The sequence below is a fragment of the Sus scrofa genome, chromosome 8 (assembly GCF_000003025.6).
Source record: "Sus scrofa isolate TJ Tabasco breed Duroc chromosome 8, Sscrofa11.1, whole genome shotgun sequence".
Taxonomy (NCBI): domain Eukaryota; kingdom Metazoa; phylum Chordata; class Mammalia; order Artiodactyla; family Suidae; genus Sus; species Sus scrofa.
In genome coordinates, this window is record NC_010450.4 from 84,118,891 (window position 1) to 84,240,786 (window position 121,896).

Sequence of the window (121,896 nt, forward strand, 5' to 3'; positions counted from 1 at the left end):
TTTCCTTTGGAATCTCTAATAGAAAATGTCTAATAAACCTCGTTCAAGCTTAGTGAATGTACTGGAAGTATCCTTAAAAGTCAAAAATAAATAAATAAATTCATCACCTTAGAATATTCTGAATATCATAATTAAAACATCCTTGCAGTTATTCTGAATATTTCAAAACCAACAGGTCAATCAGAGAAGCAACATTCACGTGAAGCCCTCTCCATTGTCATCCATGGGTCGGTTGAAATGGGAACGTCTCACTAGTTTTTAGTCCAGCCTGAGGAAAATACACATTGCTATAACCTGAGGATTTTCCATATGTCAGTTTGGTGTTGCTTAAAAATTTGGCTCTGTGGAAAAAGAAATTACGATGAGAATGAGCCTGGCTACATTCTGTATTATTAACCATTTTTACCATTATTATTTCAGGGGAAAAAAAACTAATAATAAGGTGATGATTTGCTCTCATATATAAGGATTTCCAGAACTGATTTCCTATCTCACCATCCACATCTGAATTTACCCTGAGCATGGCCTTAATTCAAAAAGATGAACAAGTTGTCTCCTATGAATCAGGGAAAATTCAGATTACGTTGTTTTCCCTCCTTCAACATGCCTGGAAAGCCTTTTTCTACCATGTTAGCATTCTTTAGAGGTCACAACTATTCCAGAATATTGCTATTGCTCTTGCTCTGGGCCATAATCACTAGGTATCAGGAGTGAGCACCACACACTCCCTGTTCTCATGGAACTTTAAGTCTGGTGGAGAAAGCAGACCTTAATCAAGTGGCCCATGAACATATAATTGTGGAGATTTAATACAGCTGAGGAAGCACAGGAAGAAGGCTTTCTGATGAAGTAGGACTTGAATTGAAAAGAAAGAGGAAAACCAGAAAAGTTTGGAAAATGGACAATACCAAACATAGAGGAGTTTTCCACTTAGACATTACTCACGGCCTTAGCAAGAGTTTTGTTGGAGGGTCTAAAATGGAAGCCAGGCAGGAGTGTTGGAAGAGGGAGTTGGTGGGAGGTTAAGAAATAGAGACAGAAAGCAAAAACAAAGTACAAGAACACAAAATAGCACTTTCAAAAAGCTTCATAGTGAAGAAGAAGAAAGGGAATGTTAGCTGGCGGGAGGGGGAAGAGAACAAACATGTAAACATAATTTAGCTTTCTGTTATCTCAGCTGCCCACCCCATCTCTGCCTACAATGAAAATAGCACATCTCCAAGATAGTTGCCCAGAGTGAATGATGCTTGGACGGAAACCAAAATTACACTCAACATGAGACTAACCACTTTGTAAAATTTAATATATGCAGACCAATAAAAGTTTTATTATTAAATATCCTTTGGACAAGACAGGGGTATTATGGAATAGAATGCCTCTTTCATTCAGATAAAATGGAATTTTACCGGTTTCAATTAAAAATAATTTTTCATAGTACTTCTCAGACACACCAGAGTAGCACTGTCTAACTAGGCTAAACATATATTGTTTCAAATTTACTATCTCAATATTCTGTTATATGAACAAATCTGTGTGACAAGGAAGTGTACTCGTATTCTACTTTAGTGGATAACATACACCCCTAGCATTTCACTGGCAGGTTAAATTAAATATTTAGGGAGAAAATTAATTATTTCAAGCCACTAGCAGACAGTTCCTGCTCCGGGAGTCAGTTGCTGCTGCTGAAGTGAATAAAACAGGCATCTGCAACACTATAAAAAATTAAAAGATAGGGAGTTCCCGTCGTGGCACAGTGGTTAACGAATCCGACTAGGAACCATGAGGTTGCGGGTTCGGTCCCTGCCCTTGCTCAGTGGGTTAACGATCCGGCGTTGCCGTGAGCTGTGGTGTAGGTTGCAGACGCAGCTCGGATCCCGCGTTGCTGTGGCTCTGGCGTAGGCCGGTGGCTACAGCTCCGATTCAACCCCTAGCCTGGGAACCTCCATATGCCGCGGGAGCGGCCCAAGAAATAGCAACAACAACAACAAAAAAGACAAAAGACAAAAAAAAAAAAAAAAGATAATTTAAGGATGACATTTTATAGCTTAATATTGCCCTTGGAGATATTTTTGGATGCACTATTTTTACTGTCATCAATAAGTCCCTCATTCACATTAATTGCGTAAGAAAGAACATTAGCATTTTATTTATGTAAAAAGATTGCTTTGCACTGTGGCTAAATGGACACCTCTAGTGCTTAAAAATGAGTAGGAGGCTAAGAACCTAACACCACACGGCGGAGGGTAGTCATGCTCATCCCAAAGCCAATTCCATTCCTAGTGTTAAGTACATTAATTCACGGAAATTAATCCAAGTATCTGTGGTATATATTTTCTCTGCTACTGTTTCTCCTGACAGCCTCCCCTCTGGTTAAGACATATTTTTCTACAAAACAATTAGGAAATAGCATATGTAATAAACTCCCAGGCAGTTCCCCCATTGCACAGATATGGAAACCACATTCTAAGAAAATAAAAAGGAAACCAATCTGCCTGTCCGGTTGTGTGGTATGTGAGATCCACTGACTAGAACCAAATTCAAAGCCATTTAAGTTTGCCAGTTAGTGTTTTCCCCAAAAACTGAGCAGAAGAGAAATGTCAGGGTAGTTTTGGCAGCACCAAATTACAGGACTCGAACAAGCTGCTTAATCAGGCAGACAGCTAGAAAATCCTGTTTGCAAAATAGCTCCCACTAGCTTCTTTTATGTCCGAAGTAAGACCAAATATTGGCTGGAAAATGCACTCTTGTCGGCGGTAAGGAAGAGGAATGGTGTTTCTAGCCCTTTCAGAAGCACCATCGCCTGGATGAATGGACCGCCGGGAGCACAGTGTCTCACGCGCAGAACTCACCCCGGGTACAGTCACAGTCTCCCAGCCCTAAGGGACAATCCTGTTGAGCTGCCCGGGTAGGGGGGTATCCATACCAACTGATTCCCAGGTAGGCAGCCCAGGGCTGCGCAGTGGCCGGCCCACCCCTCCAGGCGCAAAGGTCAGTAAGAGAGCCAGGCTAGAGGCACCAAGGAGGCAAGGGGAGAGCTCCTGCACCCTCCCAGTCTCCGAGTACTGGGACATATCTGAGCGGTCTCTGCCTCCTGCAGAAGAGAGACTTGGGAGGGGGAAGGGCAGAAGGTGGCTGGGCCCCTTCCTCACCACCCCCATTCTCCCCCGCGCGGCTCCCCACAACTCTCCTGCTTTTACCTGTCGCAACCGAAGCGCAGCTACCGGGTCTTGTTGAGTCCTCTTTTCTGCTCCAGAGTGGACAGCAGCCACCTCCTCCAGCGGCTGCACAGGTCTGAAGACAGGGTACCTAGGCATCCCAGCGCCGAGGTCCCATGGCTGGAATATCTGTGCGCCCTGCTGGGATGCCCCCGCAGCTCGTCACGACGGTCGCCTACCTGCTGCTGAGCTGCCATGCCCTACAGGGACAGGTACCCTCGCCTGGAGCTGAGCCCCACCCTGCGCTCTACCTGCCCACCTGGGGCGCCCTCGGCAGCAGCAACTCCGACAGCCCCAGCGTCCTGATCGCCAACCCCGGGCTCCAGGTGCCCGAGGGCCGCTCGCGTTGGCTCGACCCGCTCCGGGACCTGGTGATTCGAGTGCAGCCGGGGGACCGGTGCGAGGTGACGGTGCTAGACGCCCTGCCGCCGCGCCACGGCGCGCTCTCCCCGCGCCGCTTCCCCTGCGCCTTCCGGCCCCACCAGGTCCGGTACACTCACTTCGGCGCCCGCAGCCCCGGACGCGCCCGAGTGCGGCTGCAGCTACGCTACGACGCCCCGACTTCCACGCTGGTTCTGCCTTTCACCCTGGCGGTGGACGTGGTCTTCCCCCAGCTGCAGCTGGTGACGCGCAACAGGCCTCTGACGGTGGAGAAGCTGCGCGGCTGGAGCCACACCATCGACAGGAGAGTGCTGGACTTCACCTTCCCCAAGTCTCCGGCCGCGGCCCCTCGCAGATGCTGGCTCACCCCTCTTCCGCCCGAGGGCGGCCCACTGCCCAGGTATGGTGGACTCCGTGGGGGCCCCTCTCCCCAGGGCCAAGGGCTTAGACTGTGAGGCTTTTGTCCGGGCTGGGGTGCGTTACCAGCACACCGCCACCACCTCGTCGCCCAGCCGGGACTATGTGCCCATGGTGGCGGAGCTGCTAGAGCCAGGGGCCCGAGGCGCCGCTGGGTCAGGGGAGGTGCTGCTCCGAGAGCACTTCCAGCTGCTGGTGAGGATCCGCGAGACAGCCGAGAACATGGCGCCCAGGCCCAGCTTCCGGGCCCTGATGATGATGGAGGTCCGTCAGTTCGCACTGACGGCCCTGACGCTGGACGCACTGGCTGCCGAGGACATGGAGTCTGTTGCTGATGACCTAGTCTTCAACATTCTCAATGCCCCCACCTCCACACCAGGCCACCAGGGCTATGTGGTCAGCACTGACGACCCCCTGGGCCTTCCAGTCTCCTACTTCACTCAGCGGGAGCTTCGGGAACTGAAAATTGCCTATCAGCCCCCGACAGAGAAATTGGATGGGGAGCGTGTCTTCCAGTTGGAGCTGGAGGTGGTCGACGGAGATGGCGCCTCCTCAGACCCCTTTGCCTTCCTGGTAGTAGTGAAGCCCATGAACACTTTGGCCCCAATGGCGAGCTGTAACCGGGGACTGCTGCTTTTTGAAGGTCAGTCAAGGCCCCTGTCCAGTGCCCACAGCCTTCAGATCAGTGACAAGGATGACCTGGGAGAGGTGAAAATAGCTGCAGTCAGGGGCTTGAAACACGGGCAGCTGGTGGTGCTTGGGGGACCTGCTGGGTGCAAGCATTTCACACCAGTGGACCTGGCAGCAGGACGAGTGGTGTACCAGCATGATGGCAGCAACACCTACAGTGACAACATCATCTTCCGGATGGAGGATGGGCACCATCAGGTGGAATTTCTCTTCCCTGTCATCATCATACCTGTTGATGATGAACCACCACTGATCACTGCCAACAGTGGGCTCTCAGTGACTGAAGGGCAGGTGGTCCAGATCTCCCCCTTTGTCCTGAGTGCTACAGATATTGACTCTGAGGACTCAACCATCCAGTTCGTACTGGAAGACCAACCTCTGGAAGGAAAAGAGGAAGAAGAAGGGTGGGACCTGGTCCCTGGTGCCTCCCATTCAAGTCAGCATCTAGGGGAGATGCTGCTGCAGCAGGCTGAAGCACCTCTGTCCCCTGAAGATGAAGACTGGTATTATGGGGAAAAGGAAGGACTTTATGAGAAGGTGGTGACTGAGTGACTTCAGCGAGACGTAATGGAAGGGAGACTCTTCTTCCGCCATCTTGGACCCCTTGGCCCTCAATCTGTAATAATCCAGATGACTTTCCATGTGCACGATGATCATGACCCACCCAATCTATCCAACCAGCACTTCTTGACCATTAAGATCCAACCAGTGGATCTGCAGAGTCCAATGCTATTTCCAGGAACTACCCTAGAAATGACTGTGCAACAGTACCAACTCACTCACTTCTAGAAGAAATTCCTCCGATACATTGACCAAGACTCAGATGACCAGCACCTGTGGTACACCTTACTGATGCCCCCAACTGACACAGATGGCAACCACCAAATCCGAGCTGGAGAAATTGTACTCACTGATTCACCAGACACACCCATTGTACACTTCACCCAGGCTCAAGTAAATCACCACAGAGTTGCCTACCAGCCCCCACAGAAGCTGGGTATTGTACCTCGGGTTGTGCAGTTCACCTACCAGGTGGTGGATTCCGCAGGCAATAGTGTACCTGGTATCTTCACATTATTCCTAAAGCCTATAGATAACCAGCCTCCCCAAGTCACCAACAGAGGCTTTACTGTCTTAGAGGGAGAGAGCTTCATCCTCAGCAGTAATGAACTGTATATTACTGACCCTGACACAGACATTGACCAGATTGTCTTCATTTTAGTTTGGGGTCCCCAACATGGACGTTTGCAGTACTTAAAAAAAATATATGGTCCCAGGGGAATTTTTTAGGCAAGCTGATATTGTTAATGGGAGTATCTCTTACCAGCACAGCAAAGACCAGACCACCAGTGACACCTTTCATCTGGAGGTAAGTGACAGGATTCATCACATACCCATCACTGTCCAGATTTCTGTGCATCCCACTACAGCCGACAAAACTCCCAGGATCTCTGTTATAGGTAGTTCATTATTAAAAGTTTCCATAGATGTGCTAGAGAATAAAGCCACTGAGATCACTATGGGTATCATCCATGGCCAAAAGGATTCAGGTGACTTGATGCTGTCTTTCATTGTGGAGGACAGCCCCAAACTGGGCACTATTCTGTTGAATGGTTTACCCTCAGAATGATTCACCCAAGAGGACCTTATCAGCAGGGCAGTAGTCTATGTCCACACAGGAGGTGAAATTGGATTCCAGAAACAGCATGATGCCTTCAGCCTTGCCGTCTCCAAGGATTCTTATCAGTGGCCAGTGGGGGGCAGCATAGTGGAGAGAGTGCAGGTGCACGTGGTTGTTCTGCCTGTGGACAATGCTGCCCCCAAAGTGTTGGTGGGGAAGTCCTACATTGTCCATGAAGGTGGGAAGAGCCCCTTGGTCTTACAACATCTCAGTATTGAAGATGTGGACACTCCGCAAGACAAAATTCTATGCACAGTGACAGGTCAGCCAGCTTCCAGCTACCTGGAAAACATTGCAGCAGCTCCTGGCTCAGAAAAGTCACAGGCCAGTAGCCCCATCAGTGCTTTCTCCACCAGAGATGTCCAGGCAAGACATATCAATTATGTACAGAGTATCTACAAGGGGATAGAGCCACAAAAAGATCAATTCACCTTTTATTGCTCTGATGGCATCAACTTTTCCCCACAAGTCTTCTTCCCTGTAGTGATCTTACCCACCAATGATGAGCAGCCTGAACTTTTCTCCCGTGAGTTGGTGGTGTTAGAAGGGATGAGCCTGGTCATAGATACCCCACTGCTCAATGGAGCTGATGCTGATCTGCCACCAAATGAGCTTCACTTTCAGCTCACAGCCCTCCCTCGGCATGGGCGAATTATACGGCAGCTGGCCACGGGCAGCCATCCCATCCACAGCTTCACCTTACAGGAGATCCAGGAGGCCTCCACCATTGTGTATGAGCATGATGACTCTGAGACCACAGAGGATAGTTTTGAGGTCTGGCTGAGTGATGGCAAGCACACCACCCACAGGAAGGTATCCATTGTGGTGATTCTGGTGCATGATGAAATCCCTCTGCTGACCATCAACAGTGGGCTGGAATTAGAGAGTGGACATACCAAGGTCATCACAAATCAGGTCCTCAAGGCCACAGATGTTGACTCAGATGACAAGAGCCTTGGTTATGTCCTCTGTTCTGAGCCTCAACAAGGGCTTCTACAGCGACTGAGAAACCCCAGAGGGGAGGTGAGAAACAACCTTACCCTGGGAATGAACTTCACCCAGGATGAGATTGACAGAGGTCTCATCTGTTACACCCACACAGGCCAAGGACTTCCTGACTTTATCAAGTTTGATGTGACTGATGGTATTAACCCTTTGCTAGACCAATACTTCTATGTCACCATTGGCAGGGTAATCCCCAAGGTGGTTAGCAGAAGGATCACTTTGACAAAAGCTGGCAGAGTGACCCTCACCACAGATCTGCTTAGCACCAGTAACAACAGTAGCCCTGATGAAGAGCTTCACTTCAACATCACACGGGCTCCTAGACTGGGGCACTTGGAAATCTCTGACCATCCCGGGGAGCCCATTGCCTCTTTCACTCAGCGTCAGTTGGCTGGCAGCAAGATATTCTATGTCCGCACTTCAAATGCTGAGATAAAGATGAACAGCTTTGAGCTTCGTGGGACTGATGGACACCATCCCATGTTCAGAAACTTCTGGATCTTCATCACGGACATGGACAATAAGAAACCCATCATGATCCTCCATCAACTGATATTGCAGGAAGGGGAAAGCAAATGGATCACTCCCTTTGAGTTGACAGTGGAAGACGAGGATACCCCAGATGTTGGTCTCCTCTTTACCGTCACCCAGGGCCCCCTTCATGGCAGGATTTTGTATAATGGCAGCCAGCTTGTGTCTACCTTCACTCAGCAGGACCTGAAGGAGAACCTGATTAGCTACCAGCATGATGGCAGCAAGACGACCGAAGACAGTTTCTCCTTGACTGTGGCAGATGGCACACACGCTGATTTCTACGTCTTCCCAGACACTGCCCTGGAGACACACAGACCTCAGGTAATGAGGATCCACATAAGCTCCCTAGACAACAGGCTCCCCCAGATTGCCTTTAACAGAGGCGCCCTGGCCTTGAAGCACCTTCCCTCTGGACACTTGGGCTTCCTGATTACCAGTGGGGCTCTGAAGATGGAGGATTGGGGCAGTTCCCAACAGCTCCTGAAGTATACAGTGACCAGAAGATCCATGCATGGCTTCCTCATCAACACGGGCCTTGGAAACGAGAGCATTCGAGTGTTTACACAAGGTTAGTATACAATGTCCCCTGGTGTCTTTGTCCCTCTTCTTGAGTAGATCAGGTCTCTCAGTTCAGTATGAGATTGTCCTGACCTCAGCCCATTAGCAGAAAAATCCTAATTCTAATGATTTACAATGGAATGCAAAATTAACAAACCAAAAAAGGCAACAAGTCCATTTTCAGCTATTTCATCAGCACTTCCTTTTAACAGGAACCCTTAGACATTTAATAAGGCTTGTGGTTATCCCTTAAGACTGAAAAACAGGGAGTTTCTACCATGATGCAGCAGAAACGAATCTGACTAGGAACCATGAGGTTGCAGGTTCGATCCCTGGGCTCCCTCAGTGGGTTAAGGATCCAGCATTGCTGTGAGCTGTGGTGTAGGTCTCAGGCGCGGCTCAGATCTAGTGTTGCTGTGGCTGTGGCATAGGCCAGCGGCTACAGCTCCGATTCCACCCCTAGCCTGGGAACCTCCATATGCCACAGGTGCGGTGCTAAGAAGACAGGAAGACAAAACAAAACAAAACAGAAAAACACAAGCAGAATCTGAAATATTATAAGATTACATTGATTTTGAAAATAGTTTAGGTTTGAATGTTAAGTGACGAATGATATATGTAGGAATCACTTGCATAGCTAGTTTAGTAAGTCTAGATTTCTGAAAATACAGTTTGATATCTAGATTTTAGGTATAAACATTACACTGGACATTTTATTGTACTATTCAAATGCAATTTCAACGTCTGAAAAACTGAATAAAACTAAGTTTGCCTAAGTGTCTGGGGGGATTTTTTTTTTTTTTTGGTCTTTTTAGGGCCACACCCATGGCATCTAGAGTTTCCTAGGCTAGAGGTCGAGTTGGAGCTGTAGCTGCCAGCCTATAACACAGCCACTGCAATGTGGGATCTGAGCCACATATGCAACCTACACCACAGCTCACGGCAATGCTGGATACTTAACCCCCTGAACAAGGCCAGGAATCGAAACTGTGTCCTCATGGATCCTAGTGGGGGTTTGTTGACCACTGATCCATGATGGGAAAATCTGAGGGATATGTTTAATGATCATTTTTCTTTTATATATGTTGTCACTACTAATAGTGAACTAGAGACAGGTCCCTCTGCTTTTCCTGGTGTTGTGACACTTGGTGTCTTTGGCTGCTTTTCACGTAGTCATAGATGAAACTTGTTCATGTAGCTCTATGTATGAGATGTGAAGAGAGAAATGAAATTTTACACATCCAATACATATAAAGCTAGATGCAATCTTAGAGTAAAACTTCTGAAGGTTGTTTTTAAAAAGTGGTTTATTTACATTTTCAGAGTTGTTTCTAAGGCAAATGAAACCCTATGAGTTTCTATTCTATAAGATTATTCTTATGAATTAATTCCCCCAAATGCCAATTGTCTTTAAAATACAAGACAATTCAAGTGACAAATTATCAAGTATCCAAAAGGAGAATGAGCAGTCGAAAAAGTCATAATTTTATTCTCATTTCATTTGTCTTAGGATGCAGTTTAAATTAATTTCAACGACTGGTTAGTGAGTATCCACCCTTATCCAAACTCCACACTTGTACAGAAGACCCAACACCAGGTGGACTCAGCTGTCTGTAGAGGGCCAGGATATTGTGAAGCAGCCATAGCTGGAATGTACTCTTTCTTAGATGTCATCCCAAAGTTCATACACATATTAGCACAGCAACAGAATGTTAATACTATAAAGTTCTATTTCTTTTTTTTACTATTGTATCTTTAAGAAAAAGTTAGATTCTTATTCATATCATTATTTTTTAAAAGTTAGATTCATGTTCATTTCATCGCTTGTAAATTTATTTTAGTATTTTCATGCCCTATGAAAAACATTGAGGTTCTTTAACACACTCATTTTCTGTTTTGCCAATGTGATGTGTGATGCTTGCTCTTTTGGTTGCTGGTCTCTTAATTTCAAATGCATTTTCAATGTTCTGCATTTGTCCTTCTCTTCTCATGCTTGCTAGTTTTGATATCATATTTGTCAATGGAGGATTTTCTATCTTTATTTTGTCCTTGCCTTTACCAGTGAGTTTTCTCATTTGTGACTTTCTTGTTTCTAGTTGTGACTTTTTCTTATCTGCCCAGAGAAAGAAGTTCCTTTAGTAGTGGTAGAGCTGGTTTGGTGGTGCTTAGCTTTTGCTTATCTGAAAAGCTTTTGATCTTCTGTCAAATGTGAATGAGAGCTTTGCTGGGTAGAGTATTTTTGGTTCTAGTTTCCTTCCCTTCCTCACCTTAAATATGTCTTGCCACTACCTTCTAGCTTGCAGAATTTCTGCTGAAAAATTAGCTGTTATCCTTATTGTGGGGGGGATTCCCTTGTATGTTATCTGTTGTTTTTCCCTTGTAGCTTTTAATATTTTTTCTTTGTATTTAATTTTTCTCAGTTCGATTAGTATGCGTCTCACTGTATTCTCCTTGGGTTTATCCTGTATGGGATTCTCTGCTTCTTCAACTTGAGGGGGTGTTTCCTTTCCCATATTATGGAAGTTTTCAGCTATAATCTCTTAATTATTTTTTTTGGCCCTTTCTCTCTCCGTTCTCCTTCTGGACCCTCTATGATGTGAATGTTGATACATTTACTGTTGTCCCAGAGGCCTCTTAGACTCTCCTCAGTTCTTTCCACTCTGTTTTCTTAATGCTTGCTCTCTTACCAGCTGATGTGGTTGAGATGAGGATCTACTACATCTTGAAGGAAGGCAGCAAGGCAACAAAGGATATCGTCTATTTCTCTGTTGAGGACAATGGTAAGTCAATATTGAAACCATAAAAAGGAGTCTTGGTTAATGAAAATCAATATGAAATTGAAAGGAATTAAATAATTGACATAGTAATCATAATTAGTAATGTCTTTTTGTTTTCTTTGTGCTCATATGCCAAATAAGCCCTGACAGATCACTTTTTAGGAAGGGAAAGCAATGCAGAATTTCAGTAGTGAGGTAGGAAGTATTTTATCTGATTGGATTGCATGTGCCATCCTATAGGCAAGTAAATCTCCTCTTTGGGAGGATCTGAGAATCTAGCTGGTAATCTCTCTCTCTTTTCTTTTTACAGCCACACCTGTGACATATAGAAGTTCCTCGGCTAGGGGTCAGATCAGAAGTGCAGCTGCTGGCCTACATACAGCACAGCTACAGCAGCACCAGATCCGAGCCGCATCTGAGACCTATGCCACAGCTCATGGCAATGTCAGATCCTTAACCCACTGAACAAGGCCAGGGATCAAACCCACATCTTCAGAGAGACAGCATCATGTTCTTAACCTACTGAGCCATGACAGGAACTCCTAGCTGAAAATTTCTGTCACTCTGAAACAAATCTAAAAATCTAGTGTTATATTTTGTTAGGATTTTTAGCTCCAGAACCAAATCTTAGTTGCTCCTTGATCTTAGAATTGTAGTCGTCCTAGATGGGGTGAAAAATATATTGACTGGCACAGAAGAAAGCTTGCTAAAAAAAAGAATGCCTATTTATGCTACACTTCTGTGTGTTCATGGTGTTTTCAAAGTGGTATACCGGGCGGCAACTAGTTAACAGAAGGCATTTTCTTTACACAGCTAGGGACATGCTGATCATGGGATCAAAGAAAAATCATTTTGCAGGATGACAGAATAATAGCAAAAATTATGTCCATGTACTTACTGTCTGCCACTCCATAACCTCTTTCGGTACAAATCATTATTCATTATCAGTAAGTACCATGCGTTTTCCATCTAAATATGCAATCAACCAGGACTGTATTACTGAAAAACAGTCCTATATGAGAGGCAATGTGGTATACTGAGTTTGAATCCCAACTTGTCCATGTGACCTTGAGCAAGGTACTTTGTCTTCTCTGTGATTCATTTCCCCCACCTATAAAATGATGATCTTCATATTTAATTCAGAGGGTCACTAAGAATTAAATGGGATAATATATGTAAAGCACTTGGCTCATGGCAGGTGTTCAGTAGGAGTTACCTTCTTTCTGCTGTGACTAAATACAGTGTAACCATTGATCCCTCCTCCCCATCTTCTCACTTTAACAGATCTTTTCTTCTTTCCCCATTTTCTAAAGAATAAAAGTTACTAGAAAGATGCAGATGAATTTAAGCCTTCTGAACTGATTCACTAATGGAAAGCAAATGTAAGACTCAAGTGGTTTAGAGTGGCTCTTTGTCTTTCTGTTTTTGAGGATGATACCCTAAAAGATGTACATCTGACTTGGACACTGTGTTTTCTAGTCAACATCAGAAATAAGTCAGTCTGTGCTGATAAATAATGTGGATTTTATATAGCTACCATTTTTAAAATAATATTGATCATAATTATGGATGATTTGGAAGGAGACTTTTTGTAAATAAAGAAATGTATTGTGGACTTTAAAATCCACAATCAAGGGATTCAAAGGAAACGAGTTTTGCTCTCTTTACCTGTGAAAATTGCATGAAAGTATTTTTGTTCAAAGTTTTTCCCAGTAAAATAAGACACAAGTTTATTTTTTCACTATTACTTATTTTTTTAAGCTGTGCAATTCCATGTATAAAAATAGAAAGACAATTTGAGCATGCAGTAACCTAAGAGGGTTCTGGTACAAGAAAATAATCACACTTCACAAAGATGATTAATAAAAGGAAAAAATATTTTTGAAAGAAAAGAAATTCTATGAAAGGTGTTCTTTTAATATTCTCTATGGTAAATCAGTATGTACTATACTCAGGGAGTGTGTCATTCAGATCACATTGTGTATCCCTGGCTTTTTGTTTTCCAGTTGCCGAATATCCTGATTACCACACATCAATTTAAGCAACATATTATTGCTTGAAGAGAAAAGGTATTGCTTGAAAGAGTCAAGGCTGTTCTTGTCTTGCATTATGTAAGCAAGCTCTTAAACAGTCTCTTTAGGAATAAACATAAACCAAAACTTTATGGGAGTTCTCATCGGGTTAAGGATCCAGCGTTGTCACTGCATTGGCTTGGGTAGCTGCTGTGGCGCAGGTTCAATCCCTGGCCTTGAGACTTCCACCTGCCACAAGCACAGCCAAAAAAATAAAAATAAAAATGAAAAAACTTTACAACCTCAGATTAAATCTTAACCTTCCATGTGTGCCTAATAAATAGATAATTATAAATAAACACTTATGTGTGTCAACACACACTAGCATGTAAGGTATGTACATACCTGTAGAGCACTATAAAAAGAGAAATATATTTTTATTAATTTGGAAATGGCTAGTTACCATGTATCTATCTTCTTAATGCTGAGATAAAATACTTCAGTTTCAAATTCAGGTTCTGCACTTATTGAAATCTCTTGTCCTGGATATCAGGCTAGACATTTAAATACCGTACTTGTCATTTCACCTCCTCAATAACATCATGATTAGTTACTATTCCCCATTTTATGGATAAAGAAGGTAGACTTTGATATTGATTGAAATGGTTATTATTACTGAAGGTATTAGCACCTAAACATTCTAGGGAATCACATGGAAAGATAAGAAAACCATAAAATCCTAATCCTTCTTAAAATCAAGTCTCTGTTAAAGTTATCCTTAAATGTATCGATCTATTGTTTGCTCCAAAATTACAGGTTTCTCTGGAAGACATTTAATTTATAAGAAAAATTACAGGCTAATGTCTGGAGGCTGATGTTTATATACAATACATGCATAAAACAGATCCTTTAGTGAGAGAGCAGCAGGGAGCATGAATGCCTGAATGTTGTCATTGCCACTTTTGGGAACCAGAAATCAGAATGTCACCTTGGGTTGAATGACCCATCTATAGTCTTGAATAACTGGAGCCACTGAGGACAGTATTTTTAATAGAAACATTATCTAAAGATTACCTTCTGTCTGAGCTTCACATTAATCAAGCTGGAGTTCCCATCATGGCTCAGTTGTTAGCGAACCCAACTGGCATCCATGAGGACGAGGGTTCGACCCCTGGCCTTGCTCAGTGGGTTAAGGATCCAGTGTTGCTGTGAGCTGTGGTGTAGGTCACAGACACGGCTCGGATCCCGCATTGCTGTGGCTCTGGCGTAGGCAGGTGGCTCCAGCTCTGATTCGACCCCTAGCGTGGGAACCTCTATATGCCACTGGTGCGACCCTAAAAAGACAAAAGACAAAAGAAAAAAAAATTAATCAAGCTACTGGGTCTTTTGTTTGTCACTCTTCATCAGGACCCAGACATACTGTATTGTCTCCATGTACGACGATGACTCAGGCTTTTCTAAAGTGAATTCTAAGAAGTAGGAATGAATATGTGTATATCCATCTGCACAGTTTCTCAGCCTAAATTGATGAGAAACTGGCAGAGGAATAAAACATATGTAAGAAGCACAGAATGGATATCAAACCCTGGCTTCCTTGACAGGAGGCCATATTGCAAAATATGTGAAATAGACCTGGGGCTTAACCTGGTTAGGTTTCCAGAGGCCAGCACCCTAGCAATAACACAAACTAGAAAGTCAAGGGCCACATGACTACGGCTCGAGCCAGCATTAAGGGCGAGAGATAACTGAATAAGTGATGGAGCATCACAGTGTTTTGACATTCAGTGTGTTACTAGAAGTAGGACCTTCGAGTAGAAAGTTCTGCTTTTGCTTTTATTTCTTGACAATCGTGTGAGAAAGTGAATACAGGAAGTCATCCTTACGCAGTGTGGCATAAGCAGAGGGAGCCTTGGGGCTCCAGATCACTGACGCCATCAGCATCCCGGTTCTTGGCTTTTACTTTCTTCTGTTTTCTACCTCTCCTTCTGTTCTCTGTTCTCATTTCCTCCCTCATCTGCTTTTACGTTCTTCAGCCCAGCCCGTGGAATGAGCTCTGGATGTGCATCACATTCATTCTGTGTCCTGGTTCTGGGTCCTCTTTCCAGGCCCACCTGTGCTCTACCTGTGACTTTGTTTACCTTACTCCATCCTACCTATGCCTGGTTTTTCCATTGGGCAAAATAGTTTTTAGGAAATATAACATTCTTTGGTGTATTTATTTAGAAGTGTTGGGGAGTTCCCAGGTGGCCTAGCAGTTAAGGATCCAGCATTGTCACTGCTGTGGGGTGAGTTCAGTCCCTGGCCCAAGAACCTCTGCATGCTGCGGGCACAGCCTAAATAAATAAATATGTTGGTATAAAGCTAACCATTCTATTATTAAAGGAATCTGTACATCTTATAATAAGCAACTATCTGACCTTAGCCATAGCTAATGAATGTGCTGAGGAAAGGGTGCCATTTGTTCTTTTTAGAAGTAAAAAATTCTCTGAAACAGGAGTTCCTGTCATGGCTCAGCAGTTAACAAACCCAACTAGCATCCGTGAGGATGTGAGTTCGATCCCTGGCCTCACTCAGTAGGTTAAGGATCCAGCATTGTCATGAGCTGTGGTGTGGGTCAAACATGTGGCTTGGATCCTGCGTTGCTGTGGCTGTGGTGTAGGCCAGTGGCTATAGCTCCGATTCAACCCCTATCCTGGGAACCTCCATATGCCACAGTGCAGCCCTAAAAGAGACCAAAAAAAAAAAAAAAAAAAAAAAAGAGAGAGAGAAAGAAAAAAAAGAAAAATATGCTCTGAAACAGAAACACATTGTCATGAGGTTTACCGCCCAAAAGCCAAAAACGGTAGAAAACAGTGCTGGAACATATAGTCCTAGGAAAGAGAGAGAAATTGAATTCCCTTGGAGACTGATGTGTAAACGGTTTCCTTCACTGGTGCAGTGCTCCTCCAGGAGCTGGACACCCTCCAGTTAGGGACCAGGGAAGACACTGGGCTGCACTTGGGGCAGGGCCTCGGGGGAGCTGGCTGTATTGCAGCTGGAAGGCTCTCGGCTGGGGACAGCCCTCTGAGGTACTCCATTGAAAAAGACTAAAAATGGCCTTTGGTCTCTGCTTCCTGTGATGAGAGAAAAATGGAATATGCACTAGTTGGCAAGGAAAGAGGGGAAAAGAAAATGGGTTTCTCGAGACAATGACTTTCTAGGTTGTTTTTTTTTTTAACGACTGGAGGAAGACTTGTAACAGACAATCCATTGCTATCCATTGTGTGTATATACAACATAGTCTATCCAACCCAGTGATGGATACTTGGGTTGTTGCCTCCTTGTAGTTGTTGTGAATCATGCTGAATGCAAGGAACACTGATATACAAATGTCTATTCAAATCCTTGCTTTCGATTCTTTGGGGGATGTACTTAAAAGTGAAATTGCTGCGTCTCATATGCTTATTTTATGTTTCTCTTCTTTTTATTAACCGCCAAACTTAGCAGCTGCAGAAATTTCTCTTTTAATAGTCCGATAAATGTATGTATTTGCTTGTATAGACATTTCTCTAAAAAGAGGGCTAGAGGTTTTCCTAGACTGCCAAAGGGCTTCTAAGGCCAAAAAATGTCCAGAACCTAGGCACACCGTCTTCTCTTTCACCTAAGGCAAAATAATTTAAATCTATGCTATCCTGGCAGATGTTTGATGTCAGGGACCAAAATGAGTAATCATTACAAAAAAAGTGATTTTGCAATATCTTAGAAGTTTAGAACAGATGAGCTTGACTAATAACATTTAAAAATGCTTTCAGAACCAAATTTTCCTGGTTGTAACAAAATAAGCATCTTTACCAGCAGACGTATGCTGAGAAAACATAATATGCAGTTTAGTGGGGAAATATAAGTTCAGGTCTTTAATATACCAGAACATAAGAGCTAATTAGAAGAGAACACTTTGAAAAGCTAGAATGTTCCTGAAATGGGGTTGATTTGATCAGTCAGTTCTATTGGAGTTCCGAAAAGAGAGCGAAAATCAACAATTTGCATCACTTGTGTAGAACTGTAGTCGATGTAAAATACTATGAAACACATTCATTCACAATGTGCAACCGCACCCAGTAACCATTAAACAGTATCTTATTGTTAGCAATGCTGTATCATCTCTATAGGTTTCATCTGAAGTCTGTGCTTTGAATGAGAAAAATTCTTTAACCACTAGCTCAACTTCAGTGTTCACAATTCAGAATGTGATCGTTATCAAGTCTGGGAAGAAACACATAGCTAGAAGATGGACTCAAATTTCAGAAAAGACATCGTTCTGTTCTTACTTGACTGTGGTAGCATCCATTCAATTAATAAATATTTATTCGTTCCCACTGTGGTTCAACAAATGAAGAACCCAACTAGTATCCATGAAGATATGGGTTTAATCCCTGGGCTCGCTCAGTGGGTTAAGGATCCCTGTGTTGCCACAGGCTACAGTGTAGGTCACAGATGTGGCTCAGATCTGGCATTGATATGGTTGTGGTGCAGGCCTGCACGCATGGCTCCGATTCAACCCCTAGCCCAGGAACTTCATATGCCGGAAGAGCAGCCCTTAAAAAAAAGAAAAAAGAAAAAGTACTTTAAGTATAACCTTTAAAAATTGTGAATCACTTTAGTGTACACCTGTAACATAATATTGTAGAGCAATTATACTTCAATTTAGAATTTTTTTTTGAAAATTTTTCAAAAGGAGTGATGCCCACGTTTGTGGCATAGTTATCTGGGTGACAAGGTGGCAAGAAATACTGAGTTCTTTTTGGAAAATGTTGAGTATGAAGTTCACATTCCAGACCCGGTTCTTGCCAGCCCTACGGCTTTGGGAAAATCCTATACCTTTTTTTTTTTTTTTTTTTTTGTCTTTTTTTGCGTTTTCTTGAGCAGCTCCCACGGCATATGGAAATTCCCAGGCTAGGAGTCTAATCAGAGCTGTAGCCACTGGCCTATGCCAGAGCCACAGCATCGCGGGATCTGAGTCGCATCTGCGACCCACACCACAGCTCACGGCAACACCGGATCCTTAACCCACTGAGCAAGGCCAGGGATTGAACCCACAACCTCATGGTTCCTAGTCGGATTTGTTAACCACTGCGCCACGATAGGAACTCCAGCACTTTTTGAATCTCATTCTAAATAGAGATGTTGGTTCCTGCCTAGTTCACAGGGTGGTGAGTCTCTAATAAAATTGTGTGGAAACACTTTACAAACTGTCAACCAGTGTACACTGAAAAGTGTTACCATATTGGTGTTCTAGTAACCAATTAAAACTCGATATATTCTCATCATTACCAGGGTGAATTGCCTTTTGGAGTCAGGCTTAGTGGGAAAGTACAAGCCTAGAAATCAGGAGACCTGAGTTTGAATCCTGCTGTGCTGCCTGCTAGCTCTGTGTGGTATAGGGCTGGTCCTCCCCTAATGTAAGACGAGCTTGAATATTTCATCTGCAAAGGCCCAAGAATGCTGTTGACTATTCTATTGAATTTTTGTAAATATTTAGCATGAGCCCACTAAGTCTAAATGAATTTTTTTTTTTGGCTGCACCTGCAGCATGCAAAAGTTCCTGGACCGGGAATCGAACCCATGCCACAGCAGTGACCCAAGCCACTTTAGTCACAACACTGGATACTTAATCTACTGAGCCACACAGGAAGTCCCTAAGTGGAATATTTTTATAAAAACATTTCCAGAAGAATTTTCAATCACCATAAACCTACTTTATGGAGAAAAGGCTTAGACTGTTGAAGAAACCATTATTATACAAACAAGTACAAATGAGATTAATGTGTCATTTGGTACATGCAAGTGTATTGCTGAAACAGTATAATCAAGTATGACTAAGGGATGGTAAAATGTGATTCATTTGCTGCAATGAACAGTCAAGAAAGGTATGAAATATTCTAGCATCTGTTGTTGAATTACATTTGGTGGGTGTGAATACATAAGGCTTGATTTTTCCTTGCACTTTCAATTGCAAATAGCAGAAAGTTTGTAAAGCCTTACACAGTTCTCTTCTAGATTATTTTATTTTCTCTATTGTGGAATATAAATAATCAGCCACTCCTGGGGTTTTGCTTTCCCCTTACTTTTTTTGTTGTTGTTGTTTGTCTTTTACAAAATCTATTTATTTACAATTACAAACACAATTGCATGTAATATGCAAAATAGAATGTATGAAAATACACACTATTTTAAATACTATTATATTGAATTATTAATAGCTTATATATTAAACATATAATTGTATATAATTTATAAGTATTTTATAGACTATTATATATAAAACAATAATAGAATAGAATAAGGTATAATAAACTAATTTATTAGTAGTATTATAGTGAATAGTTATAATAAATATGATTTATATAATTAAAATATACACTTCAGTGGTTTTTAGTATATTCACAGTATGTACAACCATCACCACAATCTGTTTTTAGAACATTTTCATCTCCCCAAAAGAAACTCATACCTGTTAGCAGTCACTCTCGTTTCCCCTTACCTCACATCCCTCACTCTAGGCCCGGGAAACCACTAATCTACTTTCTTTTTAAAAAATTTTTTTAAATTATAGTTGATTTCAGTGTTCTATCAATTTCTGCTATACGGCAAATGACCCGGACATATATATATGTATATATATGTATATATTATCCTCCATCATGTTCCTTCACAAGTGATTTGCTATAGATCCCTGTGCTATACAGCAGGATTTCATTACTGATTAAGATCCCTTCATATAAAAGGAATCACGTTAATAGGTGGTCTTTTGTCTGGTTTCTGTCACTTAGCACAGTGTTTTCAAGGTTCATCCACATTGTAGCATGTGTCAGTATTTCATTCCCTTTAGGGATGAATAATATTCTATTGCATGGATATGCCTCATTTTATTTACCTACTTCTTAGTTGATGGACATTTGGATTGCCTCCACTTTGGGGCTATTATGAATAAAAAGTGTTAGAAACATTCATGAAATGTGGATGTATGCTTTCATTTCTCCTGGGTCTACACCTAGGAGTGGAAGCCTTTCCCTGGGCTTTGAGGACTCAGGGCTTCTTGCTGTCTGCTCTCACTGATCTCTTGGGGAGCTCTTTTTATTCAGTAAGAAGAATAATAATGATAGTCAACTGATAGGAAAGAAGTTGCATTCATTTGAAAACACCTTCAGCCTGGGCATTTTCTGAGTGTGCACAGATCAGTTATTTTCAAGAAGTGCGAAATTTGTCATGTGATGAAATGTGTAGATGCATTAAGGAGGTTCAGTCACCTAAGAGTATGATCTTTTCCCTAAGATAACGTCATAGCTTCCATAACACTTGTTGCAAGTGATATTGGTCATTAATACAAGGGTTGTGCCTGTGGGGGCGGGGGGGGGGGGGGGAGACTCAGTAAATTTGACACAGATCTGCTGAGCAGAGTTTTTTTTTTAATACAGATGCCTATAGTGTGAAGCAAAATACCAAATTCATAGGGAATTGTTAAAGATATCTCTGAGACTTCAAAGCTTATAGCCTGTAGCTATGCCCCAGGTCCTGTACTTGCTCCTCCTCAGGATGGGTTCACTCTCATATGCCCTGAGGGTTATCTTGGTTTTGATAGAATGAATGTATTTTCTCCAGGTAGTTTTGACATGTCCAAATAATTTAAATGTTATTTCCTAAATGGAGTCCTGTAGAACTAGTTGTTAAAAGGGGGTGCATTAAAAAACAAAAAAATTCCAGCATTTAAATATGCTTAAGAAATAATGGGTTTATCAAATAAATTGTTTAGTTAATTTAAAAGTTTTCTGGAGTTCCCTTCGTGGCTCACTGGAAACGAATCTGACTAGTATCCATGAGGATGCAGATTCGATCCCTGGCCCGGCTCAGTTGGTTAAGGATCTGGTGTTGCCGTGAGCTGTGGTGTAGGTCAAGATGTGACTCAGATCCCTCATGGCTGTGGCTGTGGCTGTGGTGTAGGCTGGCAGCTGCAGCTCCAATTCAACCCCTAGTCTGGGAACTTCCATATGCCTCAGATGTGGCTCTTAAAAAAAAAAAAAAAAAAAAAAAAAAAAAAAATGTTTTCTAATCTCTTAGTTCTTGCTGGAAACAAAAGATCTCGAACTACCTGGTATAACCTGGGAACTGTTGGTGGCCCACAAGCCTGTAGAGCATTTTACCAAAGTGACACCTTTGCCTTTTTTTTTTTTTTTTTTTTTTTTTGGTTTTTCACATTATACATAACATGATATAAGTTTTAAGAAGTAATTCATGGAAAATCACTCTTTAGATGTAAAACACTCCAGTGTTTTGGACCTCTGAACACAGCTTTGTTTGTCTGCAATGTTTTTCTTCTCTCCTTTGTCATGTGTGATAGAATTGGACTTGGCAATGCCCTTTCCTTTAACTGTTTCACCTGGACTCTTTTCTGATAAAATGGCTTGTTGCTGGAGGCACATTTTCTTTGACTCATTGGGCATGAAAGGGTGCTATTTTTCTACGTAATTTCACCTTTCATACTTTAAATCGATTTTTCTTTGAAGCTCCAATTTTTCTCTTCCATGAATTCATTTGTGAGAAAAAAATGAGTGCTAAGTGGGGGAAGACTGCTGGTGCATAATGTAAGGCGGGTGTCTGGAAGGGCTCTCTGACAGATTTCTACAGAGACTGTAGGTCCCACCACAGCCCTAAGGCCCCAGGACTCACTCACCTTCCTGAACCACCAGATGTGGAAATGGAGAGAACAGCTCCTCTACAACTCTTTTCTGGGCTGGCTCCGATTCCCTCCACATGTTACTACCCTTTAATTCTAACCTGTTCCCTTACTCAGCCCAACATACTTGCTTGCTGCACAGTTCACTGCCAAGCAGCACAGCATCCTAGCAAGAACACAGGTTTCGAAATAATGTTTCCAGAGTTACTGTTTGGCAAGTTCAAGAAGGTTGGGTCTTCCTTTTCTTTGGGCAGGAGTGGCACCTTCCAGGGAAAATAGTCCGGTCCAGATGAGTGGATGGCATTGCTTTATCCACAGTTGCTTAGGAAGAACCCGGTCTGGACATCATATGGCAAAATCTGTAAACCACTCTCAATGGGAGGGTAGCTAGAAGATCGAAAGGAATTGGATTCACTTAAACTTACCGCTTTCTTTTATATTTACCAACAATCATTTTATTAGTTTTTCCATTACACTTGAAGTTCCTATTGTTAATTTATAGACAAAATTTGTTGTACTAAGTCTCTTTAAACCAGTAGCCCTCCTAAAGGAATAAGCCCAGCTGCTAGACATGGTTTAGCTTGTTTAAAAATTCCTCCTTTATGTACCTCCTACTGAAAAGAGCTTAATTCAAAAAAAAAAAAAAAAAAAAAAAAAAAAAACTTGATGTTTCAGTCATTCTGGTAAGCAAAAGAACAAGGTCTGTCCCTTACTTCCAGGATTATTTAAAAGGCACGCATAATCCTTGTGACAATATTTGTTGTATAAATAAATTTCCTGGGAAGTTTTATTCAAGCTCAAGTCTGTTCCCAGCCCTCAAAACGCTCTGATTTAATTTGCCTGGGACAAATCCTGCACATCAATGTTTTTTAGTAACTCCCCAGGCAATTCTAATGTGCAGTCAAGTTGGGAACTGTGGTAGGCCAAATTCTGAAATAGCCTTTGTGTATACATCCTGTACAACATTTTTCCCTTGATTGTAGGTGGGACCTGTGACTTGATTGTAATCAGTAGAATATATCAAAGTTGATGGGATGTTATCTCTATGTTTAGGTTTACACACACACATACACACACACAATCTTCATCTTCCTAGCAGCTGCTAGAGAGATTCTCCATTGGCCTTGAAAAAGAAAACTGCCATGTTACAAGCAACCTACATACTGCAAGGTCCACATGGCAGCAAACTTTCAGAAGCCTCTAGGAACTGAAGGCAGCCTCCAGCCAATTGCCAAGAAGAAGCTGGGACCCTCAGTCTCAGCCACAAGAAAAGGCATTCTGCCAATAATATCTAGAGCTTGGTAGCAGATTCGTCCTAGTCAACCTCTTGGATGAGAATGCAGTCAGCTACCATTTTGATTGCTCTTTTGTGGGACCCTGAGTAGGGGACCCAGCTAAGCTGTGTCTGGACCCCTGACCCACTGAAGCTATGAGATAAGAAATATGTGTTTGATTGAACTTCTAGGTTTGCGGCAAATTTTACATGGTGGGGGAGAGCCAACCATGTGATGAGAGGGTTCGGACTTTCAGTGCTACCCTCCTGACTTCCAGGAAGGGAGAGGGGCTGAATCAATCATCAGTGGCCCGTGATGTCATTAATCCTGCCTGTGTAATGAAGCTTCCATAAAACCCTGAAAGGACTGGGTTTGGATAGCTTCTAGGTTGGTGAACACGTCGAGATGGGAGGAGAGTGGTGCCCAGAGAGCATGGAGCTCCTGCCCCTTCCTATATACGTTGCTCTAAACATCTCTTCCATTTGGCTGGCCTGAGTTATATCCTCCTGTAATAAACTGGTAATCTAGTAAAATGTTTCTCTGAGTTCCGTGGGCTGCTCTAAGTTAATCGAAACTGAGGAAGAGAGTCCTTTGAAACCTTCCATCTATCGTCGGTTGATCAGAAATACAGGTGACAACCTGGACTTGTGTTTGGCTTTTGAAGGTGGTGGCAGAGGTGGAGGTGAGGGGGGAAGAAGCAGTGTTGTAGAACTTGAGCCCTCAACCTGAGGGATCTGATGCCATTTCCAGGTAGACAGTGTCAGAACTGAGTTGAATGGTTAGACACCCACCCAGGGTTGAAGAATTGTTTGGTGGCGTTGGGCTCACATTGGAATTGGTGTCCAAGTCATTACAAGCATGCATGGTCTTTATGTCAATCTCTCCAACTCCCAAGCTCCAAAGGGACGAAATGGGCTTTATTTCTATATTCTATTTCACCTGCCGGCTTCATTTTATATTGTTCATTATGGCCTTTGGAACCCTTAAGTTTCATTCTTTTCTTCTGGCAGGAAAAAACATTTTTGAGTGAATAGCTTAGCTATTTTTAAAATTATGTCTTAGGGTACACCAGAAAAACCAAATAAACAGGGAGGAAATTGGCAACATTTAAAAGTAAGCACAAAATGGTGAGATGCTATACACAGATGGGGACTTACACAGAAATGTAAACCACAGAAAAAATTTAAATTGTTTTTCCTCAGAGACTTAAAAAAAAAACAACAGTAGCTCCAAGAGCTGGTCTATTGAAATGCACATATTAATACCATGAAATTACACAACTTCATTCAGCACACAACTGATTCTTCTGTATAAAAGCAACCAATGTTATCATTACCTCTCTCCCCTTTCATCCTTTAACAGATATAGAGAGCAATACTTTCTCACAGGTCAAAATATTTCCTTTTTTTTTTTTTGTCTTTTTTTTTGTCTTTTTTTTCTTTAGGGCCGCAGTAGCGGCATATAGAGGTTCCCAGGCTAGGGGTCTAATCAGAGCTGTAGCTGCCAGCCTACACCACAGCCACAGCAGCTCGGGATCTGAGCCATCCATATCTGCGACCTACACCACAGCTCACAGCAATGCTGGATCCTTAACCCACTGAGCGAGGCCAGGGATGGAACCTGCATCCTCATGGATCCTAATCAGAGTCGTTTCCACTGAGACACGATAGGAAGTCCCCAAAATATTTTCTGATGTTCTCCTTAGGTGCACATAGTTCTCATTAATGTAGATGCTAGGGCCTTTCTAGGGTCTGATCAACTCATTAGTAAAAGAAACAGATTTATAGCAACTTTATTTGGTTGCTTTACTAATCAGTGCCCAGTGAAATAAAAGCCAAATTACCCTCTGTTAGCAAGTGAATTCCCCCCTCCTCACCTCCTTGCTCCCCTCTGCCCCCCAAGCTGCAGCATCCTGTTCTGTGCTTCTGAGTTTCCACAACCCCCATCAAGGGCATTGGGGTTGCTTACCAGTGAAACTCTGGACCATTTTATCTGGAGTCACTGAGTATTTGAAAATTTGGTTGTGGGTCTTTTGTAGTGTATTGCCACCCATCTTCTGAGCTCTTACCGAATTCATAGGAAATCAAAAGTCTTTATCTTGTTTGATTCGTGTGCAGCAAGCCAAATGCTTGAAAAGATTTAGTGAACAATAATTATAAACACTGTCTAATAGAAGAACATTAACTATTTGCTTGTAGAGTCTGGGACAAAGTAAAACTAGCAACAGTTTAAAAAAGGGAAATTAGATGTGTTTCAAAAACTACTCAAGGAATCCGTTGTTTCTTTCTTTTTTTTTTTGTCTTTGCTATTTCTTTGGGCCACTCCCTCAGCATATGGAGGTTCCCAGGCTAGGGGTTGAATCGGAGCTGTAGCCACCGGCCTACACCAGAGCCACGGCAACGCAGGATCCGAGCCGAGTCTGCAAGCTACACCACAGCTTATGGCAACACCGGATCCTTAACCCACTGAGCAAGGGCAGGGACCGAACCCGAAACTTCATGGTTCCTAGTTGGATTCGTTAACCACTGTGCCACGACGGGAACTCCAGGAATCCGTTGTTTCTTAAGTCCTGGTTTAACACCTTGCATCTAGCAAAAACCAGAGAGGATTATCTCCTATGTAAATAGTAATATAGAAGCATATTATTAAAGAAATGCTCAGACCACTGCAGCGATAGGAAAAAAAAAGAAAAAGCAATGAGTTTATTGACTTGCCAGGAAAGAAAATACACACCAGTGAAGAAATTTAGAGACTCATAGACATAGAAAACAAATATAGAGTCAGCAAACGGGAAAGGAGGGAGGAGGGATAAATTAGGAATTTGAGGTTACCAGATACACACTGCTATATACAAGGTAGATTAACCACAAGGACACACTGTACAGCACAGGGAAGTATACCCAGTATCTTATAATAACCTATAATGGAACAGAACCTGAAGAAGAATACATACATAACTGAGTCACTTTTCTGTACACCTGAAACATTGTAAATCAACTATATTTAATAAACACATAAAATTGAAAAACAAAAGTCACCTGATATAGGTGTTAATCACATTTATAAAATCACAGCAACATCTAGACTAGTGTTTGATCAAACAACTGGGTACCCCATGTTAGCCAAGTTGAAACAAAATTAACCATCACAGTGATGGTTCTGTCCAAAAGTTTCAACCATCTCTGAAGCAAATAGAGGTACCCTCACTTGGTGAAAAGACAATTAGGGCAAGTCAGTGTCTCTTGCTCAGGTTTAACTCTTAATGGGAGTTGAGAAGAGCTGGAATGCGGCTGCAGACACCACAGAGCTCTTCTTCACTCGGGGTGTCCTAGCAAGAGCCTTGTGCCTCTGCCCGTGATCTCTCCACCCTCCCAAAGCACTGAGTTTCCTTCCTCTTGAGGCAAACTACATATCCACTGTCAGCCCTTCTGAAATCTCAAGGCTTCTTGAGAAAATCAGCTTTATTAGGTCTCAAGAAGTATTTCTCCAATGATACTTATTCCCCGTTTGTTGTGTCACTCATTATTGATATGTAGAGAAAGGGCTAGTATCTGGGAAATTGTGAGAATAATAATTATAGGAAGGGTAGTCTTGACAGAAATGGAATATGGAAACACCATTCTGAGCAAAAGACCTTGGCTTAAGAGGCAGTCATATTTTTGTTCTGTAACTCAGACCATACAGTTAATACAATCCTAGTGGGGAAATGTTTTTCCTTACAAACTCCAAGAAGAACTTTTAAAAAAGAAGTTTCTGTGCTTTCAAGAATGAACCTTGATTTTGTTATTTTTAAGAAAAGCAAAATTATGGAAATTGTTATTGTTGTTGACATTATTATACTCACTTAGAATCACAGACCTAAAGACTAGAAACAACTTTGAAGGTCATGCCCATTTTTTTTTCTTTGTTCAGTGAAAGATGTGGGAGATTTACCTTGAGATTTTATCACAATCAACAAGGAAACTCCTAGGTTTGAATCCAGTGAGAGGATAAAGGCCAATAATAAATTAAGAAACCTTTTGTAGATGCTGCTTATTAAATAATCATTCTTATGTTTAAATTTTTTTAAAAAGAGTGTATGCAGATACTGACTAGTCTTCTAGAAGCTGGAAAGAGCTCACATATGCACGAAGATGAAGAAAACAGAAATACAGACGGAGAAAGAGATGCATGGGAGGGGGCAAGATGAAAGAAACAGAGGAGGAGGGGCTTTGGCAAAGGAAATGAGTTACAGAACAAAAATGTGACTGCCTCTTAAGCCACACACACACAGCAGGAAGCGAATAAAAGAAAAAGGAAAAGACAGGAAGCTTGGACTATTCTGTGTGTTTGGCCACTGTTAACGTTTCTTATCACTTTTTTCCTCCCTCCCTCCTTTCTTTCTTTCTTTCTTCCTCTTTCCTCTCTTTCTTTTCTTTCTCTTTCCACTTTAAACAGCCCCTGATCATATACGAGTATCCTGTGTAAAATACAACATAATTCATAAAATAATACACACAACCCAAAATCTTCAAAACAATTTTTGTTTTATTAAAATATATCATTAGTGATTTTTAAACTGAATGTTCCTTTACCGTTAATACAGGCATTGTCTGGCATTCAGTCCAAATTGAATGGCCTATTCCACCATTTTTTCTTCTTGCCAATCTATAGCATCATTCAATTTCCATTTTCCTTAATGGTCCGTAAGATTTATGGATTTGACATTTGATCGCTTTAGTCGAACCCACTGGGACCGTTTGTAGTTTGGGCTATGAAAAAGGCATTTTCCTTTCTAGGAAACGAGTATTCTACCCAAGAGTTTGTAAGTGGAGTGGAAGCTTTTCATTTATCTAGCACTTGCTGAGTTGTGGTCTGGCAGAAAAGAATTGCTGACAAATGGAATGCTTCCCCTGGAAAGAAAAGCTCAGCTCATATTCTTTGCCGGATAAGTGCTTGCCAAGAACTGGACTAATGACATCTGCTGGCTCTCTGGCTTGACCATTTTTGTAAAGCACTAACAATGGAAATGATTACTACAGAGTTGGGTTGTGGTTTATTTAACTCCCAATCTCTCCTTCCTAACTATTGTTTTGTCAAACCTCAAGAAGAATTGTCAATCAGAAGTCACCTTCCATTCATTTAGAGGTTTGTTGGATGGCTCCAAGTTTTGGCCCAATCCACTTAACGATATTTGTGTCAATATTTGACTCTAAAATCTGGCCTGTGATCAGTAGGACTTTACTTTTATGCCTCCACAAGTCTTCCTTTCAATCTCCTTTTTTTTCCTGTGGACCTTCCTGTGGCTCCTCCTTTCTTAATATTTAAGATCAAATTGCTCTTGGAATCATCTTTATGTCTCTGGAGCATACTACGTATATAAGCAGGGATGACACATGGCATTTCTCTTTCTTCTTAAGAGACTAGGTGATTCTGGATGTTATGCCCACTATTTCAGAGCCACTTATCACTGACATTAGCATAGTCACACTGGGGGCTGTGCCTGTTGTTGGACATCTCTAAGGAACTTCAGGAGATTGGTTTGGAAAGGGATCACATCTTCCTAAGGCATACAGTGCATTAGAGGTTTTCCGGAATATTTCTTTTTTCCTTCCTTCCTTCTCTCCTTCCTTTTTTTTCTGTTAGGTTTACCACGGGAGGAAGGTGCAAGGCCAAGTCTATAAAGAAAGACTTACTAAGTCATCCTAATTAGAAGGGCTGAGCTCAAGATGGTGCCAGTGCTGACTGCTAGAAGATATTAGGGCTTATAAAGGATCTATGGTGGGAGTTTATGGCAGGAACTTGTGGTGGGAACAATGAAGGAGGAGGTGAAGGTCAGGGGAGGCATAGGGGGTTGAATCCCAAGACAGAGGGCCTTTAATCTTTGTAGATGTTAATCTATGCAAGCAGTTGTTTTCTATAGGCCATTGTTTTTTATGGCCCAACTTGAGCCTCCACATTCTGGGAGAGGCTGTAAATCTTGCACAGGGTGCTACCCATGTCCCCAGCAGGTGTCCAAGGTGAACAGCCACATTGGGGGAGGGGTGCCCTGTCTCCATCCTCCTGGGAACCTATCACTTTCCCTTTCTTTTTTGTCTTCCTTTTGTTCTTTCTTATGCAAAGGAGTAAATCAGAGAGCAGAGGAAAAAATCAAGGGGAGGAGGCAGGGAGAGAGGAAGCAAACAAAGGAGGCAGCAAGGAATGGATGGAGGTGTTGAATGAGTTGAACTTAAACCACCAAGCTTTGGCTCTTTGGATTTCTAGCGCTTTAGGCCTCTCAGAAGAAGGTCCACAGTAATAATCCCACATTAAGGGAGTTCTCATTCTGGCTTAATGGAAATGAATCCGACTTGTATCCATGAGGATGCTGGTTCGATCCTGGCCTTGCTCAGTGGGTCAGGGATCCAGTGTTGCCATGCGCTGTGATGTAGGTTGCAGATGTGGCTTGGATCCAGAATTGCTGTGGCTGTAGCATAGGCAGTAGCTGTAGCTCCAATTTGAACCCTAGCCTGGGAAATTCCATATGCCGAGAGTGCAGCCCTACAAAGCAAATAATAATAATAATCCCACATTAAGCAGGGGGAACAGGGCTTTACATGGTGCTCATAGCATTCTAGAAAAGCGATAAAGCAATTTTCCTTTCTCTATAAAAAAAGGAGCACTTATTTTAAAAACTCATGGCTTCAGAAACAAAATGCAAACCTTGATCACTCTTTTTTTTTTTTTTTCCATCCAGTAGTCTGTCTAATGTCTGTTTACCCTTGTCAATTACAGGAGGAAAGAAGCTAACAAATCAACCTCTCCATCTCTTCTGGGCTTGGGTCGCTTTGGAGAAAGAGTATTACATAGTGGATGAAGAGTCTCCATTCTTGGAAGTGACCCTCACGCGCAGAGGATATCTTGGTGAAACATCTTTCATCAGTAACTTTGGATTGGTCATTGGGGAAAGGTAACAGGAACATGAAATGTAGGCTTAAAAATAATTAGGGGAGAATGGATTGGGAAAGAATCATTAACAGATTTGGGGGAACTTCTAAAATATATGTGTGAAATTATGCCATGGTTTTCACTCCATGTGAGTCACAGGCTTATATCCAGCAATTTTTTTTCTCCTTTTTCTATTTTCCCCTTTTTTTTTTCAACTTAAAGGACTCTGGGAGAATTGAGACATTTCATAGCTGTATACCACCATCCCCAAGTCACTCAGTTTCACTTAAAATTGTTTTTAAGCATGAAATGCATTATTATGCTTAGCTCTAGTTATTTCTTTTGAAAAATTATTTATGAGTGCATGTTGCATTATTGTGTTTGGTTATAGTTATTTCTTTTGAGTATGTATAATTGTTTTCACCTTGATAATAGTTTGTAAATTCCTCCGAGATATGTACAGTGTGAAATTCCTCTATGTTCTACAAAGAACATAGTCTTTAGGGTAAATAGCTATGTAGTACCTACCTAATGCATCTCATTATCCTCATTAGTAATCAATAATAATTGCTCTAATAATACATTACATTTTTAGAAGATCTTTATCTGCCAGAATTTTCAGAGATCATTTTGCCTTTCTTTTCGTAAGCTATTGTGAAGAAGATAGAGATGTTTTGTCTTCATTCTACCAATGGGCATTTTAAGTATCTCAAACATCTGGGGCCCAATCAGAGTCCTGCCAACATATCAAAACTGTTGGAGCGAAGCCAGGAAGGAGATGGCTGGGAACAGGCAATCAAGGAAAAGCAAGCTAGTCCCCCCAGTCTCCTTTCTAGGCTCCTCGGGGCTTCTAAGTTAGGACTGTTCTCCTAGGGTAAAAGGTCAGCCAAAGAGCACCCTGATTTCTGCGTGGCGCTCAGCCTCCATCAACCCCCAGGTCCTTTGTCACCGCATAGTGGAACTTGCTGCCAAGAACTTCAGCTGAAACGTGCCTCCTTTCTCTTGGGGGATTCTGTCCCTGCAATTCTTTATCTTGGGAATTTCTCGTGGGCAAAGATTTGGGTTATTGTGTCAAGAAGTATTTTCATATCCTGCCTGGCTCAGGGAAGGAACCATTTGGATGTTTGTAGAGTTCACTCAGCTCCTCGGGGAGGTGGCTGTAGCCTCCCCATCTGCACCAGCACCTCAGGGGCCCTATCCCCATGCCCTACTTTATTGTCATAACACTAATCATCCCTGACATGTGTCTCTGTCCATCTGTCTGCCGTGTGTATTCCTTGGCTGATTTCTAGCTCCATAAGGGTGGCAACTACATCTTAGCCTATGGCCAACCCCACAAAACAGTGTGGGGCATATATCACCCCAGATCTGTTGTTCAGTGAACTACAGTCAGCTCTGTCCTGTAAAATACCACTTAAAACCACCTCAGGAATTTCCAACTAGTATTGATGAGGATGCAGGTTCGATCCCTGGCCCTGCTCAATGGGCTAAGGATCACAGGTTACCTCAAGCTGTGCTGTAGGTCTGGTGATGCTATGGCTGTGGCGTAGGCCAGCAGCTGCAGTTCCAGTTTGACCCCAGCCTGGAAATTTCCATATGCTGCAAGAGCAGATCTAATAATAATAATAATGATAATTTTTAAAAACACCATAAACACATCAACATCACAGAAGAGAATCTACAAAATACCTTACTCAGGGCTCCTATCCCCTCACCTTACTCCATGCTGGAGTTAATAGTCTAAGCACAGAATCTAGAAGAAAATAAGACAAAAACAACAACAACAAAAAAAAACTTGTGAGGTTTGAATTCCTGCTGAGATATGTGCTCTTTTTTGTGACATGCTAACGACCTTCAATTTCCTTATCCATAAAGTCCCCATCTCAAGATTTGTTTGTGAATTAAATGTGATAATGAGTATAAATCAACCTAGCATGGTCCCCAGCACACATGAAGTACTCAATAAATGTTAACTACCATTATTCTTTCATGGCTCGCATGCAACAGAATTGAAATCACCTGTTTACCTCTCCCACAGACTTGTAGACTCCTCAAGGGCAGTGGTGGCTGGATCTAATTCAGCATCACATCCTTAGTAACTCGTCCAGAGCCAATATTCACCAAAAATTAATAGCCACATGAGTGCACAATTTACATAGCAGTGCCACCCAGCTGTTTAAATGTTGCCTGAGCACTATGGGAAACAGTATGGAGGTTTCTCAAAGAACTAAAAATGGAAATACTCTAGGACCCTGCAATCCCAGTCCTGGGTATGTTTATGGGGTAAAAACCACTAATTTAAGAAGATACATGCATCCCAGTGTTCACAGCATTACTATTTACAGTTGCCAAGAAATAGACGCAACCTAAGTGTCCATTAACAAAGGAATGGATAAAGATGTGATACACACACACACACACACACACACACACACACACCAGAATACTACTCAGCCATAAAAAAGAATGAACTTCTGCCATTCACAGCAACTGGATGGATTTAGAGAGTGTGGTGCTAAGTGAAATAAGTCAGACAGAGGAAGAAAAATACTGATATCACTTATATGTGGAATCCAAAAAATACAACAAACTAGTGAATAGAACAGAAAAGAAGCAGACTCACAGGTATAGAGAAGGAACTAGTGGTTATCCATGGGGATAGGGAAGGAAGAAGGGGCCATAGAGGCGCAAGGGGGTAAGAGGTATAAACCATGAGGTATGAGATAAACTACAAGAATATATTGCACAACACAGGGAATGTAGCCAATATTTTACAATAACTGGAACTGGATCATAACCTTTAAAAACTGTGAATCACAACCCAAGCACATCATAAATTCAAGTAATTTTAGAAAATGTAAAAAATAAATAAATAGATAAAACAGTAAAATAAATAAATAAAACTAAAAACTGAATCACTATATTGTACACTTGTAACTTACATAATATTATATAGGAACTATACTTCAATTAAAAAAATAAATAAATAAAAGAAACTGTGGCTGAGGACACACACCCCTCTGCTTTATTTTCTCCACTTCAGCAGGTGAGCAAGGGAGGCTCTTCAAAATTGGACATCCATTCTCAGTCACCAACTAGTGTTGACGCGGGCTTTCTTCAACAGTTTTGAAAAGTTAACACTGGATCTTCTTTCCCGGAAATTATTTTCACACACCTTAGAGGGTGTCTTCTACAGGACATCAGATTCTCTGAGAATGAGACAGAGCAAATGGCACAAGAGGCTACAAATCTCATTTTGGATAAAGCTTTTTACAAGAGCTGGGGTCAGGTCATGATTGGATTTCACACATTCAAACAGCTGCCGAATCTAAACCTCACAATGAAAACTACAGTGATGAGACACGGGTATCTGTGCTCCATTAGGTATTCACTGGGATGTTAAATCAAAACCAACAGATACAAACTACTATATATAAAATAGAGAAGCAACAAGGATTTACTGTAGGACACAGGGAACTACATTCAATATTTTGTAATAACCTCTAATGGAAATAATCTGTGTGTGTATATATATCTGAATCACTTTGCTATACATGTGAAACTAACACAGTACTGTAAATTAACTATACTTCAATTTTAAAAAACACAAAAGTATAGTTGGCAAGTGTCTTGTGGGAACATTAAAAGAACCAATTTCTGTGCTACGGCTTTTCAACCCACTGTGAAAGAACATCCTTTCAGTCACCTGGGTTTCTATTTATGAGTTCCTGATTTTTATTTAGGCGTCGTAACTAAAGAGGAAACTGCAGGAAAAGATAAAGATTTTAAAGGAAAGTCCTCAATACAGGTCCAGTTCAATCCTGGACAGACCACAGCTATGTGGAGAGTGAGAATTCTACCTGACAATGAATATGAGGCTTCTGAGACCTTCCAGATCATTCTGACAAACCCTGTCATGGCTGCCCTGGAGTTTCCAGAAAGGGCAACTGTTGAAATTGTGGATCCTGAAGATGGTATGTGCTTCCTATTAGCATGGCCTATTCACCAGCATGGCTCCCTGCGTCTTTTCAGGCATGTATAGCTCTCCCAGGCTCCATAAGCCACTGGACATGTCCATACCATTTAGGATTTAAAATTAAGTAAATCATCTCAAGGCAGTGATTTTTCCTTTGTTCTCAGGATTTTTGAAAAATGATATAGGTGATCAAAATAAGACTTTACCAAACTTCCTTTAACCAGTGTCCAAGCCCTCATTCTTAGTTCTCTGCACCCTCAATGTGACAAAGCTTTGCCTCCAAATGACTAATCTTCAGGGCTCATTCCAGCCTACCATCTTCTCACAATTTCCTGGAGCTCCCCACCAGATTAGATGGGGACATCACAGAGCCCTTGCCCTAGATATGGCAACTGGGAGCCAGACAACTCAATCATTTTTGCATGTGTTTCACAAAGTTCTCTCTTATAACTGTATCACAGTCTTGAATTCATCAGTTCCTTCCCATTTATTGGTTTGTTCATTCAACAAGTATCTCCCCAGAGAAATTAAAAAGAAAAAACAACTAGGAGTTCCCACTGTGGCACAGTGGGTTAAGGATCTACAGTCACTGTAGAGGTGCATGTTCAATTTCCGGCCTGGGAAATTCTATATGCTGTGGGTGCAACCATAAAAAATAAAAAAGGAAAAAAAGAAAAGAAAAAAATTAGCTAGTGATTGTTCTGTTTGCTACCACTTTTTGTGAAAGTAGAAGAATAGTTTCTAAAATATTTTAGTTTTCATATTTAAATGCTAATTAGGCACACTGATTATCATGAGAGTTGAAATAATTCCAGTATTGCCAAAAAGTGCATGACTGAACTCTTGAGGAAAAAGTCCTAGTTAAATGTCACAAGAATCAGAGTTCCCTGGTGGCTGAGCAGGTTAAGAATCCAGCACTGTCACTGCTATGACTCAGGTTGCTGCTGTGGCACAGGTTCGATTCCTGACCCAGGAACTTCCACATGCCCAGGGTGTGGACAAAAAAATTAAATGAAATAAATGCCATTTTTCCTTCTTGGGTCCATCGCCAAGAGGAGGAATCTTTGTGAATATATGCCAAAGAGGAGAAATCTGATCTAAATGTGATTTGATCCAGTTACTTCAGTTTTCCATGACTCTGTGAGTAGGAACAGCCCACTTCAAATTTTAATTTTTTAAAAAAAACACATTTATTTTAAATATGCAACTCACACTTAATGAAAAGGCTTGGAAAACATTGGAAAGCCCAAAGGAAAATAGTACACGTGATTCCATCGTATTTTAGTGACTGTTCTGATGATGCATATATGCGTATTTATATGTCTCAAACTGCATAACAGAGACCAGAAATATAACAGAAGTGCATGCAGAAACAGCCAGCTCAGTAACTTTCAGTGGGAATATTTTAAGACTTAAGGGTAGGACGTGTAGCTAGTTGTTTTTTTTTTTTTTTTTTTTTTACATGTTAAATGGCCAGCCCTGTGTCTTACTCATGGTATCTACTCAATAAAGGTTGAAGCAAATGATTGTTGAATAGAGCAAGAAAAGATTTTTTGCATTAAGGAACTAGATTTCCAATTATTAAAAGCATTTAAAAAATAAGTAAACACGAGTAAAGCAAGGGGGAAAATCTGTGATCTTTATTTAGAAGACCTAAAATGTGACTTCAAAGAAAAGACCCCAAATTGCTGCAATTTTCCTTTCCATTTTGCTGTAGATCACATTTTTAACCTTTGGAAGGGGTCTCCTCAACTCAATGATAAATGTAGGAAATGTTCTTACTGTATTTCATACGCTTAATCATGTTGGAAAATGCAGGGGTCAAAGATTAGGTACATCTCCACTCAGGTTAAAATACCATCCGTATCACCAATCAAATTTAAGTCTTGGTGAAAACACTTCTATCTTTTCTAGAATCAACAGTTTCTATTCCAGAGGCAGAGTACAGAATAGAGGAAGACATTGGGGAACTTTTGATTCCTGTAAGACGGTCTGGAGATGCAAGCCAGGAACTCATTGTTATTTGCTCTACACATCAAGGTATGAGGCTTTGCCGGGACTGATAACCAGGAACAAGGTCCTTAGTACAGGACTGTGGTGATGCTAGGGGTGGCTGGGTGGTGCTTGGGGAGGACAGGGAAGCCTGGACCCTTCATGGTGGCACCTGTGCAGCCTTCTGCAGGCACCCTAACTCCTCTGAGCTGGTCTCCTCATCTGGAGAAAATGTTGTAGTCCAAACTGGGATAAAAGCCTCTGTTGTGACTACCCACAAAGTTTGAGGGTACAGACCTAGAAAACTAACTTACACTTGCCAGAGGGGAGAGGGAGGAGGGATGCATTTGGACTCTGGGATTAACAGATGCATACTACTAAATGTAAAATAGATAAACAACAGGGACCTACTGTATAGCACAGGGAAGTGTTTTCAATATCTTGTAATAACCTATAAGGGGGAAGAATCTGCAAAGGATTAGAGACACATATGTCTGTATAACTGAATCACTTTGCTGTACACTTGAAACTAACACAACATTGTAAATCTGCTATACTTCAATTTTAAAAATATTTTTAATTCCTGAGGGTCAAATGAGACATCTTATATGAAATACTTTAATATGCTGGTAGACAATATAAAAACTGTTCTCAATTTTAATAGTCATATGGCCTATAGTAAACAATGTGAAATGGTTTATATATACCACTCAATCTCTCTTCTCCTCCCGCCACCCCCCCAATAGCTAAAAATGCCCCCCAATCATGGGCCCAGGTTTCCTCACACCACAAAACAATGTCCCATTCTTTCTGACCTCACCACTTCTGTAGAGTCAATATTTAGCTATCCTGTGTCCTTTCCCTCAAGGCTGTATTTTCTAACTCATTAGAACTATGTAATAGACAAAAGATGATGGACCTACATGAAACCCATCCAAATGAAAATTTTTCTACACCCACAGCGACATTTCACTTCTTTTTTTATTTTTTTTGTTTTTGTTTTTTAACTGAATGAATTTTGCTGCATCTATAGTTGTATAATGATCATCATAACCCAATTTTACAGCATTTCTGTCCTAAACCCCCAGCACATTACGCTTCTGACAACAGATGTGTGCAGGCTTTTCTCCCACCAAGCAATTCTCCAATTTCTGCAGTCACCAACTGGGCCTCCTAAAATTCTCTTCAATCCTGACACTCTCTACCTGGAAATAATAGAGACTCCACAGGTTATGGGCTCTGGCCCCAAAGACTACACCCACTTCAGATGCCAATAGCAAATCCAGGTGGTCACCTGTGCTTCTGACCGACAGGGTAAGAATCAGAGGTTCTCCCCACCTCCTCTTTGGGTTTGATCATTTTCTACAACAGCTGACTCAGCTCTGGAAAATAGTTTACTTATTACATTAAGATTTCTTACAAAGCATACAACTCAGGAATGGCCAGATGGAAGCCATGCATAAGCTAAGGTAGATGGGAAGGACACAGAATGTCCATTCTCCCTCTGGGCACATCAACCTCTCAGCTTTTCGGCATGTGCAGAAAGCTGGAAGCTCTCCACACTCCTTTGGCTAGGGGTTTTTATGGAGGCCATTGTGTAGGCCATTAGTAATTCACTTAACCTCTAGCCCCTTGCTCCTCCCTGGAGGTTAGGGGGTAGGACTGGAAGTTTCAACTGTCTAATCACCCAGTTGGTTGCTTTGGCAACCAGTCCCCATCAGAGGCTCTGAGACTTTCTGGAGCCCCAGCCACCAGCCATGTCATCAGCATACAAAAAGATACCCCTTCAAGACTCCAAGAGGTTTAGGAGCTGTGTGCCAGGGGACAGGAACAAAGACCAAATGCCCGTTACTTATTATGTCACAGGCTCATTTATTCTGAGCTCACTGTAGGATAAAGGTCCGCCACCTGTATTTGGCAGAGACTCAAAGGCAGGCAAAGAAGTGGCAGGCTTTCTGGTGGAAAAAAGAGAGAAGGCTTCAAAATATGCCCTGATTGGAGGCTCTTGGCTTGGGGAAGCTGGAGGCAGCCTATGCGATTGATATATTTGTCTTTCTCAGGTCGAACCTAAACTGGAAGCTGGGACAAAAATTAGAGAAGCTGGAAGTTATTAAGTCCTGATCATTTGGTGCCAATTGTTACCAGAGGTTTTGGCTTGACTTCTTACACTTGTGCAGATTGTGAGTTGGAGTTCTGTTTTTAGATATGCTCTGACCATCCTCTTTCCCTATATCTTGTCTGTCAAAATCTATGCTCACACTTGGTGAACTTCTGACAATGCACATTGTAGCCCCTGCCGTATAGAATTATCTATCCAAGACATCAGTCGTACCAAGGTTGAGACAAGGAATAAGAATAAATTCCCTTTGGCCCTAGAGGACAGAGGGGTTGGCACTAAACAAGCAATTTATTTAGAGATATTCAGAACCAGCTACAGGCTTCAAGATCTTCATGTATGTGTTTGGCTGTGTGTTTAGAGTTGTCTATAGTCCATCCTTTGACTAAGGCTCCCCTTTTGAAGGCACCAGTTGCCAGCTATGTGTAACACTGGCAGTGCTTCCGTTTTACCTGAGTGCCCATATGGGAAAAGCAGCAAGAGGAAATAACAAGATGAGGTAGTCCTTGAGGTCGTCTTTGCCAGTTGTTCCCTGGGAGGATGTGCCAGCTCTCTCTCTTCCAAGTCTATGCGGGGCTCCAGTTGGAGTCTTATAAGGAACGGGGGTCTAGGCATACAGGGGAGTGGCTGCAGGTGGGCAGAGCAGCTGATGGAGAAAATGCCCTCATCCTCTGCCCTAGGCTTCCAGCTGGGCTACTTCTGGTACTAGCGCCACACTCCCTGTCCACAAGCAGAGGGTCTGGAAGATGATGATTCTGTGAATGGTAGAAATGAAGTGATAAACGGCCCAGTGTGGAAGATGATGTGTAATTGCTAAAATGGAAGGAACCATCCCTCTGCCTCTGGAAAGAGCTACACTGTGGAAGGACAAACCAGAAGGAACCAGAAAACTCTGGCAGTGAACCAGCCAGAATACAAGGATGCCTCCTCCTCAGGTGGGAAAAGCTACCCCCCAATGGACCTGCCCTAAGGTCTTCAGGTTCAAGAGCTGGTGCACAGCTCAGAGTGCTTGGCACCTGAGCTTTTACCTTTGATTCCTCACAAAGGATTCTTCTCAAGCTTGTTTATCAGAACACGCAGTCCTGAAACTCTAAAGTGATAGTTATTTCCCAGCATTTTGAAGTTATTATTCCATTGTCCTCCAGCTTGAAGCCCAATTGCTAAAGCACCTTTATGACAACAACCTGCAAATCCCACCTCAATACACCTTGGAGACCCTTCACTATTAAACAAGGGATTTGCACAGATCATCACCTAAGATCTCAGCTTGTATTTCAAGTTATATTTGATGTTTTCGGAACAGAATTTTCTAACTTGTAGGGATCCTTGCTTTCATTAAAATCAAGCTTTTTTCATATACCATGTTCTTTTTTTTTTTTTTTTTTTTTTTTTTGTCTTTTGTATTTTGAGGGCCGCCCCTGCAGCATATGGAGGTTCCCAGGCTAGGGGTCTCATCGGAGCTGTAGCCACTGACCTATGCCACAGCCATAGCAACGCCAGATCCAAGCTGCATCTGCAGCCTACACCACAGCTCACGGCAATGCCGGATCCTTAACCTGCTGAGTGAGGCCAGGGATCAAACCCACAACCTCATGGTTCCTAGTCAGATTCATTTCCACTGCGCCACGACAGGAGTTCCACATATACCTTGTCCTTGATTGTTGCATGTAACTTACCAAATGATTTCCCAAAGTAAAATTTCCAAAATCCTAGGAGTTCCTTTGGTTAATAGGTTAAGAATCTGACTGCAGCAGCTCAGGTCACTGCAGATATGTGGGTTTGATCCCCTGCCTGGTGCAGTGGGTTGAAGTATCCATCATTGCCACATCTGCAGTGCTGAGACTCAGATTCAGTTCCTAGCCTGTGAACTTCCATATGCCATAAGTGCATCCATTTAAAAAAAATTTTTTTTGAATCCTAGGAGAAATGAGCCATTTAAGTAAACTGAATTTTTTGATTAAGTGAGATGTAATTAAACTTTTTCCCCCATCTATTCTCATTGTTAATAAAAGCCTGCTAAAAATACATTGTTTTACTTTCTGTTTTAGTGGAGTTCCACAGCCAAATGATTTTCAGAAAGAGTTACAGTTCAGTCTTTTATTTAACCCAGAAATCTCCCTATTTAAATGCGTGTCTATTTCAAATAGTGGATCAGTCAGCTGAAAAAAAAATTAAACAGAAAAAGGGAAAATACCAATCACTTTTGTTTCATGAACTGTGATAAATCAGTTTGACTATTTACTAGGTGACATATATTGAGAAAGATAGTTAATAACTACTTAATAAAGATAGTATTAGATATTTACTATGCACATCTAGTGTGTATTTGCTTTTGTATTTATTCTGAGGGGTTAAATATGCAGTTTATGATAAGGATTTTTTTTTTTTTACACTGCCTGTGCTACCAGTATTCTGCATTCTAGATGTAGGGGAATATTAAAAAGTGTATTCTCCAATGTATACTTCTTTTTTAACTTCAGGTTCTTTTTTTTTTAAGTCATTCATTCCAATGCTTATTAATTAGTCAAAATTTTTGCAAGAATTTATGACTTTTTTTCCTTTGTGTCTGGATATCCTGGAGCATAAAAGTTCTTGCTGACAGTTTCTTTTCTCTTCTGTGGGCTTTCTAGATGGCTAGTCATTTAACCTCATTTAGTTGGGCACTGCCTGTCTCTAGCCCTTGGTGGCTCTTGACTCGGACATCCTAAGAACCAGCCTCTCCTTCCTGACTTTCAAGCTTTCCGGGGTGGGGGTGGGGACGTCATGGACGCACAGGCTGGCACTGGAACGTGGCTGGCTTCCCCAGCAAGTGATAGTCCCTCTTATAGCCTGTCCATTTCTAGCGGTTTCTGCTCTCTTCCCTAGTCAACAGCTTTTATACTCATCAATTTCTCCAGCTCTAACCTTTTCCAGGTTCCCCGAATAACGAAACAGTCCATTTGCTGTTCCCTAATAATTCTAACACTGTTCTATCGAAAAATCATCCTGAAACATTTGGTGAGTCGGGGCCTTTCTGAACAAATCCTCTGAAGTCAATTTGGAAACAACGCTCATTTTTCAGCAAGTTATATGAATAGATGCTGCACACACGCATAGACGTCAATTTGTGTTTATGACGCGATTAGGAAGAAGGTGGACGTTGGTGTCTCCGTGCGTGTATGTACGTGCCTTAGCTATAAGCAGGAGGGACCTTTGCTGGACCTAGAGTGTGTCCTGTCCAGAAGCTCATTGTCATATCCCCAGTGCTCCTTACTAAGGAAAAGTGTGCTGGGAAATACCCTTTACAAAAATTACATATTTGGTGTATAGAGTTATATATTTTTTATGTCGTCTTTGTCTCCTAAAACTGGTCTTGGTCATTTCATACTGTGAATACCTTTTACTCTTTTAGCTCTAAACCTGCACGCTGCTATATTTTTTAAACTGCCCCTCCCCCAAATCACCTGCGTTGTTGGTGGGATTGTGAGATGGTACAACCACTATGGAAGACGGTATGGAGGCTCCTAAAAGATTTAAAATAGAACTACCGCATGGTCCAGCCATCTCACCTCTGGGTATATCTCTGAAAGAACTGAAAGCAAGGTCTTTTTTTTTCTCTCTTTAAATGATTTTTATTTTTTCCATTATAGTTGGTTGACAGTGTTCTGTCGGTTTTCTACCGTACAGCAAAGTGACCTGGTCACACACACACATATACCTTCCCTCTCTCATACCGTCCTATGTCATGCTCCATCATCGGTGACTAGATACAGTTCTCAGTGCCATACAGCAGGATAAAGAGATATTTGCACACCCATATGCATAGTAACACTATTCGCATTAGCGATGAAACAACCAGAGTATCTGTGGCTGGATGAATGGAGAAACAAAATGTTGTATATCCATACAATGAAATATTATTCAGCCTTAAGAAAGAAGGAAATTCTGACACAGGCTACAACGTGGATGGAACTTAGGGACATTATGCTTAGTGAAGTAAGCCCATCACAAAAAGACAAATACTGTACTGTTCCACTTACACAAAGTACCTGGAGCAGTCAGATTCACAGAGACAGAAAGTAAAATGGTGGTTGTCGGGGGCTGGCATGGGGGGGGTGGCAGGGAGGAAATAGGAAGTTGTTTAATGGATGCAGAGTTTGTTTTGCAATATGGAGAATTTCTGGAGATTTCTTTTATAATATGAATAGACAATTCTAGTTAACTACATACACTTAACTGTATAGTTAAGATGATAAATTTTAGGTTATGTTTATATTACCACAATAAAAACAGTGTACTAGATTTCAGAAACCCCAATCCTAAGTATTTATTCACGACAAAAAATTATATGCCAACTCAAAGATCTGTACTTGAGTGTTCATAGCAGCATTATTCAAAATAGCTAAAAACTGGAAATAACCCACATTATTAATTGGTACGTGGAAAAACAAACTGGTGCCGCCAACACAATGGGGAACACTATTCAGAAATGACAAGGAGTAAAATCCTGGAGTTCCTGTTGTGTCTCAGTGGGTAAAATCCAACTAGTATCCTTGAGGATGTGGGTTAGATCCCAGGCCTCGCTCAGTGGGTTAAGAATCCTGAGGTGCCGTGAGCTGTGGCCTAGGCTGGCAGTTGCAGCTCCAATTTGACCCCTAGCCTGGGAGCTTCCACATGCCACAGGCGCAGCCCTAGAAAGAAAAGAAAGGAATAAGATCCTGATACACTGATGAATCTCCAACATACTGTCCTAAATGAAAGAAATCAGACACAGTGGATCATGTCAGAACACCAGGTTGGTTTTATTTTTTTGTTTGTTTCTTTGTTTTGTCCCAGGCTAGGGGTCAAATCGGAGCTACAGCTGCCAGCCACAGCCACACCAGATCCGAGCCTCGTCTATAACCTACACCACAGCTCACAGCAACGCTGGATCCTTAACCCACTGAGTGAGGCCAGGGATTGAATCTGCATCCTCATGGATGCTAGTCAGATTCTTTTCCACTGAGCAACAACGGGAACCTCCCCAGGATCGGTTTTAAAAGCCTTCTAATGACAGTATTAACATTTGTAATGGTAAGAGATAACCATGCTTCATAATTCAAATAGCATCATCTAAAAAGTGTTTGAAAGAAGACCCAGTGAGGAACAGATTTCCTGTTCAGAAGCCTATTCCTTCTCACCGTCTGCTTCCCTCTCCTGTTGCCGTAGGCTCTGCCGCAGGCACCGTTTCTTCCACAGTGTTATCTTTCTCTGACTACATCTCACGTCCTAAAGACCACACCAGCCTCCTCCACTTTGACAAGCATGAGGCTGAGAACACCTGCCGGGTCCTCATCATCAACGACTCCCTTTATGAAGAGGAGGAATCTTTCAGTTGCCCTGCCCACGGGAGGGCAACTGGGGGCTGAAGTCCCCACCACCAGGGTGATTATCCTGCTGGATCGTCATGACAGTGAGTCCCATTGCCTGCTTTCCACTCTTGGAAATCAGTCTTCTCTTATTTTCTCTTGCCAGTTGAAAGACAAATCGAGCTTAAATGAGCTACTAAAGGAATTTTTGATGTTGCTCCTTTTCCAAAGGCTCTGTGTGGCTTTCACATACAAAGTTACCACCAACACCAAAGACAGTGCAGCAGTATACAAAAATTAAATATTTGTATATGAGTTTATTAAAACTTTTAAAAAGCACATCCCAAGGGAGTTCTCTGTGTCATGGGTTAAGGATCTTGAGTTGCTGCAGCTGCAGCCTAGGTCACAGCTGGAGCTCGGATTCAATCCTTGGCCCAGGAACTTCCATATGCCTCAGGGGCAGTAGACAAAGAAAAGAAGGAAAAAAAGCACATCCTAGGGAAGTGACCTAAGATTTATAAGGAAGCAAGAAGAGGACGTAGATTAAGTATCTGATCACCCAACCAAGACTGCCCATAAGGACACTCAGCAGCCCTAACAACAAGTACGTAAGTCTTCAAGTGGTCCAAGTACCACGGAGCCATGGGCAGACCACTCTTCCTAGCCCCACCTGGCCGGGAGTTTGGCTTCAGTCCCTACTGAAACTCACAGCCAGAGAAGAAGAGGGGGCCCCTCACCCCTCAAAGCAAACCCTCCCACCCCCCAGACCCCTCCCTAAGTACCAAGCCCGGTGTTACTTTTTTAGGTCTCAATTTCCCTTTCTACAGGAGGCACTTTTAAGAGAAAATGTTGATAAAGACGGAGCCAGGATCAGATTATTTTATGGGGTCTCCAGTGACGTTGAGCGTATCATTTTTCAAACATGTCTCTACCAGGGAGAGCCTGCTGTGGCACAACAGGCCCGGTGGCATCTCTGCAGCACCAGGCCGCAGATTCGATCCCTGGCACAGTGGGTTAAAGGATCCAGTGTTGCCACAGCTGCAGAGTAGGTCACAACTGCAGCTGGGATCTGATCCCTAGCCCAGGAATTCTATATGCTGCGGAGCAGCCAAAAAAAAAAAAAAGCAAAACAAAACATGTCTCTGTCGGGATTTGAGAGGCTGTGAGTTGCTGTGTTCAGATATGGGAAGGATTAAACTGGGCTGCTATTACACACCCAAAATGCGTGTGAATTTATACATACAGAACAGCTCTTCCATGAAACTGAGCTATGTCGAGAGATAAACCAGATGAAGCTGAGGTTGGAGAGTGTGTATACTCTCTTCTAGGGATGGCAAATTGATCATGTATTATATTGTTCTAGAAAATACAAAGGAAAATGTGAGTGAGGTTAAAGTTGGTTTGCTTTTTGTCAAGTTAGTTAGCTTGTTCTCCTCAATGGGTTTGCCTGTTAATATCACACCTTGTGGACAAGATGTCAGAATGGTACAATAGACCAGTTTTGCGCCACTAAAAACAAACAAACAAATCATCAAGGATTAAATTCAGCTCCCAAATATATTTTTATAAGTATCAAGGGCTAAGAATAAGTATAGACCTGAAGTCTAGGCATTTTTCATTGTGTACTTTCTTTTCAAAAATCACCCCGTTGGAATTAAGATTACAATTGTTTTTCTTAAAATGATGTGCATGAAATTTCGGTATGCGCCATAGAAATTTAGAATTTGTATTATATTCTCAGTTAAACCACAGAGATAGTAGGGAGTATCTACTAACAATCTTATCTAATTTTTTTTGGAAAGAAAAAGGTTTCAGTACAATCTTGGTTGGTTGGTTGGTTGGTTGGTTGGTTTTGGCCTCATCCACAGCACATGGAATTCCCCAGGGTAGGATTGAATTCAAGCTGCAGCTGAGACCTATGCCATCGCTGCAGCAATGCTGGATCCTTAACCCACTGCACCACAGCAGGAACTCCGTCACAGTCTTATATATAAATTATGTTGTTTTCCCCACAGAAGAGGAGGATCTGAGTAAATTTAGCTGTTTGAGATTGTGAAAAATCACTGCATTGTCTAGTCTGTTGAATAAACATGAGAAGTAAATAGAGGAATAGAAACACTGAAAGGAGGAGTTCCTGTTATGGCGCAGTGGTTAACGAATCCGACCAGGAACCATGAGGTTGCGGGTTCTATCCCTGGCCTTGCTCAGTGGGTTAAGGATCTGGCATGCCGTGACCTGTGGTGTAGGTTGCAAACGTGGCTGGGATCCCGCATTGCTGTGGCTCTGGTGTAGACCAGCGGCTACAGCTCCGATTAGACCCCTAGCCTGGGAATCTCCATATGCCGTGGGAACAGCCCAAGAAATGGCAAAAAGAAAAAAAAAAAGGAAACACTGAAAGGAAAGGAGGACAACATGGGGTTACGTAGTTTTTAAAGCCTAATTGAGGAGTTCCCTGGTGCCTAGCGTTTAAGGATCCAGCATCACTGTGGCTCAGGTCACTCCTACGGCCCAGGTTTGATCCCTGGCCTGGGAACCTCTGCATGCTGCAAGTGCAGCCCCCCAAATGAGTCTAATTGAAAGATCTTTTTTAAATACCAGAGTTATAGTTAGGATTATAGCTAGAGCACCTGTCTCTTTCTGAGCAAGGCTAGGAAAGGTTTGTCTGGATCAAATTCTAGAAACCGAGAGGTTGTTAACCAGACAAAATGGAAAGAGAAAGAAGCAAAGTTAAGGAGACAGGGATATTTTTTACATTATTCTACATGCTCTTCCTCATAATGACTCTTTCCCTTTATGACCAATTCTCAGTTTTCTATGGTGATGAGGAGTTAACATGAAAAAGTTGAAATCTGTATATAGTTTGAAATCCCTTTCCCCTTCACTGCCTTACTTTTCCTAAAGCCCAAGAGTGATGCCACTGTAATATCCCTTCTCATTCTCTGCTGGACCTAGTTATTGGTCCAAGTACACAAAGGAAAAAATGGGGGAGAAAAGGAGGAGAATAGGAAAGGGGAATGATTGTGTGAGCACAGCCTGCACACCCTCGCCTCCCCAGGTAACCGTGGGCAGGCAGAGCTATTGGGCTCAGTTTCCCAATCCATAAAATGAGGAGGTTTAAAGCCAGGAACACTTAAAGTGCGTTCTCCCAGGGATATAGCACTCCATGAACTACAAAGTCATGTGAACAGCAAAGTAAGATGGGATAAACTGGACTCACCTGCAGAAATAGCTAAAGTCAGGAATGTACAGAAATAAATGGAAGTCTTTTGGGGAGCCACGCCCATGGCATGCAGAAGTTCCTGAGCCAGGGATCAAACCGAAACTGTAACCAGAGCCACAGCAGTGACAATGCCAGATCCTTAACCGCCTGCACTCCAAGAGAACTCCTAAATAAAAGTTTTAATGTCTGTTTCTTGAGGACATATTTTCTCCTTGAGCCCTGACATTTTTTTTTTTTTTTTTACTTTAAAACCTTAATTGTTTTAGGAGTTCCTGCTGTGGCACACTGGGCTGAAAACCTGACTTCGATGGCTCGGGTCACTACAGAGGCACGGGTTCCATCCCCAGCATAGCTGCAGTGGGTGAAAGGATCTAGTGTTGCTGCATGCATGGGTTGAACCTGTGGCTTGGTTTCAGTCCCTGGCCCAGGAACTTCGATTTAAAAAAATAAAAAATAAAAATACACCTTAGTGTTAAATATTTTTTTATTCAGAAATTGTTAAAATCTCCAGTGTCATATATAAAATGAAGGAAAACAATACAGCCAATAAAGGAGGAAAATTAACACTAAATTCAGTACACAGAATTTTTTGCTTCCAATATTGTTTTAAATGGTTTTAGTAGATTCTTATCAAGTAATTAATTCTTTCAAGAAACATTCATAGTGGCCTGCCTTGTGCTTAGTATAAGACCCAAAAGTCAAATAAGCTCTTTCCCTTGCCTTCTATTTTATTTGACTTGATCTTTAATTAGATTATTCTCAAATTCAGGAAGGCTTTTTGTTTTTTAGGGCCTCAGGTGCAGCATGTGAAAGTTCCCAGGCTAGGGGTTGAATCAGAGCTGCAGCTGCTGGTGTATGCCACAGCCACAGCAAAGCCAGATCTGAGACCCACTGAGCAAGGCCAGGGATCGAACCCAAATGCTCATGGATACTAGTCAGATTCATTTCTGCTGCACCGCAATGGGAACTCCCATGAAGACTTTTTAATGGAAGAAAAAATCACATACAGAAATAGTGATAGAAGAGTCTTTCTTCAGTGCAAACTGGCTTATTAATTGCCACATGCATTTCTGAGCAAGTCACTGATGGTAGTTATTGGATCCAGGGAATTTGCATTCAGAGTCTGTAACATTTATCGAGGATCTAGTACTTTTCTACGCTTTGAAAGAAAAAAACAAAAACAAAAACAATCCAAAAACCAGCATGCTCTGATTGTTATCCTCGCCTTAAAAGAGAGTCCACAAGGACTTTGACTTCATAACCAGGATATTATTTGATGAGCGTGGGACCCTAGCAGCACTATCAAGTTAATAGAACCACCTCTATCTTGAGGGTCCTAGGCCCCCAAGGTCCATAGTCAAAAGAGTCTTTTTCTTATCGTGGCTGAAAACAGTCCATTTTTTAAGTTCACTTGGATGCGTTCTCTTTCCATGCAGAGTGAACTTGAGCTGAAAAATTTGGTTATGCTACAGATGTGATCATACGAACCTAGCCCCACTTTCTTGGACCTCCAAGGTCACATTCCATTGAGCCCAGTTTGGCTCTCCTGAGGGATCACCCTGTAACATTTCAGTCTCCCTGGTTGGAATTAATGCTATTTCAGGCCAGGTATTAGTTCTGTAAACTAGAAAGATGTGATGTCCTCCATTCTCCATCCTCCAGTTCAAGAACCCTGAAGAGGTGCTCATTTAGCTGCTGGCCTTGAATGACTTCTGTGGGTGCTACTTCGGCTTTAATCTCTAAAGATGTGCCCAGAGTTTGCCATTCATGATGCTGATGGTTCCTTGGAATGGTGCCATGTTATTCTTGCCTTGAGGAAACAACCATATATGATGAGAATCTTTTGAGATACTGATGTGAAATGACAGCTTCCCTAACTCAGAGTAAGCATTAAACATTGATCAAATCCTAACACATGGTGTATCTCAGAAATTAGGCGTCCTTGGAAGTTCCCATCATGGCTCAGTAGTTAATAAATCCAACTCGGAACCATGAGGTTGCAAGTTCGCTCCCTGGCCTCACTCAGTGGGTTGAGGATCCAGCATTGCTGTGAGCTGTGGTGTAAGTTGCAGATGCAGCTTGGATCCCACATTGCTGTGGCTCTGGCGTAGGTCGGCAGCTGCAGCTCTGATTGGACCCCTAGCCTGGAAATCTCCATATGCCGTGGGTGCGGCCCTAGAAAAGACAAATAAAAAATAAAAATAAAAGAAATCAGGCATCCTTTCAGCCAAGAATAAAAAATGTGTCCTATGAAATGGACTACTTGAAAAAAATTGGGGGAAGCACACACTCATTCTCCAGGGTTGGTATTTTATGTATAATTTGCCACAGTCTGAGCACTTGTTAAATACCAATAATACTTTGTTCTGAAGTGTCAAGTCCATCATCTTGCAGTAAAAGCATGTTTTCCTTTAGGCCAAGTGGTGACACCATATCCAGCAACTTAAAGATATAGCCCAGCCTGAGAGTTTCCTGACTCAGCAGGTTAAGGATCGGGTGATATCACTACAGTGGCTCCGGTTGCTGCAGTAGCACGTGTTCCATCCCTGGCCTGGGAACTTCTGCTTCTGCATGGTGCAGGTACAGCCAAGCAGCTCAAGGGTTAGAACTGGGATGAAATGATTTCTTTCTATTAGCTAGACTCTGGGAAATGTTCTGTTCCCTTAAACAGAGATCAGATATTCCCTTGTCAAATGGGTCACCTGCAGGAATATCTCTGTAAAGGCAGCTATCATGGAGCAGTGCTAAGAAAAGGTATCACACAGGGGCAGAAGCAACCTAACAACCCAAGGCCCCTGGCCCTGCACTGCCATGAAAACCAGGGAAAACACACATCAACTCCATGAGGGCAGAGGCCACAGGATATGGCCAATAAATGTTAACTGAATGAATATGCATGGCGGGCTTTATGTGCATTCATCTGGCCTGAGACCCTAGCTAGCACCCACTCACCCTGTGACAGGGGCAAGGTTGAAATTAAGGTCACTTGTTAATTAGCGTTATGTATTTGGCCTGTATGTAAACACTATAGCAGTTCTCTGCTTATCTGCTGAAGACGTTCCTTTCCATTTCCAATATGTGATTTGAAAACTCTTATCTGCCCCCCAAAAAACTGATAATTCAGTTTCACAGAGGGCTGTTAGTTTTGTCCTGAGGCAGTAAGATTTGTATAACATGCATGAAATTTACCTATAAAGATTATCATTGTCATTAAATAGGCATGTCACAGAATGATGATAGATTTCAGAAGACATTGTAAGGAAAAATTGCACAGAAGCAAAGTGTCATTTTGGTGAAATCAGCACATCCAACTTTTTAAAAATTGTGGTTAATAATGTTGCTGTGGGAGTCCTCATTGTGGCTTAGCGGTAATGAAACCAACTAGTATTCGTGAGGACATGGGTTCAATCCCAGGCCTTGCTCAGTGGGTTAAGGATCCAGTGTTGCTATGAGCTATGATGTAGTCTTGGACTTGGCTTGGAGCCCAAGTTGCTGTTGGTGTGGCATAGGCTGGCAACTATAGCTCTGATTGGACCACTAACCTGGGACTCTCCGCAAGTCATGGGTGTGGCCCTAAAAAAAAGAAAGAAAAAACCGAAGAGATTAATTAACTGTGTTAAATGCTGTCAATAGGCCAAGTAAGATGAAGATTAAGAATTGGCCAAAATGAGAGTTCTCTGGTGGTCTATTGGTTAGGGTTTGGTGCTTTCACATCAAGCCGCCACATGCCATGGCCAAAAAAAAGAAAAAAGAAAGCAGGCGTAGAAAATGCTCATTAGATGTCTGTTTAACCAAACTAAAAAAAATTTAATTTCAGGAAATCAGATGGTAAAGAACTGATACTGTTTAAATTACTTCTTTCTTTTATAAAAATTCTGAAACTGTTTAAATAATCTCTTCTAGAATTTTTCTAGAGATTAAGCTTACCAATTTGTTTCTAGAATCTATTTTCTCTTCTGAGGAAACTGAAAAAAAAAATTTCTAATCTTCCATCTTTTGACAACAGTATTTTTGTCACTTCACCAGCAAGTCCGTTTTGGATCTTGGCATGAAACTGGACATCGAGCTCATTTTTAAACGATGGTCATATCAATTGTGAAAACTTCACTTCCCACCTTGTCATATTTCTTTTCCTTATTTCTATTTAAAGAACATTCTTCCTTAACCCACTGAGTGAGGTCATGGATCGAACCTGTGTCCTCATGGATACTAGTCAGATTCATTTCCACTGAGCCACAATGGGAACTCCCAAAAACATTCTCTTTTAAAGGAGATAGAAACCCATCAATGGCTGTGGAATCCATTTCTTGTGAGAATGAGGTGGTCAGAACACCATGCTCTCGTAATTGCCGCTCTTAAGAATTATTGCCCGTATCTCATTTTTTTAGACAGAACTGGAGTGAGGAGACTTGGAGATACTGCTGGGCTGCAGAGCAGCTCTTTTCTCTAGGTCAACAGAGTCCCTGATGCTCAACATTCAGAGCATCTCAGAAGAGTCTCAATTTTTCTTCTACGTGACACCTTCCTTCTCTTACCTCTTGTATCTTGCTATATTCAGAGGGGTTTGATTCTTACATTTTTTTCCTATGAACGACATAACTCAAGTATTTTCTTTTTTATCTTTCTTACTTCTCTCCCTTCCTCAATACTACACAGAGTAATTTCTCGCTAAAAAAAAAAAAAAAAAAAAAGCAGATCACTTTGTCCCAACTTTAAAAAAAAAAAAAAGCTTTTGTAATAAGTTCAATATATATCAGAAGGCCTGAGTTAAAATTATGGAAGAGTTACCTAGTGGGGACCTGCTGTATAGCACAGGGAACCCTACCCAATATGCTGTGATAATCTATATGGGAAAAGAATATGAAAAAGAATGGATATGTGTGTATATATACAGCTGGATCACTTTGTCATGTGGTAGAAATTATAACATTTTGAATTAACTATAGTTCAATAAAACTTTTTTTTTTTTTTTTTTTTTTTTTTGTCTTTTGAGGGCCACACCCGTGGCATATGAAAGTTCCCAGGCTAGCGGTCTAATCGGAGCTGTGGCTGCCGGCCTACACCACAGCCACAGCAACACGGGATCTGAGCCATGTCTGCGACCTACACCACAGCTTAAGGCAACGCCAGATGTTTAACCCACTAAGTGAGGCCAGGGATCGAACCCGCAACCTCAGGGTCCCTATTCGGATTTGTTAACCACTGCGCCATGACGGGAACTCCCAATAAAACTTTTTTAGAAAAAAATTTTAAAGCTTTTATTGGAGTTCCCCCTGTGGCACAATGGGATTGGCAGTGTGTCTGCAGCGCCAGAACCCAGGTTCAACCCCCTGGCCTGGAAAAGTGCATTGAGGGATCTGGCGTTGCTGCAGCTGTGGTGTAGGTCGAAACTATGGCTCAGATCTGATCTCTGTCCTGGGAAAAACTTCCATGTGCTGTGGGGTGGTAGAAAAAGAAAAAAGGGAAAAGCTTTTGTAATAAGTTTGATGTGTATCAGAAGTGATTTAAAAGTAGCCACTGGACGAACTCTGGAATGCTTATAATACACCAGCAGTGTCTTTCTAAGGATATAAAGACATGTGGAATGTGGTCTCTGTCTGCTAAAAACACAGAACAGTGTGTTAGAATGCTGGCCTTAATATTTTAGCTTTGCAAGGTGGTGCTAAATCATGAGAGGGGCTTCTAAGGAGACCGTGTGGAAAGTGTAATGTGTGTCACCTACAGTGTGGAGGATACAGTGAACTGAGAACTGGCTCCACCTGGAAAATCTCAGTGTGGGAGATAAGTTGATTGGCTGCTTTGATGGATGCGTAAGAAAAGGAGAGACTGCACTGGGATTGGGCAGTATGCCTAGGGTTTATCAAGGCAAAGGATGCAGAAGGGTTGCCGGGACCTGGACCGGATGAGAGCCATGCACGCAGGGGAGAGCCAGGATGCACCTGTATAAGGTCCTGTCCAAGTGCCATCTAGAGGGACGAACAGACCCCAGAAGAAGCACTGCCAAGTGCTCATGGTTGAGAAAGGACTAGGTGACCAGCTGGAATAGAGCTGCCGTTAAGGGACTTGTGACGAGAAACACCCAACTCTGGGAGTGACAGATCTTCAGAGAACACAGAAAAGTGCCCAATGAGGAACAGAATCTGCTTTCTTCCATCTACTAGGACCTGGGAGTGTAAGCACCATGACCAAGCCCACCTAGAAAGACCTTTCCTGCTCCTCCCTCTTTCCTGTCCCAAGCTTGCTGGTATCAGAATCTTCCACCAGCAATAACTCGGAGATGGAGTGAAACCCCTGGGTCAGAAAGAGGAGAACCACCACCCTTCTCTGAGAGCAGGCCTCCAGCCACAGTGCACCTGAAGAGGGCCAGTAGCAAGGGGACCTGTCAGGGCAGGTACAGAGCTATGCAAAGTGTCAGGGGAGCACGGGACAGAGAGTGGCCTCCCAGAGGGGGTAGCTCTTAATCAAGGCCTTACAGAATGAGGAGGAGAAGTGTGTGGAAGGGGGTTCCAGCTCAGAGAACACCCCCGGCAAAGATGGGGGCCACAGCTACATGCTGAGCTGGAGGCGTAGTGGGCTGTTTAGTGTCACTAAGACTAGGCACAGGGTGAGGTGTAGTACGGGGTGACTCCTGAAATAACCAATTCAGTTCAGAGTGTGAGAGCTCTTGGTACCACAGTCAGACTTTTAGTAAACCTTTCCGCAGCATGAAGAGATCTACTAAGAGATATCCTGAAAAATAGTACTGAGTAAATTGGGTTTCTACCTTCCAAAATTTATAACTCATTCCTGTGTGTTTCTATGTCGCATTGTGCTTGCAAAGTATTAGCTCTGTAATGTTGGTTTTCTGTTCACTCTCTCTGGGGTCCTTCCCCTCATGGTGAAGCTGCTGCTGTCTGGTGATGACCTGTCTTTGCCTCCATATTTCATAATTCAAAGAAAAACATTCATTTCAAAACCTTTTTCTCTCCTCCTTCCTTCCTTCCCTCCCTCCCTCTTTCTTTCTTTCTTTCTTTCTTTCTTTCTTTCTTTCTTTCTTTCTTTCTTTCTTTCTTTCTTTCCTTCTTTCTTTCTTTCTTTTCTTTTTCTCTCTCTTTTTCTCTCTCTTTCTTTCTTTCTTTTTGGCTTTGCCCTAGACATAAGAAAATTCCCAGGCCAGGGATCAAACCTGCACCACAGCAGTGACACCAGATCGTCAACCACTAGACCACGAGGGAACTCCTCAAAACCTTTTTCATGATGGTACAGCTAGTGTAACAGCTAAAGCTTGAGTAAGCTTTGAAGAGTCAGCTAAGTGCCTAGGCTGCCTTTTGGAATGGGGAGAACGGGATATGATGAGGATGTCTGCTTGGCCAAATCTTGATGTCCTCACTGTCAAATGTTTCCTCCCATTCAAGTGTTCTTCCTGTCCATCTGCCCTTAGAGCCTGGCACCCACCCTGGCTGCCTGCAGCCTTCTTTCTAGGGGGCGCATTCTCTGCCTCTGAGGGCAGCATCTCTGCCATCTCAGCTGCTGTGATGCTGGGGATTTCTGTCTGTCTTTGTGAGAAGCGAATATTATGGGAAAAGGCACAGCAACAGTCCCCGAATTCAGACCCCCGGCTGGACTGTCCCACAACATGAACAGCAATTCTCTCTTGAGAAAAAGCCTCCTCAATTCCCACCATCTTTCCCCAAACAAGAGCTGATTTGCCTGAGTTACAGCTAGTTGGCCAGTTTTCCCCAAATGGAAAATTTCTTTATGCGACAGATATTTCTTAAAATAGAAAAATGCATGCAATTCTGATCTGCTCTCACTGCGCTTCTTGGAGTCACAGCCATGTCATGGGACTCCTTGATGTGGTTTGTTTCTCCTCAAGCCTGTGGGATCTGCCAAGTCTGATGATTAAAGCCAACACTCAGGCTCATGCAGGGCCAGAGGAGATGGCGGCCTGGGAGGCTGATGCCTTCTTAGTTTGTCCTTTCGTGTCTCCCTAGAGCCTGCCCTGTGCTTTGAGGATGCTGAGTATCACATCGACGAAAGTGCTGGCTCCGTGGAGGTTTGTGTACGAAGGACAGGCACCGACCTTTCCCAAGCGTCCTCGGTCACCGTGCGCTCCAGGAGAACAGAGCCAGCCTCAGCAGAAGGTGAGTGGGCCATTTAAATAAAACAAGCTACAGGGATATATTGTACAACATGGGGAAATAGCCAATAGTTTATAATAAATGTAAATGGAGTATAACCTTTAAAAAAAGAAAAAGATTTAAATGGGAAAAGGCACAGCAACAGTCCCCGAATTCAGACCCCCGGCTGGACTGTCCCACAACATGAACAGCAATTCTCTCTTGAGAAAAAGCCTCCTCAATTCCCACCATCTTTCCCCAAACAAGAGCTGATTTGTCTCATTTTGTGAGAGGGCACAGGTCTCATTTTGTGAAGGGCACATAAGCAATTGGAAGGGAATATGAAACAAAAGCAGCTGATTGTTTTGTTTTGTTTTCTTGTTTTTTGGTTTTTTTTTGTCTTTAGGGCTGCACCTTTGGCCTTTGGAAGTTCCCAGGCTAGGGGCTGAATCAGAGCTGCAGCTTGTAGGCCGACACCACAGTTCATCACGGCAATGCTGGATCTTTAACACTGAGTGAGGCCCTGGATCAAACCCACACCTTCAGGGATTCTGGTCGGGTTCTTAAGCTGTTGAGCTATGACAGGAACTCCAAAAGCAGCTGATTTGAAAACGTAACAGAAAAAGTATTGTTATGATGGTATGTGTTTAGGGCAATGTCTAGTCTGTAAGTGCAGCATGTCTAGTCTTTGTTGATGGGCTCTGATTTAACGTTTCTCCCACCTGGGCACATAGAGTGACTTCTGCTGGTCTACAGAATGTTCGAATAGCAGCCGTATGATTCATTCATTTAACCGCTTGCTTTGACCTAAATTAATTTTTCAAAGTTGAGAGTATTTGCAGATGCTTAAGTTGCTTATCAACACTATTTCAGATCAAGGTATACCTGTGGTGGCTGAGCAGGTCAACTCCTGGGAGAATCCAGGCACCTGTTAACCCCTGGGAGGGCGGGAGTGTTTCAGGTCTGATTCTCTGGCATTTTCCTTGGCTTCAACCGGCATGTCCTCAGTGTTGCACTCCCCTTTGCCTTTCTTTTTATCTTTTTCTTTCCTTCTTTTTTTTCTTTCTCTGCAACAATCCACGGCATACAGAAGTTCCTGGGTCAAGATCAAATTCCAGCCACATCCGCAACCTATGCCACAGCTGCAGCAACTCCAAATCCTTTAACACACTATGCCAGACTGGGGATCAAACCCACACCTCCATGGAGACAAGCCAGATCATTAGCCCACTGCATCACAGCAGGCACTGCATCACAGCAGGCACTCCCCCTTTGCCTTTCTTGATGTGGTCGATCAAGGCCTGGCTGGCAGTGGGGCAAAAAATGGTTCTGAACACCATTTCATCTGGTGAGCCTATCAGCTGCTTTAACAGGAAAAAAAGAAAAAAACCAGTAAGATTCAAGAAAAGAAAGGGAAATGTCCATCTACATTGATACCCATATTTTCTCACTTGCCAATAGGGACCTTTCCTTCTGGAAGTGGACGGTCAGCATAGTTCAGGACCAGCATCATAGACATCCAAGTTGCGTGAGGATGTTTTAAGATCAAACTAAGTAGGAGTTCCCATCCTAGTGCAGCAGAAATGAGTCCGACTAGGAACCATGAGGTTGCGGGTTTGATCCCTGGCCCCACTCCATGGGTTAAGGATCCAGCTTGCCCTGAGCTGTGGTATAGGTTGCAGATGTGGCTCAGATCTAGCGTTGCTGTGGCTGTGGCTTAGGTCGGCAGCTGTATCTCCCATTAGACCCCTAGCCTGGGAACCTCCATATCCCATGGATGTGGCCCTAAAAAAAAAAAAAAGTCAAACTAAGTAAAAGCACAAATCCTACAAATAAAACTCAGCAATTACATGAACTAGCAAGGCATAAAGAGAAAATTTATCTATGAAAATGTGAACCCCGTTTCAGCATGTACCCCAGATATAGTTAATAAATAGTTAAATATAAATAATTATAATGTACCCCAGAAACAGTTAAGGAAACTAAAGACCGCTGGTTAGATTTACAGCCAGAGCTTGCTCTTGGGAGAATTAACATAACACTTTAAATATATCACATCATACTGTATCTGACACCAGAAGTGAGCTTTAAGAGTTCATTTGTTGTTCTTTTGCTTTTTTTTTGGCCTGCCTTCCTCCCTCTTTTCTTAATTTCAGACAGAGCTATTTCTCATTCTGTATATATTTTGGAACCAACAGTGAATAGACCAGTTGGCTCATTGGACTTTTTTATTAATGGTTGTAAAAAAATTAAAATTCATTTAGATAAATCCCTTTGCATACAAATAATGACCCTTTTGCTAGCTCTCAGATAGAAAAGGCCTAATAGAAGTAAGCCATGTTTGAGGTAGTTTGAGCATGAACTGTACAGAGGCAGCAGTTTAGACTTGATGATCTCTAGAATCTAGTAAATACTTGACAGCTACCCAGGTTGGTTCATTAACAATAATAAATTATGCATATATATAGCCTATCATTATTGTTACATAAATAATTATAATTTCTATTACTAGATGCCTACTACTTGCCAGCTTGTGCTAGTAGTACCTTTGCTGTATTATCTCCAATCTTCAAAACAATTTTGTAAAGTAGCAATAATTATCCCCATTTTGAAATTAAAGAAATTGAGACTCAAACAGATGCAATAGTTTGCACAAATAAGTAGTGGAATGAAGATCTGAACCAACATGAGAAAAAGAATGTATATATATTCTACACAGCAGAAACTGACAGAACATTGTAAATCAACCATAATAAAAATTTTTTTTAAAAAGATATGAACCAAAGTGCATAAGATCCCAAATCCCATATTCCTTACATCTCCTGCCTTGGTACTTTTCACCATAATTTCATTTTGTTTTATTTCTTAATGTAATTCCTTAATGGCTTTAAAAAATTTTATACAATCTTACAGAAAACTGACAAGTACAGTAAAAGCACATTTCCCCCCTGAACCAATGAATAGGTTGTCAGTGAATCTGGAAACATTTCTTCAAAAAACTTAAAATGCAATTCCCATAGACATTCTCCTCTCTAACCACACAATACAAGCATAAAATCAGGAAATTACCTGATACCTTATTGCAGTCTCGTCTTCAGACCTCATTCACGTTCTACCCGTTGTCCCCCAAGTCATTCTTTATAGCAAAAGAATCAAGTTCAGTGTCACACACTTCTGTTTAGTCATCACATTGTTTACTTTCCTTCCATCTGGACAGTTCCTTGTCTTTCCTTGACTTTTGTGACTTAGATGTTTTTCAAGATTACAAACCAGTTTTGAAAAATAGGCCCCAGTTTGGGCCTGTCGGATGTTTCCTCATGATTAGATTCAGGCTCTGCATCTTAAGCAGAAATGTCACAGAGATAGTGACATTCTAGCCAATGGCATTCTAGCCAATGGCACATAAGTTCAATTTATTCCACTATTGGTGGTGTTAAATTTAATCACACAGTTAAAGAGATATCTTCCAGGTTTCTTTATTATAAAGTTATTTTTCTTCCTTTGCAATTAAAAACTTTTATGGAGTGAGATTTTGAGACAATGTAAATATTCTATTCCTTCACTTCTTAACATTTATCACTCAGGGTTTCCTATTTTATTGTCTTGTTTATAATTTGTCATGACATTGGATGACTTTTTAAATAAGTAACAAAGATGCTCTAAGATCAGGTGAGCCATTTTGCAAAATGATTAATAACCCAGAAAATGGCAGAAACTTCATGGCTGAGTCCAAGAGGAATGTTGTAAGGGTAGACCAGACGTCTGGCACAGGCGAATGGGTGAAACCTAGTCAAAATAAAAGTCATGATCATCATCTTAACAGTTCCAAATAGAAAAGGAAATCCTTTCATTACAAATTGAAGTTGCCTTCAGGGAGCCTGTGGTCCACCAGTGGGACTTTTGTGAACCAGCTTGGAAGGTGATGAGAGTACTACACTGGTGGGGATGAGACTTGGTCGAAGATGATGAGTGGCTATGATGGCATTTGGTAGAGTCTGGAAATTTCCCCTTTGTGGGGACCAAGCCCACAAAATGTGAGTCCAAAAGTGCTGTGGACATAGGAGGATGCTACAGACCTCCCGTTTTTACCTGAAGGAAAACTTATGACAGTGAATGCTACCGTCTGTCTCACTCTTGGCTTTACCTTTCCCACCAGCTGGAATAGATTATGTTGGCATCAGCCGAAAACTGGACTTCGCTCCAGGAGTGCACGTTCAAATGATCCGAGTGACAATCCTTGATGACCTGGGACAGCCAGTCTTGGAGGGTCTAGAGACATTTGAATTACTTCTCCAGATGCCCATGGGTGTAGTGCTTGGAGCACCCAATAAAACCACCGTTTTCATCAATGACATCGTCACTGACTGCAAGCAGAATGCTTGTCGTTCCTTTGATTGAACGATTTAAGGGAGAAGCAGTCAAAACGTGTTTTCTGACAACACAGTTTCTAGAACTTAGCAACTCTGGGATATCAGTGGTATTGTGCTATCATTGATGTTGTATATATTCAACAAGGTATCATGGCAAACGAGTTTATGTAAGTGTATGTATAGGTACAGAGAAAGGATTGCACCCACAAAGACTCATTATTAAAATGTGCTATTGGTTTGTTTGGGTTTTTTTTCATTTTCTTTTACTTTGTTACTAAGGCCAGTGAAACCCATTGTCATCAATTAAATCAACAGTTAAGAGGGGGGAGTTCCTGTTGTGGCTCAGCAGTGACGAACCCGACTGCTATCTATGAGGATGCGGGTTCGATCCCTGGCTTTGCTGTGGGTTAAGTATCCAGTGTTTCTGTGAGCTATGGTGTAGGTCGCAGACACAACTCTGATCCCTCGTCACTGTGGCTGTGCTGTAGGCCGGCAGTTGCAGCTCCAGTTTGACCCCTAGCCTGCGAACCTCCATGTGCAGTGATAAAAAAGACTGAAAAAAAGAAAAGAAAAACCAGTTAAGAACAAAAGTGTCGACAAAAGTGTCAGTGTTTCTTTGCTGATTGATGCTACTACACAGGAAGCACTTCTCAGCTATAGATACGCCACCATCCTCTTTCAACATTTCCGGTGATAGTGCTGAGAGGGCCCTCACTGAAATTTGCAGATAAACCTAAATCTCCTCTTTGTCAATTGCTCAGTTTTCCTCCACAGGTCTATCAGAGCCACTTAGGAGGGACATCCTTTTGTCAGCTCTTTTTGTAGACTCCTTTATAAAAGAGGATAATATACAATAAAGTGATAAAAATGAAAGTATCACAGTGGAGAAGAGAAGTTGAAGAGCCATATAATCCCCAAACTGCTCAATTAGTTCTCATTAATCGTAAATGGACAATATAAATCACTATTAGTGTGCCTCAGCCAATACTACATAAGTCAGTTTCCAAATTATTTTGAAAACCCCATCTTTATTCATTATTTCATCATTTCTTATAAAAACCTTTCCTAAGTTTGTATTTCAGATATGACTTAACCTTTTTTTTTTTTTTTTTTTTTTTTTTGTCTTTTTGCTATTTCTTTGGGCCGCTCCCGCGGCATATGGAGGTTCCCAGGCAAGGGGTCTAATCGGAGCTGTAGCCACTGGCCTACGCCAGAGCCACAGCAACACGGGATCTGAGCCGCGTCTGCAACCTACACCACAGCTCACGGCAACGGCGGATCGTTAACCCACTGAGCAAGGCCAAGGACCGAACCCTCAACCTCATGGTTCCTAGTCGGATTCGTTAACCACTGCGCCACGACGGGAACTCCAGACTTAACCTGTTCTTAAGCCAACATAGTACATGATAGAAACCATTAAAAAAAAAAAAATTTCTCCTGGTAACACCTCACGCTAGTCAGAATGACTATCATTAAAAAGTCTATAAAGACAACTAGAGATTCTCACACTAAGCGCAGTTAAGTCAGAAGGAGAAAGACAAATACCATATGATATCACTTAATTTGTGGAATGTAAAACATGGTAGAGGGAGTTGCCCTCGTGTCTCAGCGGAAACAAACCTATTATCCATGAAAACGCAGTTTTGATCCCTGGCCTCACTCAGTGGGTTAAGGATCTGGCATTGCTGTGAGCTGTGATGTAAGTGGCAGATGTGGCTCGAATCCCACGTGGCTGTGGCTGTGGCATAGGCCAGCAGCTACAGATCTGATTTGACCCCTAGACTGGGAACATCCATGTGGTGTTGGTGCGGCCCTAAAAAGCAAAAAAAAATAAAAGGCACAGATAAACCTATCCAGAGAAAGAAACAGACTCACAGACATGGACAACAGACTTGTGCTTGCCGAGAAGGGAGGAAGGAGGGAGTGGGATGTGTTGGGAGTTTGTGGTTAGTGGATGCCAACTCCTTCATGTGGAATGGATGGGTAGTGGGGTCCGACTGTACAGCACAGGGAACTGTGTATGATTGGGTCACTTTGCTGTACAACAGAAATTGAAGAAACATTGTAAATAAACTATAATATTTTTAAAAAGTCTACAAATAAGAAATGCTTGAGAGGGTGTGGAGGAAAGGGGACCCTCTTACACTATTGGTGGGAATACAGGTTGGTGCAGTTACTATGGAAAACAGTATTGTGGTTCCTCAAAAAAACTAAAATAGTTACCGTATGATCCTGCAGTCACACTCTTAGGCATATATCCAGAAAAAACTCTTAATTTGAAAAGATGCACGAACCCTAATATTCATAGCTTCACTATTTACAATAGCCAAGACATGGAAGCAACCTAAATGTCCATCAACAGATGAATGGATGAAGAAGATGTAGTACATATTAAAATGGAACACTACTCAGCCATAAAAAATAATGAAATGATGTATTTATGGCAACGTGGGTGAAACTAGAGATTACCATAAGTACAAAAACAAATTATACCACTTACATGTGGGATCTCAAATATGACACAAATAACCTCATTTGTGAAACAGAAACAGACTCATAGACATAGAGAACAGACATGATTATCAAGGGGGAGAGGGTTATTTGGGATGAATTGGGAATTTGGGGTTAGCAGATGCAAACTATTATATATAAAATGGATAAACAATGAGGTCCTACTGTATAGCACAGGGAACTATCTATAAATTTGAATAGAAAAAAGCAAGTCATGGAATTCCCACTGTGGCTCAGCAGAAACAAATCTGACTAGAAATCCATGAGGGCGCAGGTTTGATCCCCGGCCTCACTCGGTGGGTTAAGGATCCGGCATTGCTGTGAGCTGTGGTTAAGTGGCAGATGTGGCTCAAATCCCAGGTTGCTGTGGCTGTGGTGTAGGCCAGTGGCTACAGCTTCAATTTGACCCCTAGCCTGGGAACCTCCACATGCCATGGGTGTGGCCCTAAAAAGACAAAAAAAAAGTCACAATCGAAAGTTACGTAACATTTATTCTGTTTAAAGGAAAGGGATACAATAACTAACAGGTATAGTGAGAAGTACTAATACACTGCATCTTCAGTAAGAGTCACCTGGGAAGCCTAAGACTTAAACTGCCAGCCATCGATTCTGTTTTAGTAGAATGGCTTGTCATCAGAACATTTGTAACTTTAACAAGCTCCCAGGTGCTGTCACTGCTGCTGGTCCTTGGACCACACACATGCCACTCCAACATAATCAAGAGGTAGTGACTTAAATGCTAGTATCATACAACTCACAGAGAAACCCCTGCTAAAACTATCTGCATATCCAAAAGTCACCTTAAAAGCAATTTCTCTAAAATAGTATTGATCTTCTTCATCTGAACTAAAAAATCTGTTTCCCTGATGTTATGGTAACAGGAAGGTATGTGTTAAACAACTAAGGTCTCATTTTGCTTTGGGAAAACATGTTTAAAGCAATGCTTGTTAAATTTTCCTGCACATTATTAAACACCTTTGAAAGTTTTATTAAACATAACAGGAGTTCCCTAGTGGCTCAGTGGGTTAAGGACCTGGCATTTTCACTGCTGTGGTATGGGTTCCATCTCTGACCTACATGCCGCAAGAGCAGTCAAAAAAATCAATCAATCAAAATAAAGATTCTAATTCAGCAGGTCTGGCATGAGGCTGGAGAGTCTACATTTCTAACAAGCTCCCAGGTAAAGGTTTTAGAGCACATCACTAAATTCAACAATTACCAAGATCTCAATTTTCAAAACACATTAAACTCAGGGTGACCCTTTTATTCAGGTGAAACTTGCAGTGCTGAGTAATGCCCGAGACATTAAGCAGAAAAGTGGTCTGAGAGAGGTGTACATGGTGAGAACATTGGAATGCTATCCCGGCTGCCTCTGCTGTCAAGGTCCACAGTGTTCATCGAGTGACCACCTAAATGTACGCAGTAATCCTAAAACTTGGCTGCACAAATCTGAGTATGAGACCTAAACACTAGCATTCTGGCTCCAGATACACTGAAGTAAGTTGCACTATTACTTTTACAAAGAGCTGCTCCTCCCTTTAAAGTGGTTACTGGGGAGAAGGCTTGCTGAGCACAGGGCCCTGCCACGGCTCCCAGTGGGGTTTGGTGTGAACCCTGTGAGCTCCAGACAACACGGGAGATTGGCTTCAGGGCGTCTACTGCTTTACCAGAATTTTCTCCAGAATGACCTCTGGAGAAAATTGATCCTCAGTTTGGGACTCTTTGCTGCAGGGGTATGGCTTTGGCTGGCTGGGAATTTGAGTGACACTGAGCTATGGTACATCAGCCAGTGATGTAGCCATAAAGACACATGGAACCCTGTGCTATAGTTGAAACTTCCAAAAACAGAGCCTCCTATCCGTGACCATCACAAGATGGTTCTGATGACAGTTGACATCACAAGACTTGACTCAGATGGGCACTTTACCTTCCCTGCCTGATTTCCTTTTCCTTGTTGATTCCACTCAGAATACCCTTCTCTGGTCAGCAGGCAGGCTTCAGCTAAAGTTTTGTCCTCTGTTCTCTAAGTACTGTACATCGTTGGTAAGTTTCTGCGGAAGATGATCTTTGCCCTTGTCCTGAGGAATAATCTAATGGTATTTTAACAAATAATATCTGAAGTAAAGGCTGTAGACACACACACCACACACACACACACACACACACAAATTGTCACTGGAATCGGGCCAACTGTGTTCTATGCCTAAAATACGTGCAATTTTGCACTTGATTCAACCTCTTCACACTTTTTCAACTTGAGCCGACAGAGAAACACTAAAAGGAAACAAACGTTCAATGTTAAGGACTGGTGGCTTCTCAGAAATGGAAAAACATAAGGCTTTTTTATTTTTATAAATGTTCCTTAAAATGTTACTACACCTGAACTTATCTACCATACTTAAGGATGTATAGATTTTTTTAAAATAGTAAAAATATTTTTAAAATATGTGAACACAATCAAATCTTATAAAGCATAATCCTATTTGAGAAAAATAGTTGAAACCACTAACAAATTGGTAAATTGGCTGAAATGTTAACATATTGAATTGACCCATTTTTACTATCTATAATGTATCTGTCACTTAGCTAGACACTGACTATCCTATAAAGACCAACACTTAGAGGTCCATAAATGCCACTACTCTGAGAGCTCTTTAGTTCAGATATCCTAAGTAAATGAATAAACTTGAACATATTATAATGAGCATATGAAGACTGCTACAAAATTAAGCACACACTTTTAAGACTACAGAATTGTTTTTAAAGCTTGCTATTGGAAATATTTCCATTATCTTTTTTCTCCAAGGTTACATTAATATTTAAAATAATACTGAGGTGGAGAGTAATGATTACATTTTATTAGTTTTACCTGGCCATCTTTCCAATAGAATATAATCTTCCTAACAAAAATAACACAGAAAGCCTTACTCAAGTATGTATTAAATGAAGTACTTGGGGTAACAGATGATTCTCACCCTGGTCACCTACAGTCAACACCTGGCCTCTTCTAGGCTGGCTTCAGGGACCATTTATTCCACCTATTTATGGCGTCTTATTCCACAATCAGAAATTGAGGAAATCAATCAGAAACTGGGTTCCAATTTTGAGTATACTCCATCACCAATTTCTCTTTTAAAACAGTTGATGTGAGCTTATTCTTTTTCCTTCCCCTTAATTGGCAGTATAAATAAAAACTTGGCTTTACTTTATTCTAAACATTCAGTAATCATATCCTAATTGGCCTGTCAAACATAAATGCCTCTTACTTTGGTGTTCAACTGCAATGCTAAATTTGGATATTATTTCTTTCATGCTTTTTTCAGGTGTTCCCTTTACATGTCCCCGTGCCCTGTGCTCTGAAGGGCTGGCACTAGGTTCCTTTCATATTTCCCCTCTCTCCCTCCTCCCATCCCCTGCACTCACCCCAACCACACATGCACAGTAACTTCTTCCTCTTTAAAATACTGCTTCTTCTTTTGTGACCTCTGTAAAGTTTTCTTCAGCCTTATGTTGTTCCAACTATTTCTTTCAAAATAAGGCAACTGCTCTAAGACAGTTCTTTTCATGGAAAAAGTAACCACTCCTCAAATTTTGCTACAATAGATCATAATTGTTATTTTAAGAATCTAAGATTATACAGAAATCAATTTAAGGGGAACACAAAACAATTTACTCCACAAATTGCCATAACCATAACCATTGTATTTTGCTTGATATTTATGGCAACAACCCCTCTTTTAAAAAGCAGTATTAGTTAATACTACAGAAAAAGTATTATAAATAAAAATCTCAATTATGTGTCAGCAGATGAACGCAACTGATAGAAATCTGAGAGGAAGGAATCTAATTAAGGAAAAAACAGATAGCAAATGAGAAAAGAAAATTAAAAGAAATGGAAAGAAAAGACCACTTAAGGATTATAAAAGTTATATTTATTCACGATGCTACATTTATTGCATTCCCTTAGAAAAATGGAGAACTGTTTATGTACCCAATTTGCACATATAAAACTTTATACAAATTATGTGTAGCACATAAAGGCCTCTGGTACAGCTAAAATCCTGACACTACAATTTGGGTCATCCTGCTTCAGGGTCTCCAGTTTATCAAGTCTGTCCATAGAAAATAAAAACTGGAATTATAGTCAGTCTTGCTGCTTACACTTAGAAATTATTTTAAATATAATAAAATAAAATTTTCAATTACCCTACAACCCAAAAAAGGTAAACTGGAATGGGATACATTTTGTTACCAATTTCAATTTAACAGTATGACAAATTCACACCTTATTTTGGCTGGGTCTTTTTAAAAAAGAAAAAATCACCTTAGTCTTGACATTATCTTTCTAAGTAGTGGCTGCTTCAGAAGGTAATTTGTCAAAATATTTACCAAACAATTAAAAAAAATAATAATAATATTCCTTTTACAAAATGGTACAGTAACACCTTAAGGAACCAGAAAATACTAAATGTCTTTGGCTATACAACTAAAAGGCCATTCTTCCAAACAGAACAGAGCGTATTCACCTCAGAACCAACTACAGAAACAAAGCATAACACAAATATGCACAGAATTTAATGAGAAGTTGTCTTGCCTTTTTTTTTTCCCATTCTACCCATATAATAAGCAAGGAGAATGCAATTTACATAATCTTCCCAGATGAGACTCAACAGCACTACAAAGGAGATACCCAAATTTCTGCAAAGGCAAAGTGAATTAAAACAATTACACAGCTAAGTGAAGACTGAAGGGACAAATGTTATTTGCAATTTTTTAAACTTGTTTGCTTCTTTTTTAAGCCTTACAAGTGTAGAAATTATAGCTGATAAACAAAAAGTCACAATCTTCACAAATGGAACTATAATAGAAAAATAAATCAAATGAAACATTTATTAATAAATGAAGCCTATTTTATTACTTCAAGTGTTAATGATAAAAAAATTTCAGCACAGCTGTTGCATTTAAAAAAGTGAAACTACATACTATGTTTCTAGCTCGGTAAACAGATGAACCTGATGTCTTTGAATGACATAACGACTGAGCATTGTACAGTACATCTTATGAAGACCCGTAAATTAAAGAACTACTAGTTTAAAGTTAGTGATTATGAAACAAATATGTATTCATAGTTTCAGCTTCTTTTTTCTTCCTCTGCCATCAGGTGCTCCATCCATTTTACGTTTCTGTGTCTATAAACAAACACAAGGAATATCTTCATCACAAGGGTACTCTTAAAAGACACATGACAGCGCTAGACTAATAGCTGCAACTGAGTAACAGCTATCAGATTTTCTTACCCAGAATAACCTTAATTCTCCAAGTAATCGTATTTGTCTACTCATTTTACTGACACAATAAAAAAATTAATGCTGATAACAAAGTAAATGAACCATTCACAATTAGCAATGTAAACCAGTACACCAAACAAATGTATAACATATGTCCTCTATCAAAACAAAGCAGTAATGAGAAATATTTTGTAAGGCTACATAAATACCAGACTTACCTAGAGATGTTTATTTAACAATGACTTATAAACTATTATTAAATAAAAAAAGAGGGTTTTTTTGTTCTCAAACTTTTGCTTTAGCACTGCTAAAATACCACTGGGACAACAAATCAAAGCTTCGAAGTCAACAGTAAAGGCTGTAAAGATCACTGCTTTCCTACTATTTCTTTACATATTCTAAAAATCAGGTGTAGGCTCTTAGCATTCACCAGACAGACCTTCCCAGGTTCTCAAAATCCTCATACTATGAACTACCACCATGACATGATTCTCCCCACACAAGGTAATCAAGATTAATTTATACTTTTTAAGCAAGTTCAGGCCATACTATTTACCAAAAACAGACTAACACATCACTGATAGCCAAATAATATTCAAATTCTTGGAAAAAGTTAAGTTCTCCAAGAAAATATTTATATTTTTCATGAGTACTCACTGAAGGTTTTGGTCCTCTTTTCTTTTTCTCTGCCTTCTCCTTTTCTTCTAGTTCCATGTTTTCTCTTTCAATCAAGGTAATTAAGGTGTTACACCTCCGCTGGAGCTCCTGAGTTATAAATTTACATGGTAAGCCTGTATTCTCCATCTCCAAGTTTTCATTATTACAATTTCAAAACCAAGGTATATTGTAACAGGATTAGAACATCACTTACACATCCCCAACAGGTGGAATTTTAAAAAGCAAAAGGAACAACAATTTTCATACACAATCCATGCTAGGAGGGGAAAAAAAGATAACTGTGCATTTTCCACTTCATTATTTAAGACTATACTGTTGTGTATTCCTCATGTGTCTATACCTGAGAACTGCCATGTAAACCCAAACTTAAAGATTATAAATAGTGCACATATTGAGGGTCAAAATTGACTAAAACTTAAATAAGAGATATATATATACTCTTTCCCTTAAAAGTATTATTACCACCAGAATTATGGCAGTCTACGTACCACATGCCACTTTTCTCCAGTTCTGGATAAACAGTCATGGAAACCTATGATGGGTTTCCCCTCATCTCTCACTAGTAATCTACACAGGCTCTAGAAAGGATTTAGAGTAGTATAGAAATAGTAAATAACCCTTAAGAAAATTGGTTCATTTGTATCACTGCTGGCTACTTACTAAGTAGAATTGTGTTTTTTCCTTGTGATATTACTATATAATCACCACAAAATCATTTTCAAATATTATTGTATAAGACACAACCATATAAGGCTTGGAAATATTTGCAACAGTACATACACAGAGAAGGTAGTACACTACATCAAAGTTCTCTAGCTCCTTAACAGGTATACTGAGTCACACAGGCCAAAATGTGTTATAGGTGTGCTAAGGTATGAATCTTCTTGGCTCTTAGGCAAGGATTATGCCTTAACTGTTTATCACAGGGGCCATACGCATCATCACTTTTTATGTGCACCTTAATGTGAAACATGTTAGAAAATAACAGTTTTAGACTATGGTCTTATACTGGTAAATCATGCGACACTACATCTTGTTTCTTTTACTCACTACAAAATCACTCCTATTAACTATATAAACTGTTCCTTTAAAAGACTTAAGATAGTGCTTATAGCAACTGACTCTGTCTCACCTAACTATATATTATAATGTGTTTACAGTGCAACACTTCCCAAACTAGGGTTTCATAAACAGTAGCCTCTGTTGATGTTTCCTGGGGGGAAAAAAAAAACCCTTCAGTTATTAAACATTTAAAGACTGTACATTATCCTCTATCTTGAAGCGTGACAATGTCATGGGTGTGGCCCTAAAAAGGAAAAAAGAAAAGAAATGGAACCTGTTGATCAGAAAAAGCTTGAGATTGGGAATAAAAATAAAACCTAACATTATATCAGTACCGTGTTGTACTATATTAAGCTCTTTTTAAACAACTCAGACTCAGGATTCTGATGGACAGATGCCAGAATACAAGTCCTTTCTTTAAAGAAATATGTTTCTTTACAAAGCCAAAAGTCAAATTTAAAGTTGTGGTCATCACATTCAAAAGTACCATATTATTATAACAAAAATCTACTTCGAAGGCACAGGTGAACCACAATCTTCTCTTCATACAATTTTAAAAGTTACCTTAAAGAGGAGTTCCCATCGTGACTCAGTGGTTAACGAATCTGCCTAAGAACCATGAGGCTGCTGAGTTCAATCCCTGGCCTTGCTCAGTGGGTTAAGGATCCAGCATTGCCGTGAGCTGTGGTGTAGGTCGCAGACACGGCTTGGATCCTGCGTTGCCGTGGCTCTGGTGTAGGCTGGCGGCTACAGCTCCAATTCGACCCCTAGCATGGGAACCTCCATATGCCGCGGAAGCGGCCCAAGAAATGGCAAAAAGACCAAAAAAAAAAAAAAGTTACCTTAAAGAATATTACATAATCCACTTAGTCTGAACTGTTTACTACATTACGCAACAAGGCCCTCAGGACTCACCATTGCAGTTCTGGACTTTAGAAACCAGTCAAATCTGAACTGAGGAGAGTTGCGGATACACTGCCGCAATTCATCATAAACATTTTCTTTGTCGAATCCAAGCTTATGAAGCATACAGATCAGAAAACGATCCTCTTCTTCAGTATAGTTTTTCCCTTTGTTAGTACCGTAAGATATTCTCAGCTGATGAAAAGGTGCTTTGTACCGTCCAATCTATGAAAATCAGATATATAAAATACAAATCCTATATATATAAACTGTATTTCAAACTTAGCTTTAGTAAAAGTTAGCTAAAAATATATTTCAAATCAATTTTCTATCCAAAACACCTCAATTAAATCATAACCTTTGTCCTGAAACAATTTGTCTTCATTTTTCTAAAAAGAAATAGACTCAAACTTTCTGATACTGTGCAGCAAAGTTAGTCAAACTGGCTCTGACCCAGATATATTAAATGAAATACCAAGGTAAATTCTGTTGAGAATACCTATGTTTGAATGTTGTTCTTGGAAGGAAATTTTAATTTTAAATCATTTCTTTTCTTTTTTAAAAGTTGTTTTAACTCTCACATTTATAGATAGGAGTTATTTTACTAACTACCATTATTTATTAGTACTCATAAATTATTAAGTACCTTCGTGTCAAGTGCTTTTTTGATACTAATTCTTCTTTGAATTCTTGCCTCTCCCCTTTCAATTTGAGCCATAATCTTCTCTATGTCTTGTAGCTCATTGCATCTTTCCCAGAACACAGCTGTAAAAGTAAAAGGTGGGCAGATGGGATATGTAACTTGTTATTATAAATACTCTACTTTATTTGCTAAGGATTAAGAAATGTTTCCATTTACCCCATATCTAATACCACTAAGTCACATAATTATTTCTCAACTTGCTTAACTAAAAAAAGTAAGACGAACTGGATGATTTAAGTGAGTATCCCCCAACTCTTAATTTTCTGCTATTCTGAAATTCTCAATAGACTCATCATAACACAGCTACACATATATATTTGACAATTCAACTGACTTCAGGAAACACAGAAGCACATAATACTTGAAAAGTTATGAAGAAAAATGAAATAAAAATTACAACGATTATTCAGTGACCTATTCTTATTTTCTTGGCTATAGCTAGTGACCTAGAGTAAAAAGAAAAATCAAATAACAATGCTTTTTTTTTTTTTTGGTTTTTTAGGGCTGCACCTGCAGCATATGGAAGTTCCCAGGCCAGGGGTCTAGACAGAGCTGCAGCTGCCAGCCTTCGCCACAGCCAGAGCAACACCAGATCCAAGCCATGTCTGAGACCTACACCACAACTCACGGCAATGCCAGATCCTCAACCCACTGAGTGAGGCCAGGGATAGAACTCACATCCTCATGGATGCCATTCAGGTTCATTACCACTGAGCCACAATGAGAACTCCTATGGCATCATTTTCTTTAAAGATTTTTAAAGAAGAGATTTTCCAACTCCATTTTTAAATAACACAAAATTAAACAAGGCACTAAATTAGCTAAGCAAAATTTAGCTTATCAAAACCTATTCAGAATAACAAAATCTGAATTTTCCAACAGTTCTCCAAAAGCCTGAGAACATTCTTATACCTATTAAAATAATAGGGAATTACCTGAATATTCAATGACTTCTTCTGGAGTTTTTCCTTCTACTTCTCTTGCTATATTTTCAATATCATCGCGACCCCACTTCTCATTAGCTTTAATAAACTGGTTAAAATCTCTCTTATTCCAATTGGTAAATCCCTTCAAAGCAATAGAAACAAAACATATAATCACAGCACACTGAACTTGGGAATAAAACCTATTCAACTTTAGCAATACTGCTAATAAGTATTACAGAGAATTTTCAATTACTCCCAGTTTTTTAAAGTTCTTTTACAGTGTTGACTTTTCATATACACAAATGTACACTTTTAGCAATACATCATATATTGCTTATATAGCCAAGCAATTAAATCTGAGTGGAAGAGAAAAGAATCTACATGAAAAGGTAACATTTTCATTGAGCTCTGAAGGAAAAGAAATTTGCCAGGAGGAGTGAACATAGATTAAAGGGCAAAGATATAATCCAAGTGGGAAAACAGAAAGAAAGTAAGACTTTATGGGTAGGTTAAGGCCAGATTCTAAAAAGCCTTGATTGAACTCTCAAGGATGTTAAAATAAGTACCAAGAAAAGACTTATAATTGAGAATAAGTTACTAGTAATGTATAAGCTTCACGGGAAAGGAGTTCCCTTGTGGTGTAGCAAGTTAAGGATCTGGCATTGTCACTGCTATGGCTTGGGTTCAATCCCTGGCCTGGAAACTTCCACATGCCATGGGGGTGGCCAAAAAAAAAAAAAAAAAAAAAGATTCCCAGAAAAGGGAAGATGGGAATGCTGGGAGAAAAGTGATCAAAAGGATACCCATTCTGCCAAGGATGGTGCAAATGTATAATCTCAACTATCTCAACAACTAATGACAATGGAACATATACCCATGCTTTATCATCTCCAAGTATTCCATTTTTGAAAGTAAAAACTCATACTTCCTTGTATATCCCAAAACAACCTAACACAGTACCTTACAAAAAAAGTCACTAAATTTTGTGTTGACTAGAGGCTATACCTGTGTTAGAAGTTTCTCTTTTTCCTCTAACTCTTCATCGTTAAGGGGTTCAGCCTCATCAATTTTGAGCTGTTCTTCTTTTTGCGCCTGTGCTGCATTTGGTAGGTCAGGATTTCGAGGCACCTAAAGAACAAGTATTTCTCTGTGTTATCTATCAATCAATATATTTTAGGAAGCATGTGATGAACCAAACTATCAACCAGCTACATGACATTTCATGAGTTTTAATGAAACCATGAAAGAAAACAAACTGATATCCTACATTTATTTCAGTTAAAAACAAACTAGATTTAGTTATGAACAAAGTGCTACTTTTATTACCTTGTACCCAATTGTTTTTCTGTAATATAGAATTTCTTTTTCTAATAATTCAAATAGACGTGGAGGAAAGAACTGGAAATCCTGAACATTGGGTTGTTTTGGAGGTCGAGGAGCCTAAAGGGAAAAAAAAATTATATTGTCCGTAAAAACCAAACTACTTTGCTTTAAATCTATCTATCATCTTTCCTTCATTCTATCAACCATGACAGTCAATTCTGCAAGCAATTGAATAAATTTTCCACTAAAATTGAACAAACATTAATCAAATTTTAAATGCACACATTCAAAATTAATTTTTGGAAAACTTAACAAAAGTTGAAGGAAGTATTGTAAGAAATCACACAAAATCTAATTCTTAGTCTGATTTTATCACAAGAATATAGGAAGAAAAATAATTTATATTTCCAATATTTTTAGATAAGTGTGCTCTGTCAACTCACTTTGGGTGCTTTAGGTTCACTGACGCGAAGAGCTTCCCTGAAATAGGCATCAACAGCATAGTTGGCTTTTCTTTCTCGTTTAGGTGGTTCAATCCACTCTGTGAATGCAATCTGGCACATGGGAAACAATTCAAATCACCAACTTTATTATACAGTCGCAAATCTTACATGAATGCAACTCCTGTGTGCAATACAACAACTGTTATTTACAACTGCGAAGATACTCATGAAATCCTATGTGCTCTATGAGGCTAGAGACTATGTTATTAACACATAAGATGCTGTCTAGTGAATAAGCAAGACATTCTCTAAATATTTGACCAAATTAATGACAACGGAATGAAAAAAAAATATTATAAAAGGTATGCTACAACCCAAATTAGGAACGAAACGTAGATATATATTTAGCCTAGAAAAAAACCCTAAAGAATAAATACATCAAAATGTTAAAAGAGAAAGCATCAGAATTTTTTTTCTAATTTTCCTTTATAATAGCAAGTATTACTTATGAAATTAGGAAGTTCTTCCCTTTAATTATTATCAGCCAATTCTGCTGGTTTTTTTTAAAAAAGAAAATCTAGTAAAGTTGCAAAAAAATTTTTTGGCAATAGTTTTAATGTTTGAATGTTTAATGTTTAAATATTATAACCACCCCACACAATATATTTCACTTTAACAGAATACATAAACTTTAAAGCATTCAAGAGTTTACCACATGAAAACCTGGCATTAAATTTAACACAAAAATGAAAATAATTTAGACATGAGTAAACAGAAATGACTGCTGTTCATGACAAGCATCATACTTAACACTTTAAATTCCAACTTTCAAGTAACCATAACCTCGTCCTAAATTACCTTTTGTTTTTCTCTATAATCTTCTCCTTCAAAGTTATAAACACTTGACTCTGTATCCATTGTAAAGTTTCTAAGTGAGCTTTCACCCATCTTGGAGAGCTTTTCATTCATCTCTGCAGTCTAGCAAACAAAAGAAATGTCATATTAGATTGAGAATTTAAAAAGCATAAGAACTGTAGTCCAAATGATTAGGCTTTACAGTATATAAAAACTTCCGTGGAAATAACATTATCTATGACCCATGTAACAGTTTCCTCAAACAGGTCTGGTTTGATATATGTTATGTATTAAAAACATAATGTAATCTGCATCTCACCTTCTTGGCACCTCTTTCCAAAATACCATCAATATCCTCATCAGTAATCTCACTTTCCTTTGAAGCAAATACATGTGTTGCCCCATGCCTTATCATTTGAAGCATTTCATCTTTCCCGATTTTGTTAAGATTCTGATCCACAAGTCTTCCTGAAAAAAAATTTTGTTGTCTAATGTTAATCAAACAAATCTTAGTTTAGTGGAAACTTGAATTTTTTATTGAATTTTTTAAATGTCAGCTATAATACCATGCAATTTACTCCCAAACATCAATCATTTGTTTATTCACATCTGATAATTTTCACTTTTATATAAAATGCCAGATTCTTTTTTTTGGCTGCCCCATGGAATATGGAAGTTCCCGAGCAAGGAATCATATCCAAGCCACAGTTGTGATGCCACAGTGACAGCAATGCTGGATCGTTAACCCCTCTGCCGGCCAGGGATCAAACCTCTGTCCCAGAGCTCCAAAAACACTGCTGATCCTATTGCACCAACTCCAAAATGCCAAATTCTAAGTCATAAGTTTTGAAATATTTCTAAAGCATACATATTATATAATAAGGCCTATTGAATACTGTATCTCAATAAAATATACCCTTTTGTGTGGGGAGAATAAGAGATATTTGGGATATTTGAAAACCAAAGTTATTATCAATTTTTTTAAGTATCAACAGATGAAAGCATTATAAATACAAGAAGTTTCTGATATGCAGAAAACTGGTCAGTATTATCACTAATACTCCCAAATCAGCCTTTTCTACTTAGAAAAGTAAAGCACAAAAACCTTCTTATTGTCAAACTTCAATAACCATTCACACATCACTTATGATTGCAATTTTCCTACTTCAACCAACTTGTAATGAGTGGATAAGCTACAAGTGTATATCTCATATTTTTAACTATGTCCCTTAGTTCAAGAAACAGTTAACACAGAGATATAAAACTAAGACTTGCTGTTAGACTAATATGTCTATAAATAGGATTAATAAAACTACTAACACAAAATTTTGCTCCAAAATTTGCTCCAGTAAATATTAAAAAAAAAAACCCTAAAAGATTCAGCTTCTCTAAGCTGACTGCAAATGAATCAATTTTTTTCAATCTTAAAAAAGTGCTTCATAGACAAAAATAAGTGAGAACAAGAATCATGAGGCAAATGATTTTCTAAAAAGCATGTATGAATCTGAGGGGAAAAACCAGCCAGTATATCACTCAAGAAAAATAACATTTGGCAGACCCCAGAAGTTCCCAGAGAATTTCCTAATTAAATATTTTACTATAATAGTTAATATAGTTAGTGCTTGATCCCCCAGATGAGTCACTTCCCATATATATAAATATATATAAATGTAGACAAGTGACACTGTACCACCTCTGATGCCAACCTCAAGTTGGTAGGAAGACTAAAAAAGATAATATGCAGTATTTAAATATTTAGCACACTGCTTGGTACAAAGTAAGCCCTCTACGTTAAGTAATTAATAACGGAAATAACTGATGATGAGCAATCATTTATTGTCATTAAGGATATATGCATGTATGTGACTAACTCTATGGCTAGCATTATGGGATATCAAAGAAAGGTAACATTCCCTTCCTTACAAGGGAAATGAGAGACTGGTTGACAAAATCAAAACACAAAAATGGAATAATCGCAGTATATGTAACTTTGTGGTCACATAAAATGCATAGGTCATAAGAAAAGAAAGGAAAGGAACAATGTGTTTTTTCATTTTTATATTTTACATATCCCATCACAAACTTCATTTTAAGCTTCAGAAACATAAATGTCTTCCTTGAAAGCTGATCTCGTGTGAAAACTTGGAAGTTCCCTTCAATTAATTCAAAATGAAGTCCCACTCTCACCACCTAGTCCTATTTACATAAATGTTTATTCTGTGCCTTGCTCTCTCACTAAATTATAAACTCCTTGAAAAGTAACACTGGTTGGTTTCAGTCACCATTATATTCTCAGCACTAAGAACAATGCCTGGCATCTGGCAGGTGCTCAAAAGTTATAAACTAGAAAAAAGAACTATGAGTTTTTTTCCCTCCTCTTCTATATGCCCCTGAGTAATCAAGTGTTAGTACATGAATATCATACTCACCACAGCTGTATTTAATATGTACCACACTGAATTACTGGGTATTTTATAAATATTATCCCCTTTAATCCTTAAAAATCCTAAAAAGTAGTTCTTTTTATCCCCACATAACAGATAAACAGGCTCGGATAGTGTAAAAGAATTGATGACTAGCAGAGTCAATATTCAAACTTCAAAGTTCCTGAGCCCAAACCCATGCACTTGACACAAAGCTTACTTTGGTCTGGAATATAAATATTATTGACTGGTAGCTTGATTCAACACATGTTTAACAATAAGATAAATAAAAAATTCAGGAAAAAAATGGTATCAATCCAACTTGGAAAATTTTTAAAGCCTTAAGGCTCACCTTGTTGGATGACTATGGAATCCAGTCTGAGTTTCATCTCAGCACGTTCCACTATTCTTTCTTCTACTGTGTTATCAGTTATGAAGCGGAACACTCTGACTGTCTTGGTTTGTCCAATTCTATGGGCTCGGTCCTAGGAAAATAACCATGTGACTTTGAATACAGTTAAAAATTCACATAAATAACATTTGAAAGTATACACTGAAAAACAAAATTAAAATTTCTCATGTAAAATGCATTTTAAAAATACTTAACAAGACAACAACTCCCCTGAAATCAATAAAGTTATGCTACTTGATCGAGTGCGGGCCAATGAATGTGGGGACACTTTCAGTTCTGACCCACAAAACAATTTCCTGGGCAATCCCCAGCTTTCTCTCCTCCCCCCCTTCCTGCTAACAGGATGAAGAGGATATAACTGAGACCGTAAGGTCCTAAGACATGGCAAAGCTCTAAAATGGAAATAGCCGATTTAGATAGAAGATCACCTGCAAAAAATCCTCACTGAACTATTAAGTCAGAGCAAATAAAATTCTACTGGATCAAGTCACGGACATTTGTAGACCGTTTACTAGCTTACTCAAACTAAAACATCTATCAAGCTCAGAATATATTTGTTATTTCTTACCATAGCCTGAAGATCTACTTGGGGATTCCAATCTGAGTCATACAAAATTACTACATCAGCGGTAGCAAGATTGATGCCAAGACCACCAGCACGTGTGCTTAACATGAAAACAAACTTTGTGCTATTTGGTTCATTGTATGCATTGATGGACTCCTACAGACATAAAATACAACAGATGTCAGAAAATTATTTTATCTGGTAATTTTTCTAATCTCCCCTCCCCAGATTTTACTCACTTGTCTCTCATCATGGGGTGTCTGCCCATCCAACCTACAATACTCATAATTTCTCCACATGCAATAATCTTCCAAAATATCCAACACCCTTGTCATCTGACTGAAGATTAGTACTCGTGAACCTGTTGGTGAATACAACAGCACTTTAATAGACACTTCAAAAGCTGAAACATTTATTTGAAATTTAAGGCCAACCAAGACCAGCTCCCCCCTTAATTCCAGGTTACCTAGTTGGTTACAAGGAAAAAACTGCACATTACTTATTCCCCAAGTCAGCCACTCCCCACATTTTTCCCATCAAGGCATATATAGAAAAGGGTAGTATTTATATACAACACACTAAGGTACACAGAAAAGATTATTTGCCTCTGGTCTGGGAGGTCTTGCCATCCCCAAAGCTGAGAGAATCATTACCTTTTTGTCTCACACACTTAAAAATAAACTTCTACCACAATTCTTCCCTCTGCATGGCCCCACAGACGCCAACACACAGCCAATACCCTGGGTCTCATTCTAGTGCTAAAGACCCATTCCAGATGGGAGAACCATACATGTGTGGCTCACATCTACAGTGATCTTCCTTCTCTTAGCCATGACTCAAATTATTCAACTCCCTTCCATTTCTTCAGCCAGCTGGACAATGCCTTCAGTAGGAATATGAAGACAAAGGGATCATTTTGAAAAATGATTATGAAAGTGTCTTAGAAATTGAGGCTGGTAAATCTGCTCTCGTCCCAACTTCTCATACCCTAAATGTCCAAGGGGGTCAGTAGTCTCCTACCAAGTTCTTGCCATATTCAATTTCTTTAATTACTTAACTTTTAAGGAGAGCATATTAGAAAACACATTTCACAAAAAGGTATGAAATGGAAAAAAATTCACTGACAACTCTTAGAATTTTCATCATATCCTAGAGGAAATTCACCTACTGGTACAATTTTCATTCTTATCAAAATATACAGGGAAACACAAATGGAAAAATATAAAATCTGACTGTATACTTCATATTACAGAATGAGTAATTTCAGTATGAAATGCCTTGGTGTATGGGATTTGGTTCAAAATAATCTGGGAGGAAGAAAGCAAGGATGATATAGATGAAAACAAATTTTGCAGTGAGTTTATAATCACTGAAGCTGCAAATTCTACCTTCATATAATTTAAATAATATCTGTACACATACTCACTTTCACATAAAATGCCAATGTGTTAAAAACAAAAGTGCTTTGGGTCAATGCACATAACATTTAATTAAAAATCCACATGAAGAGATGAGAAACAATGTAACAAAAAGGCTCTGGAAACTTTGAATGGGTGGGAAGAGTATTCTTCGCATGTTATAACAAAAAGTTAGTATTTCTAGGAAATACTTAAAATGAAAATGCCCCCCTCAAATCCAGGAAGTGTGGCTGCCCTAACTACTGCTTACTTTATAAAAGATTTAAGGCTTAAAACTGGGGTGGGGGTGGGGGGAATCTGGAGTTCAGACAACCAATAGAAGTTTTTAAAATTCCACTCTTGGAACTTGAGAGAGTGCCAGGGTAGTCATATCATAGTATAGTGCTCTTTCATTTTAACACAGAATCTTAGAACAGTTCCCATTACTTCTCCATTTAATACCAGTAACATAGGTACCTTTTTTTTTTTTTTTTTTTTTTTTGTCTTTTGTCTTTTTGTTGTTGTTGTTGTTGCTATTTCTTGGGCCGCTCCCATGGCATATGGAGGTTCCCAGGCTAGGGGTTGAATCGGAGCTGTAGCCACCAGCCTACGCCAGAGCCACAGCAACACGGGATCCGAGCCGCGTCTGTCTGCAACCTACACCACAGCTCACGGCAACGGCGGATCGTTAACCCACTGAGCAAGGGCAGGGACCGAACCCGCAACCTCATGGTTCCCAGTCGGATTCGTTAACCACTGCGCCACGACGGGAACTCCCCTTTTTTTTTTTTTAATAAATATAAATGATTTAAAAATGTTGTGCTAATTTCTGCTGTAGAGTAGAGTGACTGGTACCTTGCTCTTTTAATTTAGGGAGCAGTTTGTCTAACACCACCATTTTGCCACTGTTGGTAACTAGATGCATGTCCGTTGTATAAGGTGGACCAGGTTCAGCTCCATCAAATAGATATGGATGATTACAGCACTTCCTCAACTGCATCAAGATGTTCAACAGCCTCATTTTGTCCATCTTCCCTGCAGAGTTTAGTATATCTATATCCTTCATTAATATCCGAGTATACCTATCAAGAAGAAAAACATCTTAAGAAGGTTCAAACGTTTCTGGACCCATCCCTGCCACTTTAAATACAGAACCCCCTTCCCTATTCTCAACCTCAAAATACCTTTAAGAAACAATGCAACAACTTCTAAGGTGTAGTTAGGAGTCTATCACCTATAACCTCTTTCTTTCTTCTTGTTTCTCTTATAACCCCTCTGCCCAGTGTTCTAATGTCCATGTTTAATGCTTTGGGCCTTTAGGCGCAAAGAGTAGATTCGTCTCTTGAGATGAATTTAAACAAAATGGTGTGACACAAAATTTTTCCGGAATAAAACCAAATTTAAAAACTAAGTTTTAAACATAATTTTAATCCATAGTCTTTTCTGACAGAAGAGTGCCACTATTCCATTATAATTCAATGTAGCTAGTATAACATTTGAATAAGAACATTAAGATCTAAGAAGAGAGAAAGAATCATGAGAACATGAGACATGGTGATGAAAAGAAGAAGAATACAATGAGATTTAAATATAAGTAAAAGTACATGGGGTAGAGGGGAAGGAGGGGACAGTTAAGGCTGGCTTATGAAAAGCCTTCAATGTATACTAAGAAGTTAGATATTATCCTAAAGAAAAGAGCAATCTGTCTAAGCTGCAAAGTTTTAGGACCTTGAATTCTCTGAGCAAAATAACTTAAATAACTGAAGCAATCTATGCTTAACTCCAATTATGGGGCACAAAATATTCAGGGCAGACCTTTCCAACACAATTGTGACTGAGAGAAAGTTCACCAACATGTTTATAATCACTAAAAAAGATGTCTTTCCTCAGCAGTGACTCGTATCTTAACTCTGTATTTTAGAGCCATACAAGACAGGTCTAACATCTCTGCTACCCTATGAAAACGTTTCAAAAGTTTTGAGGACATTTAGAATGGCTATCTTCTACCATGATCATCTCTCCCCCAGACAACACGCCCATTTGCCTTGTAGCTTTTCTGTCCTTTTACCAACAACTCCAGCCTCCTGCAAATACTGATCAAGATTAAGTATGGAACTGAATATATCTGAGATGTGATACAATCAATAAAGAACAGGGTGGCTATTTATTACCCTCCGCTGAACACTACACTAAGTCAGTCGCTTCTAGACCTCACAATTTCTTTTTTTTTTTTGCCTTTTTTTTTGCTATTTCTTGGGCCGCTCCCACAGCATATGGAGGTTCCCAGGCTAGGGGTCCAATCCGAGCTGTAGCCACCGGCCTACGCCAGAGCCACAGCAACGCGGGATCCGAGCAGCATCTGCGACCTACACCACAGCTCACGGCAACGCCGGATCGTTAACCCACTGAGCAAGGGCAGGGACCGAACCCGCAACCTCATGGTTCCTGGTCGGATTCGTTAACCACTGCGCCATGATGGGAACTCCAGACCTCACAATTTCATACTCTCATAAACTTTAAAAAACAGAAAAAAAAAGAAGAAGAAAAAAACTTACGAAGTTTTCAACTTTTTTAGTATGCCCTATGCTGCTGTTTAAAAATAGCAACACATATGTCATCACCATAATTTCAGAAAAGGACATTTTATGCTGCCTAAAATAAAAAAATCAACTCAGAATGGAGTCTTTTAAATTAAATAAATGTAGAGAAAAGAGAAAACACTTAAATTTTCTCCTATCTCTACAACCTCCAGCTTCATTAGGAGCTAGCACTAGTACATAATCCAGGATTTATAAACCACCAAGTTAACCACATGTCTCCTGTCTGGGCCATAAGCGCTTCTTTTTAAAAAAACTTGAGTAGAGGGCTTTAAATGTATCCCTATTTAATGCCAAGTTTAACCTCTGAATTCCTAAACTGCCCAACCTGATTCTGTTATCTAGTAAGACTGTATCACAAATTTGATTAGCAAGTCCTAGGTTACATGATTGGAAAACCCCTCAGGCAGAATTCTATCCAGTAAGCAGAATTCCTTGACCATACAAATTAGTAAAACAAAACACAAATGAAGTTAGTGAAGAATCAAGAATCATTTCAAAAATGTCTCAGAATACATACCATTCTCTTTGCATTTTACTGAGACCCACATAGATTTTTACTTCCTTCTTTGGAGGCAAACTCTTCTCAACATCAGCCTTAATTCGACGAAGGAGGAATGGACGCAAAACCTTAAAAAAGCAAAAAGAAATGGAGATGAACTTATCTGTAAGGCAAGTATTATTTCAGAATCTCCAAAGTGTCTTTTAAATATAGAGAAGGAGTTCCATCGTGGCTCAGTGGTTAACGAATCCGACTAGGAACCATGAGGTTGCAGGTTCGATCCCTGCCCTTGCTCAGTGGGTTAACGATCCGGCGTTGCCGTGAGCTGTGGTGTAGGTCGCAGACGTGGCTCGGATCCTGCGTTGCTGTGGCTCTGGTGTAGACTGGTGGCTATAGCTCTGATTAGACCCCTAGCCTGGGAACCTCCATATGCCGCGGAAGCATCCCAAGAAATGGCAAAAAGACAAAAATAAATAAATACATAAATAAATAAATATAGAGAAATTTATGATTATCAAATGATTCTCAGGACTTCTCCCTTCCAAATACATAATTTATTATTACTGATTTTCTGAGGGGTAATAATGTTAAGATGATTATCCAATATATATAATGAGGCATACTTGATATACTGTCATAAAATATTTAAAAAGTAGTAAAATAGTAAATTTTAAAGACATTAACTGTCTTTCAGGTTTAAAACTAGCTGCATGCACACAGACTAATATTACTTCAGAAACGGCTAAATCCACATTAAGATATATTCATGGTTACAGCTTTAAAATTTACTACACCCTTTTGTTACAGAAGTAGACCAAATGTAAAGTATACAAACCATGAATATACAATTCAATGTTCATCAACTACACATACCTATATATCCATCTCCTAGACAAATCGACCATCCCATACATTCTTCTGTGAAGTTCCCAGTCACTGTTCCCTTTACTCCCCAAAGATAAGCAATACTCTCACTTCTTATCATCATAAATTAGTTTTGCCTGTTTTTAACTTTACATAGACTCATACAGTATATGCCCATTTATATCTTGTTTTTTATTACACAACATTACATTTGTAAGACATACCCATGTTGTATGTAGTTCATTTTCATAAAATAATTATAAATATCTATAAAACTAAAGATAGCCTTTTTATCTTCATTCTATTTACACTAGCTTATAAAAATACAATCATCATGAAAAATAAAAACTGGTGAGAACAGTAATAAGCAACATTTCTCTAACATCATCATATAAGGAAGCTAGCGCAGCACTAGCTGAAGGCCAGCACCAACTGCACACACGTGAGTGAAGACCTCCAACCCCACTGGCCCTCTCTCAGAACTGCTTGGGTAAATCCAGGTAAAACCAACAAAAACTCAGTCAACTCATAAATTCTGAGGTTATTAAAATATACACAATTTAGGTTTTGGTGTGGGGATTTTTTTCAGGGAGGTGGGTGTTTACAACAATAGAAAATTCATACATCAAGTGAGAATTATCTCATTCCTAAGTCTACCCATGGGACTCTGAATACATTATTTCATTACAAGACCACAGGAGCCCAGCTGGGAATTTTAAGACAGAGCAAAAAGGCAGCTAGCTACCAGACCTGTTCTCCCTGGTTTGATAAGCATCTTCATACTACTCTGAACCAAATAAACAAAGCCAAACTAGCTGATTCTGTTGTGTGGGTTATTCAGAATGCTTTACCTGCACGTACCTATGTATTTATTAAAGCAGAGGTTACATATACACTCCATGATCCTTCAAATAAATTTAAATTGAGTGCATACATGCTTGAATTCCATCTAAACTGCAACAAGGTATCTAGGAGAGTACCTTAGAATACTTAACAAAATAAAATTTCAGTACATAGAAACTTAAAATACCTTAAAATTAATTTATAAAAAGAAATACCTGAACATTCATAAATTTTTAATTTTTCCCTACATAGCCATTTTGAGCTAGGCATTTTACTAAGTATACAAAGACAAATATAAGACATACTCTGCCTTTGTGTTTATACTGCAGTAGGAAAAATATCTGTAAATTAATTGTTTCTATACCCTGTGCAAAGTCCTATTATGTTAGAATGCTAAGAAAGTTAAAGACAGGATACACCAGAGCCGTTAGGCCAGCCTCAGCCTAGATGCAGTGGAAGTGACACCATCACTGATTCTAGGTATTATTAGTAAAGAGAGCAGGAAAGGGGATACTAGATGTGGCCAAAAAGGTAAGCAAAGAGACTGAAATTAGCAGAATGTTTACATAAAACTGACAGTGGTGTCAGCAATTCTAGAAAATTAAAGCTTGTATAAAAAGTGAAACAGAAGTTGGAAAATACCCGAAAGGCTATGATCTTGGAGTGGGAGGCAATTTTACCCTCCAGGGCATGTTTATAATGCCTAGAAACATTTATGATTGTCACAAATGAGGGCATACTACTGGCATCCGGTGTGTACAAGTGTCAGGAATGCTGTTAAACAAGAAAACCACCTTACCCATCCTGCAAAAAATTAACCCAGTCCAAAACGTCAACACCAACTGGGAAACCCTGAAGTAGGGCATAAAAGGCCTTACATGCCATGCTTACATGATTTATCCTGCTGGACAGGGTATCATAATATGAGGTCTGTTAGAGAAATTTCTACCTTTCTACCAACTTTCACTTGCAAATCTTCCTAAGAAGGAACAGAGCCATACTTCACAGCAAAAACATACCAACTCTGCGCACAATGAACTATTAGCAATTGGTTACACACAGTCACTGGATTTAAGAACACATGAACCTTCATTCTAGGTTTTTTTTTTGTCTTTTTGTCTTTTCTAGGGCCGCTCCCACGGCACATGGAGGTTCCCACATGGAGGTTCCCACGCTAGGAGTCTAATTGGAGCTGTAGCCGCCAGCCTACACCACAGCCACAGCAACTCGGGATCCAAGCTGCGTCTGTGACCTACACCACAGCTCATGGCAATGCCAGATCCTCAACCCACTGAGCAAGGCCAGGAATTGAACCTGCAACCTCATGGTTCCTAGTCAGATTTGTTAACCACTGCACCACGACGGGAACTCCTCATTCTAGGTTCTAAGGCTAAAACTGCCAAACATTATTACCCCTTCTCCTCATCATACAATTATGCAATTAGGTGGACAGGATTCAAACAGATCTGATTCTAAAGCCACTGTGCTTTTTTTGTCAACAGGAAAATAATCCACTAATTTAAATCTGTCTCATTTTCCCCAATTTTAGAAATATACTTTTAAATCCCACTCCAAAATACTTACCATATGAAGCCTCTCAACTAGCTTTTGATCCCCAAGGCAATTGTTTGTATCAAACCAGGAATCAAAGTCCTAAATTAAAAAACAAAAGGATACAATAAGATTGGAGATAACATTAACTACAAATACCAATTATCTAATTATAAAGCATATACCATGATTTCTAAAATTAATATTTGAGTTGTGAACCACAAAAATCATTTAGTTCAATTTCCTTTTTCATGTGCACTACTGAACTAATTTTAAATTAGTTTAAGAATCCTATTACTTCCTAAACATTTTTCTCAAAAACATTTAAGTTTCATAGTAAAAAGAAAACAGTTGGAAACTAAGTTACAAAGAATTAGAAAATCATATCTTGAATAAATATTCTTTTTCAGTTTCAGAAAAGCTTAAAAATTAAAACTACCTCACAGTTTGTTCTCTAAGACCACTCAGACTAAAAGTGAAATTCAGATTACCAGGATTTTGTTAGTATCTGGGTAGGATTTGAACAAGGACAGTTCCTCTATATCCTTACCTCTTTAGCATGTTTATTATATACAGCTGACCCTTGAAAAATGCAGAGGTTAGACAGACATACCAACACTCCATACAGGTAAAGATCCATATATACAGTAAGCCCTCCAACTGCACATCATGTAGTACTGTAGTATTTACTACTGAAAAAAACTATGTATAAGTGGACTCACTCAGTTCAAACTGAGTGTTGTTCAAGAGTCAACTGAATTTTAGTAAACACAATTTGCTTTGTTAGTAAACATAATTTTAGAATTCACTGTGTTAACTAAAACAAAGCTTTAAGAGATGATTAAATCAAACTGTCAATGAGGTAAAAAAATTCTCAAAAACAAAATCAAAATACATAAAAGCAAAACTAAAGTAGCTTGTTGACACTATCTATTAAGAACAATTTTCTTTAACCTTAAGATGATCCTTAACACAACAACAACAAAAAAAATCAATACCTTCTTTGAATAGGCTTTTCAAAATCACACATACACCCTTTAGCAACGAGAACAAAGGTTCAAAAATGAAATCTAGCCCAACAAAAAAATGAAATTACTAACAGCATAGATTCTGGACATAATACATACTATGCTCCTAAGAATAACAGTTCAAGTAGTTAATATTAATAAACAATTTCTTTCATGGAAAATATTTTATCAAATGCAAAGATTAAGTTCTATGTTTGTCAGACCATAAAAAAGAATGACTTGACAGATTTCACCAAATTTGAAGACCACCTTGGGGAGAGGCCATCCTGGGGACTTAACAGCACAAGCAACATGAAGTGCACAAATTCACTTGGGGAATACTCTTGAGTACCACACCTTAAAAACATCAGCAGTGCACCTACAGCCACTGAGACAATGTCAGATTAACATGACCGCCAAATAAGAATGCAAATCTGGGGAGTTCCCGTCATGGTTCAGTGGTAACAAACCCAATCAGGATCCATGAGGATGTGAATTCCACCCCCGGCCTTGCTTAGTGGGTTGAGGATCTGGTGTTGCCGTGAGCTGTGGTGTAAGTGACAGACACAGCTCAGATCCCATGTTGCTTCAGCTATGGCGGAGGCTGGCAGCTGCAGCTCCGATTCGACTCCTAGCCTGGGAACTCCCATATACCACGGGTGCAGCCCTAAAAAGCAAAAAAAAGAAAAAAAAAAGAATGCAAATCTCTGACACTTCAGAGAAAACAAACCATGATTTATAAAAAGAGACTGAAATCAAAGGCACAAAAGTAAACTCTCAGGATGCATACACAACTTGGTAGGCTACACTAGGGTAACTAAAAACATGAAAAAGAAATGATTATCTCAAGCAGTGCTGAAAGGCAGGACAATTTTTTAAATTTTTCTGGTTTTGAGATAAAATGACATACAGCACTGTGTAAGTTTAAGGTGGACAGCACAATGGTTTGACTTACACACATCATGCAATGATTATCACAATGTTTAGTAAACATCCATCATCTCATAGAAATATTAGGAAACAAGAAAGTTTTTTTCTTGTGACGAAAGCTCTCAGGATTTATTCTTTTATATGTAACATACAGCAGTGTTAATTATATTTATCATGCTGTATATGACATTTATGGTACTTATAACTGAAAGATAAGTATGTACAAGAAACTTTGTACCTTTAGATGCCTTCATCCAATCCCCCCATCCCCCACCTCCAGTGACCACAAATCTGACCTCTTTTTCTATATGTTCATTTGTTTGTATTCTGAAGTAGGCCAATTCTACTACAAAAATACATAGTATTTAAAACATTACTATTTCAACAATAATACTTACATCAGCTGAATTAAAGACATCTGGCAACAGAAAATTCAGAAGTGACCAAAGCTCATGCAAGTTGTTTTGAAGAGGTGTTCCAGTTAATAATAGTCGATTTGTAGTCTTGAATTCCCTCACTATTTCTGACAACTGAAACAAATTCATCATTAGAATGAGTATCCTGCATAATGATCAAATTCTAAAACAAAGGCACAAATGAGTTTCACTTCTAAGTATCAAATTACCTTGGATTTTTCATTTTTGATCCGGTGAGCTTCATCTATAACTAAGTACCTCCAATTAAATTTTTTGAAAACAGACTTCTCTTTAATAAGCATTTCATAAGACGTTACGCATACATCCCATTCTCCTGGTAGTAAAACATCTCTAACAAAAGCAGCCTATAGGAAAAGAAAAAAATTACATCATGCAAAAATAAACTATATGTTAAAATTTACTGATGACAACGACATAATCTACTATGCAAAAGAAGAGTGGGAATATTAAAAAGTTATCTATAGTATGCAAGCAGCCAGAACCAGCTCAAAGTAACTTCATTAAAAGTATGTGTCAGAGCAATTCAGTAAAAAATAACTGACAAAATTCTTCAGTGCAAAACTCAGTATATGAATCCTCAGGTCTTCTTTCCTTGATTCCATTCACTAGATGCTGAAAATCTTAAGACACAGGTTTAGGCAAAGGATAGGGAGTTTTCTGACATAAAGATAAATAAGGGCTAAGATAGATAAGGCTTGTTTGCAGTTAAGTATTATCATTCCCATCATTTTTATAGGTCTATTAAGACACTATTCCCATTTTTTTGTTCTTTCCTTTTTTTTTTCTTACAGTCACACATGCAAGTTTCCGGGTTGGGGTCAAATTGGAGCTGTAGCTGCTACCCTATGCCACAGCCACAGCAACATGGAATCTAAGCCACATCTGCAACCCACACCACAGCTCACAGCAATGTGGGATCCTTAACCCACTGAGCGAGGTCAGGGATTGAACCCACATCCTCATAGATACTAGTTGGGTTCAAAACCACTGAGCCACAACAGGAACTCCAAGACATTATTGCCATTTTAAAGCTGAGGAAAAAAAGCAAAGACTGCTTAAATAATTGGGTTGCAAAGCATAAAAAGAACAAAATACCCCAAGTATCTATAAAGGGAAAAAAGAAATTCAGAGTCATCACTGATATTTGAGTGAAAGGAAAACAAAATTAAGTACATAGTCTTTCAATATCTTAAGAGTACATTTTAAAATCTGAACTCAGAGTTCCCATAGTGGCTCAGTGGTTAAAGAAACCAACTAGGAACCATGAGGTTGCAGGTTCGATCCCTGGCCTCACTCAGTGGGTTAAGAATCCGGCATTGCCGTGAGCTGTGGTGTAGGTCGCAGATGTGGGTTCAGATCCCAAGTTGCTGTGCCTGTGGCGTAGGCTGGCGGCTACAACTCTGATTCAACTCCTAGCCTGTGAACCTTCATATGCCACGGGTGCAGCCCTAGAAAAGAAAAAAAGACAAAAAAACACACAAATCCTCAACTCTATTGTCTTAGTAGTGTTATTTCTGTGTCTTCTTCCAAAAAGGATGTGCCAACTGACCAATATTATACCAACTTGCAAGTTACTACTTACATGTTTAGCACCTATTTACCATTACAAATTACTATTCTGTGACTATTACCATCATATACATTAATCTAAACTTCGGGTTGCTTAAATTTCTTTTTTTTTTCTTTTTTTTTTTTTTTCCTGTCTTTTGTCTTTTTGTTGTTGTTGTTGTTATTGTTGTTGTTGCTATTTCTTGGGCCGCTCCCGCGGCATATGGAGGTTCCCAGGCTAGGGGTTGAATCGGAGCTGTAGCCACCGGCCTACGCCAGAGCCACAGCAACGCAGGATCCGAGCCGCGTCTGCAACCTACACCACAGCTCATGGCAACGCCGGATCATTAACCCACTGAGCAAGGGTAGGGACCGAACCCGCAACCTCATGGTTCCTAGTCGGATTCGTTAACCACTGCGCCACGACGGGAACTCCGGGTTGCTTAAATTTCTAACCACCTCACATACTCAAAATTTCTTTTAAAAGTAAGAAAATGCTTCTGGAATGAGAACACAGCCCTTGATTTTATAACCAACCCCCCAAAAACAGGAGAGGTAAACTATATTCTTAGTCTTCTACAGTCTGCAACTCGTTTTTCCCAGTGTGAATTGTAATCATGAAGACAACATTCCATTTATAAATTACTAGTATCTGTAGAGACCAAGTTAACCTTTGTCTTTTTCCATCCCTCCTCTAGTTATCTCCCCAAACCTAAATTCAAATTCTTTTAATATCAAAAATGTCATGAAATACAAAACTTACTCTTTGTTCTTTATCTCCTATTAAACAAACAGATCTAAGTGTTGGGACCCATCTCTTGAATTCACTCATCCAGTTGTGTAATGTAGATTTAGGAACCAAGACCATATGAGGACCAGGAATGTTTCTATAGTGTTTCATGTACCCAAGAAGAGAAATCGTTTGAAGAGTCTTTCCCAGGCCCTGAAAGATACAATAACCATAAGCAATGAAATACAAAAACAAGATACACTTCCATATTCGTACTTCCTGACACGTACAGAAATATTTAAAAGCTATGTGTAGCTAACAAATGATAAGAACTTGCTATGTATCAGGTTTATAAGTGTTATTACATCATTTAATCTTTACAAATCTTTGAAGGATGTACTATTACCATCTCCATAAGGCCCAGATATTTAAGTGACTTTCCCAAGGTCATTCAACAGAGCTAGAATTGAGACCTGTTTCTCTTGACTCCATACTTTCTCCAAGCAATTGTTTTGGCACTACAGCAATAGGAAAACTTAAAAAAGTCACTATATAACTAGTAAATCCTAAAGAAAATATGTTTCATGAGATAGAACTGTGCAAGCTGCCATTACGAAGAAAATATGTATTGATGACATTCAATTGACCCCACCTGTGTTTTATAGAAGGGGCAGGGGGGATAAGATGGAATGGCCATATCATTATATTACAGAAGTCAACCAAAGGCATACTTCTCAAAATGTATTATATTTTTAAATTTATTACACTTTCATAAATAAAAATTTCTTGCAATTGAAGTTTAGACACAGATCCCACTTAGGCAATAAAGTGAACTTCTATAGTCTGACAGAGGATTAGTTTCCTAATAGTTCTAGAGTCTATTCAACAAAAATAGATATTACAAGCCTTAACTTTTATAAATCTGACGTACATTTTAAGTCATAAAATGTGGACTTCTGAAATGTTACCAAACACATACCATTTCATCTGCAAGGATACCATTGATACCATTCTCATACAAAGAAATGAGCCAATTTAATCCTCGGACCTGATAATCTCTCAGTTTACCCCATTTTACATCTAAAAACAAAAGAAAAATCATATCACATTTTAAAGACAAGGAATAGAGATGGGCACCCCCCTTCATCTAATACTCAGAGGTTTCACGTGGGCCTACGCATTTATTCTGACTGTGGAGTTACCATCGTGGGTCAGCAGAAACAAATCTGACTAGTATCCAAGAGGACACAGGTAAGATCCCTGGCCTCGCTCAGTGGGTTAAGGATCCGGCATTGCTGTAAGCTGTGATGTAGGTCGCAGACTCGGCTCAGACCCTGTGTCATTGTGGCTGTGGTGTAGGCCAGCAGCTATAGTTCTGATTGGACCCCTAGCCTGGGAACCTCCATATGCCATGGGTGGGACCCTAAAAACACCAAAAAAAAAAAGTTTAAACTAGGTTTTAAGAAAGGGTATTTTGCAAGTTCCAAGTCACTAGAAGTAGCTGCTGTGGTCTGGAGTGAAGGAGCAGATGGATATGGAAGAAAACCAAGGACAAGAAACATGACTGGAGGCAGCAGAGTACCTCAATCACTCAGCCGCTATGTTACCCACAAACTGTTTGGACTCATTTCCTTTTTTAATGTTATTACAAGTGTTTCTAAGAATTTTTGCGTTTCCTGATGATCTAAAATAGATGTTCTCTGGGGATTGTTTTCCTCCTAACAAATGGGAAATAGGAATTAAAAGACTGTTTTCTCTTTACCCTTCCAATTAAGTTATTTTTCCAATAGATCCTATAAAGAGAAACATTATCACTTTCAGGATTTACTATATATTGCCTATCCCAGAATAATTATTATTAAGTATACAGATTACAAATAACTCAATCTTAAAAATTTGATACATATTTTCTATACTCCATACCTTTTGAAGAACACTGCTTTGAAATGAAAAGCCAATCAATTGACGGAAAATGGGCACAATGTAGGAATGTGAGAAAAAGATAACTCAAATAGTTCAAATTTCCTTTCCTCCTTGTACCTCCATGAAAAGAAATGGAAACTAGGTACTATGTAGCCAAAAAAAAAAAAAAAATCTGGAGGCAGACATTTTAAACAGACTGCTGAATTTCTAACCAGATCTTGTCCTCCCTGAAGTTCAATTTGCTAACAGTTCAAGGTTATAGTTAATTATTAAAATAACAAATCCTAATTACATGTCCCACACTGACCATTATCAATTTTTTTTACAATCATTATGATCACATAAATTTGTAATCAAGTGACACGGGGAAAGGAGGTCAGGAAAAAAAATGCTGGGCTTCAGTAAAGACAACTAGACCACTGGAAAATCAAGATTAAATATAGGTAGAACTTCAACCTGGTTAACCATGTTTCCTTTTGGAAAATCATTACTAACAAGTGTATCTGGGGGAAAAAAATGGTTTTTTCTTTTTACAGCTGCACCTGCAGCATGGAAGTTCCCGGTATAGGGTCAAATTGGAGCTGCAGCTGAGGCCTACACAACAGCCAATAGCAACACCAGATCCAAGCCACATCTGCAACCTATGCTGCAGCATGTGACAACACCAGATCCTTAACGCACTGATCAAGGCCAGGAATCAAACCCACATCCTCATGGACATTGTTGTGTCAAGTTCTTAACCTGAGCCACAGCAAGAACTCTTTACTTTGGAAAAAAATTTTTAGACAATTACAAAATCAGGAAATGAGTAAACAAGTCTCTACAAAGAGTCCTTTTTTTTTTTTTTTTTTTTTAACACAATTATCTTATCTGGGGCAAATACAAGGCAAAAACCTTTCCTAGCTTTACATATACATTCAGGCAACAATAAGCATGATGGCACTGTATACCCCTCTGAAATACAGCACCACTATCATATTAATGTACTATCATTTCCATCCTCAAAAACTCTTAAGTTCATTTCACAATCGATAAATTTCAAAAGATTACTAAAAACTCCCTTTACAAGTTACAGCCAAGACAAATCCAAAACATTAACCAAAAGATGTCACAAAAGGGAATTAAAGATTAAGTAGTTAAATATGTATAACATACATGATGGAGAGTCTTCAAATCGAGTGCAAACATTGGTTGCTTTGGAGCTTTCTGTTAATAATTCTTCATCCTCCTCTTGCTCTGTTCTTCGGTGTCGATAGCTGTCAAGTTTAAAATAAAAATCAAAAGATTTGAGTTTTGGCTTTAATTCTAACTACCAGGCACTATTTTAATATAGTAGTCAAGAGGTTAACCAAGGTTACACAACAATTTTTTTATAGGCACGTAAATTAAGACTGAAAAGGTGAAGAGTACAAGTTATTAGTAAATTTAAATCTGAAATGTTTTACATGGTTTTCTAAAATATACAGTTATAAAATAGAATAATACCTTAGGTTAACCAGAACCTGATAAACAAATGTAGTAATCTAATTTCAAGAAAATATGCAGTCCAAAAAAACCTTACAATTTGCATTTTAAAGTTTTTTAAGTAATCTACCTCCCCCAGTTTCAGAAATCACATTTTATTTATTTTTTGTCTTTTTAGAACCGCACCCACAGCATATGGAGGTTCCCAGGCCAAGGGTCTAATTGGAGCTGTAGCCGCCAGCCTACACCACAGCCATGGCAACACCAGATCCAAGCCATTTCTGTGACCTACACCACAGTTCCCGGCAATGCTGCATCCTTAACCCACTGAGTGAGGCCAGGGATCCAACCTACAGCCTCATGGGTCCTAGTCGGATTTGCTTCCGCTGTGCCACAACAGGAACTGCAGAAATCATATTTTAAAAACTACAACTTTCCCAAGAGCTGTAGAATATGCAGAATAGAGGACAATTAAGGCTTAAGCAATGACTCTTAACTAGATACATCAGAATTACTCAAAGCTTATTACATACACATGCCCAGATTCTAACATGCCAAGAGAGTCAGATACATCCTCTCAGAAACTAATTTTCTGAAGTCATAATATTGCCAAATTTCTGATCTCTAAAGGACTCAGGTTAATAAAACTACTTCCTCCCCAATTCTCAATTTTCCAATTATATCTTCATACTTTCAACAAATATTTTCATTTAAATTAGAAACCAGTAGATTATTTCACTCTTGTGACCTCTAAATCTAACGAATTGCTTGATTTCTACCAAAATGATACACATGGTGGAAGAGATAATCAGCCTTCCCAGAGAAACAAGGCAATAAATAAGCAAGGATGTTCTTGCCTATTTTATTTGCTTCTAATCCAAATGTCTTCGTCTAAGTGTAATTTCTTGTGCTTCTCTGCATTCCAACCCTAAGAAACATAGTGAAAGATCTACCCCTACCCCAAGTTATTCTCCATAAACTGAGAACTTTTCTTTTTAAAATAAAATGTCCTTCGTAATATATTGTCAATATGGTTGATTATTATGGTTGTTAAAACCGAAGCTAAACATTGGAATACCCTTTATTGCTTCAAATCGAGGCATAATTGAATGTAACTGGATGATGGAATGGGGTTAAAAAAAGCATCTATGTCCTTATACCAAAGAACAGAATAGTGTCACCTTAATTACTCTGCCTAAGCTAACTTCCATGTAAGATGGTTTGAAGGGTAAAGATACCTATTAACCAAGACTTCAATAACACTAATAAGATCAAAGCTGAACAACTTTTTATTTACTACATAATTATTTTTATCTTATAGGCGCTTAATAGACCCGTTCCTTTTCATGATACCATACTGACTACCCCATAACAATACCCATTACAGTAGTTTGCATTTCTGAGACTGATACCATTTAAATAGCTGCAAACTTCAAGTCTAAACAATTTAAATATATCTGAAATGCTAAGTTCTCTTATGAAGTTTCATACGTATTAAAATAAAAGCACTCTGGTTACACACAATGGATAAACAGTAAAGTATATTAGATGAATAGAATGCCCCAAATAAAATTAAGGTAATATGCTTTTTTTTTTTTTTTTGTCTTTTGTCTTTTTTGTTGTTGTTTTGTTGTTGTTGTTGCTATTTCTTGGGCCGCTCCCACGGCATATGGAGGTTCCCAGGCTAGGGGTTGAATCGGAGCTGTAGCCACCGGCCTACGCCAGAGCCACAGCAACGCAGGATCCGAGCCGCGTCTGCAACCTACACCACAGCTCACGGCAATGCCGGATCGTTAACCCACTGAGCAAGGGCAGGGACCGATCCCGCAACCTCATGGTTCCCAGTCGGATTCGTTAACCACGACGGGAACTCCCAATATGCTTTTTTGATATTCACTTCAAGATAGAACTCATACTTCCATATTTTCTGTATACTATGTAGTAAATTTAACAATATTGATAAGTTTGTAGTTTCCTCTTTTAGATAACCTAGCATATTTTAATTATTGATCACATTTTATTTTTCACTTTGGGAACTACATATAGCCTTTCCAGGGAGCTGAGACTGCCCTAAATTTATTAATTATTACTACCTACACACCTTAGTTATCCAATCAGCACAGATTCTAAAAAAGAATTTATAATTAAGTTCAAGATATAAGAGTTACTTTATACATTCTGAACCACCACCTAAGAGTGGTATATAACTTGATGCTTCAATTTATGTATTTTTTAATTTCTTTTTTTTTTTTCTTTTAGGGCACCCACAGGCATATGGAAGTTCCCAGGCTAGGGATTGAATCGGAGCCTGCACCACAGTCACAATGCTTCAATCTGACAACTAAGTATGTGACAAAAATTTTAAATCAAGAATCATCCCAATATGCACACACCAACAGACTTCAGATAAAACCAATACCCCTAATGTATGTATGAGATATAGGAGACCAGAGCACATCCCAAGTCAGATCTAAACTGAAACTCAGATCAGTCTAATTCCTTCTAGGTGATGTTAAAAAAGTCACTTAACCCCTGCATTTGTCTCCACTCCAAGTCATGGATAATATCTGAATTCCCTATTCTATCTATAAAAAAATAAAGCATTATGCATTTTTATTTATTTATACATGTATGGCTACATCCTCCCAAGCCACCTGGGGCCAAATAAATAACAGTACTAATATAATTTTTTAATAAAGTGATTTTATGCTTCTAATGAAAATTACCAAAAACAAGTTTGGTTCAACTATTAAATATCAACTACCACTCACTCGCCAACTGATAACAAGTTCTGTTTCTCATCCTTTTTTATTCGTGGACGCCCTGGTTTCATCTTCAAAGGGGAGGTTGGAGTCTTCTGAGCAGCAGGCTGAATGAAATGTGCAAACAGCTCCGTCTGCTTTAATAAATACTCAAATCTATTTGCCCGGTCAGTTTGCTGCAAAAAATTTTAAAATACATTTTATCAGAATATTGATAAAACTTCAGAAATCAACGTTTCAACATACCTCCATACAACAAACTCAGGAGTAAAATACATGGAACAACATAGATGAGTTTGAAAAGCATTATACTAAGTGAAAGAAGCCAAACAAAAAAGACTAGAGACTGTACAATCCAACTTATGCGAAATTCTGAGTAGTGATCTTTTAGAAAGCAGATCTCAAGTCACAAGGGGATGAAGGTAGGAACGAACATTGTAGCGAGAGAACTGCTCTACATCATGATTGTAAGGTGGTTAAATGACTGCATGTATTTGTCAAAATTCACTGAATTAATTAAATTTAAAACTACCATGTCAATTTTATTTTGATATACAAAAAATATCAAATAAAAAATTAAAAGAAGTAAATTTATTCAGAAGAGGGGAAAATGCATTGGTCATTCATCAGTTAGGCTGTGTCAAATTTTAAAAAGGTATCATGCTTGAAAAACATCTATTATGCTCATGAACTATTCATTAACTCAATGCAATTCTTAATATCATTGCTTCCTTTCATATCTAACATCTGCTGCTTTAAACATTCCCTATTACTGCACCAAGAGAATGGAAGAATTTATACCAAAAAACATTTAAGGTGCTTGAAATCAAGCTTTTATCAAAATAAACAAAGGAAATCTAGAGCCTTCAGGCAACAGACTTTTTCAGACACACTAACAGTTTGGTTAAAAAAAAAGGAGAAACAAGACATGAGCTCAATAAACAAAGAAACCAGTTACTCAACATCTCTACCTATAAATGTTTAAAATGTCAGTTTTAGAATGGATTACCAAACTGCATTTTACCGAGCAAAAGCAAGTACCAGTGGTTGTCAAACATCACAATGCAATAAAAACTACATATTTTTGAAAGAAAAAACGTAACTTTAAAAAAAAAAAAATCACACCAATGTAAAAACTGAAGCCCAATCTATCAGGAAGGCACATGGTGACAGTGTTTCACTGAGTCACAAACGTAGCCCAATCCATACAACTAACAACGAGCTGTCAATAGGCTTCTTCCTAGTTATGTCCTACAGATGACAAGCTTCAGTTGTTTGAACTGAGGTGCATATATCTACACATATTTTGAACAATTTCGTTTCTTAGTACATATTAATAAAAGCCAAAAACATGCAATGAGAAGCTATTGGGGCTTAAAAAAAGACTGTTCTTTTATTGTGATTATGTTTGGATCATGACAAATAAGCTCTGGAAATAAATTCAGGCAGGTCAGTCTAAGTAAAAGCTATTCTACAGTACTCAGATCACTAAACATTTATCTTCACTTCTTTCAAATGAACATTTTCTTCTTAAATACCTATTCAACAAAACTTCCATGTGTCTACCAGAAAAAGTATTGTTTCTTTACAAAATTATAGTCTAGTATTGAAAATAAACATGATAGGTAAATTATTTAAGATTGTCAGAAGATGATAATCAGAAGCAAAATAAAGCAGAGTATAGAAAAATGGGAAGTGGGAGCGGCACTAAAATTTTAACCAGGATGATCAGGAAAATCCTAACAGAGGTGATGTTTCAACAAAGGGAGAGGTCCCCGCAATTCTTAGACCTTATCACACCTCTCTAATGCTCAAAAATCTTTTAATGGCTCTAGCTGTCTTAAGATAGTATTTTTTCAAAGTGAGATTCATGATCTACCAGATCAAACATATCCAAGATCTTCGTTATCTTCTCCAAGGTCAAGTTTGAGTACTACTGTCTTAATGAATTAAGTATAAATTTCACCAGGTCTCTACAAAAAAGTCCATAATTTCCAAAATTCTCTCCCATTGATTCAAATGGTGGTGGGATTACCAACTAGATGCAAAGAGCCAAGGAGCTCACAACATTTACAGAATAAGCTTTCAGTAGGATGATGGCATAAATTTAAGGGGAATAAGGTTCAAGGCAAAGACTTTTGCCAGCAGTTGAAAAAATTAGGTTAAAATAGAAATTACTTGAGATCTTAAAAAAGTGTAAGGAGTTTTTAAAAATTGCTTCTTAAAAAGCACAAACAATAGAATAAAGTCAGGAACCTGAAAGAAATGAAACATAAGATCAAATGGAAGATTAAAATCAATAGCCTTGGAAAGTTTCTTTCCCTAAGAAGGAAATGAGCAGGACAGTAGAAGACATAAACGTTTAGAAATACAAAGGAAATAAACTGATGATGGCCCTGTAATTCTTTGTGGAGGAAGACTGAAAATGAGGGTCTGGCAAAAAAGGAGGACAACAATCAGAGTGGCAAAATTTTTGAATGGCTAAGTGGGATTATGAGCAAGAAACACAAAGCCCAAAAGAGTAAAAACCATAAATTTAATCTGGTACCAATCGGCCCTATTACTTTAGTTTTCTCAAGCAGTACTCAACAACCTGGGTTCAAGAATGAAGAGGGATATCAAGACTTACCTATGAATAGGAACTAGCAGATGATAAGGAGGTTGCATAGAAGAAAACTGCTTGTTAAGAACATGATGCTGAAAAGGGAAATTAAACTAAGAGACTGAAAAATCTGTAGGAAGTGAGAAAAAAATTGCAAGGGAACTGTGAAGATGAAAAGTATTGTAAAGAACAACTGAAAACCTCCATAATACAACAAGATTTGTGCCATAAATATACTCCGCAAAAACAAGAAGAGATTTGGAAGAAGACAGATCATAAGGATCCAAATAAAGACGCCAATGACGTAATTGATGAAACAGAAGAATACTGAACTGGGGTGACAAGGAAAAGATAAAAGAAATATTTATGAGGTTAAGTTTGCCAAGACTATTAAAACTATGAGGTACTGTCATAAACAGCTTGGGTATCTATTAAAAGATACTTTTATTCATTGAGATAACACTAAATAGAAGTACAGAGCTAATGAATTCATTTTGGAAATTCCTAAATAAGAGATATCAAAGGGACTTAAATGTCCAACCAGCAAATGAAAATATAATGGTTGGAGGCATCTGGCCTAGAAATAAATGTTTGGAAGTTATTTATTTAAAGATGGCAGATGAAAACGAGTGACAGGGATCAAACTGTCAAAAAACAAATGTTCAGAATGTAATGAAGAAGGACAAAGGAATGATCAAGTCAACAGGATATCATTAAGGGAAAAAAGATCTCTCAAGCCAAGTAAAAATTTTGTGGAGTGGTTGACAAGGTCAAACATAAGTAAGATCAAGGAGAATGAAACTAAAATTAAGCCAAAGAATTGGCAATTAGAATCATTAGGACAGTGTTAATGATAGAATCTAAATTGTAAAGGTTAAAGGAATGAATGGGAAAAGGAGAGCTGAAAAAGATATCCTTTTCTTTAAGTTTGACAGTAAAGAAAGGAAACAGGACAGTTATAGATATAAACATATATAAAATGTAATCAGAAATCATACAGAGTTAATACATCACTTCTATTTTATATATTGCTACATGTACTACACACATTATATATGTGTACATACATGCATAGATAAAATATATATCACATTTTTAGGATTCTGAAGCTATTTAAGAGATTTAAAAACATTTACTCATATTGAAGAGAACGTAAAAAAATAAGGGGAAAGTAAGATCTGTTAAAATCTACCATGTGCCAGAGATTGTTCTGGGTGCTAAAGACAGTTTCCACTCTTAAGGAGCACACTGTGTCATGCAGTGGTATTATTATTACACATGCTATTTTAACTTTTTAGGATTCTAAAACAAATAAATGAGTTTAACACATATAAAGCACATACAACAGAACCTGGTACATAGTAATCATTCACTGTTACTCATTAATATGGAATCGGAATTTAAATTTAAAGCTCAGGAGTTCCCATTGCAGCACATTGGAAAGGAATCCAACTAGAATCCATGAGGATGAGGGTTTGACCTCTGGTTTTAAAAGGTTAAGTATCCGGCATTGCCATGAGCTGTGGTGTAGGTCCAAGATATGTTTTGGATCCTTTGTTGCTGTGGCTGTGGCAAAGGCCAGCCGCTGCAGCCCCGATTCGACCGCTAGCCTGGGCACGTTCATATGCTGTGGATGCAGCCCTAAAAAGCAAATAAAATAAATAAATTTAAAGCTCTTTGTTAAGTACTGGTTAACACATGGTTAAAAAATAAATTTCAACTCTGTCTAGTCACTTATGACGGAGCATGATAATGTGCAAAAATAGAATGTATACATGTTTGTGTAACTGGGTCACCATGCTGTACAGCAGAAAAAAATTGTATTGGAGAAATAACTATTAAAAAAAATTTAAAAATTAAAAAAATAAATTTCCTCAGAGGATATGAAACATGAGCAGGGTCTTTAAGAATTCAAGTATAAAATTTATATTGTCTTTTGTAAAGATCCTACCCATATCATAAGACTATAGGCAAGGAACATGTATTACTCCCCTTATTACCAGCAGAGTACAATGCTAGACAGATGCAGAATAAACACACCTTGAATAATTACTACTCTAGTCTAATTCACCTGCTTCCCAATGATAAATATTAAAGGGGGTGTTAACATAACCCGTGTATTTTCAAAATGTGAATTCATGTAATACTTAGTCGAGTAGGTAAGACACAAAAGTAATAGTACTCCATGTTCTACATATTTAAGTGGGATATTGGGGCCTTAATTTTGGTACATATAATCTCCTAATAAAAAGTTATATGGAGTTCCCGTCGTGGCTCAGTGGTTAACGAATCCGACGAGGAACCATGAGGTTGCCGGTTCGATCCCTGGCCTTGCCCAGTGGGTTAAGGATCCAGCGTTGCCGTGAGCTGTGCTGTGGGTCGCAGACATGGCTTGGATCCTGCATTGCTCTGGCTCTGGTGTAGGCTGGTGGGTACAGCTCTGACTCAACGCCTAGCCTGGGAACCTCCATATGCCAAGGGTGCGACCCTAGAAAAGGCAAAAAGACAAAAAGACAAAAAGACAAAAAAAAAAAAAAAAAAAGTTAATATAAGACTATTCATATACCTAAAACATACCATTTTCTCTTCATAGGTAGGATCTGGTTCTTGGATTTCTTTTTGCTTCCCAGGAGACGCATCATCAAATACTTCCTGGTAGGAGGGAAAAAAAAAATCACTGATTGTTCTTTAAGAACAATTATTAGACTGATTTCTGCCCAAAATACATTCTAAGTAAAACAATCCTGTCCCAAATTTCCTAGATACTTTAAATGGCTGTTATCTAACCTGACAGGAAACCTTGGTGAAAAATACCATGATGGTAACAACCTATTTAATCCAAATATCTAAGCTGCATGGCTATTGCCAAGATTAAAACATAAGATTATTATCTACAACATCCTAGAATAAAATTACTTTTAGCAAATCTGTTTCTTTTTCTAATGAAAAACTATAAAGCCAAATTGAACAGTATAAAATGTGAAAATATGTTCCCTTTTATTCATACAACTGCAGTATCTATTACACAAATGTTCACCTGAAAAGTAAGCATTAGTCACTCCGATTCCTATCCTCTAGAACATTAAAAAAAATTTATCATGCAGCCTAAAATGAATACCCTTTAACTACAATCTGATTCTTTAATTGGTAAAAAATGGCTATCCTTGCAAATTTATTCACCCTGACATTCAAAACACCACAAATGGCTCCCATAATGGCTCAGGAGTTAACAAACCCAACTGGCATTCATGAGGATGCGGGTTCAATCCCTGGCCTCACTCAGTGGGTTAGGGATCCGGCATTACTGTGATCCCATAATAGACACGGCTAGGATCTAGCACTGCTGTGGCTGTGGTGTAGGCTAGCAGCTGCAGCTCTGATTCAGCCCCTAGCATGGGAACTTCCATAGGCTGCATGTGTGGCCCTAAAAAGGAGGAAAAAAAAAAAAAAAAAAGCCACAAACAACCAAAACTGCAACAACTCTACTGTAAAGTTCCACTCATCCATTAAAAGAACCTAAGAACTGGTTAAAGTATTATTTTCATAAATGATGCACTAATCTATATTTGGCAATACATACATACTATTATAAAGCTATCTGGTATAGCACTAGATTTAAGAGGTCAAATAACCCAAAGTCAAGTCTAACTTTATTATTAAGACCATGATGCACCTGTGTAACCTTAAGCTCATCACAAATCTCTGGTCTCCACAAATAAAAATGACAAAGCCATCTACCTGGGCTGTTTCATGAAACTCAAATTGGGGTACCATGAAAGGCCAAATATATCCTACAAAAATAAGATGTGCTTTCCAAAAGAAGTTACTAGTGGTAGTTCCCGTCGTGGCGCAGTGGTTAACGAATCCAACTAGGAACCATGAGGTTGCGGGTTCGATCCCTGGCCTTGCTCAGTGGGTTAACGATCCGGCGTTGCCGTGAGCTGTGGTGTAGGTTGCAGACGCGGCTCGGATCCCGCGTTGCTGTGGCCCTGGCGTAGGCCGGTGGCTACAGCTCCGATTCAACCCCTAGCCTGGGAACCTCCATATGCCGCGGGAGCAGCCCAAGAAATAGCAACAATAATAACAACAACAACAACAAAAAAGACAAAAAAGAAAAAAAAAAAAAAAAGAAGTTACTAGTTATTTCACTGTTTTAATTTTAAAAAGGTTTGGATTTCGGGACTCTTACAGTCATATGATTATCGGCATATAGTGCAGCTACCTATCAGTCTAGTTTATAGTAAGAAAAGAGGATGAACAAAAACAGTCACCATCCACACTGCCAAAAAGATATTAAATGAAAAATGAGATGCTACCTTGACCTATCAGTACCAAGCAAAAAAGAAAAACTAAACTTAATACATAGAAAAGCTAGCTAATATTTCTAGGACAGTGCGCTTTGTCAGAAAATAAATGATTTTGGTAAAACTCACCTTAAATTCTACTTTCAAACAAGAAAAAGACATTTGAAAGTACTTTTTATTTCTTTAATTTTTTTATTTTTTATTGTCTTTTTTGTCTCTTTAGGGCTGCACTCGTGGCACATGGAGGTTCCCAGGCTAGGGGTCTAATTGGAGCTGTTGCCGCCAGCCTACACCACAGCCATAGTTAACTCCAGATCTGAGACGTGTCTGCAACCTACACAACAACTCCTGGCATTGCCGGATCCTTAACCCACTGAGCAAGGCCAGGGGGATCGAACCTGCAACCTCATGATTCCTAGTCAGATTCGTTTCCACTACGCAATGACGGGAACTCCTAAAATATTTTTTTAAGTTGTGAAACAGATTGTCAGATACGTTACACATGTATGCAGAAATCTAGTTTTTAACCAGTGAACTTCAATGATTTCTAAATTCAGTTAAGGAAAAAGAAGAGACTGAAGGTATTTTTTTTTTTAAGACCCCCCCCCCAAAATGAAAAAAAGAAAAACCACCCTATAATGTAAGGGAAAAAACAAAAACTAAAACTATTCAGTGAAAAGGTGGATAAAACTACTGATATTCCTATACTGAGAAGGTAAAAGATAACTAAATCATTCTTTAATAAATAAAAATTGTCAAACATCTTTTTTTAAGACTATGACAGGGCAAGATACGTGGGGAAATGGTCAGCTTCAGAGCCAGACCTGGGTTCTATCACAGGTTCTACTTACCAGAAGACTCAATTTTCTCATTTGGCAAATAAAAATACCACTGACTTCATATGGTCCTTGTTATATCCTTAATAATCATAGTTAAACTTTTATTCCACTTTAACTTTAAAAATAGCAACTGAAGCCAAAATATTCAGTTTAGGCTTTAAATTATTCTGCTTTCTGATTCTGTAACACCCCTAGTGAGACTGTGCTTGTTATTCCAAAATTTGAATGACAGCCCCCTTTGAGAAGCTGAGAACAGCAAAACATCAATTTGTTCAGAACGGTATATTTACATACAATTGCTTTCAATGTCAGACTTTCAAACCCCCTTAGGCCAGGAAGCAGGAATCCACGTTAACCCTGATAATTCAAAAAACGATTTAAAACCTAAAGAGAAAAATAGGCAACACCAGACAGGAATTTGAAACAAATCTCAAGACACCGAAAACTACAGAATACCAGAAGTCCTATTCTATCGAGGTCCACCTTCACCTAAAAGTTCTTCCAAAAACTAACGTGTTACTTCATCCTAGACTAGACCGCTGGGGCCCAAATAAAACTACTGCGCCAAATGCTTCAATGGTAAACCGCGCTACCATTTCCTTATTGCGTTAATTCTGCAGCAATGTTCATTTTTAAAGCAGTATTACCTTAGCTCAATCTATCTAAGGATGGAAAAGTCCCAGAAATCTCTGGCCTGCGACTATAACATATATCAAAACAGATCGAAAGCCAAGAATAAAATTTGGAAGGAGCAAGCAATCACTTTGTTCCCAGACATCGCAAAGCCTTGGAGCACACCCAAGAGACCCGCCTGGCTGTTCCCCAATCTTTCCACCCCCGCAGTATTGTCACCATCCCCTGGCCGGCCAACCCCAGCCCAGAAGGCAGGCTCCGCGGCAGGGAGGGGTACCAATTCTCAAATACAGGCCAATGCCCTACAGGAGTGCTGGTCTGAAAACCCCCAACCCCCCCCCAACCCCTGACTCACTAAATCATTCATCCTTCCATCCATCACCCCACCCCCAAATTAGATGGGGGTTCCAGACAGCTGCCGCTGCCTTGGTCGCTTCCCTCCCAATGGAACAGCGCCTGGGAGGAGCCTCCTCTCCCTTCACAGGAGCAGCTGCGCCCCGCTTATCCCCACTGCGCCCTCAGCCATCCAGCTCTCGCCATTGTTTCTGCCCAGAACAGATACCGCCCCCGCAAGGACCGGGATGAAGAAAAGGAGGCCCAAATCCTCGGATGCGCTGCTTTTAAATGCCTTCCCCACCCCGTCCGTCTACCCTCGTTCCTAAAGGGAAATCTCCCTCCCCCTCCCCCCAGGTTTAGTGGAAACTAAAATCGAGATTCAGAGATGGGCGAGGGAATTATGGGAGCCTCACTTAAAAAAAAAAGTCGGCAGATCCGTCTCGGCCTCAGTAATCAAGAACATGTGTCTAATAAGAGCGTTTGAGGATTTGGCAAGGTTCGCGAAAGAGACAAATAACGCAAATATGAGGTGCCAGAGACCCAGCTGAGTCTACTTGCATAGGTAAGCAGAAGGGCGCAAGGGAGAGCATCATTTCGGATCATCCAAGGGTCTGAGGCCGAGTTTGGGTGCAGAGGAGTGAAGTTCGGCTTCGCGTTTTATCACCAATACACAGCAGAGGGAACCAGTTCCTCCTCCCTATCCCGCCCTCTCCCCATGCCACAGGCCGTCCTTACCTCCATCTCGGAGTCCGTGGGGCCGGCGCCGGCCGCGGAGGGAGCCGCCGGGACGCCGAAGCCCTCGGGGCCGCCTTTGTTGCTGTTGTTGCTCCCGCTACAGGCGGCGGAGGATGCGGGCTTGGAAGGCGCGCTCTCGGGAGGCGGGGGTGGCGGAGGGTCGGCCGCGGACGACATGATGTTCCGTCTGCGTCACCCGCTGCTGCCAGAGGCCCGGCCCAGCAGGGATGAGGAGGAGGCCTAGGCCTGGGTGGCTACGTCGCAGTGAGCCGATGGAGGAGCGGAAGGACCACCCGAATGCTTCCTCTCCGCAGCTCGGCGACGAGCCCAAGCCAGGCCCAGGAGCCTCCCCCTCTAGCTGTCCTCCTCTTCCTCCCGGCTCTGGGTTCGACCGGCGCTTTACCTCACGGCGGGAATCACGTCGACGAGGGTGGGCGGGGCCACCCGGGTCACTGAGGTCAGAGAAGGCAGGCCGATTTACAGGAGGGCGGAGAGTTGGGGGAAAAAGAAAGGAAAGCAAGAAGGACCAAGACCAGGAACTAGCCTAGCCGCCTCCTCTTCTTCCTCTGGTAGATATCAGGTATCTCGCCAGCATCCAGGTCTACTACCTACGCCACCGACTTTCAACACTCGCGAGATTGATAGTTAGCTAAGAGACCGGGGTTTCAAAGTACGCATGCGCATTCTCTACTCCAAGCTCTTGGCCACGCCCCCTGTGCCCCTACGGGCTCTAGGGCGATGAGTGGGCGGGGCCTCAAAGGAGGGCTCGGAGACGTAAGTTTGTGCGTCGGTTTCCGGGCGTGACGCCACCGCAGTCTTACAGTCGTTCTTAACGGCTCGCTGTGCCGGGTCGCTGTGCTTCCCCAGCTTGGCAGTAATCCCAGCGCTGCTCGAAAAATTGCCCGGGTCTTGCGCCGCCTGCTGCAGCGTAGAGGCTTCTGCAGGCCTCTCTTTTACCGCCTCCGCTTATTGGCGTGACGCCACAGAGTTGACAATGATACGGTTTTCCCAGTTGACGTCTCACTGTTTTGTTGTCTAAGAAGAGTGCCTGTTAGTGTGATTTTTGTTTGTTTTGTCATCCTTATGTTAGCTATATGATTGATCATTTCTAAATTCCTTCTTCGGTAGAGTTAGACGATATTTCCTCTAAGTTTACATGCTAAAAGTAAGCAAACTGCGCCAACCACCATGTGAGAAACAAGAGTAATTAGCAGATAAGAAAGAGAGGTAATAGGTTATATCTTTTCCTCAACCACCAAATATTAAATAAAAACAGACATTCTTCTAAAAAAGTGTTACAAGTAATCACTGGTTTGTACATTGCTTTACGCTATGTTCAACACAGCCTTTTGCATCCACCTACTGCAGAATTTAAGCACATGGTGTTCTATTTGACAGCAAATCTGCATACTGCACTAAATTGTTATTTGCCCTGCATAGGCTCTTACTCATCTTTATATCCCCATATCCAATATTCTATTAGTACGTATTGAATAAAGGAGACAAACTTGTCAAGAGTCAAGGTTTGACCAAACCATTGACTATGCTGAATTACAAACAGAAGGGATTTCCTTTGAATATTTAACCTGCAAACTTTTAACCAATTCAATGATAATTCTTTGAGATCTGGAAGAATGTTCCCCAGCCTATTAGAAATGCCCTGTCTGAGACTCTAGGGAACCCCCAAGGATAGATAAAAAGAAAACTATATAAATGATGATCATCATCGTCTTTATATGTACTTGAGAAATGCTAGCACAATATAGTCCAACATTGAAAGTTTGATTTTAAAACTGTTGTATACCACAAAGTGAATTATTATTAACTTGTAACAACCAGACTGTAGAAAAAAGTTTATTATATAGTAGTAACTAAAAAATTTTAACAGTTCAAAAATATAGATAAAACTTTGGAAGGATAGTCCTAAAATTATTGAAAGTGATTGTTGTTGATGTATATTACCTAATTCATTTTTGTTTCTCTTTTTTTATTTTTCTAAAATGAGTTTGTGTATTATTATTTATTTTATTTTATTTTTTTGCTTTTTAGGGCTGCACCCTGGGTATGTGGAGTTCCCAGGCTAGGGGTCCAATTGGAGCTACAGCTGCCAGCCTACACCATAGCAATGCAGAATCAGAGCCATGTCTGTGACCTACCCAACAGTTCACAGCAAGGCCAGATCCTTAACCTGCTGAGCAAGGCCAGATATTGAACCCGCAGCCTCATGGTTACTAGTCAGATTCATTTCTGGTGCACCGCAACGGGAACTCCGAGTTTGTATATATTGAACAAACTTATTTTTTAATATTTAAAAAATCATTTTACCAAAAAGATTATATGGGAGGGTAAAAAGGTAGTGTCTAGGGTGGTAGCCGACATATAGACACTCAATAAATAGTTGAGTAAATATTTATTTAATATTGACATTGTTAAGTAAAAAGAATAAAGCATTTATTTAACATTCAGAATATTTCTTCATTCTTTAATGATAGGTAAATATCTTGAGTCCTGGTTTGAAAACCCTAAAAATATGCTGAATATAAGTGGATGACTCTTAAGCCTGATAACAATGTAAGGAAAGCAAATAGCAAGAAAATAAATAAAACTGTCTCCAAAGTGGCAACTGTCTTTTTTTATTTTTTATTTTATTATTATTATTATTATTTTGTTTTTTGTCTTTTTAGGGCTGCACCCGAGGCACATGAAGGTTCCCAGGCTAGGGGTCTAATTGGAGCTGTTGCCGCCAGCCTATGCCAGAGCCACAGCAACGCCAGATCCAAACCTCGTCCGTGTCTGCAAACTATACCATAGCTCACGGCAATGCCGGATTCTTGACCCACTGAGCGAGGCCAGGGATCGAACCCTAAATCTCATGGTTCCTAGTCAGATTCATTTCCACTGTGCCAGGATGGGAACGCCTGTCTTTTTTTAATATAAACATTTGTGTTGGGAGTTTCTCATATGAGCATATGAAAGCTGTATGAGAATCTTGTGGGGAAAATTAAAGAGGAAAGATACTTAGAAGAAAGGAGGAAGAGAAAATAGAATGTTTAAATCCATGAGTCTAACAACAGGAACAGAGAAACAGACTTTGACTAGAGTCTAGACACAGAGAGGAAGAAGAGAGAGGACCTACAGAAATACAGATGCCTAGAAATTGAGCTATTGGGACATTAGCTGAGTTAGGCAGATAGTTGTACTCATATTGTGGCCAAATGACAAAGACCTATTATTCTTCAAATACGAACAGGCTAGAACTAACAGCAGTTCTGGAATTGATAACGTAATATGGGATTAGCGTAGGGTAAGAAAGTAGGCTGGAGAGTCAGGCAAGGCTAGATTCCAGTGCAGGCTTAAGAACTTAGTAGTTGTGTGAATGCAGACAAATGATCTAACTTCTTTGAGGTCAATTTTCTCACTTTATTGGATAACATTCCTGTAATAATGTCATAAGAATTAAATGAGATAGTGCAGGTAGGGTGTTTAATACCTGACATTATAGTGAGCTCTGAGTACAAGTGTTAGGTATTCTAATCCTGAAGAATCATAAGCCTAAGGTCAGAGTCTAGTTGGAGGAAGGATAATCTAATTTTTTTTAATGAGGAGGGTAAAGGAAATAGTGTCAAAAAACAAACTAAAAACCTAGAAGAAATGACTGCTTTGACCAAGTTCCCAGAACTAGAATGCTACAATATAAAACCATGTTAATGTTCTATCTCACATATGCAAATACATATCGTTTACACTTAAAATTCCCTCTATCATCTTTAGTGTGCTAAAACAGTATGTGCTATGCTAAATAGAGAGGGAAGCAAAGAGATGTTGCCAGAGGACAAAAGATGCCAAAGAACCAGGACTCTCTGGACATATTGGCCTTGAGGAAACAAAGGATTTTTATTAAGTTTATCAAAGACAAAATAGAAATGCTGAGCCTATCATACTCATTTTATTTTGTGAAAGCCTTGGAAAATAAATTCTGGTTGCTACGTGACAACAATAAAACAGTATTGAGTTTGTATCTTTTTTTTTTTTTTTTGCCTTTTAGGGCCACCTCTGAGGCATATCGAGGTTCCCAGGCTAAGGGTCGAATCAGAGCTACAGCTGCTGGCCTACACCACAACCACAGCAATGCCAAATCCGAGCCGCCTCTGTACCCTACACCACAGCTCATGGCAACGCTGGATCCCTAACCCACTGAGCAAGGCCAGGGATCGAGCCCGCAACCTCATGGTTCCTAGTCGGATTTGCTTCCACTGTGTCACAAAGGGAACTCCCAAGTTTGTGAGTATCTTAAGAATGAGGATTTCCAACACTAGATACCAACGATCACATCTTATATGTATTTTCAGAATTCTCCTACATAGGCCATTTGCCACATCAGGGGATTTGAACTAAATGAAAACATTAACTATGCTCTTAATAAAAAAAAAAAAAAAAAAGAGTAAGTTTCCAATGCATTCTTTTCATATTTAGTCACAAACTCACATCAGTGGGTGACTTTCTGTTTGCTGTGTGCTTATGCATGTATTTACGTAGTCATTTAAAGTTTTTTTTTTTCCTATTTACAAGCTAAAAATTCAAGTTCTCTGTGCATTTCTTTCCTTGCAAAAAAAAATTTACTTTTCTCTTGAATTGTTTCTAGGTAAAATACTCCTAGGAACCAAAATATTATTATTCAAAGTTCAATTTCAGCCACCACCACTCCTGAAATATTTTCAAAAGAATCAACTGTAGCCAAAGCTATGGTTAAGAAATTGGGGGAGTTCCCGTCATGGCGCAGTGGTTAACGAATCCGACTAGGAACAATGAGGTTGAGGGTTCGATCCCTGCCCTTGCTCAGCGGGTTAAGAATCCGGCATTGCCGTGAACTGTGGTGTAGGTTGCAGATGCGGCTCGGATCCCGCATTGCTGTGGCTCTGGCGTAGGCCGGTGGCTACAGCTCGGATGAGACCCCTAGCCTGGGAACCTCCATATGCCGTGGGAGCGGCCCCAAAGAAATAGCAAAAAAAAAAAGAAATTGGGGAGTTCCTTTGCTGAAAAGATTAAAAAGAAGAAAATGGAAAAAGGTATACTTCAAATGCTATTCAAAAGAAAGCAAGAGTGACTATATCATTATTAGGTAAAGTAGACTTCAGAGCAAAGAAAATTATGAAGAGCAAAGAACATTGCATAATGATGAAGGTGTCATTTAACCAAGAAGACATAGCAAATGTAAATGTGTATGCACCAAACAAGAGAAATGCAAAATATAGGAAGCAAATTTTTTTTTTTGTAGAAAGAAATGAAGGTTATGTTTATTTCCTTCAGCCATTACAATAATTGGACAGCATGATCTGAAGGGATTCATGACTGGAATAAAATGTTATAAACATCTTGGAACATGAAGAATGACTAATACATGAAAACACATAAAAGCATATTTTGTTGAATCACATGAAATTGCTTTTTTTTTCTTTAGGGCCACACCCGAGGCATATGGACGTTCCCAGGCTAGAGGCTGAATTGGAGCTGTAGCCGCTGGCCTACACGAGAGCCGCAGCAATGCCAGATCCAAGCCACATCTGCAGGAAGCAAAAATTGACAACTGAGCAACCTAAATGTTCATGAATGGATAAAGAAGATGTGCGCGCGCGCACGCACACACACACACACACACACACACACACACACACACACACACACACACACACGAATATTTGCCATAAAGGAGAATGAAATAATGCCATTTACAGCAACATGGATGGACTTAGAGATTATAATACTAGGTAAAGTAAGTCAGAGAAAGACAAATACCATATGATATCGCTTACGTGTGGAATCTAAAAAAAAATGATGCGGAGTTCCTGTCGTGGCTCAGTGGTTAATGAATCTGACTAGGAACCATGAGGTTTCAGGTTCGATCCCTGGCCTTGCTCAGTGGATCCAGCGTTGCCATGAGCTGTGGTGTAGGTCGCAGATGTGGCTCGGATCTGGTGTTGCTGTGGTTATGCTGTAGGCTGGCAGCTACAGCTCTGATTAGACCCGTAGCCTGGAAACGTTCATATGCCATGGGAGTGGCCCTAGAAAAGGCAAAAAGCCAAAAAAAAAAAAAGATGCAAATGAACTTATTTGCAAAACAGAAATAGATGCACAGGCATAGAAAACAAACTTATGATTAGCAAAGGGGAAAAGCAGGGAGGGATAAATTAGGAGTGGGATTAATAGATACACAGTGCTATACATTTATAAAATAGATAAACAAGGACCTACCTGCTGAATGGTGCACAGAACTATATTCAATGTCTTATAATAACCTATAAGGGAAAAGAATCTGAAAAAATACACACACACACACACACACACACACACACACACACGCATGTATGTATATATAACTGAATCATTTTGCTGTAAACACTGTAAATCAACTATACTTCAATTTTAAAGAAAAATGACAATTGAAATGAGAAATAACAAATCCACAAATCCGCAATTATAGGCGAAGACTGCAATATTTCTTAATAATTAATAGAACAACTAGGCATGAAACCAGGGAAGATGTAGAGGAACTCAACAACTCCATCAATCAAGAGAATCTAGTTAACATTCATAGGACAGACAATACAAAGATAGAGGAATACACATTTTTTTCCAAGAACATACAGAATATACAGCAAGATAAACCATAAAATAAATCTCAACAAATTTAAAAGAATTGAAATCATACAGTGTATGTTCTTCAACCACAGTGGAATCAAACTAGAAATCAATAACAAAAGTTACATCTCCAGACTTCTGAATACCCATAAATAACTTCAAAGGGGAGGTCTCAAGAAAAAAAGTACTTTGAACTGAATGAAAAATACAACATATCTAAATTTGTGAAACTCAGCTAAAGCAGTGCTAAGAAGAAAGTTATAGTATTAAATGTTTACATTCAAAAAAGGGAAATAGTCTCAAATCTAAGCTTCCATTTCAGAAGCCTAAAAAAAGGAGAGCAAAAGAAATCCAAACTAAGCAGAAGAAAGGAAATAATAAAAGAGCAGAAATCAATAAAATTAAAGTTAGAAAAACTTAGGTAAAATAAAACAAGAACTGGTTCTTTGATAAGATTTAAAAAATTGACAAACCTTTAGGAAAACTGACAAAGAAAGAAGACACAAATCACCAATATTAAGGATGAAAAAGGGCCTATGGCTAAAACCCTTAGAACAGCAAGGGATAATAAGGGAATCTATAAACATAAATTTGAAAACTTAAATGAATAGACCACTTTTTTGAAAAATGCAAACTACTATTACTCAGAAAATATGAAATAGATAATTTGAATAGTGCTATTTAGGAAATTAAATTCATAACTTAAAAACTTCCTAAATGAAATCTCCAAGCCCTGGAATTTCTGCTGTGGCACATTGGCTTAAGAAACTGACTCAGCAGCTCAGGTTGCTACAGGAGCACAGGTTCAATCCCCAGACCGGCACAGTAGGTTAAATGACCCAGCAATGCCACAGCTGTCGCTCAGACTCAGTCCCTGGCCTGGGAACTTCCATTATGCCACGGGTACAGCCATTAAAAAAAAAGAAAAGAAATCTCCAAGCTTGTATGGTTTCACTGGAGATGTCTACTGTATATTTCTACACAATTCAACAGAAATTCTAAAATTTTCAAAAAATAGAGGAAGAGAATGTACTTCCCGATTCGTTTTAAGAAGCTACTATAAGCCTGGAGTTCCCGTCGTGGCGCAGTGGTTAACGATTCTGACTAGGAACCATGAGGTTGTGGGTTCGGTCCCTGCCCTTGTTCAGTGGGTTAACGATCCGGCATTGCCGTGAGCTGTGGTGTAGGTTGCAGACGCGGCTCGGATCCGTCATTGCTGTGGCTCTGGCGTAGGCCAGTGGCTACAGCTCCGATTCAACCCCTAGCCTGGGAACCTCCATATGCCGTGGGAGTGGCCCAAAGAAATAGCAAAAAGACAAAAAAAAAAAAAAAAAAAAAAAAAAAAAGAAGCTACTATAAGCCTGATACCAAACCAAAGACACTGTATAAAAGCAAAAGAAAGACCAATCTCCCTGACGAATATAGATGCAAAAACCCTTAACAAAATATTAACAATTACAGTTATGCAGTATACGAAAAGAATTGTGCACGCTGATCAAACAGGATTTATTCCAGGGATGGAAGACTAGTTCAATATGTGAAAATTAATTGATGCTATCTGCCATATTAATAGGTTAGAAAAGAAAACCTACATGATTATATCCAGCAATGCGAAAAAAGTATTTGACAAAATTTCAACATCCTTTCATGATAAAAATTCTCAAAAAAAAAAAAAGAGGGAAACTTCCTCCACTTGATAAAGAACATCTACAATACCCACAGCTAACATGATGCTTAATGAGACTGAATATTTTTCCTCTGAGATCAGAAACAAGCAAGGGTTCAGCTCACACCACTGGTATTTAATATGGTGTTGGAAAGGAAAAATGAAATTATCCTTATTTGCCCATGACATGGAAAAATCCCAAGAAATCTATAAAAAAAAATCCAAAAATCTCATAAGTGAGTTCTACAAGTTTTCAGGATATAAAAAAAAATTCAAAAATCAACTGTACTTCTATAAACTAACAATAAACATATGGACTCAATGCAAAGAGGATTTTCAAAAAATCATCCTGGAGAAACATCCACAGGCAAAAAAAAAAAAAAAAAAAAAAAAGGGAATCTTAACCCAAGTCTCACACTGTACAGAAATTAACTCAAAATGGATAGACTTAATGTAAAACAGAAAACTATAAAATTTTAGAAAATATAGGAGAAAATGCCAAGGATCTACAGCTGGGCATAGAGTTCTTGAGCTTTGACACCACAGCATGATCAATGAAAGGAAAAATTGATAAACTGAGTCACAAAATAAAAACTTTGCTCTATAAGAGACTGTCACAAAGATGATAGAACAGCTACAGAGTGGGAGAAAATATTTACAAAGCATATCTGATGAAGGACGAGTATCTAGAATATATAGAGAACCTTCAAAATTTGACAGGATAAAAAAAGCAAACAGTCTATTTAGCACATAGGGAAAATGAAATGACACTTCACTAAGATCTACAGATGGTAAATTAGTACATCAAAAGATGTTCAAAAGCCGTAGCCACTAGAGAAATGCAAATTAAAACTGAAATGAGGTATCACTTCATACATAACAGAATGGATAAAATAAAAAATAAGGACAACACCACCAAATGTCGATGAGGATACTGAGAAAATGAATCACTCATACATTGCTGGTGGAAATGTGCAAAGGAGAATGGCTGCTTTAGGAAAAAACTATTTTCCTTGAAAAACAAAAGCATGTGCACTGTTGGCTCCCTAGTACATGGTCTCCATTACTTGCATTAATAAGTAACTTTTAACCAAATTAACTTTTATTTCTCAAAAAATTAGAGGGTAAATAATTGTGAACTTTATGATATATACTGACATTTTAGCAGCCTAGGAACGCTTATGAATATATGTAACAGAACTTTCTACAGCCACACACTTCTTTTATAAGGCTCATCAAAATGGCAAAAATAAGCACATTCATTAACAGACCCAAAGAAACAACCTCTTTGAAGCATTTAAAATACAAAACAAAAGCATATAAACTGAAAATGATGCTTACTAAACAATGTTGTAGGGTCGTATCTTAGAAATGATTTTAGGCATGCAGCGAATATCTGGGAATTAATTTAATATATGTCTAAGGTTTTAAGTTACCTAGATAAATTATCTTCAAGCTAACATAATATAAAATGTAACTATTATTGAAAATCAGAATAATAATTCAATTTGGCTATAACAAATTTATATTTTTCACAGTCTTAAACATTAAGTGGAAATAATGCTAGCTTATTTGATCAATAAGCCAGTATAAATTTAAGAAAGACATTCCGGAGTTCCAGTCGTGGCGCAGTGGTTAACGAATCTGACTAGGAACCATGAGGTTGCGGGTTCGGTCCCTGCCCTTGCTCAGTGGGTTCACGATCCGGCGTTGCCATGAGCTGTGGTGTAGGTCACAGATGTGGCTCTGATCCCACGTTGCTGTGGCTCTGGCGTAGGCCGGGGGCTACAGCTCCAATTCGACTCCTAGCCTGGGAACCTCCATATGCCGCGGGAGCGGCCCAAGAAATGGCAAAAAGACAAAAAAAAAAAAAAAAGAAAGAAAGAAAGACATTCCCAGAGTTCCTGTTGTGGCTCAGCAGTAACAAACCCGACTATATCCATGAGAATGTAGGTTCTATCCCTGACCTCACTCAGTGGATTAAGTATCTGGCATTGCCATGAGCTGAGGTGTAGTTCACAGACATGGCTTGGATACTGCATTACTGTGGCTCTGGCATAAGCCGGTGGCTACAGCTTCAATTTGACCCCTAGCCTGGGAACCTCCATAGGCTGCAGGTTCAGCCCTAAAAAAAAGACAGAAAAACAAAAGTATTAGAAGTTTGCTATTTTCTGTCAGTTTTAGGAATATTTAATTCCTGCGAGTGCTTATTTACCTGCATTACCCAATCAGAACAACACCCTGTAAGAGTTTAATCTCATCAGTCAATAACATCCTAAGATGGGCAAACATTACACACACAATGAAAAGTAAAGTTCTTTCTGAATTACAGGCCTAAATAGAGATCACTTACAACTTCCATACTAAATTTCAGCCACAAGTCAAGCAAAAGTAAACACAACATCACAGCAAGTCTCTGGTCCACATATTTTAATATGTGGATGCAGTTCTGCATCCTGATGCATATGGAGGTTCCCAGACTAGGGGTCTAAATTGGAGCTGTAGCCGCCGGCCTACGCCAGAGCCACAGCAACTCAGGATCCGAGCCGCATCTGCGACCTACACCACAGCTCACGGCAATGCCAGATCCTTAACCCACTGAGCAAGGACAGGGATCGAACCGCAACCTCATGGTTCCTAGTCGGATTCATTAACCACTGTGCCATGACGGGAACTCCCAGGAAATTCTTAATTGATTTGAGGTCTAAATAGATAAAGAGACAAACAGAAGACTAACCCAATGCTCTGTTGTCTCTCACCTAGCAGAAAATAAATCTCTATAAATACTAATTCTTTTAGAGAAGTCATCAAATGGTCAGCTATAAGACCAAATCACCAATCATTGCTGCCACTAGTAGAAAACAATTTATCAGATGCATAAGAACCAAAACCAAAACACAAAATTAATAGAGAGGGAAATTAAAAATAGAAAAACAGCATCAGCAAATTTGCTGCTTTGGATTCACATCTGGGAACCAAGAAAAGACAGACATGGATGTCAACTACCCATGAGGTACTCTTCTCTCATGGCAGTTTAACTGGTCCTGTTAGGGAGTCCATTGGGCATCTTGGTGGAAGACTTCCAAAACTGTCTAAAAAAAAATTCAATAAAGTAAAATCACGATTCGCATTTGCTTGTGAAAAAAAATGCATGTTAAATGTATGTTTTTATTTAATTCATTAATGAAGAAATTGATGAGATGTTATAACCAGTTCAAAGGAAAAGTCAAAAAAGCACAAATAGATAAATCAACTATATTTCAAAAAAAGAAATTTTTAATTTTTATTTTATCTATTTATTTATTTATGTATTTATTTATTGCTTTTTAGGGCTGTCTCCTTGGCATATGGAAGTTCCCAGGCTAGGGGTGAAATTGAGGCTGGAGCTGCTGACCTGCGCCACAGTTGCAGCAACTCCAGATCCGAGCTACATCTGCAACTTACACCACAGCTCACGGCAACACCAGATCCCTAACCTACTCAGAAGGGCCAGGGATTGAACCCACATCCTCATGGATATTAGTCTAATTTGTTTCTGCTGAGCCACTATGGGAACTTCCTAAAATAATTTTTTTTTTTTTTTGTCTTTTTAGGGCCCCACTCACAGCATATGGAGGTTCCCAGGCTAGGGGTCGAATGGGAGCTGCAGCTGCCAGCCTGCGCCACAGCCACGGCAACTCAGGATCTGTGACCTACACCACAGCTCACAGCAACACCAGAACCTTAACCCACTGAGCGAGGCCAGGGATGGAACCCTCGTCCTCATGGATACTAGTCAGGTTCGTTAACCACTGAACCATGATGGGAACTCCCAAATAATTTTTAAAACCAAAAATTTATATGGAGTAAAGGCTTATTGAAATGAATGTGCAAAGGGAGGTAAAACCAGTTTCACAATGGAGAAGGAAAGTCAATTTATTTTCTACTGAACAAGACAGCATTTGCATTGCTATGGTCAAGAATGATTTTGCATTATATTAGCATGTGTAATTTAGACTTATAAAATAGCTGCCATAGAATCAGAAAACCCAGAGGGTTATCCTCTAGACAATTCATAGTTTTCATCAAAGTACATTTTACCCTACACACCATTGCCCCCAATTGTTATAAATAATCCTCATTTGGACTAAGATGTAGCTTCCTAACTGGTTATTTTTTCTTTATTCTACACTAAGTGGAAGACCTGGAATTCAACCCCAGTCCATGCTGTAGTATAAATTTTTGTCTTTCTCCTGCATCTCTCTCTAGAATGCATTTCTCTACTTTCTCTTGGTTTTTCTGCTCTCAATTAAGTACACTGTGTGTGGTATATCCCAATTCCAGTTGCCTATGCATTGTAGCATCTCATAGATTACTATCAGTATTTCAATTTCAAATTCCTAGGGTTGGGAGATGGCTTAGCCAAGTTTAGATCAGGTGCTCATCCCAGATTTATTAGGTGTTATTAGAGGTGGGAGGAGTTCCCTGGTGGCTCAGTGTGTTAAGGATCTGGCGTTGTCACTGCAGTGGCATGGGTTCAGTCCCTGGCCCAAGAACTTCTGCATGCCATGGCCATGGCCAAAAAATAAAAAGTGAAATAAAATAAGTAAAACAAATAAGAAATAAAAAAAAATTTCTCCAAAGAAGATATACAGATGGCCAACAAACACATGAAAAAATGCTCAACATCGCTGATTATAAGAGAAATGCAAATCAAAACTACCATGAGATACCACCTCACACCAGTCAGAATGGCCATCATTAATAAATCCACAAATAACAAGTGCTGGAGGGGCTGTGGAGAAAAGGGAACCCTCCTGCACTGCTGGTGGGAATGTAAACTGGTACAGCCACTATGGAGAACAGTTTGGAGATACCTTAGAAATCTATACATAGAACTTCCATATGACCCCGCAATCCCACTCTTGGGCATCTATCCGGACAAAGCTCTACTTCAAAGAGACACATGCACCCGCATGTTCATTGCAGCACTATTCACAATAGCCAGGACATGGAAACAACCCAAATGTCCATGACAGATGATTGGATTCGGAAGATTTGGTATATATACACAATGGAATACTACTCAGCCATAAAAAAGGATGACATCATGCCATTTGCAGCAACATGGATGGAACTAGAGAATCTCATACTGAGTGAAATGAGCCAGAAATACAAAGACAAATACCACATGATATCACTCATAACTGGAATCTAATATCCAGCACAAATGAACATCTCCTCAGAAAAGAAAATCATGGACTTGGAGAAGAGACTTGTGGTTGCCTGATGGGAGGGAGAGGGAGTGGGAGGGATCGGGAGCTTGGGCTTATCAGACACAACCTAGAATAGATTTACAAGGAGATCCTGCTGAATAGCATTGAGAACTATGTCTAGATACTCATGTTGCAACAGAAGAAAGGGTGGGGGAAAAAACTGTAACTGCAATGTATACATGTAAGGATAACCTGACCCCCTTGCTGTACAGTGGGAAAATAAAAAAAATAAAAAAAAATAGAGGTTGGGATCACTTGTTACAAATGTAGTTACCTAGGTCTACCTCTTGAGCAGGAGATAGGATGGGAGGCAGGTTCTCTTAAAAAAGAAAGAGTAGGAGATGCAAAACATTGACTGGCATCTACAGTATATATCTATGGTCTATTTATACCACAGAAAATAAAATTTTTCCTAGAAAAATCTATTAATGTTTCCATTCAAGCACTATGATCCTTTCAATTTTCATTCATGGGTTTAAATTCCATTAAAACTGTCAATTCTGGGGTTCCTTTGTTGTGCAGTGGGCTAAGGATCTGGCAGTGTCACTGCAGCAGCTTGGGCTGCTGCTGTGGCTCGGGTTCGATCCTTGACCTGGGAATTTCCACATGCAGTGGGGTGCAGCCAGGAAAAAAAAAAAAGTGTGAATTCTAGGCTCAGTTGTACTTGCAATACATTTAGCATTTAGCTAAATCGTATTTGAAGTACGTTTTTGTGAGAGCTAGCGATTAATTTCACCCTTTTGAAAACTACATTCTTACCTTTTTAGGTAGGTAGGTATTATTTTACAATAGCTCATCATGAAAGAAGAAATGAACTTAGTATCTTATAAATTTTAAAACTGTCTTTTAGGTTTTGACTTCTCTCACAATAGACGCTCTTCACAAGTGTTGAACTTCATCTTCTGTGTATAGTAAATCCCCAGATGGCACGTAAAGTGAAGAATCCTGTGACTCTGTTACCCACTAAGTTACATACTTAAAATAGCACAACTTTTGGTTCTGCCTTGGGAAGATAGGCTAGTTCAGAGCCTAGCTACAGGAGGGAAGTGGAGATTTTCTAAGTCTCACATTTAGACATAAAAAGAGAAGGATGGAAGTCAAAAGAAGCATCCATTTGCTTACTGTTTCATAAGAGAATCGGGAATGAAAGAACAGGAACCTTGACAATAAGAACTTTGTAAGATTTTGTAACTTTTGCAAGCCACTCCTGCTGGTCACTTTTGTCACTCCTTTTGGTGAGCACTTAAAATCTAAATTCTTTTACTATTGAATTTTCTTCTTCTACAGTTCTTTCCGTGCTTTGAATTGATGAACTGTGATATGTGGAAATAGACCAATTCTAGAGTTATAAACTCTCAGTGAAGTAGTTATTTTCATGACGCTGTCATTTTCTTTATGAAACTGATAAATCTTACACAATTTTGATTCCAACTCTGAACCTTAAGCAATTGTGAAATTGTATGTTCTAGCTGGTTTGCAATTTTTTTGTTTTTGCTTTTTGGAGCCACACTCGTGGCATATGGAGGTTTCCAGGCCAGAGGTTGAATTGAAGCTGTAGCTGCCAGCCTATACCACAGCCACAGCCACATCAGATCTGAGCCTCGTCTGCCACCTACACCACAGCTCATGTCAATGCCAGATTCTTAACCCACTGAGTGAGGCCAGGGATGGAACCCGTGTCCTCATGGATGCTAGTCAGATTCGTTTTAGCAGAGCCACGATGAGAATTCCTTATTTACATTTGCGTTGGCATCCTCGCAGAAGCAGACAGCATGACAGGATCATACATACAAGAGATTTGTGGGGGGGCAGCATTACAGGATCAGACATACAAGAGATTTATGGGGGGGGACACATGTTAAAGATAAAGGGGGGAAGCAGGATAGGGGATGCAGTATGGTCAGAGATGCAGGGCTAGCACTAGGAAAGAAGAAGGAAGAATGGAGGACTGGGAGGGAAGAATTTCAGCTTTCAGTGGAGCTCCAAGAAAGCTGTGGCCAAGCTGATGTCCTTGAGCTATCATCTCCTGTTAGATAAGTGCTACGTTCCATGTTAATGGTCCTATTCTGGTACCACTGCCTGCTGGGACGGCCTGGAAGAAGAGTGTCCTCAGCAGAACACAGGAATGAGTTGTTTTGGGATTTTTGGAGATAAGGGGTGGTAATAAGAGGCAGGGAGTTGGAGGTGCGTCCAGGGGGGCAGCTGCTGAAGCTACCAGGGGAAGCTGAGTGTCTGAGCGTCCTAGTTCCATGGTGCTGTTGGAGAAGAAGCCATTCCACCATGTGCCACTTTGACCTGAGGATCATTTGGAGCTGGAGGCACATGAGAATCAGCAGATGCAGAGAGAATCCTTCCTGGAACTTCTCTTATCCAACTCAAAGCAGGAACTTCTGAAAAATGAAGACTGCATCAGTCTCCTCTCCCGGGATATTTTTTGAAAAACACAAAAACAGGAGTTCCCGTCGTGGCGCAGTGGTTCACGAATCCGACTAGGAACCATGAGGTTGGAGGTTCGATCCCTGGCCTTGATCAGTGGGTTAAGGATCCGGCGCTGCCTTGAGCTGTGGTGTAGGTCGCAGACTCTGCTCGGATCTTGAGTTGCTGTGGCTCTGGCGTAGGCCGGCGGCTGCAGCTCCAATTAGACTCCTAGCCTGGGAACCTCCATATGCTGCAGGAAGCGGCCCTAGAAAAGGCAAAAAGACAAAAAAAAAAAAAAAAGAAGAAGAAGAAGAAGAAAAACACAAAAGCAAAGAACAGAACATATCTTGCGTGACTGTGTTGAAATCCTTAAGATGAACTGGATGCCACAGCTGCTGCCCTCTTGGGTTTAGGTGTTGTTCCTTCACGAAATCCATGCCTGAATCTGCCACACACAATTTTTAGGTGCCGCATTCAACCAGTCCAGTGGTATTTCATCTTTTAGCTTCAGCACTCTGGTGATACTTTCTCTTTCGCCTGGCGGGGTAGCCGCATGTGCCACAGG

At 39.8% G+C, this 121,896-nt stretch overlaps 2 protein-coding genes across 2 annotated transcripts; one reads left to right on the forward strand and one right to left on the reverse strand.

The window, feature by feature from the left end:
* Nucleotides 3,293-59,661, forward strand: FREM3 (FRAS1 related extracellular matrix 3). The gene is given in 11 exon segments (XM_021101551.1): nucleotides 3,293-4,002; nucleotides 4,004-5,969; nucleotides 5,971-8,491; nucleotides 11,172-11,261; nucleotides 30,008-30,154; nucleotides 33,904-34,134; nucleotides 36,051-36,176; nucleotides 43,432-43,597; nucleotides 43,599-43,675; nucleotides 54,765-54,914; nucleotides 59,047-59,661. Coding segments are annotated over 11 exon segments (6,387 nt in total). The 5' UTR covers nucleotides 3,293-3,331; the 3' UTR covers nucleotides 59,289-59,661.
* SMARCA5 (SWI/SNF related, matrix associated, actin dependent regulator of chromatin, subfamily a, member 5) lies at nucleotides 65,682-106,053 on the reverse strand. The gene is made up of 24 exons (XM_003129174.5): nucleotides 105,357-106,053; nucleotides 101,087-101,161; nucleotides 95,917-96,083; nucleotides 92,837-92,937; nucleotides 90,738-90,838; nucleotides 89,792-89,971; nucleotides 87,669-87,824; nucleotides 87,442-87,573; nucleotides 85,140-85,208; nucleotides 81,867-81,976; nucleotides 79,605-79,831; nucleotides 77,592-77,713; nucleotides 77,356-77,508; nucleotides 76,728-76,860; nucleotides 74,272-74,420; nucleotides 73,956-74,075; nucleotides 73,098-73,208; nucleotides 72,658-72,771; nucleotides 72,337-72,459; nucleotides 71,341-71,473; nucleotides 70,349-70,467; nucleotides 69,715-69,927; nucleotides 67,717-67,824; nucleotides 65,682-66,960 (listed from the first exon to the last, which is right to left on the reverse strand). The coding sequence occupies exons 1-24, from the start codon at nucleotides 105,531-105,533 to the stop codon at nucleotides 66,895-66,897; spliced, it is 3,159 nt and encodes a 1,052-aa protein (XP_003129222.2). The 5' UTR covers nucleotides 105,534-106,053; the 3' UTR covers nucleotides 65,682-66,894.

Bases quoted from the DNA above. Each gene is read 5' to 3' on its own strand.
- SMARCA5 (XM_003129174.5), bottom strand. From the start codon at position 105,533: ATGTCGTCCGCGGCCGACCCTCCGCCACCCCCGCCTCCCGAGAGCGCG. The intron at 69,928-70,348 runs GTACTTAATAAT...TGATTTTCATAG, and splicing joins AAAAAGCACTTGACACGAAG to ATTGGACGGTACAAAGCACC. The intron at 66,961-67,716 runs GTGAGTACTCAT...GTTTGTTTATAG, and splicing joins AAAGAGGACCAAAACCTTCA to ACACAGAAACGTAAAATGGA.